Source organism: Diceros bicornis, chromosome 20 (assembly GCF_020826845.1).
Source record: "Diceros bicornis minor isolate mBicDic1 chromosome 20, mDicBic1.mat.cur, whole genome shotgun sequence".
Classification (NCBI taxonomy): domain Eukaryota; kingdom Metazoa; phylum Chordata; class Mammalia; order Perissodactyla; family Rhinocerotidae; genus Diceros; species Diceros bicornis.
In genome coordinates, this window is record NC_080759.1 from 7,556,979 (window position 1) to 7,698,968 (window position 141,990).

The 141,990-nt window shown below is 46.3% G+C and overlaps 4 protein-coding genes and 2 non-coding genes across 13 annotated transcripts; 3 read left to right on the forward strand and 3 right to left on the reverse strand.

The window, feature by feature from the left end:
• Positions 1–16,768: 16,768 nt before the first annotated feature.
• Positions 16,769–36,679, reverse strand: SH3BP5L (SH3 binding domain protein 5 like). 2 transcript variants are annotated; one of them, XM_058563916.1, is made up of 7 exons: positions 36,588–36,679; positions 35,505–36,114; positions 29,361–29,423; positions 29,066–29,194; positions 21,020–21,181; positions 19,274–19,447; positions 16,769–18,703 (listed from the first exon to the last, which is right to left on the reverse strand). In XM_058563916.1, the coding sequence occupies exons 2-7, from the start codon at positions 35,685–35,687 to the stop codon at positions 18,233–18,235; spliced, it is 1,182 nt and encodes a 393-aa protein (XP_058419899.1). In that variant the 5' UTR covers positions 35,688–36,114; positions 36,588–36,679; the 3' UTR covers positions 16,769–18,232. The 2 variants fall into 2 exon arrangements, with proteins under 2 accessions (XP_058419899.1, XP_058419900.1); XM_058563917.1 differs by lacking the exon at positions 29,361–29,423.
• Positions 36,680–47,385: 10,706 nt separating this feature from the next.
• On the forward strand, positions 47,386–56,188 carry ZNF672 (zinc finger protein 672). Of its 3 annotated transcripts, none has more exons than XM_058563914.1 (4): positions 47,386–47,439; positions 51,339–51,483; positions 52,165–52,268; positions 53,736–56,188. In XM_058563914.1, the coding sequence occupies exon 4, from the start codon at positions 53,860–53,862 to the stop codon at positions 55,246–55,248; it is 1,389 nt and encodes a 462-aa protein (XP_058419897.1). In that variant the 5' UTR covers positions 47,386–47,439; positions 51,339–51,483; positions 52,165–52,268; positions 53,736–53,859; the 3' UTR covers positions 55,249–56,188. The 3 variants fall into 3 exon arrangements, with proteins under 3 accessions (XP_058419897.1, XP_058419896.1, XP_058419898.1); XM_058563913.1 differs by lacking the exon at positions 47,386–47,439 and adding an exon at positions 47,450–47,653; XM_058563915.1 differs by lacking the exons at positions 47,386–47,439; positions 51,339–51,483 and adding an exon at positions 51,505–51,638.
• A 45-nt stretch (positions 56,189–56,233) lies between these two features.
• On the reverse strand, positions 56,234–65,262 carry ZNF692 (zinc finger protein 692). 5 transcript variants are annotated; one of them, XM_058563909.1, is made up of 13 exons: positions 65,177–65,262; positions 64,312–64,499; positions 63,996–64,027; positions 63,378–63,641; positions 63,196–63,228; positions 62,782–62,830; positions 62,564–62,689; positions 61,978–62,196; positions 61,814–61,891; positions 61,635–61,713; positions 60,086–60,200; positions 57,339–57,438; positions 56,234–57,195 (listed from the first exon to the last, which is right to left on the reverse strand). In XM_058563909.1, exons 2-13 carry the CDS (start codon positions 64,485–64,487, stop codon positions 56,892–56,894), a joined length of 1,575 nt encoding a protein of 524 aa, XP_058419892.1. In that variant the 5' UTR covers positions 64,488–64,499; positions 65,177–65,262; the 3' UTR covers positions 56,234–56,891. The 5 variants fall into 5 exon arrangements, with proteins under 5 accessions (XP_058419892.1, XP_058419891.1, XP_058419894.1 ...); XM_058563908.1 differs by having other exon boundaries at positions 61,978–62,199; XM_058563911.1 differs by lacking the exon at positions 63,196–63,228.
• Positions 65,263–81,181: 15,919 nt separating this feature from the next.
• On the forward strand, positions 81,182–81,287 carry TRNAL-CAA (transfer RNA leucine (anticodon CAA)). Its single transcript has 2 exons — positions 81,182–81,219; positions 81,242–81,287. It is a non-coding gene; the product is annotated as a tRNA-Leu (tRNA).
• Positions 81,288–81,559: 272 nt separating this feature from the next.
• On the forward strand, positions 81,560–81,631 carry TRNAE-CUC (transfer RNA glutamic acid (anticodon CUC)). Its single transcript has one exon. It is a non-coding gene; the product is annotated as a tRNA-Glu (tRNA).
• Positions 81,632–84,549: 2,918 nt separating this feature from the next.
• LOC131418855 (L-amino-acid oxidase-like) lies at positions 84,550–93,821 on the reverse strand. The gene is made up of 7 exons (XM_058563444.1): positions 93,594–93,821; positions 93,257–93,369; positions 91,828–92,029; positions 91,320–91,388; positions 89,240–89,373; positions 87,244–88,006; positions 84,550–84,573 (listed from the first exon to the last, which is right to left on the reverse strand). The coding sequence occupies exons 1-7, from the start codon at positions 93,819–93,821 to the stop codon at positions 84,550–84,552; spliced, it is 1,533 nt and encodes a 510-aa protein (XP_058419427.1).
• Between the last annotated feature and the right edge of the window lie 48,169 nt (positions 93,822–141,990).

A 141,990-nucleotide genomic window follows, 5' to 3' on the forward strand; every position in this document is an offset into this window, starting at 1 on the left:
ATACTGTTTTCCATAGTGGCTGCACCAGTTTGCACTCCCACCAGCAGTGTATGAGAGTTCCCTTCTCTCCACATCCTCTCCAACACTTGTTGTTTCCTGTCTTGTTAATTGTAGCCACTCTGATGGGTGTGAGGTGATACCTCACTGTAGTTTTGATTTGCATTTCCCTGATAGTTAATGATGTTGAACATTTTTTCATGTGCTTGTTGGCCATCTGTATATATTCTTTGGAGAAATGTCTGTTCAGGTCTTTTGCTCATTTTTAAATTGGGTTGTTAGTTTTTTTGTTGTTGAGATGTGTGTGTTCTTTATATATTTTGGAGATCAACCCCTTAACAGATCTATTATTTGCGAATATCTTCTCCCAATTGTTAAGTTGTCTTTTCATTTTGTTGATGGTTTCCTTTGCTGTGCAGAAGATTTTAGTTTGATGTAGTCAGACCCATTTATTTTTTCCATTGTTTCTCTTGCCAGGTCAGACATGGTGTTGAAAATATATTGCCAAGACCGATGCCGAAGAGTGTACTTCCTAAGTTTTCTTCCAGAAGTTTCATGGTTTCAGGTCTTACATTCAAGTCTTTAATTCATTTTGAGTTAATTTTTGTGTATGGTGTAAGATAATGGTCTACTTTCATTTTTTTGCATGTGGCTGTCCAGTTTTCCCAATACAATTTATTGAAGAGACTTTCCTTTCTCCATTGTATGTTCTTGGTTCCTTTATCAAAAATTAGCTGTGCATAGATGTGTGGCTTTATTTCTGGGCTCTCAATTCTGTTCCATTGATCTGTGTGTCTGTTTTTGTGCCAGTACCATTCTGTTTTTGATTACTATAGCTTTGTAGTATATTTTGAAGTCAGGGAATGTGATACCTCCCACTTTGTTCTTATTTCTCAGGATTCCTTAGGCAATTCGGGGTCTTTTTTTGTTCCATATAAATTTTAGGATTATTTGTTCTACTTCTGTGAAAAATGTTGTTGAAACTTTGATAGGGATTGCATTGAATTGATAGAATGCTTTAGGAAGCATGGACATCTTAACTATGTGAATTCTTCCATTCCAAGAGCACAGAATATCTTTCCATTTCTTTGTGTCTTCAATTTCTTTCAGCAATGTTTTATAATTTTCAGTGTACAGATCTTTCACCTCTTTGGTTAAGTTTATGCCTAGGTATTTTATTCTTTTTGTTGCAATTGTAAATGGGATTGTTTTCTTAATTTCTCTTTCATCTGCTTCCGTGTTGGTGTATAGAAATGCAACTGACTTTTGTGGGTTGATTTTGTATCCTGCAATTTCACCATATCCATTTATTAATTCTAAAAGTTTTTTTGGTGGATTCTTTAGGGTTTTCTATATATAAAATCATGTCATCTGCAAATAGTGACAGTTTCACCTCTTCCTTTCCAATTTTGATGCCTTTTATTTCTTTTTCTTGCCTGGTTGCTCTTGATAGGACTTCCAATACTATGTTAAACAGGAGTGGTGAGAGTGGGTATCCTTTTCTGGATCCTGTTCTTAAAGGGATAGCTTTCATTTTGTCACTATTGAGGATGATATTACCTGTGGGTTTGTGATATATGACCTTTATTATATTGACGTACTTTCCTTCTATACCCATTTTATTCAGAGTTTTTATCATAAATGGATGCTGTATCTTGTCAAATACTTTCTCTGCATTGTTGAGATGATCATGTGATTTTTATTCTTCATTTTATTAATTTGGTGTATCACATTGATTGATGTGTGGATGTTGAACCATCCCTGCATCCCTGGAATAAATCCCACCTGATCATGGTGTATAATCTTTTTAATGTATTGTTGTACGCGATTTGCTAGTATTTTGTTGAGGATTTTTGTATCGATGTTCATCAGTGATATTGGCCTGTAATTTTCTTTTTTTGTGTTGTCCTTGTGTGGTTTTAGTATCAGGGTAATGTTGGCCTTGTAGAATGAGTTAGGGAGCTTCACCTCCTCTTCAATTTTTTAGAAGAGTTTGAGAAGGACAGGTGCTAAGTCTTCTTTGAATGTTCGGTAGAATTCACCAGAAAAGCCATCTGGTCCTGGACTGTTATTTTGGGGGAGATTTTTGATTACTGTTTCGATCTCCTTACTGGTGGTTGGTCTATTCAAATTCTCTATTCCTTCTTGATTCAGTTTTGGAAGGGTGTATGATCTAAGAATTTATCCATTTCGTCTAGATCATCCAATTTGTTGGCATATAGCTTTTCATAGTATCCTCTTATAATCTTTTGTATTTCTGAGGTGTCCATTGTAATTTCTCCTCTTTCATTTCTGATTTTACTTATTTGAGCCTTCTCTCTTTTTCACTTGAGTCTAGCTAAAGGTTTATCAATTTCATTTATTTCATTTTCAAAGAACCAGCTCTTGGTTTTATTAATTTTTTCTATTGTTTTTTTAGTCTCTATTTCATTTATTTCCACTCTGAGTTCTACTATTTCCCTTCTACTGATTTCAGGCTTTGTGTTTTCTTCTTTTCCATTCCTTTAGGTGCAATGCTAGATTACTTATTTGAGACTTTTCTTGTTTGTTTAGATAGGCCTGAATTGCTCTAACTTCCCTCTTATAACCATTTTTGCTGTATCCCATAAATTCTGGCATGTTGTATTTTCATTTTCATTTGTCTCCAGGTATTTTTGGATTTCTCCTTCGATTTCTTCATTGACCCAATTGTTGTTCAGTAGCATTTCATTTAATCTCCACATATTTGTGGCTTTTCTGATTTTATTCCTATAGTTGATTTCTAGTTTCTGACCAAGGTGGTCAGAAAAGATGCTTGGTATTATTTCAATCTTCTTAAATTTACAGAGACTTGTTTTGTGGCCTAATATGTGATCCATCCTGGAGAATGTTCCATGTGCATTTGAAAAGAATGTGTATTCTTCGGTTTTTGGATGGAAGGCTCTGTATATATCTACTAGGTCCATCTGGTCTAGTGTGTCATTTAAGGCCAATGTTTCCTTATTGATCTTTTGTTTGGATGATCTATCCATTGGTGTAAGTGGAGTGTTAAAGTCCTCTGCTATTATTGTGTTGCTGTCTATTTGTCCTTTTATGTCTGTTAATAATTGCTTTATATATTTAGGTGCTCCTACGTTGTGTTCATAGATATTCACAAGTGTTATATCCTCATGTTGGATTGTTCCCTTGATCATTATGCAGTGCCCTTCTTTGTCTCTTGCTACAGTTTTTGTTTTAATGTCTATTTTGTCTTATATAAGTATTGCTCCCCAGCTTTCTTTTCATTGCCATTCATATGGAGTATCTTTTTCCATCCCTTCACTTTCAGTTTGTGAGTGTCTTTAGGTCTGAAGTGCGTCTCTTATATGTAGCATATAGATGGGTCTTGTTTTTTTATCCAATCAGTCACCTTATACCTTTTAATTGGAGCATTTAGTCCATTGACATTTAAAGTAGCTATTGATAAGTGTGTACTTAGTGCCATTTTTTAACTTTTTTTCTTCAGTGTTTTAGTAGTTCCTCTCTGTTCCTTTCTTCTTCTCTTGCTCACTTCCTTTATGGTTTGATGGCTTTCTTGAGTATTACATTTGGGCTCCTTTCTCTTAGTTTTTTGTGTATTTATTATAGATTTCTGGTTTGTGGTTACCAGGGGGCTCATATACAGTAACCTATGTATATAGCAATCTATATTAAGTTGATGGTCTCTTTAGTTTGACCTCTGTCTGAAAGCTCTACTCTTTACCTCCCCTCCTCCCTCCTTTTATGTTTTTCATATCATATCTAACCTCTTTTTTGTGCATTTGTATCCATTACCTTCTCATCATGTAAATAGATAATTTTTCCTATTTGTGGTCTTCTCTTTTCCCCTTAAATAAATCTCTTTAGCATTTCTTGTATAATTGGTATCTTGGTGACAACTCCTTTAATTTTTGCTTTTCTGGGAAACTGTTTATCTCTCCTTCCATTCTGAGTGATAACATTGCTGGGTAGAGTGTTCTTGGCTGTAGATTTTTTCCTTTTAGCACTTTAAATATATCGTGCCACTCTCTTCTAGCCTGTAAGGCTTCTGCTGGGAAGTCAGCTGTTAGCCTTATGGGGTTTCCTTTGTATGTAACTTGTCTTTCTCATGTGGCTTTTAGGATTCTCTCTTTATCTTTAATTCTGGACATTTTAATTATGATGTGTCTTGTTGTGGGCCTCCTTGGGTTTATCTTGTTTGGTGCTCTCTGTGCTTCCTGCACCTGATTGTCTGTTTCCTTCCTTGGGTTAAGGAATTTTTCAGCCATTATTTCTTCAAACAGATTCTCTGCTCCTTTGTCTCACTCTTCTCCTTCTGGGACACCTATAACATGGATGTTAGTGCACTTGATGTTGTCCCAGAGGTCCCTTAGACTGTCCTCACTCTTTTTAATTCTTTTTTCTTTTACCTGTTTAGCTTGGGTCATTTCTTGCAGTCTTTCGTCTAGCTTGCTGATCCGTTCTTCTGTATCTTCTACTGTGCTTTTGAGTCCTGCTAGTGAATTTTTCATTTCCAGTATTTTCTTCTTCATTTCTGCTTGGTTCTTTTTTCTATCTTCGATTTCTTTGTTGATCTTCTCACTGAGTTCATCCATTCTTCTCCCAAGATCAGTGAGCATTCTTAACACTCTTTGTTTGAACTCTCTGTTGGGTAGGTTCTCATTTCTGTGTCATTTAGTTCCTTTTCTGGGATTTTGTCCTTTTCCCTTACTTGGAACATATTCTTTTGCCTCCTCATTTTTTCTCACTCCATGGGCTGTGTCTAAGCATTAGGTAGGTCATCTACGTCTCCTGATCTTGAAGAGTTTACCTTATGTAAGTGTTGCCTTATGATGCCTGGCAGTGTGCTTCCCTCTCGTCAACAGTTCCAAATGTTCCAGGAGTGACCCCTGTGTTGGCTACGTGTGTCCTTCTGTTGTGACTGGGTTGCTCTTCCTGTAGCTTCCCAGGTAGGCTGAGCTGTCCCCCGGCTGGCTGGTTGTAATGCTCAGCTGTGTGTAGTTGTGGGTCCTTCAGTCTCTTTATCAGGTATGGGGAGCCCCAGCACAGTGGATGCAAGGTCTAATAGCACATTCCTGTTACAGTTTTTCTATTAAGTGAGTAGGTCCCCAGTGTGGCTAGTTGTTAGGCTCAGGGGCTTACAAATTGCTATAAGCCTCTGGCCTATAAGACTCTTGTCAGCTGTCTGAGGATTGCAGCTGGGTGGGGCTGGCCTCAGGCACAGGAGCACCTAATTGTTTCAGGCTTTGGCAGGTGGGGCCAATCCCCTATGTGGCTCTTTGAGAAGTACAAGTCTTCTGCAGCTAACACACCCCACCGACCACAGGTCCACACATATAGTCAACACAGTCCTGCCCTGTGCGTGCACCCTAATCCCCTGAAGTGGACCCAGTCTCTCCAAGGCAGGAGCCCCACACACTCCACTAATGCCCCATACTCTCCACCTGCTCCTTGTGCACGCCTTGCCCCACAGAGGTGGACCCCATCGCCAGGATGCAGAGAATCCAGTCAGCAATCTATTCAGGCCCACAAGTTGCCTGAAGGCTTGCTGTTGGGTGGGGCCAGTCCCTAGGGTGGGGCCAGTCCCTAGGATGGGCTGCTTGCCCTGGCTGAGCTGGATTAAATCCGTGCTCTAGTGGGTGGGGCAGACCCTGGGCTAGCAGGCCCCAGGGAGAACTCCAATGGTGTCTGCCAGTGTCTGTGTCAGCATGCCCACACCAGGCCCCAACAATGGCTGCCACCAATGTCCCAGTTCCTGGAGACATCTCACCTTTCACTAAGATGCATTCAGAGCCTATCAGGTGAGTCTCTTTTCACCAAGACACTGTTCACCTTTCTTTCTGGTGATTTTAGGTTGCGTTCCAAAATGGGTGAATTTGTGCCTGGGCCCTTTAAGAGCCAGCTTTAATTTCTTTATGAACCCACTTTTCTGGGGGTATTCCCCAATGTTGTTAGTAGCAAGCAAAATTGGATATTATGCCACTCGTTTCAGTTGTGCTGGGTCCAAAAAATACCAAAGCACGCATGCTCCCTGGCTCAGGTCCCGACTCCTCCAGGGAAGGTTGCACACCTTTGGGTTGCTCCTGGGTGGGCGTGAAGTGCTGCAGCTGGTGAAGGTGGTGTTTTTTCTCTCCAGAGGGAATCTCTGCCTCTTCCACCACAGTCAGGATTGTCGTTTGTTGCAGGGGTTCCTCTTATCCAGTTTTCAGTTCTCTCTCTGGGGCAATTTTTCCAAGAGTAGTTGTAAATTGGCTGTGTCTGTGGGAGGAGGTGAGTTCAGAGTCTGCCTATGCCGCCATCTTGACTTCTCTCTGAGGCTTCTTTTTCTGCCTTCTCTGGTTTAAATTGAGCATTTGAATGGATTCCATTTTATTTCCTCTCTTAGCATAGGATTTGTACTCCCTTAAAAAATTAGTTTTCACTTTAGAGCTTACAATATACATTTTTAACTAATTTAAGTCCACCTTCAAATGACACTATTCCACTTTATTCATAATGCAAGAACATGGATAACAGTTATCCATATGCTTAATTATCCAATACATTGTTACTATTATTACTTTAAACAAATGGTTATCTTTTATATAAATTACAAAAACAAAATATTTTCTTTTAATTTAATATATTTCTCCTGGAGTGCTCTTGCTTTCTGTTTTTTTTTTAATAATTTTATTTATTCATTTTTCCCCCAAAGCCCCAGTAGATAGTTGTATGTCATAGCTGCATATCCTTCTAGTTGCTGCATGTGGGACGCGGCCTCAGCATGGCTGGAGAAGCAGTGCGTTGGTGCGCCCCTGGAATCCGAACCCGGGCCGCCAGCAGCGGAGCGCGCACCCTTAACTGCTAAGCCACAGGGCTGGCCCTCTTGCTTTCTTTATGTAGGTCCAAGTTTCATTATTCTTCATTGTCTTTTACCATTTTCCCTTTACCTCAAGGATATATTTTTAACATTTCTTGCAGGGCAGATCTGCTGGTGATGAAGCCTTTCAGTCTTTGGTTGTCTGATAAAGGTTTCACCTATGCTTCACTTTTGAAGAATAATTTTCTTGATATATAATTCTAGGTATTTTTTTTCTCTTTCACCACTTTAAATATTTTGCTCCACTCTCTTCTTGCTTGTGTGGTTTCTGATGAGAAGTCTGCTGTAATTCTTTACCTTGTTCCTCTATAGGCAAGGTAGGATTTTTCCTGACTTTGTTCAAGATTTTCTCCTCTTTGGTTTTCTGCAATTTGAATATGATGCCTAAGTGTACTTATGTTCAGTATTTATTCTGCTTGGTGTCCTCTAAGATTCTTGGATTTGTGATTTAGCGTCTGTCATTAATTTTGGAAAGTTCTTGGCCATTATTATTTCAAATACTTATTTTCCTCCAGTCTCTCTTCTCTTTCTAGTATTCCAATTATGCTTATATTACTTCTCTTGAATTTTTCTCACGGTTCTTGGATGTTCTGGATGTTTTTCAATTCCTTTTCCTTGCTGCATTTCAATTTGAGAAGTTCCTATTGACCTATCTTCAAGATCACATTTCCTCATCCATGTGAAGACTACTAATGAGCCATTCTTCATTTCTGTTACATTGATTTTCATTTCTAGCATTTCCTTTTTATTCTTTCTTAAGTTTCCCTCTTTCTGCTGCATTATCCATCTGTTCTTGTATGTTGTCTACTTTTTGCACTAGAGCTCTTAACATATTAATCATAATTGTTTTAAGTTCTGTCTGATAACTCCAACATATGAGTCTGGTTCTGATGCCCATTTTGTCCCTTTAGACTATTTTTATTTTCTTGCTTTCTGGCATGATTTGTAATATTTTGTAGAAAGCTGAAAACGTTTTATTCAGTAGTATGAACTGAAGTAAATCCCCTAGTATGAGGATTTGCATTAATTTGCCCTAGCTAGGATTTGGGCATTGGAGTTGGGCTTTGTTTAATGCATTCTAAATTTACAGGTACCAGAGACTTCAAATTTCACTAGTTACCTTGTTTTTGTGACCTCTACTACTTTGGGCTTCCCTAAGTATTCCTCCTCAGAACGAGTCTGTGTCTTGCAGCTCTTTCAACTGTAAACTACTGGAGCCATGTTGTGTGGTGGCACAGTGTGGAGAGGAGGAGAATTCTATAATATTCCAATTAAATTTCAGTCCTTTAGAAGGCCTGTGACCTTCACAAATGTTTCTTCTTTTATAGCTTCAAAACCCTCCCTCCTTAACTGAGATAGGAAGGCTAGAGGGGGCTGGAGTGGGAGAAATGCCGTTCTTCCAGGGGAGATGATCACTGGCAATGTCTTTTCCCTGGAGAGTAGGCTGTTAGGGAAAATTCCCTGGGCATATTTCAGTGTTGACTCTTCCCCTCCTGCTGCCAGAGCCATGAGGAGATCTTTCTTGGCTCTTCACCATAAAGAACCTCTTGGGGTTCCTGGAGGTGAAGCCCACAAGTGTGAAGTGTCCCCTAAGACTATGGCCCCAGGAGTCCCTCAAACTCACAGTGGTCCACACTCAAACACCAGCAATTTTTCAAAATTACCCCTTAAGTGTTCCTACCAGGTTATGGTTCCAGTGCCTTCCAGGTTAGCAGGTCTTGCTCTGTCTCACTGATTTGTCTGTCCCTTCAGAATTAGGGGTGACAGTTTGCTCTTAAACCAGTTCTCTGATAAGTCTTAAAAAAGTCATTGATTTTCAGTTTGTCCAGCTTTTTCTTGGTGTAGGGATAGGAGTTTAAGAACTTATAAGCTCTTTACATATCCGAGTTGAAATTGGAAGTCTCCTAGGATGGAGATCTTAATAACAGTACATTGCTATAAATTTGAGGAATTGATTTTTTGTTTACTTATTTAATGAATCAATATGGTTCTAAGAATTCTATTAATATAGCAATTTATTTTGCAAAATTTTAGGCTTCTAAATCAAAATACAACTTTTGGAGGAACAAATCTCAATGTGTATTTTTTCCAATACCACCTAGCAATTAACTCAATTCTGACATTATCTACCTGGAGACAAGAGCAGATCCCACAGGCTAAGGGCTTAGTCCTGGGGCCGGCCCGGTGGCACAAGTGGTTAAGCACGCGTGCTCCACTGCGGCGGCCCAGGGTGTGCCAGTTCGGATCCTGGGCGCGCACCGACGCACCGCTTTGCGAGCCATGCTGTGGCAGCGTCCCATATAAAGTAGAGGAAGATGGGCACAGATGTTAGCCCAGGGCCAGTCTTCCTCGGCAAAAAAAGAGGAGGATTGGCAGATGTTAGCACAGGGCTGATCTCACAAAAAAAAAAAAAAGGGCTTAGTCCTACAAAACTTCCCCCCTCTTCAGATGCCAATTGCAAGTCCAGGTTGTCACCTGTGCCTTTGACCTACCAGCTATAGATCAGTTTCCATGACCCCTCCTTGGATTCAATTAATTTGCTAGGGTGGCTCACAGAACTCAGAGAAACGTTTTACTTAACTAGATTATCAGTTTATTATAAAATGATATAACTAAGGAACAGCCAGATGGAAGAGATGCAGAGGGGAAGTTATGTGGGAAGGAGCAAGAAGCTTCCATGCTTTCTGGGTGCACCACTCGCCCTGAATTTCCATGTGTTCACCAACCCGGAAGCTTGCTGAACTCATCCTTTTGGGTTTTTCTGGAGGCTTCATTACATGGGCATGATGGATCAAATCATTGGCCATTGGCAATGAAACTCAATCTCCAGTCCCTCTCTCCTTTACAGGAGGTTGGGGGTGGGGGTGGAATGGAACTGAAAGTTCCAACCCTCTAATCACATGGTTGGTTCCCCTGCCAACCAACCTCCAGCCTTAGGTTATCTAAGGGCTTTCCAAAAATTGCCTCATTAACCTAACAAAAGACACCTGTATGGCTCTTCTTAGGCAATTCCAAGGGTTTTAGGAGCTCTGTGCCAGGAATTGGAGGAAGAACAAATACACATATCTTATTATAAATCACAATATCACAAAAGCCAAAACCAATTTATTCCCCAGGCCTGGGTCTTTTTAATAACACAAACCAAACAGTGTGGTGCACAGTTAGATGGAATCTCCTTGCTAGCAGGGGCTTTGTTGTATGGACTGCAGTGGGGCTCTGGAGAAGACTTAACGGCTCACTCCTCCAAGTGTGGCATGCTTAGGGACTCAGGCCCAGGCCCAGACCCACTACATCAGAATCTGTGTGTTAATTATGGCCCCCACATGATTCATGGAAACAACAACCCTAGGAGCACAGACCGGAATGAAGCCACCTAACACCTTGGATGCAATGTATAGGGCTTGTAATGAAGCCACGTAACACACTGGATGCAATCTATAGGGCTTATTTGGGGACCTGAAGACCAGCCACCACTGTAAAGGGACATTTATGAGGCAATTGTGGAAATGTTATTTGGGCCAAATATAACAGCACTATGCTTATGTTTCAAAGGCCCTATTTTTCAGACATGCATTCTGAAAATAAAAGAAGCAAACCCTAGCTTCTGCCACCTCCCCTGATAATGTTCATGGCCACTGTTTTTCCTGTCTGTGGCCTAAAATACAGTACCCTAGACTCCCTCCTCCAGGGCACATGGCAAGGTCGCACTTTCCACTCCTTTAAAGTTGTTAAGCCAGGTGACCTGCTTTGGCCAATAAAAGGTGAGTAAAGTGACAATTCTTAGGAGCCCAAATGCGTTTGTTACATCCCCTATCCCTGCCTGTTCTCAAACTCCAGTAAGCACCAGAATCACCTGGAAGGCTTGTTAAACAGATGCTGGGTGCCATCCCCAAGTTTCTGATCCAGTACTTCTGGGGTGAGGGGGGCCTGAGAACGTGCATTTCTAACAAGTTCCAGGTGATATTTATGTTGCTGGTCTAGAGGACACACTTTAGGAACCAGGGTTCTAGAAGAATCCTCTCTGGGCAGGGTCTCTGAGTGATACCTCCCTATTGAACTGTGTTCAAGATGAAGGATGGGTGGGAACCAAACATCTCTCCTGTCCTCATACCACTGTCAGATTTTCATACTCATAACTGAAAGAGCATGTCCCACAAAGAAGTATAAAATTCTCAGAACCACAAGTCCTCACGAAAACAACAGTATTTCAATTAGAGAGTGGCTTGTTCAGCTTCCGCTGGGTCCCAGGCACACAAATCATCATGGAATTAATGGTGCAGAGCTGCCAAGAGGCTCTCAGGCACATCCCCCTTGGTCCTCTTCTACCTGGTAATAGGATGGCTACTTCCAAGAAGAAATTCAAGGATTTCGTAGGACAGCAACCCCTTTCCCCTGTGCCCTCCATGGGCCCTGCCTATGTCTTGAGTTCACTCACAGGATCTGGTTTCCTATTATTGGATATAAAACACTGTTGGAGCCAACGGAGGGTGGAACATGTCTGAAATAAGACTTACCAGTGATTTCCCTGACATCAGAACCATGTATCTCTGGCGAGCAGACAGCTGCAGAATGCAGGCATCTCCACGAATAGCCCCACATCTAAAAACCTCGAGACAGGTCAAAATAAGGGAAGGCTGTAAATCTGAACTGTGCTCAGATGCCTGCCTGTCTAGGCACCACTGAACACCATTTCTCCTACTAGCTTAGCCACCTGGGAGTGTTTTCCTCTTTTTATCTCTGAGGTCTCTCCCTCCAGCTGAGTGCACATATCTTCATGTCTATCTTCTTCTCTTCTGCTCCACTTCTTTCACTTGTTCCCATTCTTGTGGTTTCTCTAGCTGCAGATTGTTTTCTCTCATCCCCCTCCATTTATGCTTCCAGATCAATTTGCCTTTCAGATTCTGCCAAAATTTTTGTCTGTCACATTCTCTCCGGATATGTCTCTAAAATATATTTTTTAGAAAACTAATTCAATTCAAAAAAAAATAAAGAGGATATCTGAGATGGCAGGTGAACCAAATACCTGGTTGCATTTTTTTTTAAACCTTGAGTTTGTTTTTGTTGGTGCCATGAAGACATAGCTTCCCTCTCTCTAAAGGAAACCATCCTAAGGCCTCATGCCCTTTCTTGTTATTGACAAGTCCCTTCCAACTGGGTAGCCACAGTCCCTTCTGCTAAATGCAACTGTTTTAAGGGAGAAGGAAGAGTTTGTGATTAGAGGCTTTGGAAATCCTGTCCAAAGTGGCAGCAGGGGTTGGGTAAAGATCAGCTGGAGGAAGGCCAGATGGGAGAACAGGGACTACACACTCCCAGCCTGGGGTACAGGGATAGGTGGGTTCCTGGCCTGTCTCTCCAAGGATAGCGGGAGGCTAAAACAGCAGCAGCAACACTGAGGTTAGAAGGAGGGAGAGGTGACGTTAAGCAAGAGCCTCTCCTTCTCCCCTAAACAGAGCAGCCTGAGAACCTGTAAAGCTCCAGGAGCCTCCTGCTAGGAAGCCCCCCATGCCAGCAGCTTCCACTCTTCCCTCCACTCCTCCCCCAGCCTCCCAACCCCTGCAAGAATTCCTGCCTCACCTCTGGAGAAGGGCAGCTTCTGGCACTATTGAAAATCCCTTCTGTTGGGTGTGGAGAGGACCCTGCCCTTCTGCGTGTTATCACAGAAATCATAAGGAGAGAGGAAAAGGGACAGGGTGGCCTAGAAGAGCACGTGAGATGAAGCCACAGCTGAGGAAGGAGTTTGTCTCCTCTTGCCAAACTCCATGGCCTTGATCTCCATTCCATCTTAGATCAAAATGTTCCTCTGTCCTAAATGGGGAAGAAACTCCTTTTGACACCCCTTCCTCCCAACTATGTTGATGAATAAGTCAGCTGGTTTATCCCCACTGTGTGGTGAACAATGTTATCTGCCTGCCCTGTGGAAGGAAAAACCATCACGTAGCATTCCAAGTTCCTTGACCGCAGTGGACAGTCATCACCTCACATCCAAAGTAGAAATGTCCAGCAGTGCTCCACTGCCTCCAGGCTGGGCCCTAACCAACGCTGGCCTCACAGTTGTCATGCCCTGACTCCAAACTCTCTTCACAAACACATCCACCATCTCACAACCTCCACTAGAACGCCTCTTACAGGCGCCAACCTCCGTTAGCCATATCATTTTAGTGCTTTAGATAACCTGAGAGGTAATCTACCCAGTCCCCCAATCCAGCCCCACTTCTTGCAGACTGGAACATCAAAACCCAGAGGAGCTGAGTGGCTCATCCACGTGCATACAGCCCCTCGTGGCAGAGGCTGGCCACCGACAGCCCTCTCTGGACAGTGTGCTTTTCAATCCTGGGCTACATCTGCCTCCCTTCAAACTCAAGTGTCCCAGTTTAAACCATACATGACATACGGTCATTCTACATATAACGTCTATTGTTCCATGTTAAGTGTTGAGCAAGATGGAGTCAGGGATGACACCAGGGTGACCCTGGGCCAGTCCTGCAATAAGTCAAAAGAGTCTTGGGGAACTTGGATGGGGGTAGTTAATTCAGACCTGACTGGAGAGCTGGAGAACCAGAAAGGCCTTTGGTCAAAAGCCCACATGAGCCGGGCCTCAAACCACAGGCAGAAGTCTAACAGGTTAAGCAGGGGGGAAACTTGTGCCAAGAGTAGCACAAGTATAATCAAGTCAGTGGGCAGGTGTTTGTTGGAGAGTGCCGTGTGCCAGGCCCTGAGAACACCAAGATGGGTGAGACACAGACTCTGGTCAGAGGAGCTCAGGACAGATTTCAGAAGAGTGAGGCATGTGGGCAGGAAGATTTGGGGGAGTTCCTGACACCACCCCTCCTGCATGAGGCCAGGGGCTAGTTCATAGCTTCAGAGTAGTCCCCTGCCCGAAGACCCCTGTTCTCACTCCTAACCTCCCAGAGCCCTCCTTGACTGCAGCCCTCTTTAGTCATCTATTTTTTACTGCCCTGCATCACCTGTTACCTGTTTGCATGTGTGTTCCTTAACTGGACGCCCCACCCACAGTATTATATTTTCTGGTGTTCCTAACAAGCCCTACCACAGTGTTTTGCACTATGAAAGACCCTGGTAAATATTTCTTAATAAACTACACACATCCGTATGCCAGCCGGTGAAATGGGCCCCTGGTTCCCTCAGTTCAGAGTACGGTAGAGTGTGGCAGTCTGGGGCTCAGGAATGGTGGGCAAACAGGAAGCCAAAGGCTCAGAAATGGTGGCAGGGAGAAGCCAAAGGGATTTCCCAAGAGTGGAACAGGAAGGAGGCTGAGGAAGGGATAGGGACAGTACACTAGGAAGGACAAGGAAGTAGGTGAGCTCTGAGGAGAACAGGGTGCATCAACAGGTACTGAACATCCGGTCTCAAATGACTAGCCGCCCCTGCAGACCTGGCCCAGCTTTCACATAGCGGTCGATTCCAAGAACATGTAAAGATGAAAGATGCCTGTGTGGAAACAGATGGAGATCGATTCTGGTGTATACATCTCATCTCCCACCGCACCACTTTCCCAGGAACCCCTGCCAAGTGTCGAGAAGGTGAACCTAGCAGCCTGCAGGTCTAACACTACAGGGGGTGGACCCAGATCGCACTCTACACTTTCAGGTGGCTGCTGCCCCCTGCTGACACAGCAAGACCATGACAGCTCAAGAAGCCCATCTCCCCTCCACGAGAGGCAGCACTAAGGGCAACTACCAAAATCACATCCAGGGAAAGAGAGAAACCCAACCTTCAGCAAGATCTTTATAAAGAGCCTCTTTGTCTAGCACAAGGTGGGACAAGGCCTCCTTATGTGAAGTTCACTACTCCTGAAGCTGCAGAGAACTGCTAACATGGAACATTGTGGCTAACATCCATTGACCTGGCATCGTGCTAAAGCATGCCTGGATTTTCTCATTATACAGGTGATAAAATTGAAGCATAGAGAAATTCAAAAACAGCCCCCTGGGAGGCGTAAAGATATGATCCTAGGACTGTGAATACAGATCCCTACCTCCTAACTACAGCACTAACAAAGTAACCTGGTATAGATTCAGATTGTGAGGCAAAGAGGGAGGCAAAAGCACATTTACTGAGCATCTATTAGGTGCCAGGCATGTGCTGGGTGCCAGGGAGACCGAGGCCCAGCAGCTCACTTGGGGAGGGCATAGTTCAGAAGCATTTATTACCAGTGTGACATGTAACATGACATGGTACTGGAATGGGGAGATGAGACTCTACATCCCCAACTTGACCATCTCTTGCTTACCTTAAAACAAAATTCCTTGACCCTCCTATTTCTCAGCTCATCTTCCCAATAAAACTTCCTAAGAGGTGACTACCCCCATTCCCTCTTTTCCACCTCTAGTTCCTGTGAGATCCTTCACTCAAGGGCCCAAGGGTTTGGACTCTAGAGTTCAACTGCCTACATTACTTGCTGCAAGGCTAGGAGCAGACTGGGCACCCCGCCCCTGCCATGCCTGAATTCTCATCTGTGAAAAGGCAATCATGCTGCTACCTATCCCATAACATTGTTGTGGGGATCAAGAGGGTAAATGCACATGAGATGCACTGGGTGAGTGCAAGCCACTATTGTTAGGACAGGGCCGGGGGGGGCACAACTGCCATGGCTGTTTGCTTCCACGTGAAGGATGCACCATTAGCTCTAACCTTCCTGGTCTCTCTCTACCCTTGCCTTATCTGGTAGGTAAGTTTTACAAAGAGAAACTGGGTAGGCACATCCAGTCCTTCTTTCCTAGGGCTCCTTCACACCAGAATGCTTACAGGTCCCACACTGCCAGGCTCTGGATAGGGAAGTATGACCCTAGGGTGTCATCTCAGAAAGTCCACTTGCCCGAGGACATAAGCTATGCACTCTCATAGCAGCTTTTCTAGTGATAAGGGAAATATTTTAGCACCCATCCCCCCTATCATACTCTACTTCTCAATTACAATAAGAGCCCAGGTCAGGAAAGGCAGTCTCACACCTGCTCAGAACCTGTCAAAGGGCATGCAGTGCATGCTCAGTACACAGTGGCTCCTGATGGCCGATCTCCCATCTGCCATCTGAGGTCACCAAGGTCACTGCTCTGCCATCCTGTTCCTCCAATTCCTGGCCTTCATCCTGCCCCTTAAGGGTCCTCAGGACATTCATTTTCTGCCAGATTTCCAGTGGGTCTCCTGCCTTCCTACCTGGCAGTGCCTCCTCCATCCCTTGGCTGACTCCCTTGCCTGGCTCTAAATGCAGGCACACCTCTGGTGGAGCTCAGTTCAAAGCCTTTGCTCTCCACCTCCGTGGCTCCTCAAGTTCTCATCCCTTCCCCACCTGAATCCACCAAATGTTTCACAGGCTGCAGGTCCACATGCACTTAAACCCCTCCTGCCCCACAACAGGTCAAGCCTTGACTTGGGAATCACCTCTTATCTATGCTAAATTTTAGGATAGACAACAAATAACTTAGTATAAGTATGTCCTAAACATTGCAGGGGGCAAAACATTCATTGTCTATCTGAAATTCAAGTCTAACTGGGCATCCTGTATATTTACTTGCTAAATCCCACCCTACTTTTGTCCCTCCCCTTCCTTCATGCTCATGTCCAGACACGTCCAGGATTGGCACCCTCATCTCATCTGGACCACCACAGTGGCTCACAACATGCACTCCACCCTGCAGACCACTGCTCGCCCAGCAGGCAGGGGGTGCAACTCCCAGATCACATCCACACTTGCCTAGTGCTTGTTCACCCTGTCCCTGTGGCCAAAAGCTTTCTCTCCTCCTGTGGCCTGGTTCGATCCATTTCATCCTTCACCTCCTGAAAGGCATTCCTTGACTACCCCATTGGAAAGGGCCCCACTTCACCTTGCTCTTTTCCCCCTCCCCACCCTCGCCCCCTTCTCCTTCTCCCTCCCCTGACACGGACAGTAAACATTACTGTTACATAAAGTATTTTATTTAAATAAAATCAAGGGCAGATCCTTTTCCCACACACAAACACCAGTACATGCACGCACACACACCCATGTCCTCCCTCTCCTTCTTCCCTCCACCCATGGCCACCTCAAACCCAGCGGTTCTCATTGTGACCATCCTACCTCAACCCTAGGACAGGGAGACACTCTCCATGCTAAGGCCCACTCCTCCCCGAGTCAAAGGTAGCGGCACACAGGCCTAGGCATGAGCTCTCCTGCCCAGTGTCCAGCTCTCAGCCTTCCTGGGGTGGGATAAGAGGAAGGACTGTTCTCCCAAAGCACCCAGATTCATGTGGCTTCCCCACCTTTCCCCACCACACAGTCCGGGAGCACCCCCAGACACCCAGAGCCGCTTCCTATGGAGAGCGGGTCCCCTCACCCCAGGCCAACCCCTCTCCACATCAGGGGAGGCTCAGCAGCCAACCTTGAGCATTCCCCAAGGGATCCTGGAGTAGGTATTGTTTGCTTTGGGGAAGAGTGAGGGAAAGCAATTGAGCACCAAATTCCCTAACTCCACCCTGCAGGAGGGTGCTGAAATTCGTCTCAGCATCCTCTACCCAGAATAAGTAAACCTAACTCTGTAGCAGGAATGGCAAGGGCCTCAGCCATCAGGATCTCATTACGTCTCCACTCCCAAACATGGACCCTGTTAGAGACCCACTAGCACCTTGGCAATGTTAAGGGCTGAGCCCAGTTGGGAAAACGCCATGCAAATGAGAGTCTGTCTGAAGTTGGTAGTGTCCCCTATGTTGACACTAAGGTTGGGCTTTACCTTCCCTAATACCGGCACCCTTCAAGTCCTGCTTTGGGGCACACATAACAAAGTGGCTTAGGTCATGAGGAAGCAGCACTGAAGGGATGGGTAGTGTCTTACTGGAGGCACACAGTCCCACAGTGCATCTTACAGGTTATACACAGGCAGGCTGCGACAGAGGACTAGGGCACAGGGCTGCCAGGAGGGATCTACAGCATCCCTAGGGCCCCCCTGGGAGATGGGGAGGTAGGAGAGGTACCTGTCCATTCACTCAAGTTGGGGGACCAAGATGCCAGGACTTAAGTCCAGCACCCACCTTCTCTGATGGGCCCTCCTGTGCCTTCTAAGCCAAGTTCCCTGATGGGAAATGCCAAACAGATGGAAGGAGAGAAACCAGAAAGAGGACAGCAAAGGTTATCAGACAGACTGTGAGGAGCCAGCAAGAAGAGGTAAGATGTGAGAGCCAGAGACAAGCCTTCTGAAGGAGTAAGGCAAAGACAGCTGCCACCTGCACGGGCGGGGGAGGACAATGGTGAAAGAGCCACGACAGGCAGGATGCCTCAGACACAGCTGACGAGGGAATCAAGGACCCGAGGAGAGGGAGGTCAGAGCCTCCCTGGCCTTGTGCAGGCCAGTGGTGGTAACAGATGAACCAGCCATCCCAAACATGGGGCTACAGGCTAATGCTGCGCTGGTGGCGGCCCCCACGGCCCCTGCCGTCAGTGCCCCAGTGCCCCCCACTGCGCGGACCCAGCTCCTGGCCATCCAGACTGGCATGGTCCGAGAGGCCCCGCAGGTGCTCCACAGAGTCACACTTCTGCAGGTCTGAGGCCACGGTGCGCAGGCTCAGCAGGCTCAGTGTGTCCGTGTCAGGGGCCGGGCCAGGTCCCAGGCTGCCGCCCTCCTCCAGCCCTCCACCCTCGGCCCCCTCGATGATCCCACTGTCCCCGTCCTCGCCACCATCAGGCCCAGCCTCAGCCCCCACAGGGGAGGAGCGCCGCTGGCCCGGGGGATGAGGTGGCAGGCCCCGGCGCCGTGCATGAATCTGCTCGCTGATCTGCTCCAGGTTGCGCAAGGCGACTGAGTAGCGCGTCTTTGCCTGGGCCACCTGCTGCTCCAGCTCTGTCACCTTGGCCTTGTGCTCCTGTGGAGGGGCAGAGTGAGGTGAACCACTGGGCAACTCTCCACGGGCCTGGAGCTGCTGAGTGAGTCCCATTGGCCCCATTCAGCACTCTGTGCTGGGGCCTCCTCTCCCAGGCCCTTGGCCCTATTCACCACCCACCACAAACCTGCGGTTCTTCTCATCCTCTTCCTAGGGTCTTCCTTCCCCAGGAATCCTGCCCTCCTCCTGACCTGGGCCCAAATGTCCAGGGCCTTCCTCCCAGGCCTTCATTCCCACCCACTCCTCCTCTCCTCACTGTCCCCTTTCCCTATCTGTCTGGTTTCTCTTCCCATTCTCCCTGGTCTCCCCCAATTCTCACTTTTTCTCTTGTTTACCTCCCTTCAACTCAGTTCTCTGCCAGCACCCACCCCCGAATCCCACCTCCCACCCCTGAAGGATCACTCTGAGCACATGCACCACCACCTGTCCCACCTTGCTGGCCTGGCGGATGGCCCAGAGAGGCAGACTAGTGTCCCCTCTACCTGCCCTCACTTTCCATGACTGCCTGCTTCCTGCCTGTTCACCGATCCTCCCCCTCTCCCACTCAGCTACCTCCAGGATCTGGCTGAATTGGGCCTTGAGCTCAAAGTATGGGCGGCTCTTGCCAATGGCCCGCCGGAGGGTCTTCTGCAGGGCCTGGACCCGAGCCTCAGCCTGCTGGCACAGCCGCGTCACCCGCTGGTGTTCCCGCTCGCCACGAAGCCGCTCCTCCTCTGCCTCGTTCACCTGGCCCAGGTGGGGTGGAGAACACACATCACTGACCTGGGACCTGCCCCTGTCATATGCCCCATGCTGCCACTCCAAATGTTACCTTGGGGGGACCTCCCCACTGTCTGCAGAGCCTGGAAAGGGCATCGAGTCCCCGAGACACAAAGGAGAACAGTGGGTCCTTGAACCTGCCTATTGTTACCTGCACCACTTGCCACTCAGCTTTGCTGCCAGGAGAGGGTGCTGGGGCCCTCTGGACCACTCACGAGCATGTAGGCAACGTCTGTGTGTGAAAACATCTGCCAGGAAGCACAGTGCCTCAGAAAGCCCTCAGTGCCAGGGCTGGAGGTATGGGAAGAGCCCCAGTATGGGGAGCCATAGCTCTGTGCTGGGTTCTCTTGGTTTCCACGCCTGAGCAGAGAGCAAGCAAGGGCTCCATCCACCTTGTCCACCAGGACTAGGGGGCCAACCTTGCCGCACCCTGGGCAGATACACACTAGAGCCCTGCCACACACGGCTTCAACAACCTGCCCCCCAGTGCTGTGCTCTCCTTTGTGTGAGCTCCAGAACGGAAGTGAAGCTCCTGCTCTGTGCAAGGCCATGGGCCTGGACTAAGGAGCACACAAAAACCTCGAGACATGACCACCCCTCAGGAGCTGACACTTGCTGCTACAGACTAAATGTTTGTGTCCCCTCAAAATTCATATGTTGAAATCCTAACCCCTAAGGTGATGGTATTGGATGTGGGCCTCTGAGAGGTGATTAGGTCATAAGCAGGGAGCTCTCATGAATGGGATTAGTGCCCTTATAAAAGAGACCCTGGAGAGTTTCCTTGCTACTTCTGTCTTGTGAAAACACAGGGCAGAAAACAGCCGGCCATCTAGGAACCAAGAAGTGGGCCTTCATCAGACATCAAATCTGCCTGTGCCTTGATCTTGGACTTCGTAGCCTCCAGAACTGCGAGAAATAAACGTTGCTGTTTAAGCCACTCAGTCTATGTTATTTTGATATAGCAGCCCGAGTGGACTAAGACACTTGCCCTTATAAGGTGAAGGTGGCAGACTGGAGCTGATGCCAAGGATCCTCCTGCTCCCCAGGCCCCTTTGAGTAGCTTGGAAATGATGCACAAATTATACTTCAAAAATCAAGGTACACTGGCAGAGCTCAAAAACAAGGAAGGGAAAACATTTGGAACAGAAGTGAGTCATAGCTAAACATAACAAAATGTTGATTGTTGAATCCAGAGCACCCAGCAGGGATGAACTGTTCGGTTAGTCCCACATCTGGACGCAAAGCCCAGAAAGACATTCTAAGTCCGAAGGAAATGTATATGGGAAGCAATGGAGGCAAAACAGGGTAGAGATCAAGGAACAGCTTTTGCCTGAAACATAATCACAGCTGAGGGAAGACTGGAGTGAGAAAGAGAGAAAGAGAGAGAGAAGAGAGAAAGAGAGGGAGAGGGAGGGAGAGGGGGAGGGAGGGGGAGAGACAGGGAGAGAGAGAGAGGAATGAGGAGGGTGATGAGAAGAAGGGATAGGAAAGGAAATACCGGAACCAGTGAAGGGGACCTGCTGACACTGCTGGGCTCACCTTGCACGTGGCGTGGTTGAGCATCTCCTGCCACGTAGGGTCCAGCCGGTTCTTGTCAGCCATGACACCCTGCTCAGCTACAAACACCATCTCCCGGGCGGCATTGTGCATGCTGACGGCCCGCTCGTATCGCAGTGCTGCCTTCTGAGTCTCCTGCTGTGCCTGGGGGGAGACCATCAGGAAAGGGAGCCCCAAGGTACACCTGGCCACCCATAGAGACCCATCCTGAGGGGCAAGGACAAGAGAAGGGAGAAGGCCCATTGCAATGTCAGCTTCACTTCCCAAACTAAGCTATGGATAAAACGCCAAGGAAGAATAGAATATTTTTAGAAATTCTAGAAAGAATAAAATCTTTATAGAATTCTCTATAAAGAATATTTTTTAAGGATATGGCCTAAGAGAAAAAAATAAACGTAGAAATAAAGAGTGAAAAGAATAACACTGCCAGTGGAAGGTGAGTGCGTGAAATGCAGCACTCTCGAAGGCCACTGGCCTTTTGCCCTAGAGAGAACAAAGAAAAATTCTCACCACTTTAGTTGAAAGGTGGACAGTGACATGAACTAAGCCTTACAGAAAGCACACCCCTGAGACCATCAACTCCAGTACAGCGGGTAAGCTGAAGGAAATAATCAGACAACTGCTCAGAGAGATTTATCACAGCCATGCTTATCAAACAAAAAACTGGAAACAAACCTAAGTTTTCAGTTACAGGGAACTGGTTAAATGAATAAAGGAAATATTATGCAGCCCTTAAAAGTGATAGCATGAATATATATTTATTAACAAGGAACCATGTCATAATATAAATAAAATAAAAAAATAAAAATAGCATACATGGGAGAATGATGTCAGCAACATGGGGGGACAGTGTGAGATGCTCCCTTTGTCTCTCTCCTTCAACCTACAACGAGTAAAACACCCATAACTCAATGAAGGTTCCTCTGCCTAACAGACTAGGACGATCTAAAGGTGGATAGATTGGAACACAGAGTCAACGGAACTGGGGGAGCAGCAGAGAAGGTGCCTATAATCCTGGATCCCCCAGCCACGGTGGCTAACCCCACAGCCCCAGGGAAGCCAGTAGCAGCAGCAGAGGTGCTGCACAAGATTCCAGACTCCTAGCCACAGTGGCGCCCACAGCCACAGGGAACCAGGCAGGAGCAGCAGTGGGGCCTATAATCCTGGCCCCTCCAGCCAAGGAAGTGCCTGAGAATCCAGCCCTGCCCCTCTTCCTCACAGCAGCTGAGACTGCTTACCTGACAACCCCGGACACAGCAGAAGGGGCTGTGACCCCAGTTCCCCCGCAACTCTCCGACTGCCCCTGCCATGGCAGCAGTCCCCGCAACCCAGGCAACCCCAGATGTGGTGGAAACGCTTGTCATGCCAGTGCCCCCAGCAGCGAAACTAGCAATCACAGTGATAATGGCAGCAGCAAGGCACCAGCAACTCTAGAAGCACAAGCAGTGACGAGGAAGGCATCAGTGACACCTCTGGCAGAGGAAGTGGAGGGTGGAAAGTGCCAATATAGCCAAAGGCAGCTCAGGTAAGAAAATCCAAAAGCTTAGGCCATAGCGCCATCTACTGAAAAACAAAAGAAAAGCCTCTAATTAAAAACCTGTTGAAGTGTTAAAATCAAAGTAAACAAAGCTTTACCTAAATAAGAAAGGTGTTTATTACTTCAAATACGCTGCCAGAGGAACAACTCAGCAAGCACCATGAGAAACCACAGTAACACAGTATCACAAAAGAAAAATGACAATTCTCTATAAACCAAACTGAAAGTCACAGAAGATGGTGATCTGATAGAGAATTCAAAATAGGTGTCACGAAGAAACTTAGTGAGCTACAAGAAAACTCAGAAGGGCAGTTCAATGAGGTCAGGAATAAAATTAATCAACGGAAGGAATACTTTACCAAAGAGACTGAAACTCTAAAAAAGAACCAAAGAGAAATTCTCGAGCTGAAGAACTCAATAAGTGAGATGAAGAATGCATTAGAAAGCACTGGAAATAGAGCAGACCATATAGAAGACAGGATTAGTGAGCTCAAAGATAGAAACCTAGAAATGCAGGTAGAAGAAGAAAGAGAACAAAGATTTTTTTAAAATGCAGAAACTCTACAAGAACTATCTGATTCCATTAGAAAAGGCAACAGAAGGATAACAGGTATCCCAGAAGAAGAGAGTAAAAAGGTTATTTAAAGAAATAACAGATGAGAACTTCCCAAACCTGAGGAAGGAACTAGATATACAAGTCCACAAAGCTAACAGAACACCTAATTATCTCAACACAAAAAGATTTACTCCAAGACACGTTACATTAAAATTGTTAAAAATCAACAATAGAGAGGATTTTAAAGGCAGTCGGGGGAAAAAAACCAGTAATCCTATTAGGCTATCAGCAGATTTCTCAGCAGAAACTCTACAGGCCAAGACAGAGTAGAAGGACATACTCAAAATACTGAAAGATAAAAACTGGCAGCCAAGAATACTTTATCCAGCAAAATTATCCTTCAGATATGGAAGAGAAATAAAGGCTTTCTGGACAAACAAAAGCTGAGGGAGTTCATCACTAGACCAGCCTTACAAGAAATGTTCAAAGGAGCTCTCTAGCTGAAATGAAAAGGTAAAAGTACACAAAACTTCAAGTAAGGTGATAAATAGACAGACAGAATCAGAAAACTCTGTATCAATCCTATATCAGAATAGGTGGTTGAGCACTTAATTATAGCATAAAGGTTAAAGGGGGGAAAAACTATTCACAATAACTATAGCTACTTCAATCTGGTAATACTCAAGAAATAGGAAGGTATAATTTGTGACAACAAAAACAAAAAGGGCAGAGGAAAAGGACAGAACCTCTACAGACAAATGAAGAAAAGATGCTATCAGCAGTGAAAAATGTTATCTTGAGACATTTTATACAAACCTCACAGTAACCACAAAACAAAAATCCAGAGCAGAGATATTAAACATAAAAAAAGAGGAAACAGAAACACATCATACAAAACCACCAAACTAAAAGGGCAGACAGAAACCCAAGGAAAAGAAACAATAGAGATATAAAGCAAGCAGAAAACAAAAGACAAAATGGCAGTATTAAGCCCTCATGTATCAATAATCACCCTAAACGTAAATGGATTGAATTCACCAATCAAAAGACACAGAGTGGCTAGATGGGTTAAAAAACAACACCCAACTATGTGCTGCCTCCAGGAGACTCAGCCCTAAAGAGAAATATAGGCTCAGAGTGAAGGGATGGAAGATGGTATTCAAAGTAAATGGCAGCCGAAGGACAGTGGGTATAGGCATACTCATATTAGACAAAATAGACTTCAAGCCAGCAAAGGTAACAAGAGACAAAGATGGACATTATATAATGATAAAGAGAATAACCCATCAGGAAGACATAACATTAATATATACACACCTAACAAAGGAGCACCAAAATATATAAAGCAACTATTTACAGGCCTAAAGGGAGAAACTGACAGCAACATAACAATAGTAGAGGACTTTAATACCCCACTAACATCAATGGACACATCACTCAGACAGAAAGTCAACAAGGAAACATCAGCCTTAAATGAAACACTAGACCAGATGGACTTAATAGATATATACAGAACATTCCATCAAAAAGCAGCAGAACACACATTCTTCTCAAGTACACACGGAACATTTTCAATAACAGACCATATGCTAGGACAAAAAACAAGTCTCAATAAATTTAAGAAGGCCAAAATCATATCAAGTAACTTTTCTGACCACACAGTATGAAACTAGAAGTTAACTACAAGAAGAAAGCTGGAAAAATCACAAACATGTGGAGACTAAACAACATGCTCCTGAACAACTACTGGCTCAAGGAGAAATCAAAAACTACCTGAGGGCACATGAAAATGAAAATACAACATACCAACTCTTATAAGATGCATCAAAAGCAGTACTAAGTGAGAAGTTTATAGTAATGCAGGTCTACCTCAAGAAACAAGAAAAATCTCAAATAAACAAGCTAATCTTATACCTAAAGGAACTAGAAAAAGAAGAACAAAGCCTAGAGTCAGTAAAAGGAAGGAAATGATAAAAATCAGAGCAGAAATAAATGAAATAAAGACTAAAAAGACAAGAGAAAAAATTAATGAAACTAAGAGCTGGTTCTTGGAAAAGATTAAAAAAACTAACAAACCTTTAGCTAAACTCACTAAGGAAAAAAGAGAGAAGGCTCAAATAAATAAAATAGAAATCTTTAAAGAGAAGTTACAACAGATACCACAGAAATACAAAGGATTATAAGAGACTACTACAAACAGCAATAGGCCAACAAACTGGACAACCTAGAAGAAAGAAAATTTCTTAGAATTATACAAGCTTCCAAAGCTAAATCATGAAGAAATATAAAATATGAATAGACAGATCACTAGTAAGGAGACTGAAACAACGATTACTGTTTCAAAAACCTCCCAAAAAACAAAAGTCCAGGACCAGACAGCTTCACTGGTGAATTCTACCAAACATTCAAAGAAGATTTAATACCTATCCTTTTGAAATTCTTCCAAAAAAAACTGAAGAGGAGGGAATGCTTCCTAATTCATTTTATGAGGCCAACATTATCCTGATACCAAAACCAGACAAGGACAACACAAAAAAGGAAAATTACAGGCCAATATCACTCATGAACATAGATGCAGTAAGCCTCAACAAAGTACTAGCAAACCAAATACAACAATATAGTAAAAAGATCATACAAAATGATCAAGAGGGATTTACTCCAGGGATGCAAGAATGGTTCAACATCCACAAATCAATCAATGTGATACACTACATCAACAAAATGAAGACTTAAAATCATATAATTATCTCAATAAATGCAGAAAAAACATTTGACAAGATTCAACATCCATTTATGACAAAAACTCAATAAAATGGGTATAGAAGGAAACTACCTCAATGTAATAAAGTTCACATATGACAAACCCACAGCTAATATCTTACCCAATAGTGAAAAAGTGAAAGCTAGCCCTCTAAGATCAGGAACAAGACAAGGATGCCCACTCTCACCACTCAGTCAACATAGTATTGGAAGTCCTAGCCAGAGCAATTATGCAAGAAAATGAAATAAAAGGGATCCAAATTGGAAAGGAAGAAGTAAAACTCACTATTTGCAGATGACGTGATTTTACATATAGAAAACCCTAAAGACTCAACCAAAAAGCTATTAGAAATAATAAACACAGTAAAGTTGCAGGGTATAAAAATCAATGTACAAAAAATCTGTTGCATGTCTATACACTAACAACGAACCCGCAAAAAGAGAAATTAAGGAAATAATCCTATTTACAATTGTAACAAAAAGAAAAAAATACCTAGGAATAAATTTAACCAGAGTTGAAAGACCTATACACTGAAAACTATAAGATAGTATTGAAAGAAATTGAAGATGACACAAAAAAATGTAAAGATAGTCCATGCTCATGGATTGGAAGAAGTCCATACTACCTAAAGCAATGAAAAAGTCAACGCAATCCCCACCAGAATCCCAATGACATTTCTCACAGAATAGAACAAAAAATCCTATAATTTGAATGGAACCACAAAGGATCCCAAATAGCCAAAGCAATCCTGAGAAAAACCAACAAAGCTAGAGGAATCACACTCCCTGATTTCCAATTACAGTACAAAGCTATAGTAAACAAAACAGCATAGCATTGGCAGAAAAACAGACACACAGATCAATGGTATAGAGTTAAGAGCTCAGAAATAAACCCATACATATATTGACAACTAATTTATGACAAAGGAGCCAAGAACATACAATGGAGAAATGAAAGTGTCTTCAATAAATGGTGCTGGGAAAACTGGACAGCCACATGCAAAGAAAATGAAACTCGACCATCACCTTACACCATACACAAAAATTAACTCAAAATGGATTAAAGACTTGAATGTAAGACCTGAAACCATAAAATTCCCAGAAAAAAACATAGGCACTACACTCTTTGATATCAGTCTTAACCATATCTTTTTGGATATGTCTCCTCAGGCAAGGAAAACAAAAGAAAAAATAAACAAACGGGACTACTACATCAAACTAAAAAGCTTCTGCGCAGCAAAGGAAACGATCAGCAGAATGAAAAGACAACTTACCAAACGGGAGAAGATATTTGCAAATCATATATCTGATAAGGGGTTAATATCCAAAATACATAAAGAACTCATACAACTCAACAACAAAAAAACAACTCAATTAAAAAATAGGCAGAGGATCTGAACATTTTCCAAAGAAGACACACACATGGCCAACAGACACATGAAAAGATGTTCAACATCACTAATTATTAGGGAAATGCAAATCAAAACTACAATGAGATATTTCACCTCACGCCCATTAGAATGGCTATTATCAATAAAACAAGAAATAACAAGTTTTACAGAGGATATGAAGAAAAGGGAACCCTCATACACTCTTGGTGGGAATGTAAATTGGTGCAGCCACTATGGAAAACAGTATGAAAATTCCTTTAAAAATTAAGAATATAACTACTATATGATCCAGCTATTCCACTTCTGAGTGCTTATCCAAAAAACATAAAAAGACTGATTTAAATAGATATACGTACCGCTATGTTCATTGCAGCACTATTTACAATAGCCAAGATACAAAAAAAACCTAAGTGCCCGTCAATGGATGAATGGATTAAGAAGATGTAGTATACATAATACAGCATGGAATACTACTCCACCATAAAAAAGATGAAATCTTGCCATTCGCGACAACACAGATGGACCTTGAGGTTATTATGCTAAGTGAAATAAATTAGACGGAGAAAGACAAAACACTATATGATTTCACTCATATGTAGAATATTAAAAAAAGCAAAATAAACGAACAAACAAAACAAAACGAAAACAAACACATAGATACAGAGAACATACTGTTGGTTACCAGAGGGGAAGGAGGGTCTCGGGAGGAGGGCGAAATGGGTAAAGGAAGTCAATTATATGGTGACGGATGGAAACTAGATTTTGGTGGTGAGCACAGTGTGGTGTATACAGAAGTCAAATTATAATGTTGTACACATGAAACATATAATGTTATAAACCAATGTTAGCTCAATAAAAAACAATAGCACACGGTGTAATCTCATTTAGGCAGGATATATACCAATTTTTTTTTTTTTTAGAAAAGGGTTATCTATGCTGTATTAATCACATTTTTTATCTTCTATATCTTATGATGCTTTTGACATCTTGGGGGCCTTGCTGGTCCTCTCAGAGCTAGCTAATTCCTAGATAGCAAACTCTGTGAGCATACCTTTCATATGCAAACCAACATGTCCAAGGCCCATCACCTCCTTTATGTAATTCTCACACAACAAGCCAATACTTCCTCTGGCCCTATATCACACCAGAGCCAGGTACCAGAAAACTAGAGACCACCCCTGTAGCCCAGAGCTCACCACAATTATTCAAACTAGCCAATCTGAAGCTTGCTCAAAGTTGCCTACGCTGCCTTACCCATTCCTTCTCACGAAAACCACAATAAAGGCTCTGGGCCAAGCTTTCCCCTCAGGCCTTCCGCCTCTTGACCAACCCAGATTCTTCCCCATGTGTTCCTGCATGGTGTGGCATGCCCCTTCCTCTTGGGAACTGTAAGTAATACACTCTTCTTTCAAGGTAGTTGTCTCTGTGTCTGTCATCTTACCATACTTGACTAAAACAAATCTCAGGTACAAAAATCATGAAACATGAGCATGGTAGGATTGGGGGCGATTCCGGTTTTCTTCTCTTATCTTGATTTACAGTTACAGTTACAATTAGTCTTCCAATAGCGAACCCACATTATTTGTGTAAAGAAAAAAAAAGGAAGAAGGGTAAAAGAGTGGAGGGGTAAGCAAAGAAAAGAGAGACATTAACCAAAGGTAAGAGAAGAAAGACAGAAAAGCAATGAGAAAAGGTGTTCCACCTCACACTCTGTACAGAGATAGAAGAATCCACAGCCTGGCTCTGCATGCAGCCCTCCCAGAATGTGGGTCAGCTGGCCGTACCTCCTTAGCCAGCCGTCGAGCCTCATAGTAGGGCCGGGCCTTCTCAATGCAGCTCCCCAAGTGGGAGCCCTGCGTATTCAGCTTCCTCGCCGACTCCTGCAGGATCCTCCGATAGGTGGTCCTGGCCTCCTGGCAAAGGAATAGAGACATGGGTAGAGGGAAGGTATGTGTGGGTCCCAGCCTCTCTTGTTTCTCACACACGCCCCTTCCTCTGCCACTGTACTGAATGGGGAGGGAAACAGACAGAGACACCTACAGGACTAGCCCAAGGTTGTGAGGAAAAGGAGCAACTCACATCTAGCTGCAGCTCCACCTGGTTGATCTCCTCGCTGGCCTGGTTCAGATGCTCCAGCTCCTCCTACCATAGAGACGGGCAGAGAGTTAGAGAAGTGGAATGAAGCAGCCTCATATGAACCAGGCGGGGTGCGAGCACGGTGCACAGAGGGAAAGCCCACCAGACCAGGGAAGGGAAGAAATAGAGGAAAAGGGCATTATCGAATGTCTCCTTGTCAGAGATCTAATACATAGTCTCCTGTAATTCTCAAAACCTCATCTCTGTAGCAGATAGTAAAACCCCCATTTTAAGGATGAGGAAATCGAGGCTCAGAGAACGGAACACGTATGCACACAGCAAAGTGGCAGCAAGCCTGAGCTCTCTGCATCAGACCATACCACCTCCTCTTTGCCCTCCAGCCAGGAGGAGTCTCCTTGGAGCTAACAGTCTCTGTCCCAGAGAGAGAATGACCTCCTAGACCAGTCACTCAGCACATACTTACTGCATACTTATCACAGCTCAGCATCATGAGACCTGAGAATTCAGAACACAGAGAGGTGGCACGTCATGGCCTACTAAGTAAGCAACAGACCCTCAGTAGTGTGAGGAGCCGTGTGATGGGTGGTTGTGGTGGAGATGGCAGGGTCACCCACCTTGGCAGTGGAAGGCCAGGGCAGGACGCCAGGGCACTTGCTCCCAAGCAGGGCTTTGATGGACGTACAGAAAAGCATCAGTGATGGGGAGGGAGATGGGAATCAAAAGGAGAACAGGTGCCTGGGGCAGACAGGTTGTCAGGTGAGAAGCCAGCAAGGCTAAGGAACAGGGGAGGGGATACCAAAACTTGTCCCAATGGCAGGGGGAGCCCCTCAGAGCCTGGCACCAACTGGTTTATAGTTTAGGAAGGCTGATCTAAGCAATACAGGGAAAGCTTAGAGGGGCGAGCGAGACAAAAGTGGAGGCTGTCTGCAGTATTCCAGGTGGGAGAGGAGAGGGCAGATCCCAGGGAAATGCAGGATGCAGAATCACGAGGGGTTTGTGGACAATTAAGGTAAAGATTAGGGAAGAGCACGTGGTTCAAGAGGCCTCTAGGTCTGCTGGGGCAGTGGGGTGAAAGTGACCCCAGGAACCCACACAGCAGATCCTGTGGGAGGGAGGAAGGGAGAGCCTCAGGGAGAAGTCACCAAACAAGCTGGCTTGAGCACCTCATTGGTCCCAGGGCTGGAGAAAGAAGCAACGGAATCACCCAGGCCTTTCACTGACATGGCAGAGAGCAGGGAGGGGTGCTGCCCTCGAGTATTCTCTCCTACCCTTTCTCGGTCAAGTTCCCAGAGCCCAGTGAGCCAAGGAGACTCCTGAGGAGGAGCAACGCCCGCAGAAATGCCTGGTACTTGGCTATGGGATCCTCCTCCAGGAGCCCTGTAGCCCCTGAACAGGCCAGCGGGACCCAGCCTGCTGGGCATGGCCCAGAAACAACCTGCACTTGGCAGTGAGCGATATTGCCATCACTGTCCTGAGCACCTCATTTGGCCCTTCTAACAACCCAGTGTATGACTCCCTTTTAGTCCTTTTATTTCTATACCCCTTCTCAAGCCCTAAAAGATCTGAGTCAGCAAGTAAGAATCCAGGAAACCAAGCCCTAATTACAGTAAAAGGAAAAACACAAAAGAAGAAACATAGAACTGGGCACAAGGATATGAAAAAATGCACACCTACAACAATGCAGACCTTGCCTTAAAGAGGGCCACAAATTTGGCTCTAAACTTTCCAGAACAGAGCTGTCCAACAGAAATATAATGTCAGCCTCATATGCAATTTTTAGTTTTCTAGCAGCCACATTTAAAAAAACGCAAAACCAAACAGATGAAATTGTAACAATACATTTCATTTAACCCAATATAGCCCAAATGGCCAGTGGCATGTGGCTCCTGTACTGGACAGTGCAGGTCTAGAAGTTGGTGCACACAGGCAACCTGATTAGTCACACAACCCAGTGTCCATAAGATAATGACAAGCCACTCTGGAAACACAGGCAGCTGACACGCCTCAGAAGACCCCACCTGACAACACAGAGCTCCAAGTTTCACAGTGCCTTCCTAACAAGGAGATCATCTTCAGGTGATGGGATCGCCCCAAAGGACCCTCAGAAAAGGCAATTCCTGTCAGCATTAGAGGCAACCTCACCCACTGTGGGCCCAGCTTCCTGTGGCTCAACTTGGACCACAGGGAGTTTCAGATTAGAAGAGGAGGTGACTAGTCCTTTCAGCAGTTCCTACAGGAATATTTCTTGCTCAGCTAATTTACATTTGATAAACAAGAAACAATGAGGCGGGGAATCAGGGACAGAGCTGGGACTGGATCCAGGACTTGACCTTTGATCTGGCTTTCCTGCTACTGTGACGATCCTCCTAGGACTAAGGATGTCCCTGGATGGATGTCACAGAGAAGACAGGAGTACCATAATCTAGAAAAACCACAGCCTGGTAGGAAAAGAACAGGAATCAGGAGGGCAATAAACATTGATTCTGGAAGAGAAGAGGAGGTGGGTAATGGCCACCCTGCAACATTCCTGTGGGCAAACCAAGGTCCAAGACTGGATTCCACTCGGTTCCACAGCCTACAATGCTCCCAGCCCCTGATAAGATCATTAGAGAAGTGAATGGCTCTACATAAGTCATCCCTACTGGAAAAAAGACATGAAGAACTTGTTATTGGCAAAGGGTGGGAATGGACATGTCTTTCTAGGTGGGAATCCACTCGCACCTGCACAGCACCTCCAGTAGTTAAAAAGCCTTCTGTTGATGAGATCTGCCTCTCAGAGTCACAAAGCTCTTTCCAACAGGACAAGAAGACTGGGGAGCAGAGGAGGCTGGAGGGCAAGGTAGGCAAGAGGGTTGAGGGGACAGACAGGCTGGGGCAGACCCAGGCCAAGGCTGTGGGGAAGCCAACAAGCACCCAGAGCTGTTTTGGGCAGCTGGCAACACACTCCATTTGGCCTGCTCCTGGCACCTGGATGAAATGGAATTCGAAGAGAATGAAGTCTGAGTCAGCGCACATCATCCATCAGTGAGCCTGCGGCTAGCAGAGAGGGTGAACCACACTGGGCTCATTTCCAGGATGCGAGGCCACTGAGTCAAAGGCATGGGTCCTCAGGCTACAGATGCTCCTGCCCACCTTGTGCAAACCATTAAAACACTCAGGCCCATGGTCAGTTGGTGGGGCCAGGGTGATGCACAGCCCAAGAACTCAGAAATACAGGAAATACAACTGTCCTGTGAGAGCTAAACCGACACTTCAGATGAGGATGCAGACATTGCAAAGTCACCCTAGTCTTGAGGAGGAGCAGGTGAGTGAATGTATCCATTTACCTGAGGAAAGAATGTGCCCACCTCAAGGAGGGACTGAGAAAGTCACAGGGAAAGACACCCAGGCCCATCGTAGCCCCACCCTCCTTCACTCGATCCCTCCACTGGGACCCTTCTTCTCTCAGAAAGCTCAGGACCAGCCTGGAGAACTCAGAGAACTATGCTGAGGTCAAGACATGAAGACAGAGCCAGTGGCCTTCGCTGGGGAACAGCACACTCCAGGCAGGCCTGGAGCTAGCCTCCAGCTAGCTTCCCTCCAAGTTCTAAAGGGATCCCACCAGAAAATGGGGACACGAGCTGCATGCCTGCCAAGAAACCCCATTCCCCATGTCAGAAAGAGCCTCGCCCTAAGGGCAATCATTTCTGGGAGTTCCAGAAAATACCTGAACAAGGTCCCTGCCTTTGGGATATCCCTAGCCCAGTGGACTCATCCAGGCTGTATGTTGGAATCACTTCTCGCCCCACCCAGACCAGAATTCAGATGTCTGGGAATGGCTCAGGAACAGGTATTTTTAAAGCTCCCTGGTGGGTACTGATGGATCTGTGGGTGGAGACCCACTGAATGCACTGAGAATCCAGAAAAATAAACACCCATTTAAAGCTCTGAAATGTATTATCAGGATAACATGGTTTTGTGCACTGCCAACACTAAAAGGGACCTCAAAAGACACAAGCCCCAATCTTCTTCTCATCCAGAAGAGCCCAAACCCAGAAGGGCTGAGTGCTGCTGGCCTCCTCCACGAAGGGTTCCCCTCACACCAGGCTGCCTCTCCCACATGGCAACAAGACAATGAATCCCTGCCAAGGCTGGAGCACTGGTCCAGCCATGAGTGCATCATCAATGAGGGAGGCCTCTACAAGACCTTTCTTCCCTACATGACCCACAATGTTCCACAATATGCCTCACAGTTTGGCAAGAGAGATCAGGGCCTACCTGCCCCTCTCGCTCCAGTAACACTGCAAGCCCACTGGAGGCAAGGTGAATCTTATGCCTGCTCAGTATTCTCCAATTCTCACAGAGCTCATCTGATAGAACTGTCTGCGATGATAGAAATGTTCTATTTCTGCACTGCCAAGAGCACCTGGGGAACTGCATCTTTAATTTTTATTTAATTTTAATTGATTTTATTTAAGTAGCCACATGCAGCTAGCGGCTACTTTATTGTACAGCAGAGCATGAGAGTGACTCTTCATACTACTGCCTTCATCTGTGTGGGTACTGGAAAAATACACAGGAGCAGGAGAAACTAAGCAAAGAAACCATAGAGGATTCTCCTCTGGAGCAGGACAAAGAATGTTACAGGGAAGTATATGAAGAGCATCACATAGCTCTCCTCCCCGAGGAACAGACAGGGGTCTCATTCCCAAAGCACTACCTACAAACCTGCACCAAGAGACGAGCAAAAGAGTTTGTGAAAGAAAAGAATAGTAGCACTACGTCAGAGCCGAGCAGGAAGGAGTTGTGCAAATCAGCTAGACCAACCCCTCATTTTACAGATGAAGAAACTGAGGCTCGGAGAGATTACATAACTTGCATGAAAATCACAAATCATCAGGCTAAAGGTTGCTTGAATCTCAGCCCAAAGCTCTTCTCACTACAACTTGTTTCTTTGGAGGACAAATTTCTAGAATTAACAGGAGAAATTGAGCTGTTTTCAATGCAAAACCCATGACACACAGCAGAAATAAATTACTGACTCATGCCAGTAAATGAATGGCTCACCACTGCTCCACTATAAGCATGGACACAGTTCCCCCACACACATCCTGGGAACCCCCACCAAGAGGGCAGGAACGATGCTAGCACCAGCTTTGATTTTTTTCTTGCCTCACTGAAGTATCTAATAAAGGTTTGTTGACAGAGAAGCCCAGGGATGCAAGCCCCATGATGCTCTTGCTCACCTACAGAAGTGTGAGTCACCTCTACATCAGAACCTTGAAGATGCTACCAGACCAAATTGCAGACTCAGGCCCCAAACACACGGGAGCATCCTGGCCCTCACCTGCCCAAGCAGCTTCCCTAGGGAGCCCTTCTCTGCCACTGCCTGGAATCACCGAAATCCAGCCTCAGCTGGCCACGCATCTCCTCCGCATGGTGCCTGTCCTCCTCACCCACTGCTCTGAGGTCTCCCTCACAAAGATCTGCCCTCCTACCAACCAGCCTGTAAATGCTCCCAGATGATAAATCATCTCTTCCATTCGACAGACCCAGCATCCTCAAAGCTGGGAATGTGTATTATTAAGGATTGACCATGACTGATAAAACCCCCTGAACACATCCGATTTCCTTATAAGCCTAAACCTGATGCCACCTTTATAAGACACGAAAGGTCTCACCCTTTACAGATGTGAATGTCCCTGGGAGGCACTGATGAGAAGGTGAGAGAGGGGTAAAGATTCAAAACTGCCCCTCAATCTCAAAGTCACCTCCTCTCACATCCCACTCACTCCGTATCTCTGAGCCAACAACCTCTTTGCTTATTTGGAAAGAAGAACAACAGTTCTACGCTCCACTGACCTAAAGTGAGCCTCTTGCATCTGCTGCCTATTTGTCACTTCACTTCTTCAGTGAAGCCTTCAGCCACACTCCTCAGGCAGTCAGGCCCAGCCCTTCTCTGCACTCCCATCACACACAACTCTTTTAGCACTTGTCACACTATATTGCAACGAGTTGGTGATTTGTTTTCCTTTCCTGCCCCACTGCACCGGGGAGAGAATAAATCTAATCCTTCATTTATCTGGCAACTTTTCAGGAAAGCTGGAATCTGGGCTCCCTGTCTCTCCTCCTATTCAATCTTCTCACCTGTATTCTAGGATCCAGTTCTTCCTCTTCTCTTGGGGACAATTTGGCCTCACTGCTGTTGCTTCCCTCTCCTCCGGGCTCCTCTGTGACTGAGCTCCGAGGGACTTCATCCTCTACAACCTCAGGTCGAAGCTCCCCCTGCGGGGTTTCTCGCCCCCCTGGAACCTGCCTGAGTTCAGCCATGCTGACAGGAAAAGGGCACAGCCCTATGCACAAGACAGGACTGACATGCTGGAACCAGAGCCCCACCTTACTGCTTCCTGGGCTCTGGGAGTCAAGAAGGGATTCTCTTCTCAAATAATGCAAAAAGGGGCACAGGAAGAACCTCACACTTGGTTAGAGACCGATATTCAAGTCGTCTGTGGGGTTCCTAGAGCTATAGCCTTGACTGTGCAAAAGTTCTTCCCTCCCCGTCCCGGGGAGTCCACCAGGAAACACCTGGAGCAACAGCTCCGAGGCAGGGGGCAGAGGGGGTCTGGATCCTGGGCCGAGGCCTGCGAGGAGGAGCACCATTCGGGAGGGCGGAGGCAGGTGCCTCCAGGCTGTGGTGGCAGCTGGAGAGAAAAGGCTGGGCCCAAGCAGGGGCTGCGGGATAGGAGTCTCTGGGGAGCTGCGGGGGGAAACAAAGGCCAAGTACATGGTCAGCATCAGAACGTCGGCCACCTGCCCCTTCCAACCCCTCAGCATCCCAGGGACTCCACTCTCGTCCTCCCACACCGCCATATTCCGACGAGCCCCCATCCAACTTCTTTCCTCAGCCCTCAAGGACTCGAGCTCTTACTCTTCCCGCGTCCCAGCTCCTCTCGCCCCAGCCCCTCCCCCACTAGCACCTTCTAGACTTGCCTCCGTGCTCTCACTCTCCCCTCCACACCCCCTTCTCTTCCGCCCTCCCCACTCCACCCTCGCCCAGCTTTGCAATTCACCTTGTAACCCCCAGCCCCGCCCCACCTTCTCTTGTCTCTCCAACTCTGCGGACAATCCGAGCCTCCCGTGTCCAACCCCACACTATTCCTCAACCCCAAGGACCCTGCCCCCAGACCTCCCACACAGTGCGGCGCAAAGGTTCTCCCTTCACAGCCTTACCTCAGTTTACCTTCCCGTGCGCGTAGCTCCTCCACCGCAAACAATCTTCCCCCTCCCTTCCCGCAACAAGCCGGTCCAACCAAACACGAACGGGCCGAGAGGAAGCGGAACTACATCATCCAGTAACAACGCCCTCCTGCCTTCTCGCCCCTCCCTCCCACGCTCTCTTGCCGGCCCTGCCACATATGGATTCCTCAACGCTCCCCGCGGCCGGCCCTTCGGTTTCCGTACAAAATGGTGCCCCACGGCATTCAGGCTCCGCTCTACGTTGCCTCCAGCCCATCCTCCACCACAGCTGAATGAAATTGAAACATGAGCGTGTTATGCTGAGAAAAACTAGGGTTTTTCTCGACTTCTCGATGGAAGTCGAGAGTCCTCGGTGGTACGAAATAAAACGGAGATTGGACACTCGCCTCAAAGAGAGCGCTGCCATCTTGTCTTACGACTCTGAGACTCTGGCTGCCGGAAAGCCACTTCTGGCCTCGCCCAGGAAGACGGAAGTGGCGCCGGAAGTGAGCTTGCGGGCTTCCGGCCGCGGCGGTCTGGCTACACGGGTCCGGGGACAAGCGGAACCTGGTGTTGAGACGCAAGGTCGTTTTCTCAGAAGTGACTGTCCTCACTCCAGGGAAATCAGCGGTACCCGTAGTAACGGTGTCTAAACGGTCAGCTCTGTTGGGTAAATCTCTCTCCTTGAGGCCTCTGGCCGGCGGCATCACCACAACCCCTGCGCTGCCCCAAGCCGGCCCCTCCCCGAGCCAGGCCGTCTAGCCCTGAACGTCGTGTCGGTGGAGTCACTGATTACCCCGTGAGCGCTAATTAGAAATTTAGTCAACGTGAGCTCACTGCTTTTGTGCACTCCGTGCTCAAAAGCCGCGAGGAGTTTGCTACATGGCCTTGTGTATCAATGAAAGCACCTCACTGGAGCGACCACTTCTAGGTGTCCCCAGACGAGGCTTAAGGGTGGACTTCAGGATGGACGTTTTATTTTTGCAAAAGGCCTGACTTCCTCAGAGCCAGCTCAAGGTTTGCCCTGATGTGGAGAAGGCAAAGGAACTGAATTTTCCTTCTTCCCTTTGAAGCCCCCTCACCCCGTGAATAACTGCATCAAAAAAAAAAATTTTTTTTTTAAGAAAGAGACATATATTCCTTTAAAAGTGATTCAAAAGAGAGAGATTTTTCCACAAAATTGGAAATTTTATTTTTAAAATTCCTGAAGTGACTTTTCTCACTCCAGTGAGTCAGCGGGACCCCGAATAAGTGTCTTAAGTGGACAAATTTGATGGATAGTAATGCCTCAGCCTTCAATCACGGTCCTTTTTGTTATTAAGGAACAATAACATGGTTTTGCCATACAAAAACCATGAAATTACATATAGAAATCAGAAACAATTTATTGATTTGTTCTCTACCAGTCCCTTTAATTTTGTAAAACTGGAGTTTCACTGGACTCCGTTTTACCCACCATCTTCTCTCTATCCTAGCCTGAATTCTCCCAACGTTTCCTATTCAGCACTACTCCGATATCTATCATCCTTATACCTTGTCCCACAGCTCCTTTTCTCTGTGCATTCAGTCCTTAGCAATAATGAGCTGCTTTTAGTTGTCACATATCTTTGTTGCATTTGGTGGGAAAACATGAATACATGTAATTCCCAGACTGCCCCTAGATCACATCCTGAGGTTCAGTAGCCTCCCTGATGTCTCCACTGGTCTCTCCCATAGTTACCTCTCACTCACTGAGACCAAATGTGATCTCATTATGTATAGATTGTAATATAGTCCCCAGTAGTTTTTCTACTGGGTTTAGATAACGTATCAGGTAGGAGGAGGTTGGGGAGTGCTGTGTGCTGGCTTGTTTTTTCCTGCAGTGATGGGAATGTTCTCTACAGCTCCGTGCAGTACAGTAGCCACTAGCCACATGTAGCCATTGAGCACTTAAAATGGAGCTAGTATTATTAAGGAACTGCATTTTTAATTTAATTAATTCTAATTTAAATAGCCACACGTGGTTAATGATTCCATTATTGGACAGCAAAATTCTAGATCATGCCTTTTCTACATAATCTCTTCTCGGCACATATTGAACTTTCACGTCTTCAATACAAAACAAATATTTCTCAGTCTCCACTTCCTCACCTCCCATTTAGTTCTGTAGTCTGGCATCTGCTCCTGCCAAACCACAGAAATTGCAGAGAGAAGGTCATCAGTGCTCTGAATATTGCCAGATCACTGACATCTGACATGGGGTTGTTTCTTCTCTCTCATCCTTCTTTAGCTTCTGAGTCACCCTTGTCTTGGGTTTCCTCTTACTTCTCTGGCTTGTTGATTCATTTTCTCATGCAGTATGTCTTTACTGAGTGTGTACTGTGTGCCAGGATTTGGGGTGATGAGAAAAAGGACCCTGTTCCAGTTCACATGTAGCTTATAGTCTGTGGTGCCCATTTTATAAAGAGGTGACATTCAAACTAATTGGACCACAACCCAGAAATACATTTTACCTTGCAACCCAGTATATATATCTGTGTGTGTGTGTGTAAATATAGTCCTAACAAAAGTTCCAGGAAAAGATCTTTACTCAAATTATATGCAAAGCATATTAATATTTTCTATACTATATTTTTAATGCTGGTGGAGACCTATTTTGTTAATTTAATGACCCACTCACAGTTTAAAAACCCTACCCTACTGGCCCGGTGGTGCAAGTGGTTAAGTGCACGCCCTCTGCTGCGGTGCCCCGGGGTTCGCAGGTTCGGATCCTGGGTGCGCACCGATGCACCGCTTGTCAAGCCATGTTGTGGCGGCGTCCCATATAAAGTAGAGGAAGATGGGCATGGATGTTAGCTCAGGGCCAATCTTTCTCAGCAAAAAAAAGAGGAGGATTGGCGTTGGATGTTAGCTCAGGGCTGATCTTCCTCACATAAAAAAAACACAAAATAAAAAAAATACAAACCCTGCCCTAAATGCCAGACCCTGATGCTAGCCTCTGACCATCTCATGCAGCCTACTCTCTCTGAGAGCCCTTGCCCAAGTGCATGGCTCCAGCCCCTACCCATGGCTGCTGCTCCTTCCTTGGAACTCCATCTCCACCCAGACTCCCACAGATCACCTTCTGAAATCTAGCAGCTTCTCAGACCACTGGCCTGTCCAAGGGTTACCTCTCACTCACTGAGTACAAATCTGACTTCATCCACATTTTCTAAATCCTGCTGCTTCGCCTATATTTACTTCCTTGGTAAATGGTTCTACCGTCCACCCATTTATCCTAGGGAGAAGCCTAGAAGACATTCTAAATGAATCTTTCTGTCTTCACTCTGCATCACATTAAGTGTCTCAGAGAGATCCCTCCACTCCATTTCATTGCCATTGCTTCAGCTCAGACCCTCCTCAACTCCACTGTAGATAATATACCTCAAGAGTCTTCTAAATCAGCTCTGTCCAATAGAACTTTCAGTGATGGTGGAAATTTCTGTATCTGCACTATCCAATATACTAGACACTAGTCATGTGTGGGACTCTTGAGAACTTAAAATGTGGCTATTGCAACTGAGAAACTAAATTTTTAATTTAAGTTTAAATAGCCATAGGTGGCTAGTGACTAATATATTAGCGCAGGTCTACATGATCTCCCCACCACAAGCGTACCCGCTTCCAGTCCCTGACACAAATAAACAATGAATCAACCCCTGTTGACTAACCTAATGAGTGAAATATTGTTACCACCCAACATGGGACCTTCTGCTCGCCGCAAGACATGCCAGTAGTCAAGAGGCAAGGTGGTAGGAGAAAAAGGACTTTTTATTAGAGCTTGCTAGCAAGAGGGAAGATGGCAGATTCATGTCCAAAAGAACCATCTTAAGGGGGCACAAAATCTTACAGTAGTTATATACGCCATTGGATTATAGGAGAGGGGGTTAGGAATGATGACCCTCAGGTGTTACAGACTGGGAGTCGCCACACCAGATCTTTCTGTTTTCATTGATGATGGCTATCAGCACAGACTCTCTGTTCGGGGGTTATCACATTCCTAAGGAACTCAAAAGAACAAAGTCATCATCTTTTCGCAGCTGGGAGGTACATGCACAAGCAGAGGTCGTAAAATCTACAGAGCAGTTAGATCTCCTAGAGGGTGCATACCCAGCTGGGTTAGTTTGTCAGAGGTCATTCAAAGTTACAATAGGGCTTCTTTTCTACAATATGGCTTCTCTCACGTCAACCTTGTCTTGAGCCGGTATCAATATCAAAATATGAAAGCCATATAAAGATGTTAGTAACACCATCAATTAGTAGGTAGTATCACAAGTCAACTCTTTCTCAGTGAAATAAAATTTTCTCATAAATGTTTACTGGTAACTTCTATGTTTAATTTCTTCACACAAATATTCTAAATTATCTTCATCTTTAAAAACTACCTTTTTTTAAGTTTGTTTTTTTGCTACCAATAAAAACTACCTTTTTATGTTCTTTGATTTTTTCCTACTATCAGTCAAATATTTAATAAATACCACCAGCAATTGATATTGCTAATTAAACATGTTAGTTGACTAATGTATAGTGACAGCAGATCAGTGGTTGCCTAGGGGAGATGTGGGAGAGATTATAAAGTGGCATACAGAAACTTGTGGGTAGTGGATGTATTCTCTATCTTGATTGTAGTGAGGATTTGATTTGTGTATACATATGTCAGAACTTTTCAAATTGTACATTTCGATATGTGAGATTTTATACGTCAGTTATACCTGAATAATGCTGTTTTTTAAAAATCTGGTTGAAAACTTGCTCCCAGAAATATATAATGTAAAATCTACTAATGCTAATAAAAGGGACAGCCTATATGACTAAAATCTCTAAATTATTTCTACACTTGTTAAATCTGCTGGGTTTTCCAGAAGGAAATTATTTTTCCCTGAGTTGCTCAACCCGTTTAAAGACAAAAACAGCACTTATGCAGTGTTTACCTTGTGCCAGGCACTGTTCTGAGTAGTTTATACCTATTCATTTGAGCCTCATAACAACCAACTGAGGTATATTGTACCTCCCTTTTACAATTGAGGAAATTGAGGGACTAGAGGTTAAATAACTTGCCTGATGTCATACTGCTGGTAAGTGGTGACACCAGTCTTTGAACTCAGACAATCCAGGCCCTTAGGTACAATAATATACTGCCTCAATTAAGCTTTATGAGGAAAAGTATTTAATATTATTTAAAATCTTTTTAACAACACATCATATGTTAAGTTTAAATCTACTTAAATTTTAAATGCCCCAATCTGAAAATAACCAAAATCAAAATATTTTCTAAAGATGCTAGAAGTTTGCATGTGATACTAGTATTATTTGTACTACTGCTCTTACTTAGCCTTTAAAGTGGTTTCAATCATAAAAACTGATTTTATCCTTACCTTGTAGTTTACTTTGAAACTGATTTTCCCCTGAAAGTTCTGCTTCATAATTTTATTTTATTTTATTTTAATTCTGTATTTTTTGTGGTGAGGAAGATTGGCCCTGAGCTAACATCTGTTGCCAATCTTCCTCTACTTTGTATATAGGATGCTGCCACAGCATAGCTTGATGAGTGGTTTGTAGGTCCACGCCTGGGATCCAAACCCGCAAACCCCAGGCCATTAAAGTGGAGCCCCTGAACTTAACCACTATGCCACTGGGCTGGCCCCATGCTTCATAATTTTAAACTCATTTTTATACTGATTCCTAGATGTGAATTTTGAATATATTTTTTATCTAACATAACTTTTTTTAAAAAATGTTATCATTAGGAATTAAGAAATTTTATCATTAAGGACTAGGACATTAAAGATTAGGGAAAACTTGTATTTTAAAGAAAGTTAATCTTTAAATATCCTCTCAACAAATATTCTATTTTTGTGCTATATCAATTTTATCTAGTTTACTTATATCTACTTTACTATAGCTCTTGACGATTAGTGTACCTGCATAAATGTAAAAATAAGAAGTAGTCTCTCTGATGGAATCAGTGCCCAAGACCTTGAAGTTGGCCACACACTGTAAGCAGCACAACCTCCAATCATTTTCTAATGAATGCTGTTTAAATTAATTTAAAAGACATTTAATCCTCTGTATTACATCATTAACATGTGTGTTATTGATGCAATTGGTAACTTTTCCCTTGTTTTCCGCTTTCATTTCCTGAAATCCATTTTGATGTGGCTTTACAATATGTTTGCAACTTGAAATTAATAAAAATCCTCATTGCTTAAAAAAAAAAAAATCTGCAATTCAGAATTTCATTAGGTTGATCCATTCTTTCCTGTTCTCATTATTCTAGACTGTTAGATTTCACTTTTCTATACTTGGTTTTTTCCACTATTGGAAAACTATCAGTTGAGGTCTATGGAATTATTTGGGGAAGCACTAGAAGCTACCATGTTCTAGAGGCCTATGTTTTTCTTGTATATAGGACTGAAATTGGAATACTTGAAGAATGAAAACGTTGTATTTAGTAATATAGGAACAAAACGAAATTGAAACAGTATTCTCGGTCTTTATATCACAAGTAACACAGCAAGTCTTCCAAATCTGATTTTAGACATTTTGAATATCCATCGGGCTCACATTTCAAACAAGGGATTTGAAATAGTGGTCTGTCTCCTTAGCTCTACTTACTTGCCTTTCAGTTGCCTCTCAAATGCAATGTAAAGCATGTACTATGTGCTTGCTCCACATGCCCATGACCAATAAATATTTTACTTTTATCCCCTCCCTTCTGTCCCTCTCTCTCTTCTTAAACCACTGACAGTGCGATTTGGTCAAACCCAACAGACTGATGCTGCCATGATGTTATTCAACTTACTCCAGCATTGGGCTCTGACAACCACTTCCTCACATGTGATCCAAAACCTTGTCCTGACCCTCCTCCACCTCAAAGCCTTTGCTGGTTAACCATTCTGTAACTGCCTCATTTTGGAAACTGGTGCTCTAAGGTTCTACCCTCAGCCCCCTTCTTATCCACCTACAGCTTCTCTGGGAAATGTCATCCACTCTCATAGCTTGACTTTTTCACCTCTAACTTCCTAGTCTACAAATCCCGATGCACTGTGGCTCTTGCCGTGCCCACTGAGAGAAGCCCAAACTCTTGAGTGTGGCTTAGGTTTTAACTATACTGTAAGGGCACATGACGGGCACATGATGTTTTATTCATCTCTATAGTCCCATTACCCAGGCAAGTGCAGACTCAGAGGGCCCTTGATAAAGGCTTGCAGAAAGAAGGGATTCCTCTAACTAGCCAAATTTCTTTGCGTTTCCTCTTCCAACACCTCCACCCCCTCCACTTTCTAGAATTCCTGCCCTGCCCCACTCAGCATCCTCCACAGGATTCTGACCCTCATCTACTCACACTTTGTCCTCAATCTAGAGGAAGAGCATGCCCATTCCTTTCCTGTTTATCCAATCCCTCTGCCCCAACACAATCCCAGCACCTACACTGGCAGAAAGCTCCCAGGGATGGAAATCATTGTCACATCATCCCCAGACCCTGATACAAAATCTTGGCTACACATTGAATCTATGAAATTTGCTGATGACCTATAGCAGAATTATCCTATTCCCATTCTACCTTTCTACCATTTATACTTGGCACATCATGGGATGGCAGAGTCTGTAGAGGTCTGTCCTCCCATAGCATGTCCTCAAAGGACTCAGTCTCTGTTTTGTCTTCAATACTCAGCTCACTTCCTTGCACGTAAACAGGCATTCAGAAATGTGTACTCAGTAAGACTCTGCCCTCAAGCTTACAATTTAGTAGGGGAGATAAGATATGCACATGATTGTTAAGTATATGGTAAAGGATGGTAAATACAGAGACAGTGTCTTATGCCTCTTGTGGCCTGCAAGGACAACAAATTTTCAATAAATACAGAATTGCTGGATGAACAATTCCAGTAGTCAGAAAGGAAATATGGTTTTCACTTTGAGGTGGGTTGACATTTGAACACAATCGTGAAGTATAAGCAGAACTTTGACAGATAAGGAGAGGTGGAGGAGTAGGAGTGTATTCCAGGCTGAGAGAAATTTAGAAGGTGCGTGAGTAGTGACCCAGTTTAGTGGAGAGTTGTAGAGAACAGACTGGAAAGAAGGTTGGCACAAGTGGAAGAGGGCCTTGATGTCACGTCAGGAGAGTAAACTTCATTTGGTGGTTAATACATACCTTTGACAGTTTTTGAACAGGAGTATGACACATCCAGAGCTTACATTAGGGAGATTCATCTGGGAGTTCACAGCTGTATCCCCCAATGCCTAGAACACTACCTGGCATATAGTAGACCATCCATAAGTATCTTGAATGTTTACAGGACCACATTGGGAGTTGTCATTTACCGATGTAGATTTGTAAGGAAAGACACCCATTTGGATCTGATATTTTCAAGTTGACAAATATGCATATAACTTCATCTTTGACCTTCTAACTTTCTCTTACTACACTTGGTATTCCTGTTCCAATTATCATCCCCTCCTATAATGACTACCATAACATAAGAAACAAAAATTCACCTTCTTGTATTTTTTCTCTGTTGTTCAAGTTCTTCCCTCCATAGCTACAAAAAAGAAAATTGTCTAATCCAGCCCTCTTGCACATGACAGTTTGTCAAATTTTGTGTACAGTCATCACGCACAGGTTTCTCTTTTCCAGGTTAGATATCCCAATGGCCCTTCAATTATGTGATGTATTTATCACCATCCTAGTCACTCCTTTGGAATTGGCCAAGTATATGTGTCCCTCAAACATATAACATTAATACTGAACAATGAGTCCAGAAATGTCCTAATTAGTCCACTTCTCTGGCTTGAAAGTCTTTGGAATTATCCTCAACTTGTCATCCTCTACATACAACTACCTTATCTATGTATGGTACTTTACTAAAGGGACATTTTCCTTTTCTACGTCTCCCACTTCCAGCCCTTCCTGGTTCAGGCCCTCATCACTCCAGGCCTGCATCCTGTGTCTCCATTTTCTGCTTTCTTCCCTGCTGCTGCCAGACCTGTAATCCTAACACCATGCTGTCATATGAGGGACAGCAAACACTCATTGTGCATCTGTGATGTGCAAGCACTGTGCTCATGCTTCAGGGCATTGTTTATGAGTAGGACAAGGCCTGTCTCTTAAACTATGGGGGCCACAGCCCTCATCAGACTATAACATGTAGAAGGTTGCATTTCAGTATGAATGTGTGGGAGATCAAAATTGGCCACCCTAAAATATGTCTCTTTACCTTGATTATTTTCTCTAACACCCATTTGACCTCCCCCAAACTGCCTAAAGAATTTAACATAGAAGACCTCTTTCAGGAGGGAGTCACTACCATATGATGGCTGTAATATAATGTAAAATAGATGTTACATAGGAAAGGCACCACCAAGCCCATCTTATCAAAGATTCTGTCTCTCCCAGGCCACATTCTCCAGGTGGCCCTGCAAAGCATTGCCAGACAAACATTTACATTTATAAGAGAAATCTCCATTTGTAAAGGTATCTCTCTCTCTGTACTGGGAAGAGGGGAGATGACCTTATCTCTAGAAACTTATCAGTGTAGAAGGTGAGGCCTTAAATCTGCATAATAACCTTACTCTTGTTTACTCTGCTTTTCTGGTAATGTCCCATAACTGACTCCCCCCACTCCCAACATCCTCCTTTGTCTTTAGCTGAAGACAGTATTTAAGAAGAGAATCTCTGCCATTTTGTTGAGAAACTTAATTTCCCTGGTTTCTCCCATGTATACATGTTATTAAACTTGGTATTATTTTCTCCTGCTAACCTGTCTTTTAATTATTTGGCCAGCCATAAGAACCTTAAGGGAAAGGGCAGAGGGGGGATTCTCCCTCTTCCCTGACAAATGCATATCCAGAACTGAGGATGGAGAGGGGCATTCTGGCATAAGTTTACAGAGATGTCATTTGACTAAACTTTTAAGAATGGATGGAATTAAAAGCAGAGCAGAAAAGCATTCCAGGCTGAATCACGGGGAAGGGCATGAGGGATCTAAGTGTACATTATTTTAAGGGACCCCTAAGCAGAGCAGAAGGGTAGAAGCTCTAGATGTGTTTCAGGATAGGTGATCTCAAAAGGAAGATTAGAGCAGGTAAAGCAGGGTACTGAGGGCCATTCTTTGGAGTCTGTTCTGATGATAGGCAGCCCTGAAAAGGGGACAGTCACGTTCCCAATGCATTTCCAGAAAACACAAGCAGCACTTCTTAGTGGAAGAAGACATTAGAGTCTCAACACTTGGAGAGGCAGCTCAGGCAGCAAGCTCTTGGAGAGGCAGCTGGCAAGCAGGAGTACCCCCAACCCCGGCAGTGCCACCTTGGGCGAGTCATTAACTTGCGGGAGCCTCCTTGGCTGGGCTGTGGCGAAGATTAAGCGAGATAATAGGTATCAAGTCCGGCCTCACTGTAAGAAAGCACTAGTTTACTACTGGGACGGTTTGGGCGAGTGGCTCCTGCGGCCGTTCCCCGCCGGGCACCCGCCACCCCAGCGGCAGCACCGCAGGGACATCTGTCCTCAGCCCTGCGGACGCGCGCTATCCGCGGGAAGACTAGAGAGCGCACCCGGGACTCCGCCACCGGTGAGCCGGTGCGCGCCGCTCGGTCCCCTTTCCTCTCTTCCTTCGCAAGCCGGAGCCTGGAGGAGGACAAAAGAGGAGGCAAGGATTGGTTCAGCCAGGGAAGAAGGCGGGGCCTTGGCACGGGAGGGAGGCGGGACCGGAGTCTGTTTAGGCCCCTATTAGCTCCGCCCCCTTACTGAGATTGTGCCGTGGGCCCGCGAGGCTGAGCGGTCCGTGGAGCGTTCTTCCGCCTTCTAGTCTTCCCAGCAACCCGTGACGCGGTCAGTGTGCGGCCCACCACTGGCCAACCCGGGAGAGCGGGGACTGCATCGTGACCCCCCTATCCCGAGGCACCTCCCTGCTCCCCCAACTCGGCGGCCGCGCGCTCCGCCGGCCCCTTTCCTCCCCCGCCCCAGCCCCGCAGTCCGGGAGGCGGGGGTCGGCGAGTCCGCTAAGTGGGAGCCGTGCGGTGTCCGAGAAGCCAGTCGGCGACCGGTGAGGGGACCGAGGGACGGGAGGGCAAGGGTTGGCGCGGGGCAGCGGTCCCCAACTGTCGCCCGTCTTCTCCCCTCCGCCCCGGGCGGCTCGCGGCTGCCACCGTCGGGAGCGCCGCCCCGGCAACGAGTGACGCGGAGTCGCGGCGGAGTGAGCGATAGGCCGGCGCACGCCTGCGGCCGCCGCGCAACCTGCTCCTCTCAGGCCTTGTCCTCCGCCTGTCCTCGCTCGGCCTACCCCGGTGACCTTCGGGGCCGGTGTCCCCACAACGCAGACGTCGCCACGCTGAGCCAGATTAAAAGGGCAGCAGCAGCACTGGGCTCCTTCGGCGTTAAACGTCCCCTGCTCCCTACCACCTTTTTGGTGCTCTGTCTTGCCCTCCGGGTGGGCTGGCGCCAAGGGCGTGGAGCTGGGGTGAGTCCGGGGTGGGAAGAGTTTTGCCCAAGGAGAATCTACCCAGCAACTCCTGACGAAAGCTGACTGAGGGGCCCGGGATTGGCTCCGCTGCGGGAGAGCCTGAAAGGCGACTTGCTCAGGTGTGGCGTTCCTCATTCCTCGAATAGTCGTGCTCACCTCCCGTTAAGTACTAGGCACCAAGTCTTAAAATGAGTAACCAGCTTGCCTGCTTACTCAAAGCTCTCGGCCTTACGGAAGGCTCTAAGGCTCAACAGATGGCTACGCTGCTCTAAACGTGTGAAGAAGGGTTCTGTAGGGGTCCAGGGAAGGACTTAAAAGTTCTTGCAGAACGTGTAGGATGCTTAGGAGGTAGAAGTAGGAGTCAGACCCCTTCAGTGTCCTTCTTCAATGGAACTTTCCTGAGGAGAATAAATCCTAAAAACTCAGCAACTGCAGTTCTCAGATTTAGACATATTTTGACCTTGCCTCTTTTCATATGAAATATTATAGTAGCTTCTTTTACTGAGTTTTCCAAGGCAGGAGTGTCAAACACCCGAAGTCCCCTGTACAAGGTCACACAGCTAGTAATGGAAGAACCGGGATTTGGACACTGCCTCTCTGGTTCCCCTACATAGGTTGCAGTTCTGACTCAGTAAACCAAAGCAGAGTATTTGCAGTATATGCAGTGGGTAGGGCTATGGAGGATAAGATGACTGGAGAGAGAGGCTCTCTTTTCCAGGAACCTACTAACGTTGGAGATTAATCCAGATTAATGCATCATTTTAAAAAAGCGTTGAATGCCTTCTGTGCCCAACCTCTTGCTAGGCCCAGGGAGGGTGCAAAACACCTTATAGTCCCTTCCCTCATCCCAGTTCTGGGATGCTCTGGCCCCTCTGGGCTGCAGTCTTGCCCAACTGTCAGAGACACAGAATAAACTATCCTGCTGTGTATGTTCTCTCCCATACATACCTTCTCCACACTTCCCAGATTTTATAGGAATATCTTTGTGAAGGCAAAACTTCCAAAAGAATGTATTTGGATCATGATCAGGCTTTGGCACTTGGGGTGGGAGGGAGCTGTCATTCCTATTTCCACCAGCTCCTTAAACATATCAGACTGGATCTGAAGCTGGAAGGGGCTGCTTCTTTTGAAGTACTGGGCCTTGTTTCTGTTATGGGGGAGAAGGAAGTGAGGAGTGGCCATTCTGGTGCTCTGGATTTCACACCCCATCCTTAGCTAGAAAAGGGGCTGAAACCTTTCCAGAGTGTGTGGGAATCACTGTTTCCTGTTGCCTTCACTGATTATTCAGAATAAAGCCAAGTAAGGGGATGGGGGAGGGGTGTGAGGGTGCTTAGCGGGCCTCCTCTGAGGTGGGGTTATTTGAGCGGAGCTCTGAGTGAAGCGGGAAAGGGCTTTCCAGGTGAAAGGAACTACAAATGGAAAGGTCCCAAAGCAGGCTCCAGAGGGCCCGGTGAACTTTTCTATCCAGCCAATTCTTCCCCCACCCCCACAGATTGAGAAGTGGACAATTTGCTTCTATCTGGATGTAGATTTCAGCATCTTCCAGGGGTGTCTCTGAGCCCTGTAGACAACAGTGTCTTTAGGGCTGGGGCAGGGGTGGCAGTTAAGGATACAGAGAGAGGCCAGCAGAAGAATCACCTCTCCTGAATGCAGCTACCACTCCCCGACCCACTTCTAAGGTGGGCATTTTCCTTTCCTCTGCCAAGGCCTCAAGGGATCAACGCGGCACCCATAGACCTAGCCCTGGTCCTTGCATGGTGGGGCTTCCTGCTGAGCTGCTGCTGGTGGGCTAGGTCCGGGAAGGGTTGGGGGCTGCTTGAGAGAACTAGAGACAGGCCATCTGGCCTGCTGCACCCCTCATGTCCCCAGACCTGTCTGCAGCACTTGTGCTGGGTGGTGCTGGACAAGCTCATGCGAGAACCTCGGGTCACATGGGGGTAACTAGTAGTACCCACCTCAGAGGATTACTGGGAGGATGGAAGGGGGACAAACACATGAGAGTGGTTATATGTTGATGCTAGTAATAACTGGAAGAGTAGCAGGGAGAGGCATTGCATGAGTCACAACCTCAACTCCCAACCAGGTCTCCTACATGCAGTACAGATGTCCACTTTCCAGAAGAGCAGGTGGACCCCTCTGGAGGGGATGGTGAGGGCCTGGGGTTTTGGGAGATGAGGGGAATGGTCCTCTTCTCTGGTTCCTGAGGCTCTAAGGGCCAGGGCAGTCAGTGACCTCTTCCCAGGCAAACCCCTCCAGGAACTATGAGGGGCTCCAGCCTCTCTTTGTATATTGTGCAGGATTTAGAAAGGCATTTGGGTGAGCACTATCCAATAGAAATAAAATGTGAGCCCACATTTGTAATCTTCGCTTTTCTTAAAAACAGGTGAAATTAATTTTAATGATATATTCCATTTAACCCAATATATCCAAAGTATTATAGTTTCAACATATAATCAACATTAAACATTATTAATGAGATTTTGCATTCTTTTTTCATACTAAGTCTTTGAAATTAGAGTGTGTTTGACCCTTACAGGCCATCTCAATTTGGAACAGCCACATTTCAAATGTCCAGTTGCCACATGTGGCTACTATAGAGGACAGCACAGCTGGGACAGCCTTTAGCCCCATTCCTGCAGCCCAAACCAGTTTTATCCAACTCTGGCTTCAAGATGGAGGAATTGTGAGATGATACTTGCCTCTTCATGGCACCCCAGAAATACTGGTCCAGCAGAATAGATAATGAGGGAAGAAAATTTTTATACTGACTGAAGGAAAAAATTCAGGAAAAAAAAAGAACTAAACTGCTCTCACAGTAGATTGTTAGTAAATGTACTAAATCCTGATTGATTTGTAATAGGTGATCAGTTAGATATGGTGTGAAATGCCTGTGATATCTATTAAGAAAAATAAAGTAATATACAAAACTCATAAGTTTATCTTTAATCTATTGTGAATGTTGATTTTTTCCATTAGCTTACCTTCTCAGTACCTGTTTTTTATTAGTTATATGTACAGTATTTGTAAATATTTGTATTAAACACTTGAAAGGTACTAAAATACTTTAAAGTATCAATTAGGACTTTTCGCCAGTTCACACATAATTACCCCTTCCCTCTTTCCAAGCCTTCCTTGTACTTTTTTTTTTCCAAAGTAAAAGAAACTTGGTAGTATACTACTTCAAAACTCTCAATCAGGAAAGTGGTAGTTAGGACAGTCTGGAAATCATTCTTTATTTGGCACAGTAATATTTTATTTTTTCTTTCAGATTTCCTTGCAGGCATAGACCCCTTTGCTTCCAGAGCAAGCTCCAGCAGAAGAGAGACTTGAAGGGTGCACCCTGGCACTCAAGCACCAAACCTGCATCCTAGACCAGGGTCTCTCTTACTCCACATCTGTAATGGGGGGAAATGGTATCTTTGTGTATATGCCATTTATGTGTGCATGTTTGTGCTTGTGTGTTTGTCTTACCTTCCTTGGGCATGTGCCCTGGGAGGCAGTGGCCTGGCAGAGGGTGGGTTCCCAGAAACTGGGCCTGAGAGGTGCCACGGTCCCCAGAGACCCCCAGGTAAGATGGAACAGTCACCAAAGCATGAGCATTTGATGTATGAGCATCTCTTTGGCATTTGGGATCAACCACTGAGTCTTGAGGGAAGGTTTTATTCACGTGAGGGCAAACATGCCTTTGAATTGATAACCAGCTAGAATCAGCAGCCCAAGTGTCTGGGCTGAAAGTTCCCTCTGGAAGAACTGAGAGACTACCTCTAAAGTCTGCTCTCAGATCTGCAGAGGGGCTCCTACCCCTGCTTACAGATTTTGCTTAAAACTCATCTTCTTTGAATAAGATGTCTGGGATTTAAGATACTCCTGACCAAAAAAAAAAAAAAAAAAATTGTGTGTGGGGTGGGAGAAGTGTCATAGATGAAACAGATAGCAAAGTGATTCATGATACTCTTCTTGTTAGTTTTTTATATTTGAAAATGTCCATTAAAAATGCCCTCATTGAGGAAATATTTCCTTCTTCTTTCTCTCCCTGCTTCTGTCCCTTCTGCTCAGTTTAAATTCACGTCATCCCTCTTACTTCTCCCTTGCAGGGCACAGCACATCCTGCTCCAGAGACACCAGAAGAGAAGACCCTACACGGTCTACTCCTGCCCAATGCAGAGGGGAGCAGAAATTCCAGAGCCCACCCCTGCAGGTTGGTGGCTTTCAAGGCTTTTTTCAGTTGACCCCATTTGCATCCAAAAGATGAGGACTCCATCTATGGAATGTTTCAACCAGAGCTCTCAATATTTATGATGAGTTTTCATCTGCTAATAAGAAAATGACTGCTGACCATTTTGTTTGCTTCCTCTCCCTGATCTTTTGGGTAACACGGCCTATAACTGATAGCAACTATAGCTAATCTCCAGTGTCCCACTGAATTGAGCTGGGGACAGATCCATGGGCTTTGAGGGAAACAGTCAGTGATGAGGCCAGCCAGGTGAGGAGGACAGCCCCATTTGTGCTCTAACTAGAGGGCACAGGAGGTTCTGTGCACAAAGGCTGACCCTGCTCCCAGACGCTGCCTAGACCAACTTGTCAGAAGGACTCAGGGATACCATTTGAGATAAAGGGGATAGCAGAGCAGACTCTGTCCCCATAATAGGGCTTCTCTGCTACTCCAGGTTCTCAGACCCCTGGAGCTAGGGCAGTGAAGAAAGTCTGCAGAATGTTTCCAAACAACTTGGATGCCCTGAGAATTAGAAAGGATTCCTCTTCCTTCTCACCAGCCTTCCCAAATGTGAAAAGGACTTCTTGGATAATACCATTAACTTTTGATAATATTCTTTGTGAATTATCCATGCTCCCTTTTCAGCCCTTTCCTGGATCCTGAGTTGCTTTCTCAAGGCTAGGGGAGGGAACTTCAGGGCTGTGTACTGGTATGGAGTGGTTGTTTATCAGGTACTATCTGAATACTTTGGATATTTCTGGAGCAATACTTTGGGGTTTCTCAGATACCTTCCTTTGCCCCAGGCCTCAGCTCTTTCTGTGCCTTTTGACCAGGCTGCCGCTGCTGGATGAGTTTATGCTTCATCTCATTGTCGTCCTTGTCCTTCCAGCCCAGGCCTAGCTGGGTTCACTTTGGTGATTTAGAAAACCCGGGTGTCAGAAAAAGTGTTGGTATAGTCTAGGTCCAGGGGACTTCTCATTGCCCATCCCTTCTTGGTCGTTTCCTAGTGCATCTCCAGGCCAAGATCCCGATCTAAGGCCAGAAAACAGGCTGGGCCTCCTTCTCCACTCCTGAGCAGTGTGCTGGAGGCAAGCTTCCCTCTGAGTCCCTCCTGCCCTTCTTGGTGGCACAAGAACCCCCTTCCCCATATTTCTAAGACTCCCGTGGGCTTTGCATCCTCTTGGACAACCAAATCCAGGAGATGGCCTAGCTGAGGAAGTTACAGGAAATGGAAAGTCAGTACTCGCCCGTCTATTCCGCAAGGTGTAGCTGTTGCAGCTGCTGCTGGGGCTCACAGTGACCTTCTCCCTACGGAGCTCACGGTGCAGGGCGAACTTGGCTACAGCCCACCCCTGAACAGCCGTAGTACCTGCCTGTGAGAGAAGGACCCGTGGAATCCACAGAACAGTTTTCCACGCCTTTTCCTCTTCCCTATGCTATTGTTTTTTCCAGGATTTAAGAAAACTGAAAATAACCCGCAGCTCAAGGAGGTAGACGACGGAGCGTGAGCGGCACGCTTCCCTGCTGGCCTCGCCCCGAGTCTGCACCCCCAGGGCGCCCCGGCTGGGCCCTCACCATGTTCGCTGCATCAGAGGCGGCGGCGGCCGCGGGCAGGCCTTACGCGTGCAGTGAGTGCGGCAAGAGCTTCCGCTATAGTACGGTGCTGCTGCGGCACCAGCGCGCCCACGGCGGAGACAGCTGCTTCCGTTGCCTAGACTGCGGCGAGCGCTGCGCACGGGCTGCCGACCTCCGAGCACACCGACGCACCCATGCCGGCCAGACGCTGTACATCTGTAGCGAGTGCGGCCGGAGCTTCCGCCACAGCAGCCGCCTCGACCAGCACCAGAGTGCGCACAGACAGCACAGCCGCTCCTGCCCCTGCCGCGCCTGCGGCCGCCGCTTCCCACACCTCCCAGCTCTGCTGCTGCACCGGCGCCGCTGGCACCCACCTGAGCGGCCCAGCCGCTGCCCGCTGTGCTCCCGCACCTTCCGCCAGAGTGCACTGTCCTTCCACCAGGCGAGGGCGCACCCGTGGGGGACACCTGTCCCGCCCGCCGACCGGCTCCACCGCTGCGCACAGTGCCCGCGGGCGTTCCGCAGCAGCACCGCCCTGCGGTGCCATGAGCGCGTCCATGCAGCCCAGAGCCCTGGCAGCTCCACATCCCAGCAGCCACGTGCTCCAGACACACACCAGTGCGGTGTGTGCGGCAAGATCTTCTGCAAGAGCGCCACACTAACACGACACCTGCAGACGCACTCAGGCGAGAAGCCTTTCAAATGCCCGGAGTGCGGCAAGGGCTTCTTGGAGAGCGCCACGCTGGTGCGCCATCAGCGCACACACACGGGCGAGAAGCCCTACGCTTGCGGCGACTGCGGGCGCTGCTTCAGCGAGAGCTCCACACTGCTGCGCCACAGGCGCAGCCACCAGGGCCAGCGGCCGCACGCATGCACCACCTGTGGCAAGGGCTTTGGGCAGCGCTCCGACCTGGTGGTGCACCAGCGCATCCACACTGGCGAGAGGCCTTTCCCGTGTCCCGAGTGCGGTCGCCGCTTCAGCGACCGCTCAGACCTCACCAAGCACCGGCGCACGCACACGGGCGAGAAGCCCTACCGCTGTGAATTGTGTGGGAAGCTCTTCACGTGTGTGTCCAACCTCAATGTGCACCGGCGCAACCACGCCGGCCACAAGCCCCACAAGTGCCCCGAGTGTGGCAAGGCCTTCAGCGTGGCCTCCAAGCTGGCGCTGCACCGCAAGACACACCTGGGCGAGCGGCCAGCAGAATGTGCTGAGTGTGGCAAATGCTTCAGCCACAGCCGCTCGCTGTCGCAGCACCAGCGGGCCCACACACGTGCTCGCACCACCGCTGCCACCCAGGTCCCCGCAGGAGCTGCCCTCATCTTTGCCGGGCAGGCAGGACAGGAAAAGCCGGAACTTTTTGTGTCCCAGTTGAGGGAGACTTGCTGAGAGGCTTCTCTGGAGTGGGCTAGGCAAGCACCAATATACTGCCACAGGGAAGGTGGGGCAGCTCCCAGATGGAGGTCTGTGGAAAGGTAGCACAGCCTGTCACCTTTCCCTATCTCTGTTGGTAGCCCTTCACCTGGCCTCCTGCCATGCCCCTATATCTACTTCCCTTGTCAGCTCTTTTCCTGGCCTCAGTCCTTCTCCCCCTCTGGGGTGTAGGTGCAGGGGCCGGAAAACCTCCAAGACCCCACAGCATAGAAGAGAGCCCAGGTATTGGTGTGTTCCACCACTGCTGTTGTGCTCTCAGGTGTATCCTCGTTTCCCATCTGTGTGTTGTCTTCTCCTGTTCCCTCTCCTTTTTCCAGTCTTGAGTCTCCTCTACCTCTCCTTCCTGGGGACTTTTGCTGCTGTGCCTTTTCAGGTAATGATCACAGATGTGGCCACATTCACATCCCACCTGCCCTGTGGTCTTCTTGCCTCTTGCTTCTACTTAACTGTTAGTCTCTCTGCTGCTTTCCTCCTGGGCTTCTGAGATGGTGGGAGAGCTCACTTCAGTGAAGGACGTTTACACACCAGAAGGACCTAGCCTACTGCTTGGCAGAGATGGCCCGCCTACGTGAACGTGGGCGGGAGCACTCAGCATGGCCGCCCACTTTCCCATGGGCCAGACCTGATGGTGTCCAGATCAAGGTGCCTCTCAGGACAGTGTGCTCCAGCCAGATGGGGGACATTAGCTCTGGGACTTGGGCCAAGACTACATGGGTCCACAAAACCAGGCACTGCCAATTTCAGCATCAGAATGTTATTTCTGAATCAAGCTTGGAGCCATGGGGAAACTGAGCTCCACAGAGGCGACAGTGCAGGGTGGAAAATTCCCTGGAATTGGCTAGAGATTTTTTGCTTATGGCTGGTGAAATAAAGAGTTGTTTGTTTGGGTTCTGGATGCCAAGAGCCCCCTTTGTCAAACCTGAGGCTGCTGTCTTTGCAGACTTCAGGAGTGATCCAAGACCCAGGCCCTTTCAAAGTTCCAAGGTCTCATCGCTTCCCAAGGTAGCTCAGCCATCTTGCATGTATAGCTCCCTCGATTTTGCACTGGAAGGCACGACTATTCAGGGGCCTATACATTTGGTTCTCTTGGTTAATGGAGAGTACAGATGTGGCCCAGAATCACATACCTCTTTTCCTGCTCCAGCCCATATCTCTAGAATGACCCAGCGTTTTGCATACTGTCACAGCCTGCCCTGCTTGACTGCAAGGGTGGGTGATATTCCACAGGAAAGGGTTGCAAAGTGCCAACACAAATTGGTAAAGAAAGCTGGGTCCTCAGGGTGGGGGTAGATGGGGGCCTACAGAGAGAGGAACAGGGCCCACACCTATGGTGCACTCAGACACATTCTAGCAGAGCCTGCTTCCAAAGAAATCAGGCGCCAAAACACTCACTCTGCCCACACGTGTCTGTGTAAAATACTGGGTTTATTCTGTCCTTTAGGAATCCTAGACTAAAGTAGCCTGGCTGCCCTAGAGCCCAGTCTTGCTCCCACCCTGCACTCTCCATAACACTAGTTTCTAGGGACCAGGCATCTGGCTCTTTCCCTCCTTGCTCCTTTTCAGTCCCTGGGGTCTGGCTCCCAAAGCCTAGAGAATGCTCAATGCTGAGGGAGCAGGGTTGGAGCCTGAGGAACTGGAGAGAGCCTGGACCCATCACCAGACCCCAGGGGTGCAGGGGCAGAGATGCTAGGACAGGGCTCCAGTAGGCCAGGTGACTCTTGTGGGGCGGGGTGCAGGGCCGGGTGGCTTTTGCTGCAGTGAGCTGCGACACTGTCTGGCTTCTCAAAGCACTTGCCACAGAACTCACAGGGGAAGCGCAGAGTAGCTGCTGTCTCTGCATGCTTGCGCCGGTGCCAGTTCAGGGAGGCCTTCTGGCGGCAGGTGAACCCGCAGATCTCACACCTGAGCCAGGGACAGCAAAAGGAAGGAAGGGGCCTCAGCCCATCTTGACTTCCCCAGGGGTTCCTCCTGATCCCAGCTGCCCCTGTCCTGCCAGCCCCCCTGCCAACCCTCCCTCCCCCACAGATTCCCTCCTCCACACTCACTGCAGGGGTTTCTCTCCAGTGTGGATGCGCCGGTGGATGATGAGGTTGCTGCTGGTGCGGAAAGATCGGGCGCAGAACTCACAGATGTAGTCCCGAGTATCTGCGGGTGCACGGGGACACCCCAGCATCCATCCCCAGGCTGTGGCCTGTCCTCGGCCCACACTACCCACCATCCCCCACAGGAGTACTGTCCCCGTTCAGCCTGCATATCCCACCCTTTCCGGCCCCCAAGTGCCCTGTGGCTGTCAGCAGCCAATCTCCTCTCCTCTCTTTTTCCCTGACCCTGCCCTCCCTGCCAGCACCTGCCCATTGCCCATCTGCAGCAGCTCTCACAGGCCTGCTGTGGTTTTTCTCCTACACCTTCTAGCCTCAGGGCCTGCAGTGAAGGAGATATCCTTGCTTCTCATGGTGTCCTTTAGACCTCTGTCCCACCAATGCACTGTATGTCCTGCCATCAGACCACAAACACCCACCTGCAGCCTTCATCCCCTTCACTCCCCTGTGCTCCACACAATCTGGCTCCAAGCCCTCTCCTTGGCCACCACTCCTGCTCTCGTTTTGTTTTATACGTGTCCAGCACTCGACTTCTCTGTTCCCTGACCTTCACTGACCTGGTGCCCCACCATTCTCAGCCACCACTCCCAGGTCACACCCTATCACTGCACCACCTTGAAATCACAATTTCAAGCAACCCAACTCCAGGCATGGCCTCCTACCTTTTCCTGCTACAATAATCCCATGACTCCAGGCTGCCAGTCCAGCGGCCTGCCACCTTCCCATAGGGGGACTTTGTAGCCCTTCTTCATTCACACTACCAATTAACCTGTCCCCCTCTCCCTCTGCTGTACCTGCTTGGTTAAAACCCAACTCAGGATAAACACAATCCTTGGCCTGCTTCAGGCCTGAGCATGTGTGCTGAGGCGGGGCAACACAACACACAATCCCCCCAGCCTCTCCTTTCATCTACAACCACAAGTCTCAAGGGTCCCCCTATGCCTCTGCATTTCCCTGGTCAGTTTACTCTCCCACCCTCTAGAGTCCAGAAGGCCATTTTCCACACCACCTTCTCTCTCCACGAGCCTCATTCAGCAGTGATCTCATTTAAGTCACCAAGAAAAGAGAAGCCAGAAGAGAATGCCCAGATCCTCCCCGACGTGATCCACCAGGCAACTTGCTTCTGTGACCTTATACATGAATACTCCCTGCTCCCCTGTGGCCACCCTCCAACTGCCCGAGACACACCCCTCCTCACTGAATTGAGGTTGCCCACCATGCCCCCTGCAACAGCAAGCCTTTCCTCCCTGTGGGATCCTTCCCATCTCTGTGCCCTGATCTCATAGCCCTTCAGTTAAGACCGCATTTCTCTGCTTGTCTTCACAGCAAAACTCCAAAGAGTTGCCCATACTCACTGTCTCCACTTCGTCAGCTCCTCTCTGCCTCAAACCCACTCCATTCTGTCACCTCCCTTGTCACATGCCATCTTGTCACTTGGTCAAGGACGGCTTCCCACTGCCAGTCCAGTGGCCTGTCCTCGTCCTCATCTTACCTGGCCCTGCAACACTGGCACAACTCACCCCTGCCTCTTCCCTGGAGCACTGTCTCCACTTGGCTCCTCAGATACCTCTCTTCGCCTGCCTCACCAGCCCCTCTGCAGCTGCCTTCTCACCTGCTCTGCTCAGACTTCTTCTCTACCTATGCTCACTCCCTCTGTGTAGGTACACTCTCTTAATGGCTCCAAATACCACCCATGAACACATTTTTTCCCCCACCATCTTCCCGAACTCCAGATTCACATCTTCTGGGATGGGTAATAAGCATGTCCCAAATAAAATGTCCCTTTCCCAAAGCCTGCTCTCCCTTGTTTTCAGGAAATTGCATCACCTTCTGCCCAGTTGCTCCGGCTGGAATCTCCTAAGTCACCCCTGACTCCCCGCTGCCCATCCCACCAGAGGCCAATCTGTCCTTCCCACAACAGCCTTTCTGGCTCCACCGTCACACTCAGGTCAGCCTCCAGCCACTTCTCACTAACTTGACTGCACCAGTGCATCCAGGCTACCATCACTGTGCACTGCACATTCCTGCAGCCTCCCTATTCTCTACACAGTAGCCACAGTGCTCCTTTTAAAGTCAGTTGTGTCCCTCCACTGCTCAAGACCCTGAGATGGAGCCCATCTCATTCAGGCAGGAGCCAGGCCATCCTGATGGTGGTCATGGAGGTCTCTACCACCTATCTGATCTCTCTTCCTTCCTTTCTAACCTCCTTGTCGCCTCTCCATTCCTGGAACGTGCCATGCAGATGCCAGTTCAGGGCCTTCCCACGCGCCGCCCATAAAGGTGGACAGGTCTCCATTCCTCCCTTCACTTAAGTCTTTGCTCAAAGCACCTTCCCTTTCTACAAGAGCAACTCCTCTCTCACACTCTCCTCTCTTCCTTTCACATCTCTTCATAGCCTTGTATCACTAGAACGGACATCTTAAGAGGTTAGGACTGCCAGCTTTGTTCACTGCGGTATCCCAGCACCTAGCACAGTCTCAAGCAGGCAGGTGCTCAAGAAAAAGAGAATGCAGAATGAGTGACTGAGTGAGAGTCAGTCATCCCACAGATGGGTGTGACAGGACCTACAGACAGGAAGTGATGGGGCCGACAGGGGAAAGTGAAGGGACCCACAGGGAGGGAGGTGAAGGGACTCACAGGGGAAAGTGAAGGGACCCACAGGGAAGAGGTGAGGAGGCATTTCCACCACTCACCACTGTGCAGCTTCACGTGCTCCTTCAGGTGTTTCTTAAAGTTGAAGGACTTCCCACAAGCTGGCTCTGGGCAGGAGAAGGACTTTTGGTGGATGTGCTGGTACTTCTTGTGGTGCTACGGAAGGAAGCAGGTGGTCTCCTCAAGGAGACCGTCAGAGCTGACCCAGCAGGCAAGCTCCTCTGCCTCCTCCCCATCCCCCAGCAGTTCTCCCTGTCACTGCCAGCTCATGTCATCCTGACTAGTCCTCACCCTGATCCCATCCCATCCTGACCCCAAACTCTGCCCTCGACTTCTATTATTTCACCTCCTTGCCATACCTTCACCTTCCAATGCCCAGTTCCCTGTACAAAGTTCCACTCTGGTGACAGTCCTGGTTCCCTAACCATGGATTCACTATCTGCCAGGGACGGGAATACATTTTGGTGGGTATGATTATCCTCTTTGATGTCAATATTAATGTACAACAATATATCACCCAGATTGCCTACTTTTTATTAACAGCTCACCATAGGTATATATTATATGATTTTCTCCTAAATTTGCTTTGGAAACACAAACACTCTCAACCTGGAACACTTTTAAAGGCAGTGTTTAAAGGAAACACAAACATTCTCAACCTTAACTCTCCAGCTATTTCTGGGAAATATTTCTCTTTTAATCTGACCTAATTTCACATCCTGGCTCACTAAATTGCATCGGCTTTCCCGTGCTCCATAATCCCATTTTCTGGTAGTTAAACTGCTGCTGGGGGCTACTTCAGTCTCCTCCATCAACAGGCTCAGGTACGTTTGACCAGCACTGCTGAATGTTCTCCTCAGTCCAGAGCTTCAAGGCCACCTGGGGACTTTCCCCCTGCCTTTTTTCTCCCAACTCCCGTCCACCCATGCCTCTCCATCCCTCTGGTCTGGGCCTTCTCTCAGCCTCTGCACCTGCCCTGTGAGGGCTCCAGCTGAGTGTGGAGCTGAGGCCCTTCCCTCTCTGTGCCTCAAACCTCTCCTGCAGTGAGGCTGGGACATGACCATCTCCCAGTTCTCCTGGTGCCAGGACCACCCACTCAAGCCAGCAGGGCAAGGTGGGCAGAGTGTGGACTCCGGAACCCCAGCACTATCACATGCTAGCTGAGAAGACTTGGGCAATGCTTAACCTTTCTGTGTGCCTTGGTTTCCTCATCTGCAAAGCAGGAACAGTATCAGCACCTACTCCATAAGGATGCAGCAAAGATCAAAAGACTTGACACACATCAACTGCTTAGAACAGTCACTAGCACCCCAAGAGCCTAAAGAATGCCACCATCATCTATGTGTGGTCCACAGAGGGCCCGTGCAACAAGCAGTAGTGGGCAGCGGCTGTGCACCTGAGGCCTGGTTTTTTGCCTTATCTACCAGTCATCTGGCTGATTATTAACTGTAGGCAAGCTCTGCTTGTACCCCAATCCCTCTCTTCCTGGCTTCGAATCTCCCCACACCCCAGGCTCCTTTGCCTCAGCTTCTCCTTCAGCCCTTCTCCCCAACCCCAGCGGCCACACAGAACCCAACCTGTGCCCCTCACATTCAAATACTGCCGGTTGGAGAAGATCCTTCCACAGCCAGGGAAGTCACATGGCAGCAGCTCTCTTTTGGCAGCTTTCCTGGGGGAAGAGAATAGGGAAGAGCATGAGGACAACAGCAGGCTCTCCTCCACCTCCCTCCTCTCACCCCCCTCCCCTGATGCCCCTACCCCAGTCCTACCTAATTCTCTTGGGGCCGATCTGTACAGTGTCCTCATCCCAGGTGGAGGCCAGAGCAGACTGGGCCTGACTCCCAGGGCTATGGGCAGCAAAGAGGGAGCAGAGGGCCTCGAGGGAGAGCCATGTCCCAGACGCCCCTGCCCTCTGTCTCAGCCATCAGGTTACCTGGCCAGGGGCTGAGTCTGCTGGGCCGCTTGAGGGGTCCTGCTGAGCTCCAGCTGTACCCCGACTTCTGCAGGCAGAGGAGCTCCATAACCCAATGAGGATGCTGACGAGGATGGTGCAGCAAAAGGAACTGGGGGAGCTGCAGGGGCCGGGGATGTCTCCCCCTCCTTGAGTTCATGGGTGACAAGGGAAGGGGGTGGTCTGGGGGCATCTGGCTCACTGCTGAAAGGAGAATGAAGAGAATGAGGGCATTATCTTCCTGGGCCTTCAGCCAGCCCCAGCCCAACCCCAGCCCAACCCCAGCCCCTAAATCACAAAGATCCCAAATTCGGAACAACTCAACTCCTACTCTTACCCCAGGATCTCTGTTCACACCTGCTTTCAGCCTTCATTCTGCCCCAGAGCCTAACTTCACCCTTTTCCACCCAAATTCAAAGCCTCCAGGTCTTTCTACCTTCTTCAAAGTCCATCCTGTCCTCCCCACCAACAAGCTCTTCCCTAGAGTCTGCAAAGCTCTGGGTTCCCTGGCCATCTGCCCCCTCCCTCCTCCTGCTCCGCTCAGCATCCTCCTTCAGCCCCAACTTGCTCATCTGGGGAGGAGCTGTAGGTCCATGGGCTGGCATCGCTGAGCATCTCCTCTTCATCTTCATCTTCCTCCTTTCCCTCTTCTTCTCCCGGGGGCAGGAAGGTCTCTGGTGGGGGTCCCACCCCTCTGCAGGTCCAAGGAAGGCAAGCTTGAGGTCCTACATGCTCACCCACACTATCCACCCAGGTCTATCCTGTCCCTCCCACCCCCAGCCTCACCGGGGCAACCTGGCCTCCTGAGTCCTCTCATCATGTTCAGATTCCAGACCTGTTGGCACAGGTAGGGTCAAAGGGGAAGGAATTCTGGGCTGGAGAGATGAGGACAGGTGGAGTTCTAAGGTCTGAAGTGGTAGGAGCAGTCTTAGGAAGAAGGAAGAGGAGAGGCTAGAGGCTACTAGAGTGGGAGGGGTATTTTATTTTAGAGCTGATACAGTCACATGGTTCAAAAAAATAAAAGTATAAAAAGGTACACTGTGAAAAAATCTCCTTTCCAATACTGTTCCCCAGTCACCTAGCTCTTCCCACAGGCAACCTGGTTTCCTACAATGCCCTTCCAGAGATATTTTATACATTCATAAGTACATACAAATATATATTCTTTCTCCCCTTATTTTTCCAACAAGGATAACTTACCATACATCTTATTCTGTATTTTGCTTTTCATACCTAAAAATATATTTGAGGATATATTTCCTTATCAGTATAGAGTTTTTCCACTGAGAAAGTAGCATTTTTAGAGAATGGGGTTCTGAACTACAGACATGCGAATGCTTTTCCCTCCCTTTTCTCCACAACTCTTCTTTCTCCCAGCCTACCTGCAGGCTCCTGCCTGCCCCTGGCCTCGGGGCACCAGCTTCTTGGGGCAGTACTTGGAAGGAGGACCGGCTTGGGCTCCTCTGGATGTGTGGGGCCTGAAGAGGGGCCCCAGGAGAAGGTGTGGCCTGCTGAGCACTCCCACACAAGCCCCCCATCTCTGCCCCCAGGCCCCCGCAGTCCAGGCACCAGGCTGCACTCTCGGCTGTGGGCATGAGACAGGAGCACCAGATACTGCAAACCCTTTGGGGGCAAAGGCTCGGGACCTGGAGGGGTGAAGATGACAGTCAGGGCAAGCTGCGAGGCCCCCTACTCTCACCCTGGAAAGCCATACCCAGACAGCCCTGTCCGCAAACCCACTGGGCAACCAGGTTCCTAGTCCAGTTTACCACTCTTCATAGCCCAGAACCCCCAAGGTCCTGAGACATTGCTCCCTTCCCCACAGGCTGCCCCCATTAAACTACCTTGGGCTCCCCAACTCTCCCACCTCTTCTCAAACTCACTCAGTTCCCTCTAATCGAATCCCCTTAGGGAAGTGTTCCCCGGTCACATCACTCCTTGTTGTTGCCCCTCTTCCCTCTCTGGCTCCTAAGCCCCACCTCCAGCCATTCCCTACCTACCTGCACAGAGCACACAGACTGAAGAAGTGTACCTGCCAAGGGGACAAGAGGCAGGTCAGGTGGGGGCCCAGTCGGCCAACTGCCCTCAGCTCTGGCCATTCACACACTTAAGGGCCAGCCCTAAGGGTCCCCTATTTCCCGGGGAGCAAGAGGAGGGGCGCAGGACGCTGGGAAGCCATAAATCATACAGGCCATCCTGCTGCAGTGAGAAATCTGCCCGTGGGAAGGAGCAGCGAGCCAGCACTTGGCCCTGGGAATGGGGCTAGGTGTTTCTGCGTGGATGCCCTCCCCTAGAGCCTTGGCCCTGGCTTCTAACCGGTCCAGCAGGAACTTGGCGAGCTGGGAGTGCAGGGAGAAGCCCAGCTGCTCTTTGAGGAGGCACCACTGCTCCATGTGGCCGCCCAGACGGATGCGGCACTTGCTGCGCCGCGCGTCCAGCTGCCGCCGCTTCTCCCGCCGCGTGCGAGATGCGTCCGCCGGGGAGGCAGCCATGGGCACCAGGGCCTGCTGGGTGCAGGAGACACGCGTGTGGGCCAGCCTGATCCAGGGCCCGCGGCCTGGGCTTCACCCGCCGCTCGGGCCTCAGTTTCCTCATCAGTGAATTGAGGCAGGACTAAACCATTTCAATAGCATTTGCTGCCACTGGGTCCAAACCATCCCTGCTTATATTACAGGGCGCGTGAACTAACCAACGCTTTGGGGTGGGTGTCGTGGGGTGGGAGTTAGGGGGACAGGGTCAAAGTCAGAAAAACGGCCTGACCCCGCGCTCACTGGAGTGTTGACACAGGAGCTATGGGGAAGGGGTGTGAGACTTTCACGGGGAAATTTCAGCTGGGGCTGGGCTGGGGCTAGGTAACAGTTTAATCTTGAAGACGGCATGAGCCTTTACTGGTTGATGGGGGAAGGAGAGGTCGCGTGCATTGGGGCGCTCGATGTGGGTGGGGCCAGGTGTCGGGGGTCGGGAGCGCCCCCCGCCGTCTCGGGCCGCCCCACTTAACGCTCACAATACGTGATACGTGCCAATCCCAAAGGCAGCTTCCAGGTCGCCAACAGAGCCCGCCGCGGCCCACCCCCACCGCAGCCTTACCTGCGTGCCCCCACCCGCCCTCAACCCGACTGCGCCTGCGCCTTCCCCCGCCTCGTGCGCGGGCCCGGAGAACGGCAGGAGGACAGGGGCCCACCTCGCGCGCGCCGCCGCCGTTTCTCTTTTAAGAGGAACCCGTCCCCTCCGCGTCGGCGGCTCCAGCCCGGAACTAGGGCCGGGGCCGGGTTGCGGGGAGAGTAGGTTCTGGTGCGACGCACGCCTGCGCACTGGTCGCTCTGCGCAACGCCTGCCGGGAGCCGTGGTTCCCGCACAAATTGTCCCCGCGCGTCGCTGAGCTGCGTGGCCGTTGCGGACCCGTAGTTTTTGTGGTGAGTGTCTGCGCTTGATGACCAAATTCTTGTGGAAATGGAATAGATAGGGCCAAACCTAACTCATCAGCGCGGACCCTAGCCCTTCCAGCCTGCCCAAGAATGTCGCCTCTGGAATTGTTCCTACTTTCTCCTTTACCTTCAATTTTCCTCTCTCAGATGCCACCAACAGGCAAACACGTGCTGCAGAGTAAGCCACCTTAAAAGCCACCTAGAGCCTTCTCAAGACCCTCAGAAGGTCCCCGCCAACTATAGCCCATTCCTTTTGTTTGCATCAACAGTCCTCTGAAGGGGCCGGCCCGGGGCACAGCAGTTAGGTTTGCACGCTTGGCTTTGGCGGCACCAGGGTCCGCCGTTTGGGATCCTGGGCACGGACCTACACACTGCTCATCAAGCCATGCTGAGGCAGTGTCCCACACAGAGTAACTAGAAGGATATACAACTATGACATACAGCTGTCTACTGGGGCTTTGGGTAGAAAAAAGGAGGAAGATTGGCAACAGATGTTAGCTCAGGGCCATCTTTTTTAAAAAAAAATTAACACACAAAAAAAAATCCTCCAAAAAGTTGCTTAGGTTCACTATGGACTCTTCCTCACTTTCCATTCTCTCTTCTGTTGACTTCAGTGGAGCTTTCCTCTCTGCTAAGCTACTGGAATGATGCTTCTCAAGGCCACTTGCAGTGGCCACGGTGCTAAAAGCTATGGTTAGTTCTCCGCCTTTCCACCCTTAGAGCAACATCTGACAATCTAGATCTTTTGCTCCACACTTCCCTGCTCCCAGGTTGGCTTTCCTGTCTTCACATTCTCCTGGATTTCCTCCTTCCTTGTTGGCTCCTTCTGTCTTTTGTTGGGCCCCCCTCCACTGTCCCACCAAAACACAGAGTGTCCCCTGGCTTGGGCTCTATACCAAGCCTTCTCTCTTCTGGACCAAGTCTTCTCTCTTCTTTCTTCTTGAGTGATCTAATTGGCCCCATGGCTTTACGTACACTGATGACTCCCAGGTTTATATTTCCAGCCTAGCCTCATTTCAGCTCCAGACTCATATATCTAACTGCCCACTTGACTCTCCAGGGATAACTGACTTAAGAACTTAGAATAGTGCCTGGCACATAGAAAGCAGTGACACATGCTAGTTGATGTTTTTCTCGAATATGACCATGGCCAACACATAACACTTAATAATCCCTGCCCCCTCTCCTATATTAGTAAATGTTGCCATCATCTACCCAGGACAAAAACCTGGAGTCAACCTTGACTCTTCTCCTTGTGAAATACCAACACTATATACATCAACTAGACCTGTTGATGGTATCTCCAAAAATACATCTTGAATCCAATCACTTCTGGTCCTCTCCACTGTTAAAACCCTACTCCAAGCCACCTGTATTATTTTTCTGTGGTTGCTGTAACACATCACCACAAACTTGGTGGCTGAAAACAGCAGAAATTTATTCTCTCACAGTTCTGGAGGCCAGAAGTCTTAGTATCAAGGTGTTGGCAGGGCCATACTGCCTATAAGGGATCTAGGGGAGAACCCTTTCCTTGCTTCTTGTAGCTTCTAGTGGTGGCCAGCATTCCCTGACTTGTGGCCTCATGGCTCTAATCTCTGTCTCCCTGGTCATATTGCTTGCTCCTCTTTTGTCTGTATCAAATCTCCCTCAGCTTCTCTCTTATAAGGACACATGATGGCATTTAGGACCCACTTGGATAATCCAAATAATGTCCCCATCTCAATATCTTAAAACAATCACATCTGCAAAGTGTTTGCCAGATAAGGTAATATTCACAGTCTCCAGAGATAATGACATAGATATCCTTTTTCAGCCTACCAGACTACCATCAGCTTTCTTCTGGTCAATGGCCAGCTCCTCCTAATTGGTCTGCCTACTGCTTGCACTCTTACCCTCACAAAGCAGGGAAAGTAACCTCAAAGAGCAAATCTCCTTAAAACCTTTCACTGGTCTCTAGTGCAACCCAAAACCCTTACCATGGCCTCAAGGCCCTTTGTGATCTGGCCCTTGGCTGCTTCTCTGGCCTCCTTCCCCACCTTTCCTTACTTTGTCCACTCTGTCTTAGCTATGCCCACCTTCTTGCTATTTCTCAAGTGTGCCAGGTTTGCTGGAGAGAATTCCTTCTCTCTGGAGTGCTCACCCCCCAGCTTTTTGTGTGGTTGTTTCTTCTTATGTAAATCTCAGCTCCAAGATCACCCACTCAGAAAGATCCTTTTTGTCATGCTCTGCCCCACTGTGCCCTATTCTGTCTCCTTCATAGCACTCACCATTCTCTGAAATCATTTTAGGGACTTACTTACTTGTATGTTTGTTGTTGGTATATGATTGTTGACTATCGCAGGCTTCTCGTCTGTACCTTAAACAGCCTAAATGACATGGTGTCCAATCATGAGCCACCCTTAGGATAAGCCCAGTATGCCCTGTTCATGCTGTCTTCTTGACTTGAGGTACCAATGACTCAACATACTTGTCTGCCTAGTATGAGGTAGGAAGGAAGATTTCCCACTTTGTTCCAGATAATTTACTCATTAATGAAGGTGTAACACTTACATCAAAAGAGCAGGACTCCATAGGGGACAAATAGGAAAACAATTTATTCTTTCCCCTCATGTTCCTTTAATAGACATCTGCAAAATCCTAGCTCCTCTGTCCTATGGATGAAATCACAAGCAGTTCCATAATCTTGATTACTCTTAGATAATAAATGTCCTTTATTCACTTTGAGAACCAAGAAGTTCTCTGGGTTTGATACTTAACCCTCCAATAATATTCTCCAAAGAAATCCTCTTTTTTTCTCTCAGCCTCTCTTCAATTTTTTTTTGTGTGTATGAGAAGACTGGCTCTGAGCTAACATCCATTGCCAATCCTCGTCTTTTTGCTGAGGAAGATTAGCTCTGAGCTAACATCTGTGCCCATTTTTCTCCATTTTGTATATGGGACACTGCCACAGCACTGCTTGATGAGTGGTGTGTATGTGCGCACCCAAGATCCGAACCCGGGAACCCCAGGCCACTGAAGCTGAGTGTGTGAACTTAACCACTATGCCACCAGGCCAGCCCCACTCTTCAATTTTTTACATCATTGAAGTAAAGGATGAGTCAAGTCTCTTAAAATAGTCACCTTCTTTGTAAATCCTGAAGAGCAGCATTAAGTTCTTTGGCATGGAGGGGAAGGGGAATTCTCAATATTTGTTCTCTGCCTTTAGAGCTACCTCAGCCCAATATGAGATTAAAGAGTTCCATTTTATCATCCTCTTACAAAGGCTAAATTTGACTTTTTCTTAGCTTTATCTCTTTGAGTTACACAGAATTTTCAGCCTGCTGAAACTGCCAATTCTTTTTCACATGTGAAGTTCCTAAATCTCCCCATGATGAACTCGTGTAACTAGATTTAGGGGTCCATGTGGAGGACATTATATTTGTCCTCATGACATTTATTTTTCCTGGACTCTAGATGGCACCGTAGCCCCCTTCTTATGTCTTGCCTTGGGAAAAGCCAAATCTAATATTACTGTTGCTGTACCGTCTGAGTTCTCAATATCTTCTCTCCAAACAGAAAAAACACTTTCCACTCCGCTGGTCCAGGAAGGGAAAGAGACAAATTGCTACAGCGTTGGGAGCAACCCGCTTCTCTGAAATCCTGAGAAGACTCATTTGGAGTGGAGAAGTAGCACTCCGCAGGCAATTTAAGCCCTAATTTTCAGGAAACCGACAGACACCCTCAGCGTTGCTCAGGCCCCGTACGAGGCCCTGTGTCTCCGCCCTCATCCAGTCATCGTCCGGCGTCTCTTCTCTCCAGCCAGTCAGCATCGCCGGGAGCAATCTAATTCCGTTAGTCCTCGCCCCCTGACAATCTGTGGGCGGTGCCGCACGCTGCAGCCAATCACACCCAAGCGTGGCCTACCAGTGCCCTCTGTGACGGCCAGTGTGGCGGGGCGGGACAGTATATAAGAGACCCTGGGCTGTGCTCTGCCGGTGGTTAGGGAACTATGCGCGCTGCATTTGGGCTCCTCCGCTCGTCTCTGAGGGGCAGCGGACGTGAAGGAGAAGGAAACCGGCAGCCTGGACACTCCCCAACGGGAATGTTGCAGCAGTAGGGGTGCTTGCCGCCGCTGCGGCGGGGGTCGCGGCGGAGCGCGCGACGCTGGTTGCGGGGCGACATTGTGTTCCAGGTGCTGAAGCAACAGCTGCCCAGCGACGCCGTGGTCGTGCTACACGTGGTGGAGCGGGACCTCTTTGACCAGATCGTACGCGAGGCGACCTGGCTTAGGTGGGAGGGCGCTGATGAGCGCGGTGAGCGCCGGGCCGTGGGTCCTGCCGAGACCCGCGCCGCGCTCCGGTCGCTCCTGCCCCCGAGTTGCGCTTTGTGTCCGCGCGTCCCCCTCCCCGGCACGTGGCCGGCGGGTGTCTGGCGCGCTAGACGCTGTAGTTCGGAGGGGTGGGCCTTGCGTGTGCGCCCCACCCCACCCCCCAAACCCCCCACCCCGAGACAGGCAGCCCTGCCGAATAATTGCGGAAAATCGGAGATTTACAGATATAGCTCGGCTATCATCCAGGATGTAGCAGAGATGCGTGCACCTGGGCCTTGGGTGTGTTGCAGAAGAAATGAAGCTGTTTCCAGAGTAATGCCCAGGGAAGGAGAAAACATTTGCAAGTCAGGGAAGTCATGGGTGCAGGAAAAGGTCCAAGCGGACGTGGGAGGTTGGAATCCAGGCACCCGGGAACTCCTGCTGCCTCACCCCCTGGCGAAGTCAGAAATAAAGGAAAATCTGATTCGCTCTGAGTAGAACCTGGCTTGTGTACTGCTTTGTTGGGTGGAAGTCTTCACTGGGTGGGTGTGCTGGGTAAGGAGAGCCCCCAAGATGGGGTTCCTCCGATAGATGAAGTGCTCTGTCTCCTGCCCTTCCTCCCCGCCCCCGACTGCTTCCCCAGTTCAGTATTTCTCCTTTTAGTCGTCTTCATCCCCTGTACCAGGCTTTTGCACTGCTGGGCCCGTGTGCATTCAAATGAGATAAGAAGTGAGGCCAGAAGGGCAAGTAAAGGGTGCTGACAAAATGCTAGTCACCTAAGCCAGGCTTACTAGGGGAAGAGGAGCCTGAGATGAGGGCTAAAAGGTAAAGAGCCCTCCCACCACCATACATGCGCCCTGTATTTTTCTCCTGCCACGTCCTGGTGAGCTAGAACTCAATTCTGGAATTCCTCGCTGCTTTCCTCTCATTCGGCTCTGCTTCCTGTGTTTATCCTTTTCCTCTCATCTCTGTTTTCTCTCATTCCTGTTTTATTCTCTCCATTTACTGACGTTTCTTCTCTCGTTTTACTTCTAACTACCCTTTTTCCTCCTTTCTGGCCTTTATTACATATTCCCCTCTTTTTCTTTCCTTTGTCTTCTCCTCTTTTCCTTTCCTCATTTCATCTTTCTCTGTACCTAGAAAGTTTTACATCTGGGCCCAAAATGGATCCAACCAATCCTCTTCTGCCATCTGCCAGCATCAGACTTCTAATACAGAAGAATGTGTAAGATACCATCACTTTGAAATCCTTTCTCCTAATTCTGTTCTTGTTGCATTCCCCTCCTGGTCTGCTCACCATCATATTTGGGTGGTTCTCAAAATGAACCATCTCTCCTTGCTTCCACCTACCAGGACCTGGTGAATTTTGCCATCCTCAGACTACCCATTCAACTGGTGAGAACTGAAGCCCCTTCCACCAGTGAGAACTGGGAAACATGGTTGTAATTCCCGCATTGTCAGTCTTCAGTTTACTCTCTGCAGGAGCACCACAACAGCTTGTGGCTAAACTTTCCATCTGGAGCGCTGAGCAGAGAGTGTAGTCTACTGGATTAGAGTGTTGGGCTTCATGCTGCATCATCCTTGACACCCTTTAGGCTTTCTCCTAAACTCATGAAGAGGCTAACCACAGCATCCCTTTTCTCCTAAGCCAAAACCCTAATGAAACATGCTCTACCTTAAAAGCTAAATGGACAGGACTTGATCACAAAGCATCTCTAAGAATCTCCAAAGCTTGCTATAGCTGTGTGTAAAAATGGTCCCCATCAGTGTCCCTCCCGTTGCCCTATTTAGAAGGGCTGGGAAAGGTGAAAAGGAGGTAGACTGCTAACAGCTCCAGCAGTAAAATAAAGTGAGAAAAGTTGTGGGTTGAGGACATGCATTGGGAAGAACTTTTGTTGTAAGGTTTGCCTCTGGTTATGCCAACCCTCTCCCTGAGCTATGAAGACACCCAGCATGATGCCCAACACATAAATCCCTGGCCCTCAGCCTTCTCCACCAGGCACCTAAATCTGGCTACTACATCTGTTGAGATGACTACACCACCACCCAGTATTTCAAATTTATTAACTCAAGTCTTGATATTCTGAAGGCAGTAATTTCAGACTAGAAAACAGAACTGAGATCTGGGTGGACACTGGGAAAAGGAGATGCGACCTGAAAGTTGCTTGGTAGCAAGCAAGAAGTGGATGGTGTTCAAGGGGCATACAAGAAAATTGTTGGAGAGAAGTGAGGTGGTTCACATCTCCACTGACATCTAAATAATGCTGTTTTTCCTTGGAAGGCTTTAAGATAACAGAATGAACAATGAAATGGAGGTGGCTGTGGGGAATGGCTTGGAGGAAACACCATCTCCCCTGCCATGTGCACCACTGCAATCCAACATGGAGAGAGGAAGAGGGGTGACAGAGCACTGTGGGAGGCTTTTTAGAAGCTACTATAAGACCCTCTTTCTATAACTAGAGCATCTAGACCTCCTGAGATCCCTCCCCCCAACCACCACCACCATATAGTGGAGCCTAGGAGATGGCAATGGTGATTCTGTGTGAGTTCTTCAGACTCCCCAAGACCACCACGAGTTGGGAACCTGGGCCTTGCTGACCTATCAAAGTTCAAAGTTTATCTTGGAGGATTCTCTTCTTGGAAGAGGGCAGGATGGGGGAGGGGAAGGAGAAAGGTCAAAGGAAAACAGAGAAACAACTTAAAGCTTGAGGGAAAGACTGGAGGCACTAAGAGGACGTGGGGCAAAAGGTCCAAGAGCAAGAAGAAAGGATTCCCTCTAAATCTAAATCAGATGATCCTGTCCAAGCTCCTCCTCTTCATTATTGTTCCATCCTCCACCCTACAACTCCTACCCTGTGCTAGCCTGGCACCACCTCCTCCTCAGCTTGCCCAGACTTCTTGCCCTGCTCATCCTCTCGCCTTAACCCAACTCCCTACAACAAAGTAAGAAGACCCCTTAACACAAGTCCACAGGCATTGTTATCTCGTACATGAGCGACATGTGCAACTACTTCCAGGAGGTGAAACAGAGCAAGAAGGCAGCCCAGCAGACCTAGACCCAGAGCCAGGGGCAGAGCCAGGGGCATTGCCTGTAAGGAATTTAAATTAAGAAAGTAAAACCAAATAAGTCAGTGTGATTTTTATTACCACCATAGTCTGTCAATCATAAACAATGTCAGTGATAAAATACTTCTAGGTAAAATCTTCTGGTGGTGTAAGTTCTAAACCATTGTAGACTTACAATTGTAGGTTGAGTTAATTTGTCTATCTCAAGATCCTTATGCTTCACTTAGCACATCCTTATTATTTATCCTTTAGTAAACATTGTATTCTACATAGATGTTAATTTGGAGAATTTCCATTACTGAGTCAGCTCTGGACACAGGCCCACTCAGCTACACAGGCTCACTTCCAAAGTAAGTTCCTAACAGTTGGTTTGGAACCACTTAAGCTCACTTTGGGCACAGACAACCTCTCCATGGCCTAAGGTACCACATATACCTGTGTTTAAACAGTGGATTAGAAATAAACCATAGCACAGTGGTTGTAAATATGGAGAATCAACTTGAGTTCAACAATTCTGTCATTCTACATAGCTGCTTGCTTGGAAGCTAAAACAGTGAAACAAAGTGTGAACTGTGAAGTGTAATATATTTGGTAAGTACAAATTTTAGTTTATGCATGAAAAATTTTACTGAATTTGAACACTTTTTAAAATTGAAAAATTTACAATGAATGAATCTAGAACATAAAACATTATATCAGTCAAATGTCATCTTCTTTAAAGCTTTCCCTGGTCCTGCCCAGGCAGTCCTAAAAGCTGTATCTTTTTGCTACCTGGCAACATTTCAGCACCTCTTTCAGATTCTTCTAGATATTTCAAGCATCTTGCTTTCTAACACCATCTATCTTTCTAGTTTACTCCTTCTGGTCTACTCCTGACCCCACTGGGACTCCAGCCTGTCACCCTGTCACTGACCCACTCCACCTCTGTCCTCCCTTCTCTCCTTGCCCAGCTTCCAGACCAGGTTCTACCATTGTAGTCACTCCCCTGGCACACACTCTTATGTTCTGGCCCCCTGTCCCTGAGTCTTAATCACTTGGCAAGAAGCCTTTGCTACTGTCCCTATCACACTCAGGTGGCAATCTGAGGCCAACTCTTTCCTAGACACAATGGCTTCCCCGTGCCCCACACCTCCACCCCAGCCATCTCCATCTTTTCTATCACTAATTTTCTCTTCACTTCAGGGGTTCTTCGCCTGGGATTCCAGTGGATAGAATTCAGGGGCCCATGAATTTGGATGGGAAACAATTTATGTCATTATCTTCACTAACCTCTAGCTGAAATTGAGTATCTCCTTCCATTAACAATGGAGACAGTAAACCACAGTAGTATTAGCAGGACATATTGTCATGAATAAAAATCATAGATATTTTTATATCACATTACAGTTGTTGCAGATATTTCAGAATGTCATTTATACTTATCACTAATTAAAAATGCTACTATATCTTGTTATTTAATGTATTGATAAATAAGCATACATATTACTATATCACAAATTAATTTTAGCATTTTGATAACAGAATTTTGACATAATTAGTTTCCTTTGTAATCCTATTTATTTTGTCTTATGCATTTAAAAACATTATGAGGGAACTTCCTCAACATGATAAAGGGCATGTATGAAAAACCCACAGCTAATATTATAGTTAAAGGGGAAAGACTGAAAGCTTTCCCTCTAAGATCACAAACAAGACAAAGATGTCTACTTTCACCACTGTTATTCAATATTGTGGTAAGAATCTATCCAAAGCAATTAGGCAATTAGGAAAATAGAAGCCACCCAAATTGGAAAGGAAGAAGTAAAACTTTCTTTAGTTGCAGATGACATGATCATACTATATATAAAAGAATTACCAAAGAATCCACAAAAAAAAACTACTAGAGCTAATAAACAAGTTTAGCAAAGTTGCAGGGTACAAGATCAAAATACAAAATTCTGTTGTATTTCTATACACCAGCAATTCCATTTACAACATAAAACAATTCCATTTACAATAGCCCCACGGAATAAAATACCTACACATAAATTTAACCAAGAACATGAAAGACTTATACATTGAAAACTATAAAACACTCCTGAAATAAACACCTAAATAAATGGAAAAATATCCCATGTTCATGGAGTAGAACACTTAATATTGTTGAGTCAATACTAACCAAAGTGATGTACAGATTCATGCAATCTTTAACAAAATCCCAATGGTCTTTTTTTTTCTTTTGTGGAAATGGAAAAGCCAATCTTCAAATGCATCTGGAATTGCAAAGGCCCTCAAATAGCCAAAATAATCTTGAACAAAAAGAACAAAGTTGGAGGACTCACACTTCCTGATTTCAAAACTTACTACCAAGCTACAACAAAAGTCATCAAAACAGTGTGGTACTGGCATGAAGATAGACATATAGACCACTGGAATAGAACTGAGAGTCCAGAAATAAGCCCAATATCTATGGTCAATTGATTTTGAACAATGGGGAAAGAATAGTCTCTTCAACAAATGGTGTTAGAACAATTGGATATCCATATGCAAAGAATGGAATTTGACATCTACCTCATACCACATACAGAAATTAACCCCAAATGGATCAATGACCTAAATATAAGAGCTAAAATCATAAAACTATTAGTGAAAAAGAGGGGTAAATCTTCATGACCTTGGATTTGGCAATGGATTCTTAGATATGACACCAAAAGCATGAGCAACAAAATAAAAATAGATAAATTATAATTAATCAAAATTAAAAACTTTTATGCATCAAGGATCTTATGAAGAAAGTGAAAAGACAACCTACAGAATGGGAGAAAATATTTGCAAGGCTTCTAGCTATTAAAGGTCTAGTATCCACACTATATAAAGAACTCTTACAACTCAATAACAAGAAGAAAATCAACCCAATTTAAAAAATGAACAAAGGAATAGACATTTCTCCAAAGAAGATATACAAATGGCCAAGAAGCACAAGAAAAGATGTTAGTCTTTAGGGAAATACAAATCAAAACCACAGTGACGCACGACTGCATACCCACTGGGTGGCTATAATTTAAAAAAAAAGGAAAATAGGAGAAATTGGAAGGCTCATACATTGCTGGTAGAAATGTAAAGTAGTTCAGCTGCTGTGGAAAACAGATTGCAGGTTTCTCAAAAAGTTAAACATAGAATTACCAGTGACCTAGCAATTTTATTCTTAGGTATATACCCCAAAGAATTGAAAACAGCGAGAAATGAGTAAGAGAAACCTCAGCTAAATTGGAGTTGGGAAGGCCTGTAGGGGGAGCTCTCAAGCCATATCATACATCTTCAATTATTCCAAACAGGAAAAGACCTAGGCTTGCTTCCCAGACAGAAAGTACCACTACTTTACTACTGAAGGAAGATTTCTCTCCCCACCCAGCAACAGCCCATCCAATGAGAAACACCACAGCTCAACCAGTGAAAAGCCGTTTCTGCCCTGAACTGTTATTTCCCCCCAATGGGCTTTCACTTAGAACATCCCCTTCCTACTCGTCCTTTTGCTCTATGAAAGCAAGCTCCCCTCCTTTGTTCTCTGGATTTGCCTGTGCTTCGCGGTAGAATGCACATCCTGAGTTGCAATTCTTTTGGCTATTCCCAAATAAACTTGTCTTGAGAGTAAAATAACTGGTGAATTTATTTTTTTAAGTTGACAACAGGTACTTAAGCATATGTACACACATGTTCATAGAAGCATTATTCACAATAGCTAAAGTTGCCCAAATGTCCATCAATGGACAAATTGTGGTATATCCATACAATGGAATATTATTCAGCCATAAAAAGGAATGAAATACTAAAACATGCTACAATATGGATGCACACTTACTGTGTGTGCTAAGTAAAAGGAGCCACACACAAAAGGTCACATATTGTATGACTCCATTTATGTGAAATATCCAGAATAGATACATTCATAAACATAGATAGCAGATTGGTGGTTGCCAGGGGTTAGAGGAAGGGAAAAATGGGGAATGCAATAGACTGAATTGTGATCCTCCAAATTTACATGTTGAAGCCCTAACCCCCAATGTGATGGTATTTTAAGTTGGGGCCTTCAGGAGCTAATTAGGTTTATATGTGGTCATGAAGGTAGGGCCCTCAGAATTGTGAGAAAATAAACTTTTGTTAATTAAGCCACCCAGTCTGTGGTATTTTGTTATGGCAGCCCAAGCTGACTAAGACAGAGATTAACTGCTCAACAGGTATGAGGTGTCCTTTTGGGATAATGAAACTATTTTGGAAATTAAATAGAGATAGTGGTTATACAACATTGTGAATGTGCTAAATGCTGCTTTGAATGGTTAATTTTATCTTATGTCAATTTCACCTTAACGTTTTTAAAACAAACAAACAAAAAACACAAGAAATTTTCTGTGGGCTTCATCACATGGCCAGAGGGGTTCAAAGAACATTGAGAAGCCCAGCAACACTGGATCATTCCCATCAGTATGGCACACCACATAACACCTGTTTTCAAACAAACCCAAATCCTTTTTTGATCATGTGGTCTCCTGTAGCTAGCATTCCATTTTGCTGATCCCCTTTATAGCAGAATGCTTCTCAAAGGAGGTCAATATGTGCTGTTACCACCTCCAATCTGCCCTCCATCCTCACCAGAACCCTGCTCCACTGGGTCCTCATCTTACTCCCTCCTGCAGCATTGGATGTTTGATCCCTCCCTTCTCCTCTACACTCTTTCTCCACATGCCTTTCACAATACCAGACTCTCTACTTTTCCTCTCTTCCCTACCGGCCATTCTTTCTCAGCCTTCTATGCTGCTTCCTCTTCTTTCTTAACTTATTGGAATGTCCCAGGGCTCAGTCCTTGGCCTCTATCCCCACTTCCCAGTGAGCTCATCCTGTTTCATGGCTTTAAATACAATCTATTGGCCAAGGACCTTCTACTTTACATCTCCCACTGGACCTCTCCCCTGTACTCCAGATGCTTGTATCTGTTTACTTGACTCTTCTAACAGGCATCTTAAACTTGAAGATCAAAAACCATACTTGCCCTCCTCCACAATCTGCCTCCTGCCAGCCTTCCCTATTGGCCAAATGCTCAGGCCCCAAATCCAAGAGTTACATGCTATTTCTTTATTTCTTCACATCAACAAATCCTGTTGGCTCCACCTTCAGAATATGTCCAGAATTCGAATCTCTCTCACCACCTGGCTTGCTGCCTCCCAGTCCAGTCCAAAGGGGCTTGCAGTAGCCTCTCAATTGCTCTCCCTGCTTTACTCTTGTGCTCTACAGTCTACTCTCCATATGGCAGGTAGAAGATCCTTGGAAAGCAGGCCATATCTTACCACACCTCAGCTCAAAACTCTCCTCTTCACTCAGTGTCAATCTACAGGCTGACACTAGGCCCTCTCACTCAGTTCCAGTCATATTGTCTGTTTTGCATTCCTTGCTGGCCTTTGCATCTGCTCTTCCCTCTCCCCTCAGATATTTTATGTGGTTGCCCCTTGACTCTCTCCAAATTTTTGCTCAAAAGGCACATCCAGAGAGGCCTTCTGAACCACCTGCATCTCCCTCTACCCTCCTTTCTCTGCTTTATTTTTCTTCACAGTCCTTATCACTCCCAACATACAATTATTTTGTTTATTCCAGATCTTTCTATGCTGGAATGTGAGCTTCTTGAGCACAGATATTTTGTTTTCTTCTCTGCCGTATCCCCAGTCCTTGTCCTCCAGGGTCTCAGGTAAAGCCAGGGCATTTTCTGGGCAAGCTAGAGGGAATAAAGGCAAACCAAGCATGTTGAGCAAAAGGCAGCTAGCTCATTGAGGCACATGGGAGACTGGAGGTGAAGGAAGGCTTATCAGAAGGTCCTGAAGGCCAAGTAGGGCCCCCAGAGGAATTAGGATATTATTGTGAAGGTTATAGAAAACACACCTCCCCTTCTGCCAATGCTCATGTCCTCCCTTCAGTCAGGGCTCCAGTGCTAAGAAATGATTATCCAAAACCTGGAAACAGAAAAGAGATTACTAGTGACAAAGACTCTCTGTTTGATCAAATCTTAGTCAGGCTCATCTGAGCCCTCTTTTCAACTAGGGCCCTCTTTTCAACCTTGGACTTCCATGTCCATCCTTGCAGAGTCTAATTTTAATAAGAATCCTACCAGGTCAGTTTAGCAAGAATCTCCCGACCCTTGATATCTGATCACCCCCCATATCTAATCAAATTCCTCATCCTCCACCGTCCTCCAGGTGATATCTGATGACCCTGGCTTGCCTTCAGTAGAAATCCTGTTAGGTCAGTGTAGCAAGAAATCTCTCTACCCTTGAAGTCTCCTCTTGGTCATTTTCCATCCATTGACCCCCACTCTGCTCCTTGGCTATAAATCCTCACTTGTCTTTGCCGTATTTGGAATTGAGCCCACTTCTATATGAGGTCTCTTATCCCCTATTGTAATAGTTCCTGGATAAAATCTGTTTTTACTGCTTTTAACTACTGTCTCGTTCTGGTTCTCTTGGACAGTATGTGTCCTTAGAGTGGAGTGCTTAGCATTGTCTAGCAGACCTTTTGGGGATTATCTGATTCCGTGTGTGCACCTTTGACTGACTTCTATTGACTTGACTATTTTACAGTTCTATAGTGGTAAAGGTTAACTTGTAGAAAACTGATAGTAATGCAAATGGTTTCTGTCTGAGAGCAAGGCCAAAAATTCCTGTTTATAGCAATACAAATAAAATTTGTCAAGAGATGCACTTGATTTCTCTCGGGTAGAAAAAAATAACCTCAAAGTAGGAACCATAATCTTAAACATCACAGTTTATTACCCTTGGGATATTAACCCACTATCCATCTGTTAGCAATCTCTTTTCAACATTCCTTTGGCTGACTGATTATTTAAAAAATCTCTTCAAAATCCCCTTTGAATTGGTTATAACATTGTACAGGGCCCTTCATTAATGAATTTAATAAAATCTTGATATATGTGCATCATATGTTTGTGTGAGTCATGTGTTTTATTTTTTGAAAATAATTTTAGCAAAATTCACCTCAATGAGGCCTTACTTGACCACCCTAGCCTAAAAATAGAACTCCACCATTTCATTGCCCTGCTTTTGTTTCATCCTCACAGCCAGTATATTTGTGCTGATTGTCTCCCTCACTAGCAGTCAGCTTGCCAGGGTAAGGGTTTCTGTGCTTGTTCACTGCTATATCTTCGGTGGGTCCTCAATAAAGAATGAATGAATGAGTGGTATGTGGTCTGGAGCAGAGGAGTTGGGCCTTCCCATTTTTTAAAGCACACTTGCTGTCTTTCCATTCTTGGTAACTGCTCCCCTGAATTCTTTTTCCATTAGGCCTGACTTTTGGAATTCCGTGTTTGTCTCAGCCTTGTCCAATTTTAGCAAAGATCCTGCTAAATAAGTTTAGACAGAATCTCCCATCCTTGATATCTGATCACCCTGGATATCTAACGGGGTTCCTCACGCTCCATCACCACCCCCCCCACCCAGGCGATGGTTCATCACCGTAGTCTGCCTTCAGCAAGAATCCTGTCAGGTCGGTTTAGATGGAATTCCCCCCTTAGCCTTGATGATGTTTTCTCTTACTAATTTTCCATCCACTGACCGCCGCGCCGGTCCTTAGCTATAAATTTCCACTTTTCCTTGTATCCGGAGTTGAGTCCAATCTCTCTCCCCCTCACTGCAAGATCCCATTGCAGTGGTCCCTACAGCTATCCTGATAGCCCCCCTTGAATAAAGTCTTCCTTACAGTGCTTTAACAACTGTCATGAAGGAATAATTTTTTTATTTTACACTGGTCCCCATCATCTCTAACCACGGCTGTGTGACTTGGCAGAGGAAGAGGCGTGGACCTTGAAGGATGGGCATGCCAGGGACAAATAGGCAGGAAGCCCTAATAATAATGAAAACAACACCAGCAACAACAGCAATCACTTGCCACTTTGTGGCAAGTGTATTTCCATGTGCTTTCCGTGTATTGTTAATTCCGTGTATTAACTAAATTAACTTAGTAGCTGGAGTTTCCCCAGAGAGGGGCGGGTATATGCGGCGGGAGCCACGGGTCTGGCAGTGGCGGATCGCCGGAGTCGGTAGCTGCCTGGCGCTTTCCTTTGCTTTTACTACCACAGTTTCCCGTCTTTACAGGGTCGGGCGCCTGCGCAGTGGTCACTTACTCCTCTGGTTTTCTAGAGGGATTGCGCTTGCCTCTGGAAGTCCGGTTCGATTCCCGGCTGGGAGAGCGAGGATGAACAGCCTCGGGTGCATTGTAGATCCGGCGTCCTCTAGAGCTCCGTAGCGAGAGCCAGGCGCGCAACGGCCCTGGCCAGGCGGCTGGGACGCCAGCCTGCCTTGGTGGTGCGGCAGGGCAGCGCGGCCAGCCGGCACAGGAAGCAGGCTTTACAAGGGCAGTGTAGCTTTCGGGTGTCAGGATGGCCGAGTGGTCTAAGGCGCCAGACTCAAGGTGCTTACCTTGCCTATGGGCATTCTGGTCTCCTAATGGAGGCGTGGGTTCGAATCCCACTCCTGACACGTGTGCTTTTGTTTTCCTCTAAGGGAACTCAGAACTTTCTCGGTGACCGCTGGCATTTTCTTCTCTTTTCCGAGAAGGCGGCCATACTTAGACTCTACCTGTTGTGGCTGTCTTCCACTGCCCACTTTTCTGGATTTGCAAAGGTCAAGCAGCTGCCTGAATAGAGAGGGAAGTACTTTACCCGGAGTTCACCCAATCACATTTGCGGACTCAATGTGCGTCACGGCTAACACGTTTAATATAGCTTGTTACAAGGCGGTCACCTACCAGTTCCCTGGTGGTCTAGTGGTTAGGATTCGGCGCTCTCACCGCCGCGGCCCGGGTTCGATTCCCGGTCAGGGAAACAGTTTCGCTTTCTATCTTTTTCTTTTCCCTGTCTCATTTCAAATAGTCATGTATTTGATAACATTCTCTTTCGGCAAAGTAATTATAGGAGGTGAGCGTTATTGCAGTTAATGAGTGCCAGTTGTGTGTCAGGCGTAGTACCTACAATATCTTAATTAGGAAGGGAAGAACGATACGGGCAGCACTAAAGGATCCAAAAGATAACCCTGGGGATGCCACAAGTGCCTGGTCTTCTAATGCCTGGGTTTAAAAAGTCTCCCCAAGCGTCCGAAAGGCCATTAGAACGGCACATGCCACCTAGAGGGATGGCTCAGGAGGGTCTTAGCTCCTCACAATGGCTCAGGCAATTGTCGCTATGTAAAGAAGTCAAGTAATTCTCCCCCACCCCAATATCTACCTTTTTATTTTGAAAATAAATTAAAACAATTAAAATAATGACACAACGAACACCGGTGTTCTCTCTGCCTAGATACCACATTGGTTACTATTTCGCCACATTTTTTTCTCTCTTTCCGTAGAGCTTCCCCAGCCTCCCACCCATTTGACAGTTGCAGACATCATTACACTACTGCATGTCACACCGAAGAAAATCAACATTAATATGTCATCATATGCCAGTCTACACTCAAATTTCCCCCAGCGGCTCCCCAAATATCTTTTATAGGTGCTTTTAAAAAATTTTGTTCTAGGAATTTTCATTGCCCTGTGAAAAATAAACATATTTTAATAATAAAATACTTAAATTACACATTTAAGTTCTATCTTCCTAACATTTGTAAAATATTCTGAGCCTTTATGTCTAACTTGTTATTTTTCAAAGTATTCATTTCTCCCTGGACACATTTTCTAGACCTCCAGGCCAGGACTGCCTTAGGATAAACTCTACCTCCGTATTATAAGCTGGCTTTCCAGATGGCCCCAAGCCTTGGACAAAGAATTTTGCCACTGCTTTACTGTGCCCTAGCAGTTGGCTTTTTTGTAATCCAGCCTAGTGTGGAGAATAGCACAGTGAGCGATGGCTAGGTCAGCGGTCACGTTGAGCTGAGTTCAAGTCCTGACTGTGCCCTTCTAGTTAAAGGCAAGTTGTTTACCTTCTCTAAGCCTTACTTTTCTCATCCCTATAACCCGTCAACCAAAGGATAAAGAAGAAAGCAAATAAAATTCTATCTAATCTTTAAGTTTTAGTTTGAAATCTTCCCTCGTCTTCAAAAGGAATTGGAAGGAATCTAAACATACGTAAGAACAAAGGGGGAAAAAAAAACACTGGAAGGACAGACATCTAAATGTAACTGCAATTTTCTATAAGTGGTATGATTATGAAAATTTTTAATTTTCTTTGTTGTAATTTCATGCATATGCTGATTTTTCTACCATGGGTATATAGAATTTATTAGCTGAAGAATAATACACTTTATTTGAAAAACTGCTCACATCTTAGACAAAACTCAACTCAAAATGAATCATAGATTTAAATGTAACACGTAAACTATAAAACTTTTAGAAGAAAACAGGAGAAAACCTTCAGGACCTAGAGCTTAGTGAAGAGTTCTTAGAAATAACAACAAAAGCACAATCCAAAAAAGGAAAGCATCATTAAATCAGACCTCATCAATGTTAAAAACTTATTCTGCAAAAGACCCTGTTAAGAGGATGAAAAGACAAGCTTCAGACCAAAAAAAATATTCGCAAACCACATATCTGACAAAGGACTCATATCTAGGTTATATAGAGAACTTTCAAAACTCAATGGTAAAAAAAGCAAACAATCCAATTAGAAAATGAGCCAAAGACATAAAAAGACATTGATGGTCAACATTGTGAAGTACAAATTAAAACCACAATGAGATATCATCACACACTTATTAGAATGGCTAAAATAAAAAATGATACCACAATGCTGGTGAGGATGCAGAGAAACTGGATCATTTATACATTGTTGGTGGGGAAGTAAAATGGTACAGCCACTCTGGAAAGAATCTGGCAATTCTTTACAAAACTATATATGCACTTACCATACGACCCAACAATTACATTCTTAGTCATTTATCCCACAGAAATGGAAAGTTATGTTCACACAAAAACTATACACAAGCTTTCATAGCATCTTTATTTGTAACAGCCCAAAACAGGAAACAACTGAAATGCCCTTCACAGGAGAATGGTTAAACAAAATGTGGTACCACCATACCACAGAATGCTACTCAGCAATAAAAATAAATGAACTATTGATACAGGTAACAATTTGGATAGACCTCAGGTAATTATTCAGAGTGAAAAAGTCAATCTTGAAAGGTCGCATACTATATGATTCCATTTATATAACATTCTAGAAATGACAAAATTATAGTGATGGAAACAGATTAGTGGTTGTCAGGGGCTGGAGATGTTGGGTGGTAGGGAGCAGGGTGGGGGTGACTATATAGACTATAGAGGGGTAGCAAGAGGTCTGTCTTTGTGTTGATGGAATAGTTCTGTATCTTGACTGTGGTAGGGGTTGTGAGAATCTACACATGTGATAAAATGACATAGAACTACATACACACATTGTACCAATGTCAAATTTCTGCTTTTGTTATTATATTATGATTACGCGAGATGTAACCATTGGTGGAAATTGGGTGAAAGATATACTGGGACCTGTCTATACTCTCTTTGCAACTTCCTGTGAATCTATAATTATTTTTTTAAAAATTACTTGCTCCCTACATAGTAAGTGACATTAACCTCCAGGAAGAAGCCCACCTCTGGCATCCTAAGGTTTTTCCTGTTTTCCTCCTGACACATACCATCATCTATCAATTGTTACACTTATTTGGACATATGTCATAGTGTAAGTGAAGGCTATCTTGTTATACTAAATGGCCCCAGCCCCTCCTCCGTGTGACTACTCGCTGCTCTGCATGTACTCCAAAAAATTCACATGCTCTCTTGATTTATGGCCTTTGTTTACACATGTACTCCCCAATAGTCTGATAAATTAAAAACTTTGTTCTATGAGTTTCTCTCCAGAAACAGGCTGACCACAGGCAGGAACACACCTACAAGGTATCCATCACAGCTGACAGAAGAATGGAACAATGTAATGCCTGAAGCCCATCATGCCTGGAGATCAACATCCCTGGACCCTGTCCTTACCACCCATTTTCCCTATATAATTGCCTCAAGATTCTGTGTAATCTTTGAAGATGGGTCTTTGAGACATTAGTCACCTGTCTTCCAATTTGCCAGCTAATCTAATTAAACTTCGTTTCTCCATCTCTAACTAGCTGTGATTAATTGGCTCAGATTGCTGCAAGCAGAGTGAGCCCATTGCTCGGTATCAATAGCCCTTGCTATAGATTGAATGTTTGTGTCCCCCGCCAAATTCATATCTTGACACCTAATCTCCAGTATGATGGTATTTGGGGTGGGGCCTTTGGGAGGTGATTAGGTCATGAAGGTGGAGCCCTTGTGAATGAGATTAGTGCTTTATAAAAGAGACCCTAGAAAGCTCCCTTGTCCCTGCTGCCATGTGAGGACACAGCAAGAGGTCGGCAGTTTATGAACCAGGAAGTGGGCCCAAATCTGCCAAATCTCCTGGCACCTTGACCTTGGACTTCCCAGCCTCCAGGACTGTGAGAAATAAATTTCTGTAGTTTATAAGCCACCCGGTTTATGGTATTTTTTTTATGGCAGCCTGGACAGACTAAGACAGTCCCTAAGCTTGTCTCCAGGTTCACTGAGGGCAGGACTTGGGTCTGATTCACCAGATTTCAGACCTGCTATCAGAGTGGTTTTTCAGTCCATGTGAACTTCACGTGTGCAGTCAGACAGAATGGAGACTCACTGAGACTGAGGGTGCCAACGGCCTCTGTGGGGCCCGACTGCAAGTGAGGAAGGATACAGATAACCACACTCTGCAGAGAGATAGTTGGAGTCTTTGTGGGTCAGTGTTAGAAGAGGCAACTGCCCTGAGGCCTGAGCGTCCCTGCACATTACTGCTGGGTATGCCCAGTATGCAAGGACCTGACTGCTCTTCATTTGGGAAATTCCTCAGAGTTGTGTTTTAGCGAACAACCTTGAGGGATGAGGTAGTGTGTTCCCCTCCAAACAAAGAGCAGGCTTGCTTACTACTTGCTATACAATTGGTAAATTCTGAGCTCAGTGTTTGTCAGCTGCAGTGCAAACCCACTGCACGCACACTGTCCACCTGGGCCCCTCTGCCTTGCCCTCTTGGGACTTGGGGTGCTCATGCTGCTTGCTGTGCCATGAGTAATAAAGTCCTTTGTCTCTGACCCATAAGTCTCATGTCTTCTGCCAGCATCCATGAAACTGTGGCAGGTTAACTTGTTAGCTTGCAAGTATGGTACAATCCCCAGACCCTGCCCAAGTGAAGTTCCTGGACAGCCTATTGTTCTGTCCTAGCCTCAGACTCTAAAGGGAATGGCACTATCTCAGCTGGTTCTGAAGGTCTTCCTGAAGGCATCTTGTTGCCTTTGGTGATAAATTGTCCTTTCACCTCATAGCCACCTGGCCCCATCCTGTGGCTCTCTGGGTGATTACTCATATGCCCAAGAGGTCCCTTAGGGACAAAATTCAGGCCAAGTCACTGCCAAATGATGGGCCTCTTTAGATCTCATGCATCTGTCTGTCTGAAAGTTCTCTTCAGTATTGACTCCATCTATCTATCTCCTCACCCCTCAGGGCTGCCAGGCAAAGATGATCCAGGGGCACAGGAAAGGGATGGGGGGCAGATCATGTAGCCTTGACCTTGTACATTCTGAGAACTTCTATTTATTCAAACGTTCAACATATTCATTGCTGAATGTCTCCAAAGTGAATCACTAATTATTTCAGGAACACAAAAAAGAATAAGACAGAGCCACTGAGCATAGAAGAAGCAAGAGGATTTGGGGTTAGATGACAGGTGTTGACTCCTCTGGACCTCATTTGTGACCTCAGGCAAGTTATTTAACCTCTTGGAGAATCAGTTTTTCTTATCTGTAAAATGAAGTAATATTAGAATATGTACACTGGGGGTTGCTTTAATAACATGGAAAAGCATTGAGCATGTTGCTGGCCACACAGCTGCCTCCATCTAAGAACCTAAGTTCCCAACTTCTCTTAAAATTCACAGTCATGGGAGATGGAGGAGTGGAGATGGGGAGGGGAGCTAGGGCTAGACTCAAATCACAGGAATAATAGAGGGGCCAAGGACCCCAGATAAGAACCTTGGAAGTCAAAGCCCTCCCTAGCCCTCAGCACTCAATTCTATAATTATTCAGATGCTACCCAGAATGTAGATACAACACTTAGTGATAGCCTGATACTCAATGAATGCTTTATTGTTTTAATCACTACATCACGTGTTGTCATTGAGACAATGTTAATAAATCCAAGGTCATGGGTGGCCAAATATTAGAGGGACTACATTCTTTGGCCTTATGTGGCACCTCTTGGTCTGGCTTCTTTGGGAAAAGGTGGAGATAAAGTGAGATAGTGGATTTTGAGTCTTTTCTTGGTGACTCGAATCACTCCAATTCCCGGGTGCCATGAAGTTGGCTATAGCTCAATTTTGGAGTGGGGCTCCTTTGAGTATCTGGGGCCCTTTGTCAAAGCCAAGTCTGCAGCCTCTTGGATGCTCCGTGCCACCCTGAGCCCTGATTTGATGGCAGTGTCAATCCAGCCATGGGGCAGGCTGGTGTGCTCCCCAGCGAAGTGGACCCGCCCTTCCGGTTTACAGAGTTCCCGGGCATAGTCCACATATTGGTAGGGAGTGAAGAAGGCGAAGCCACCCATGGCATAGGGGTCCTGGCTCCAGCGCTTTACCACAGAGTAGGGGCACAGCGTCCGCAGCTCCTCCTTGGGGCGGTCATGGACTGCGGCCAGGTCGTCCAGGACGACATCAACTGCCTGGGCGTGGTCCAGGGCATTGAAGAAAGAGGAGTCGTCGTCAAGGGTATAGGAGGCCAGGATGACCCCTGTGCCATTGGGGAAGATGTGGCTGGGATAGTAGATGAAGCGGGAAGGCCGGTCGGTGCTGGACTTGCCCCCAAAGATGCCTTCATGTTCCCAGAAACGCTGCGTGCAGGCCAGAATTACTTTGGTGGCGCTGTTGTAGTGGACTGATCGCAGTGCATCCTCCTTGCCCTGGGACAGAGGTGGCTGAAAATGGAGGAGCCGAGCAGCCTTAGCCGTGGTGGCCACGATCACATAATCACCGGTCAGACGTGCCCTGGGCCGCAGTGGGTTTGGCGTCCGGTAGGCGATGTGGACTCGGTCTCCGTTTGTCTCTACCTCTTCCACTGGTGAGTGGAGCCAGACTGTCCCTGGCAAGAGGGCAGCATGCAGGGCCTGGGGGAGCTGGTCAAAGCCCCCAGTGATTTCATGGATCCTGAGAGGGAGCAGGCAAAGGAGGGAGAGGGAAGTAGGTTGATGGACAAGGCCATACAGAAGTTGGGCCATTTAGACTGGATAGAGGCTGAGCCGTCTAACAGACCTGCTCTGGCCCTGTGCGCTAGGGAGATAAGTTATTGGCAGAAGGAAGCCGTGCCAGGCAGGGTGGCCCGTAGCACCAGGGAACTAGAGAATGGCGCCACTTTGGGCTGACAAATCAGAAAGCGTATCCTTCCTGGGCGAGTATAGCCCCTTGCCAGAGCTCTAGTCTTGAAGCTGAATCATGCTGGCTCTCAGACACTCCCCTCCTGCCCCCTTGGGCGGTCATCTCCATGCAGGACTCTTGGCTACGGGGCCAACAAGAACCCAGGGTTCTTACAGACCCTCTCAACCCCTTCCAGAATGCCCTTGGAGAGAGCCCAACACAGAGTGACCCTCAACGCATTAAGATCCTCCATTTGGCCTTCCTTAAGGTCCCCCTATTCCTTCCATTTTCCCTTTAAGACAGTCTTTCCCTTGAATTTAAATGGATTTACCCTGAATAAAAATTCTGGAAGGAAGGGAGAAGATCCTACCGGGAAAAGAAGAAGCCTGGATGCTCAAATAATTAAGCCAGTCCCCTCAGCCACTGAGGGCTCGCAGTGTCTGTTGCCCTCTTGTAAATGTCTGCAGCCTGCTTTTTTTGGAGTCGGGTAATAGAACCCCAAGGGAGAGTAAATCCTAGTTGACTTTATCTTTGTAGCCCCCAGACCTCTTGAACAGCAGCCAGGGGTTTGGTGGCTGAGGTCTGGAGTTAACACCCCTGATATATCTTCCTGGGCTGAAAGACAGCAAGTGCCCACTGTAAGGACACCTGTCTATGTAACAGGAGAGGTGAGGCCCACAGCAAAGCAGGCCTGTAGCCTCCTGATGTGACTGCTTCTTAGCAGAGGGTCTCAAAGTGGGGCTCCCAGACAGAAAACAGCAGTGGCCTTGGGAACATGTCAGAAACAAGCATTCTGAGGCTCCAGCCCATATCTACTAAATCAGGGACTCAGAGTGGGGCCCAGTCACCTGTATTTATAAGCCCCCTGGTGATTCTGAGGCTCACTGGAGTCTGGAAAACCCTCTTCCCCATTTCTTTTGGAATTTTCCACCTGATTTATCTAATCTGTCTTTCTGTCTATCGCTGACCTGGTTAGTAACTGGCTAACCTATGCCCATTTTCCCACCTCCCTGGCCCACTTCCCACCAGGGCTCCTGGAAGAGGATGATGCCACGCAGGGTCTCCATGAAGGCCTGGTAGTAGCCAGCATCTGTGTTCAGCAGGTCCCCGATCATCTGTACAGCCCCACGGCTCAGGTTCCCCACCTTGATCAGGTATTCCTGCACCGACCAGTGCAGAGAGAGAAGGTAGGGGGGTCAGAATGTCTGGGAACAGACGTGAGAGCCCTTGATTCCTGCCCAGGGACAGCGAGGAACAGAATTGGACATGGTGGAATGGTAGGTGCACAATCAGCCAGGCCCCTGGGGGCTGCCAAGGGTCTGACTGGCACACTGGGCTATGACAGTGCTCAAATTGCTCTCGCTGGTCGTAATAACGGGAAAACAGCTAACACTTAGTGCCATTTCCCATGTACACACCTTCTTATGAGCCTTTCACTTGTATAGTCCTCATATATAATGCTAAGAAGTAGCTTATCACTCCCGTTTTACAGATGGGGAAACGAGGCCCAGTCTTCACGTCTACCTGCAAGTGTGTTGATCCCAGTCTGGCTTTGCTGACCTGCCCTGTAAGGTCTAGGCCCTTATGATGAGTGGGAAGAAATCTGGGTACTGAGTATTTTTTTCTCACTCTGCCCTAACCACCATGTGGCAGTCCAGGCCAGCCCACCAGCAAATGACCCTGAGGTTCTGCTTCTGGTGTGCCCATTGGCCAAGAATGTGCCCCATGCTTCACTGCTGCTTCCTTCTCTTAGGCAAGGCCAGAGTGGACACAACAGAGCTGGCTAGGGGGGATTTATCAGTTAGGGTGCCAACTGTCCATCTGCATAGGTCTAAGGGGTGTCCAGGGCTGAGTTGGTCTGCTTGTCACCAGTGCAGGCAGCCCTAGAGGCTGGGCACTTGGGGAGCAAGCCTGTTACAAGCTGCCAGGATGGCAGAGCACAGCCAGCCTAGTGTTAACCTGGGCAAAACGCCTCTATCAAACGTGCTAGTTTTAACCAGAGACAAGACTACAGGGCCCCACCATCCCAGGAAAAACATCACCAAAAAGTTCTTGGAGACACATTGGACTATAAGACCTACAGCGTGGGGGGCCAGCCCGTGGCTTAGCAGTTAAGTGCGCAAGCTCTGTTACTGGTGGCCCGGGTTCGGATCCCGGGCGCGCACTGACACACCGCTTGTCCAGCCATGCTGAGGTGGCGTCCCACATACAGCAACTAGAAGGATGTGCAACTATGACATACAACTATCTACTGGGGCCTTGGGGAGAAAAAGGGGGGAAAAAAAGGAGGATTGGCAATAGATGTTAGCTCAGGGCCGGTCTTCCTCAGCAAAAAGAGGAGGATTGGCATGGATGTTAGCTCAGGGCTGATCTTCCTCACAAAGAAAAAACAAATAAGACCTACAGTGTGGACAACCAGGACCAAGAGAGGTTGGTGGGCTCTCTGCCTCTGTGAGTGGGTTGTGTAGGGCATTGGGGAAGGCACTGGCAACCTTCTCTAGCTTGCCTTATTATCAAGCCCTGTATCTGTCCTCCCTCCCTCCTTCCTTCCTCCCTTCCTTCCCTTTTTCTGCTCCATCCACCCCCACCCTCTCTTGCCCCCCAGGAGCTTACATTCTAGCAGGTGAAACAGACCATAAACAAATTAAACAAGTAAAATGACAGTGTGATAAGTGTTGTGGTGGAAAATACTGCAAGGGAAAGGAAGTTAGGAGGGTGCCAGGCTGGAAAGGGGGGACCTCAATTCAAAAAGGACGTTTGAGCTATGACCTGAAGAAGGTGAGAGGCAAGCTATGTGGACATATGCAGGAAGAGCGTTCCAGGCAGAGGGAACAGCCAGTCAAGGCCCTGAGTGTGCGCTTGACGGAGTAAGAAATTGTAAGAGGCCGCGGTAGAGGGGCGAGGAAGGACTCCTTTTTCCTCTCCGGCAGCCCTGAGCCACAAGATCTTGCTCAAGCGCCCTCTGGCTGCCGGCTGGGGACGGTGGGTCAAGGGTTAACTTGGCTTCTGCTACAAGCTGGGAAGTGGGCAAGTAGTCCTGCCGTGGCTTCCGCGGAGCCGTGACAGGGTGGGGTGTGGGCCTCAAGAAGGGGGACTCGGGACTGACCTTGGTAGAGAAGGAGTCGTACTTCTCCAGCACCTGGCTGCAGCTACTGGTTTTCAGCTCCTCCACCACCTGGGCACGGAGGAAGGAGGGGCGCTCGGTGAGAACCAAACTCCGCCCCACGCGGGCCTTCGCCTGAGCACAGTCCAGCCCCCATGCTGCGGCTCGCTTGCTTCCACTTGTGTGTGGTTCCCAGCCTTGCTTTATACGCCTCCTGGATTCCAGGACTGCGTCCTGCAGCTAGTCTGAGTGTCCCGATGGCGGAAACTTCACCTCCCCTATTAGACAGACTACTGGATGTGTAAACGTAGGGGCCAGGGCTCCGCGGTCAGCCTGGAAGTACGGGAGGTGGGAAGTCCACCCCCTTGTCCGGTGTTGGGCACGTTTCTGTAGGCCTCCGAGGCCACTGTCAACGGCGTGGGCGTGGCCGGAGAACCTGGACCCAATGAGCTGCTGAGTGAGGCTGGGCGCGGTCCGAGGGCGGGGCATGTATATGCTCCGCCCCGCTCACCTTCCGCAGTGACTCGTGGAAGAGCTGTTCTGCCGTCTTCCTCTCCTCGTCAGCCCTGACTCGATAGCCCAGCAGGCGGGGGTCGGCCTCCACCTCCCCCGTGCGCCGCCGCACCCCGTTGACCATCACCCAGGTCTGGTTGTTGGAGACGTAGAACTGATTGAGCTTCAGCCCAAGCTTCCTGATGAGCTCACGAGAGAGCCTGTGGAGTAAGGCAAGGCTCAGCAGGGACAAGGAAGCTGCTAGCCCTCCCTGCTCCCGGGGTTCATTCCCTGCTCCCCACGGATTCAGAGGGGCCACCCCGGCCTCTATCCAAAGACAGGACACCAGGCCTCTCCCTCACTGTGCTAATGGTGGCAGGGCCATGGAGTGTCTTCTGGGTTCATCCTCCCTGGAGGCCATGTTCATCCGTCCCCAGCCTCCAGGCAGCGTTCTCTGCACCCCTGCTCGCTCCATGGGCAGAGTCCCCCTTCAGGATGGCACTCCATGAGGATGCCTGGTGCTAGTTCCTGATCCCCGATCCCCCATCCCCTGGCTCTCACCAGACACCACACCTTCCTCGAAGGACCCTGATTATTCCCATCCTTAGCAAAGCTAGCAGGTAACTTTTGATTTCTCAAGGTGCTCTTCCATCTCAATTGTCTTTTGGGCTCCTCCACGTGGCCTTTTAGGCAGGCAGGGCAGGAGCCGTTATGCCCAGAGCTAGGGTAGATTAAAACATTGAAGCTCAGAGAGGTTCTGGGATAGGTCTGGAGCCACTGGAATGAGTTGGGGCAGATCCAGCACCCCTGGCTTCCGGGAAAGGACTCCCACTGGTGGCTGTCCCTCTTGGCCCTGGTGCTGACTGCTGTTCCAACAGTGTGTTCTAACTGTATGTTCTTAGATTCTGCCTATTGGGCGTCCATTAATTACAGGGCCGAACCATCACCAAAGTGTTTACCTCTCTCCTGCAGGTCAGCTTGCCTAGAACTCTCCTTTCCTACGCAGACTGGTTGATCCAAGGCCATGCCCCCATCCATACCAAACCAATGCTTCTCCTGCCCTAAATCATCGAGGGCCGGGCACCAGGCAACTAGAGACCACTCATATAGGCCGAAGCCCACCATAGTTAGTCAAACTAGCCAGACCTAAGCTGTTCACTCTGCCCTGCCTTGCCTTTTCCTTGGAAACCCCAATAAAGGCCGTGTTCTATGACTTCCCCTCGCTCCTGTCTTCTGCCTCCTGACCATCCCAGTGCATCCCAGGGGCCCTGTTCGACATGGAGTGTTCCCTTCTCTCTGGAAATGTAAGTAATAAATTCTTTTTTCACTGGCATTAGCTTCTCTGTGGCTACTCATCACCTCGATAAATTAAAATCCCGAGGGTACAAATGAGACAGCTGTCCACACCCTGGCCTTCCTCACCCACCCCCTACTTCTCCTAAGCTTACCTGTGGTTGGCAGGGATCCTCATGGCGCCCAGCTCTGCATACCACTGTGCTCCGGGTACTCTGTAGGTCTCTATTCTGCCACCCACACGCCCTGAGGCCTCTAAGACAGTCACCTAGAAAGACAGCCCTTTCCTGGCCTCAATGAAGCCAGCCACATCCTTTCCTGGCACAGCTCTCACAGCCCTCCTGCCTCTTCCCCAGGTATCCCTCTGTTATTGGATCAGATCACCCATCTCTCCCTGTATTTCTACTCCTGCCTAGAGCCCTAGACCCAGCCACCCGCCCCAGCTCTCTGAGGCTGCCCACTTCTCTCTCTCCCAAGTCCCCTATCATGTACCTGGTGGCCAGCATCCTGCAGGGTCTTGGCAGCGGTGAGCCCGGCCACACCTGCCCCAATCACCACTACCTGTTTCCTTTCTGCCGTCTGCTCCAGCCCGTCTTGGGCCAGCCGCACCAACTCTTCATACTGGGGGTCCTCAAAACACTTGACAAGCTGGCTGTTGAAGGCCTGGGTACTCGGGCTGAGCATGGACAGGAAGGCGAGGGCCAGCCAGCCTGGGCACATGGCTGTGGAGATGGCAGTCAGGCAAATGGCTAGGGATCAAGAAGTCCTGCTGGTCTTAACACTTGCTTTGAGGAGTGTTTATATTGCTAGACCTGTGATGCAACATCCCAGCACTCCCGAGCTCCCGACTTCCTTCCCAGTCAGAGGATGCGTTAGTCACAGGGCCTGTCAAGCTTCCCTCTTTCTCCCCACTTGTCAGTGCTGCTCCCTCGCAGCTCCCACTCAAGGAATGATGCAGGCTGGGCCAGCTGGACTGCCCTCAGCCAAATGGGGGATGAGTGGAGTGGACCTGCCCACCACATTGAGTGCCCCATTCCCACCTTGGGGTTGATAGAATGTTTGTTGCAGTGAGAGGACCTGATTCACTGTGGCCCTGGAAGGATAGGGTGAGGATAAAGAGTATAAAGGCATTGTTTAATACTCCCAACAGTCTCTGAGATGTGCACGGCAGGCCAGCAGCTTCCTAAGCTCCAGAGAGACATTCTGAGGTCATTTCCCAGAGATAACCAAGGTTCATCAAGGTTAAAGAGTTTGCCAGACTGTGAGCCTGCATTTCTACACCTGCCTAGCACAGGGCAGCTTGGCACCCATTCTGGCTCAGCCCCTGGGAGGGAAATGTCATAGGTTCCTTCTAGGAGCCGATGAAAAGTATGCATTATGTGATTGTCATTTTCTTATTGTTGTTATTGTTGAAGCTGTTAATTGCGTTATGGGCTGAATTGTATCTCCCCAAAATTCATGTGTTGAAATCCTAACCCCACTACCTCAGAATGTGACTATGTTTGGAGATAGGGCCTTTAAAGAGGTGATTAAGTTAAAATGAGGCTGTTAGGGTGGGCCCTATGCAATCTGACTGGTGTCCTTATAAGAAGAGAAAATTTGGACTCACAGAGAGACACCAGGGATGTGGGCACAGAGGAAAGGCCACGTGAGGACACAGCGAGAAGGCAGCCATGTACAAGCAAGGAGAGAGGCCTCAGGAGGAACCAGCTCTGCTGACAGCTAGATCTTGGACTTCCAGCCTCCAGAACTGTGAGAAATGAATTTGTGTTTGTTAAGCCACCCAGTCTGTGGTATTTTGCTTTGGCAGCCTGAGCAGACTAATACAGTCTGTCACCGTGTTTCCCTCTGCATCTTTCCCCATAGCAGAGGAGAAGAGAGGGGCTGGTTCTGGTCCAGCGCTCTCAGGTCAGACTCACTTCCCCCACACCTTTAAAAAATGTGTATTCACTTTTTATGTGTATCCCCACAGGCAATGTGTGGATGTACTCTTGATTCCAATCTCAGGATTTATGTTTAATTCAGGCCACCTTTTCCCCTTCGTTTATGACTGAGATAGTATGGTGGCATTCAGAAAAAGAAAACACAGAGGGACAAATCATTTGTACCTCTCCTGCCTCACTCTCCCACCCCATTCCACTCATCACCGTCAACAGTTTGCTGCAATCCCTTCAATTCCCACACAGAGTAAGATGTAAGAGTGTTGCTCAATCTCTTGTCTTTTCCATTTTGGACCAGAAATCAATCCCTTCTACACAGAGCTTGGCTCATAGTGGTCACTCAACACATTTGTGGAAGGTAGGGGTGGAGGGATGGACAGATGGACAGGTAGATGGATGAAAAGATGGGTGGACAAATAAATAAGTAGATGGATGGACAGAGGAAAGGAAGGACGAATGGACAGACACTTCGGGCCCTCCTGTGATACCTCCCTCTGGTATCTGCATTTCATCACAGATTCCAGTCTTGGGGGCAGTGCCCAGCCCAGACTGTTTCTCTCTGTCCTGTAGTCTACATTTTCCCTGTCCCTGGCAGCTCTCCTGGGGGCTTCCCGTGCTTCTCCAGCCTCGCTCTGAGAACTCGTGTATCTGGCTCTCTAATTCCTTTTACCATATGCACACACACTTCAGAATACAGCCTTTCTCCACCCTCTGAATTCATCTACCTCTTCTTTCTTCAGGGAACAGGAGTGGGGCTTATCCCTTCTCTCCTTCCTCAAAGCAAGAAAGTGGTATCTGACCCATCCTAAAGTCATAAGTCTTGTCCCTTTTTCTCCTCACCCCTTTGTGATGTTTGTATTTTAACCACAGAGGTGTATTGCTAGCAAATGGTGTTTGAAATTGTGAGCATTTCCAGCATATTGCTCAACCCTTAAAGAAACCAGAAGATGCATGGCTGAGCCTTCCAGGAAACACAAGTACTTTGGGTAGAAGAGATTTGCATCCAGTTACTCACACCCTCCCATCTGCTGCCCAGCCCTGGAAAGTTAGCTCATTAGTGTGGAGGGCTCTTCCTTAGCTAAGGGGAAAGAAGAACAAAGCACCTTTGAGTCCAAGGTCTGTCAAAACAACCCAATATGGCCTTTGACTTCACAGAGAAGAAATCAGACCCAGGGAGCCTAAGTTGGCCCTGGTAATGCACAGGTATTCATTACTTGCAGAGCAGAGTCCACAGCAGACCCACAGCCCTCTGCCCCTCCAGCCACCCTTTACATTCCTGAGCTAATGAACCACTGCCTTAAAGAATCACTGCATCCTGTCTTGGGTGTGCGTGTGTGTGGAAGGTGGCACTGCTGAGCAGCCCAGATGCCTGCCCCTCAAGTCAAGGACCGGGTCTGCCTCGTCCACCCTGGTTTTGCCCACGCCTGGCACAGCTGCGGCTCCATTAGTGACACTTAGTGACTATTTGCTGGATGAATGAATAAATGAATAAATAAGTGAGGAGTGGATATGGAAACCACACATCCTAAATCTTCATCTTCAAGAAATTCTGTCCCTCTCTCCCCTCCAAAATACACGTGTCAGATGATATGTCTCCATTATTGGTTTGGAAAGCAGGGTCACCCTAGGCCCAGGGGTAGGGTATGGGAGAGTCCCAGCCTGGAGTCATGGCCACTGGCCACCCACAGACATGGTTCTTGGGTCCTCAAGGAGAGAGCTTGTTCTAACAGGCTGGTCCTGCTGGCGTCTGAGGTCTGTCTGAGAGATGTGGGCAGAGTCAGGAGATGTATTCTCTCCTACCTCTGAACTTCCCAGCTCCCCCTTTGATTATATCCAACTCTGAAGGTCTGGTGGGGAGGAGGCCCTGGAGAGGGGAGGCTGGTGGTGGTGGGTTAGCAGGTGGAATCCAGTGCTCTCCTGTTCTCCACTTGCTTCCAGACCTACTCCTTCTTGCCTCCCCCTACCTGGGTCCAGTGGATCCTTGCCTCGCTAGTTTCCTTGGCTAGAAACCCAGAAGTAGATTTGAGTCCTCCTTCCCTGAATCTCCACATCCAGGGTTTCTAGCCCCCTCAGCTCTGCCTCCCCAGGGTCTCTTGTAACAGCTAGATCTTAGGTTAGCATGAGGGAAGCCATCTCAGGGAAAGGAAACAATATTGTAACTGTGGTCCTGACTCACTAGCCTCTGAGAATGCACTCTAGCCTGCACGTAGCCTAGAGAGTTAAAGCACCTCTCAGTTTTGCAAAATATGTGATCTGCTAGTTCTATGACTCTTGCTCACATATATCTCCCAGCTGTGATAAGGATAACTTTGTTCTCTGAGTTCCCCAGGAACATGCTGACCTCCAGAAAGAAAAACTCTGTGTTGGTACCCGCCCCAAATGACAGAAGAAAGAGATAATGAGATGCCTTGAAGTTCGTCACACCAGATGATCGATATTCCTAACCCCCTCCTTCCATGCCCATTTCCCTTATATAACTGCCTCAAGAGTCTATATGACTTTAAGATGGTTCTTCAGGACACTAGTCCACCATCTTCTGATTCTGCTAGCTAATTGTATAAATTTTCCTTTCTCAACCACTGACTCATTTGCAATTTATTGGCACTGGATTGAGGTGGGCAGAACGGGCCCCTTTTTGCTCAGTTACACTCTCACACCAGCCCTCACCCCTTCTGCACTAAGACTCCCTCCCTCACCTGGCCTAGGTGCTCTCTCCACTCTCCCCACAAAGGTCACTGCCTCTGGCCTTTCCCTGTCAGCCCCTTCTCTCCCTTGGCTACCACCAGAGTGATGGTTCTAAATGAAAGTCAGGATATGGCAGCCCCTTGATTTAAACTCCCCTGGATCCTGGGGTACGTTGCCCTCCTCTCTACTAAAGCTCTATTTTTGCATGATTATGCTTTCATATACTCTGTGGGGCTGTGAACTGAATGATATCAGGGCACTTACTTCTTAAATAGGATGCCTAATGGAGTGCCAGGCATGCAGTGGTGCTCAAAGAATACTCTGTCAATGAATGCAGGAATGAGATGTGGGGCTGTGCATCCATCTCAGCCAGCAGTGAGGCCAGGGGACGATAACATACCTGCTTTTCTAAATTCAGGCAATGTTCTTGCTCTTCCTTTCACCTCTTCTGAGACTTGGCTCCTCCCATGGGAATCCCCATCTCACTCCCTTCTCCTGTGCTTTAGGATGGTGGATTTCTCCACCCCGGGTTTAATTCTGGATGTGAGCCCCACACTTCCTCATCCACCTTCCAAGAGCATTTTTCTTCTCCATGCACACCTCCTGCTTCCAGGACTTAAGCCTGCTTTACTCCCTACAGCCCTCTGATTCTGGGAAATGTCACCCTCCTCTGTCCCGCCCTTTGCTAGGTGGTAAGGGTTTAGAGTTTCTAGGGGCATGGTGGGGGAGCATGGAGGCCAGGTGCAGGCTGGCCTGGAGAGAAACTAGAGGTTGATGAGCGAGAGTAAGTGTGTAAATGTGTCCACACCCGCTGCTGGCACAACAGCCTCACTTTCTGCAACCCAGAGCCATCAGGGGGTTCCTCAAGCTTGGCAGCATTCAGCAATGTGCTAGCCAAGCTGTTCAGGAGGGATGCCGGCACCTGTTTCAGATCTTTCTAATCACCTGCCAAAGTGCCCCAACTCCACCACCAGCCTCATACACAGTAACCAGAGGAGACAGAACTTCAAAGTGCTGGAGGTCTTTGGAAATAGGCATAGTGCCAGCTAGGGATGTGATGAGAAAAACAACTTTTGTTTTTCTGAGTTGCTGCTTAGGCATTTTACAGTATGACAACCCTGCTCATACCCTGAGTCTGGACATTTATATAAGGATCTGAGTTTTGGATTCCTGCGCAAGTTCCTGCTTTGCTTTTCCCAGGGCACCTTTTAAAATAACCACTTACAGTTGAGCCAGTGAAAAGTTAGTGACCTCTGCCCCAACCACATTATAATTAATAGGTGCTTTCTACCCTGTTCTCTATCTGCTGCTGGCTCATACCTGGGACAGAAGACTTCCCTTTCCCTGGCTCATTGCACCCACCCAGCTTCTGGGATTTGAGTAGTAAATCTTGTGACTCTATTTCCTTTGTGGGAGTGTATTGAAACTGTGCCTTCAATCAAAATGACCCTGGGGTTTTCCCTTCCCCAAAGTGGGAGCTCAGATGTTGAGGGAGCTACCTGCCAAGCCTGTGTTGGTGGCTTGTGCATCTTCATTCAGCAGGTCACAATCTGGATATTCTTAAATTTAACACACCAGCTATGGACCCCCAATCAAGGGGTGAGAGTAAGCCCAGCCATGTCTTATTCTGATGGAACTTATTCATTTGTTTATTCCTTTATCATTCATTCATTCAGCACATCATTACTGAACGCCCTATATGGACCAGGTACTTGGAGTCCAGGTGCTTGGAGTCCCTTAGGGAACAAAACACACAGAATTTCCATGAGAAGTTCTGCAAATGGTGGGCATCACCATTAGTCATCAGGGAAATGCAGATTAAAACCCCCATGAGAGTCCTTTTCACAACGCTTAGCCATTAGAGAATGGCTAACATCAAAAGACTGACAGTAGGAAGTGCTGGCCAGCACGTGGAGCAATTGGAACTCTCATTCAGTGTTGGCGGATGTGTAGCTTAGTACAATCACTTTGGAAAATTGTCACAATCTACTTATGCTACACGTATATATACGCTATGATCTGGAAAGTCCACTCCTTGGTATAGTGATTTAGACCCACAGTTGAGTACATATGTCCACCAAAGACATAGACAAGGAGGTTCATAACGGCCCTAAACTTGAACCCACATGAACAAACTATATATGAAGTGTATGTTCATATAATACTACCCAGCAGAAGATAAAAAGCAGTTAAACAAACAATACAAAACTAACCACTGATAGGATACCACAACATGGATGAATCTCACTGACATAAGTTGAGCAAAAGAAACCAAAGGATACGTACTGTATTATTCCATTTACATGATGTTTAAGAACAGGCAGAACTAACCAATGGGGTTAAAGTGACAGTAGGGATTACCTCTTGAGGGTATTGCCTGGAAAGGAGCACAGGACAACTTTCTGGGATGATGGAAATGTTTTATATCTTCATCTAGGTGGTGGTCACTCGAGTGTATAAATACTGAATTAAAACTATATCAATTAAGATATCTGCACTGTACTATATATAAATTATATCTTAGTAAAAATTTAAAAATAAATTCTAAATCATAAAAAACTACCCATGTGCTAAAATTAAAATTGCTCTTTTCCTGGTTAAAAAAAAAAGGAGAGAGGGAGATAATAGTGGGGGAGAGAGCAAATCAACAAGATAACTATACAGTATGTCAAGTGATGAAAAGCACTCTGGAGAAAGAGAAGTGGGCACAGGGCATGGGGAGAGCTGGACAGGGGCTGAAGCTCAGAGGAAAAGTCAGGTGTGAGGCTGAAAGGGATTGGGGCTGACATCTGCTGAGAACCTCCCTGTCCTACACCCTGCCTGCGTGGCTTCTGCCTGCATGGCTTCAAATACAGCCTTCGAAGCCTAAGCACTGATAAGCAAAATTCTCAGTAAAGCATTGCCAAACTCCAATAGAAGAAAGTTCAACAAAGTTTTGATTTTTGTTTGTGCTTAAAAAATATCCCATACAGAATTGTTGGGGAGCCCTTGTCCTTTTTGGGGGCATGCCCCTGTGTTGCCAGGGCTCAGGGTGTGGGTTTGACATCACTTCTGCTAGTCCAGCTCTGATGTTACTTCACTCACTCCTCAGCCACGTGCCTACTGGCAGGTCTTCTTATTACGCTGTTTCTTGATGAAACCAAGGCTCAAGGAAGTCGACACTTGCTAAGAAGGCCTGACTACCTCGCATGCATATGTCTGAGATGAGGGTGAGTCCCGCTCTGCCTGGCTTCTGAGGACTCATTGTGCAGTGCCTCCTGGGGGGAACTACCACAGGGCCACAGACTGGAAGAAACTTGACCAACATCTGGCTCAAGTCCTGGTGCTATACTGGCTACACAAATGTACACACAGACACCACACACACGCATGCACCTGAGGCCCAGCGAGCAGATCAGCTCTCAATGGTGGGTGGTGGGCTGCCAGAGCAGGACTGCCCCAGGAACCTCTAGCCTGTGAACTGGACACCCTTTCAGGAACGTGGGGACTGGGCCTGCCAGGTGTGTCTTGGGACCCGTGTTCCGAGTGCCAGGACCTGACTATGTGGGCTGGGGCTGCCACTCTTCCAGGCACTTGTGCCTTGATGGGTGGCAAGCTCTGCTGGGGGCCCTGCCAGATCAAGCAGCCTAGACCTGTAGCCCAATCTACTGAGAGCCAGGAGAGAGGGGAATACTCAGGCTGTCTGGATGTGGAGACATTGGCCAAGGGAAGGTCTGGCAAGACCTCCAAAAAAAAAAAAAAAATTGGGCCGGCCCCATGGCTTAGTGGTTAAGTGCATGCACTCCGCTGCTAGCGGCCCGGGTTCGGATCCCGGGCGCGCACCGACGCACCGCTTCTCCGGCCATGCTGAGGCCGCGTCCCACATACAGCAACTAGAAGGATGTGCAACTACGACATACAACTATCTACTGGGGCTTTGGGGAAAAATAAATAAATAAAAAAAAAATTATTAAAAAAAAAAAGACCTCCAGCTTGTGCTAGGGGAGCTTGTCCTGGGGAGTCTGTCCTGGGGGGGCCTGTCCTGGGAAGCCTGTCCTGGGGGGCCCTGTCCTGAGGTGGCCTGTCCTGGGGAGCCTTTACTGAGGAGTCTGTCTTGGGGGGGCCTGTCCTGAGGGGGGCCTATCCTGGGGGAGCCTGTCCTTGGCTGGTCTGTGCTGGAGGAATCTGTGCTGGGTGGGGGGGGGGTCTCTCCTCAGGGTAGGTCTCTGCTGGGAGGTGGCAGAGCTGGGGAAAGAGAGTCTGCAAGCTTGGGTTGGTGATGAGTCGTCTCCTAGTCCCCCTGGAATTGAGTCTGCTCACTGAGGGTAGAACTGATGGAGGCTGGGAGGGGATGAGAGCAGGAAAGGGAGGATCTAGGACATAGAAAGTGCAAGACACTGAGCCAGTGAGGGCGACACCCTGATTAGGTGCCCTGCCTACAGCCCTATGAGGCCATCACTGGCCCTCACCTGTACCCTAGCCCTCCTCTTTTTGCACTTCCTCCACACCCAGTAAAAGCTGCCCAGAGCCCAGCCCACTCATGCTCTCTGCACCCCACACAGAAGCAGATGATCACTGAGCCATGCCCTGGCACTGTCTGTCCTCTTGGCACAAGTTTCAAATAGAGTCAAACTAACACAGCAGGTGTGCTATGTTTGTCTTGCTGCCTCTTCCCACCTCCCACTGGGTGGAGGACAGGGCAGGGGCACCAGGAACACCACCACTGCCTCTGCCTCTGCCTCTGCCCACTCTCCCCAGCAAGCATAATGCAGAACCTCAAAAACTGCATGGGGTCCCATGAGGGGGAGGGCATGCAAGGTAGGGAGAGGGGGAGAGAATAGGGACCCAGGAGGAGTAGGAGACATGCAGCACACACCCTGACTTTGTACAGCTCCAGACCCACCCATCTCAGATCCCCACAGGGACTGACTGGCCCACAGGTCACGCAGAGCCCCCCTCCCCAGACATGTCCTTCTCTGTCTGTATCAGCTCCTAGGAAAAGGGGAGACAGGCTGCCCTTGGGGCCACCCCAGGACCATCTCACCCTTATGAGAGGATGAAATGACAGGAGGCAGGGAGGGGGGTCCCTCCTTTGGACACACAGATGGGGGAGTCTGCCCCACATCCCCCCAGCCCTCATACCATTCTCTCTCGCTGGCACCCTGGCTGGTTGCTCACCATGAGGCTAGCCTCAGGGAAGATGTGGCCAGGGAAGTGTCCTTGGGCCAGGGGGAGGCAAATAAACCCCCTTCGGGGATGGCAGGCTGGTTAGAGGAGGGGTTACTTACAGGGTATGCCAAGTTCATCCTAAAAGGCTATGCTGTGATGAGGGACCATATACCTGAGAGCCTGCCTAGGGGTAGGGCATATACACAAGGCCAGGGCTTCAGCATCTGGGAGGGTGGGTGGAGTTCAAAGTCCCGGACAAGTACGTGTCCATTGTGCTCTTGTCCCCATGCCTTTGGGCTTCCTAGCCTCACCTCCCTTTGCTTTCCAGGTCTTGGCTGACAGGCCCTGCTGGAGTGCGGGAAGAAGAGGATGGAATTTCAGGGCTGTTAGCCAAAACCAAATGCTAAGGATTGTTCTCCTTCCCTCATCAGATGTCCAGGGAGTAGTCCTCTTCCTGATGCAAGAGGTGCTTGTGCAAGAGCATGCCAGTCAGTGGCCTAGCAGGACCAGGCCCCCTGGGGCTGGGTGGATGGGGCTGGCCCTCGGTTTCTACCTCACACCACCTCCCTCCACCTAGCTCCTGTGTTTGTCTCTCAGCAAATCCTGCCAAGGGTGGGCCAGGGTGACCTGAGCCAGCTTCATGCATGACTCATCTCTCTACCTTGAAACCTGGGCTTCTTTCTCCCAAGAGCTGCACATAGATGGAAAGTTCTGGCTTGACCCGTAGCTTTTAGGTACCTCCCAGGGGGACGAGGGGGCATAGTGGACGGTCTGTCAGTTGGGTGGTATCTGTGGCCCAGACCCTGCTCCACCCTTGCCCAAGTGTCTCTAGGCTGCTTTCTTCCTCCTGGAGGTCTGTCCCTTCCACTCTTTCACCCCACCTGCACATCTGGGGCCAGTGTCATCCTCCCCATGGCATGTGGGGTGTTGGCAGACGTGTCCAGGGCACCTGCTCCTTGTCCTTCTTGGCCCTGAGCCTGGCTCTCTCTGGGCTTGCTGTGTGTTGCAGTCACGTCACACGTCCAGCCTGTCATTTCTGGACCCCTCTTTGCCCTGATATGAGAAGATTCGTGTCCCCACATACTTTGAGCTTCTATTAAAAACCACAACAAACTGTTATTGCCTACAGACCAGCTTATATATTTGGCACAAGTTTTCTACTTGCTCGGTGAGGTTTATCTTGGCTCCATTGATCCTAAAATACCATCTCTCCCATGTAGAGTGGCACTCCTGACCCTGAGGCACTCAGAAGCCAGGCCATGCCTCTGTCTTACCAGGTGCTCTGTGCGCAGAAAGGCAGCAGGGTGGAGTAGGCTGGGAAAGGCCGATTAGTCTCTCATTTCCCTGAGAGCCAGAGGTGCCCTGACTGGCAAGAAGCACCTTCCATTCTCCGGGTGACACTAATGGGAAGTCAGGAGACTCAGGAGCAGGAGTTGGAACCTGACCCTGGGTCGTCTGTTGCCAGGAGTCCTATTCACCTTCTCCAGATTTCCAGACATCCCTACCCTGAGTCCTTCTCAGTTTGTATCAGTTCAAACTGGCAACTCCTGAGCTCAAAGCCTGCCTTTCTCCTCCTTCTGCAGCCGCTGGAAGGATGAACCTGTGAGGTGTTGCATGACTGAGGTGAAGGGCACAGGCCTGAAGGGGGGTTGAAATTCCTGAATCCACAGGTCATTTTTGGCTTGACTTGTGACCAGTGTTGTGACCTTGGTCAAGCCTCTTGAGCTGCTTGAGCATCAGTTTTCACAGCAACACTGCCCACTTCACCCAGTGGTGGGAGAGATGAGCAAGTGTTGGTGAAAACCCCTTGTGTGGCCTCCGACTCACAACTTAAAATTTACCATCTTAATCATTTGTAAGTGTATAGTTCAGTAGCATTAAGTACTTTCACCTTGTCGTGCAACCATTGCCACCCTTCATCTCCAGAACTTTGTTATCTTCCCAATCTGACACTCTGTACTCATTAAACGCTAACTCCCCACTCCTCCTTCCCCCAGCCCCTGGCAACCACCATTCGACTTTCTGTCTCTATGAATTTGACTATTCTGGGTTTCTCATGTAAGGGAAATCATACAGTATTTGTCTTTTTGTGACTTGCTTATTTTACTTGGCATAATGTCTTTAAGTTTCATCCACGTTGTAGCAAGTGTCAGAATTTCCTTCCTTGTTAAGGGTGAATCATGTTCTATTGTATGGATATACCATTTTTGTTTATCCGTTCATTCAATGATAAATATTCAAATTCTACTTTGGATTAGTAAGTCAGCAAAACTATTGATTGCAGACCCCAGGAGTGAGGGTGAACAGGTGTCACTATTCTTTGTTTTTGCTTTTTGTTTTTTGCAGGGAAAGATTCACCCTGAGCTGACATCTGTTGCCAATTTTTCTCTTTTTTTTTTTTATCACCGAAGTCCCAGCGCGTGGTCATGTATCCCAGTTGTAAGTCCTTCTAGTTCTTCTATGTGAGCCGTCACCATAGCATGGCAACTGACAGATGGGTGGTGTAGTTCTGTGACTGGGAAGTGAACTCAGGTTGCTGAAGAGGTGGGAGCGCTGAACTTTAACCACTAGACCATCATGGCTGGCTTATGTCACTGTTCTTGAGGTGGAGACTAGAGTTGCCTCTGAAGATGGTGATGGGATGGTGGGTGGAGAAGTGCTTCCCTGGCAGACCTCAGCTTTCTAAACAGTCCCTCTCTTACTTCTTGAACCTCTTCAGAAATGAGGCCAGGCCCCCATCACCACTAGCAAGGGTGGGGTAGGGGGTGCAGGGCACCCTTCCCCTTCCAAGGCCCTCCTCTGAAAAGAGAGAGGGTTATCCCCAGGTATCTGCAGGCCGGGAATGCTAGAGTTCCTTTGGGAGACAGGCTATGGAGAGACAGTGCAGCCGTACAGGTGGGCGGTAGGACCAGCTGGCCCTTGGCCTCTCAGAAAGGGCAACCCAAGTAGCTGGGGCCTCAGGGGCCTCTGTGAGGGCTCCCTCCCTGGAGATTACATCAGTGTGAGTGGAGAACTAGGGCCTCTCACCCAGACAGGTGCTGGGAGGAAAGGACTGGGAAGAATGAGGTGGGACACTGACTCAAGCTCTAATTAGGAAGATAACTGTTGTTATTAGGAAGATAACTCCCCTTCTCTCCATCTCCGCTGACTCCCGTTGGCCTCAGATGCCCTTCTCTGGAGCACTTTGAGGACCAATTAACTTGAGGAAGAGAGGAGAAGTACTTGTCCTCTCTTCTGGTGGGCTGGAAACAGGCCTGAAGGAGGCTTGTCATCTTTCCTGGACCTTCCCTCTTCCCTCTCTCATTCCTTGATTCACAGTTAGGGTTTGATTGAGCAAATCGTCAACAAAGCCTAGGCTCTGCTACCTTAAATGCCTCTTGGAACAAGGTACAATTGAAGTGAAGAAAGGAGGGAAGTTAGGAAAGAAAGGAAACTGGGAGGGAAGAAAGAAGGGAGGGGGAAAGGGAAGGCGGGGGAGGGGGGAGAGGGAAAGAGAGAAGGAGAGAGGGAGGGAAGAAATGGCAAAATGGATGCCAAGTACTTTCCTGACTTGGAGACATAGGGTCAGTTAAAGAGTAGATGGATAATAGTGTTTATTAAATCACTGAAAAGAACAAGAAAAAAATCTTTGAGTAGTTCCTATTTGCATACATTAAATAGCTGTACTGAACAACATCTTGACCATTCAATCAATCCCTCATTCACACTCCTTCATTCAGTCACTCTGAAATATGCCTGTCTACCTGTGGAGTACAGGCCCTGACTATACAGTGGTGAATGAGGCAGACAAAGAGCCTGGCTCCTGTGGAATTTACAATCTAAGGGCAGGCAAAATAAACGAGGATCAAGTGTGCCTACCATTTGTTCAGTGGTGATAGTGCTAAGGGTTAAAAAAAAGCAAAAGAGGACTAGGAGTGTTAGAGTAATTGCAATTTTATATGAAGTGGCAATATTGGGTGGCTATCTGGTGTGTGTGGTGATGGAGATGTGTGTGGACATGTGTCTGTGTGTGGTGGAGTTGTGCAGTGGTAGAAGTGTGTGTGGTGGAGGTGTGTGGTCGTGGAAGTGTGTGTGGTGGAGGTGTGTGTATACTGTGGTGGTGGAGTATTTGTGTTCCCATCCTGTATCAGTGACCTTGGGTTCAGTCTCCTGCAAGAGGCCTGAGAAGAACCTGAAGCTATCCTTCCCACCTTCCTGTCTGCTGCTCCACATAGGCCTTAAACAGCCTTTTCCCCAGGCTCACCCCAGGCTTGTCCACATTCCTGTGCTTCAGGAGAACTGCTCTGGGGTTGGCCCCAGTATCTAGTTTAAGCCTCAGGGCTGCCAAAGGGATCTTTTCAAACGTGTCAGATCAGGGTCCCCTCTGTTTGCCTCCCCGACGCCATGCCTCTTCATTTTGATCATAGGAAAAGCCGAGGGCCTACAGAGCCCTCCAAGCCCCCACCAGGCTCTGCTACTGTTACTCTTCAACCCGGTCTGTATAGTCCTCCTCTTCTCACTTTCAGCTTCAAGCACACTGGCCTCCTGCAGGTCACTGAATAGCTTAGGCTGGCTCCAGCCTCAGGGCCTTTTCACAAGCTGTTCTCTCTGCCTGGAATGGTCTTCCTCAGTTTTCCCAGTGACCCTCACCTCCTCTAGTCTTTGCTCAAATGCTCCTTTCCTAGTCATGCCTTCTATGACCACACACTTGCCCCACTCCTCACCTCTCTCCTGCTTTATTTTCTCCATAGTACTTGTCATCTTCTAATAGCCTATATATTTATAGTCATCCCCTACCAAAAACAGAAACTCCACGAGGTCAAGGAATGCCGTTTTGGTTACTGCTTTACCCCTGTTCTTGAGACATGGTAAGCACTCAGTAAATATCTGCCTCTCAGGAGCAGAAGCTGCAGCAGCAGGCTTGGCTGCCCAGGGCTGGGTGATGCTGGGCAGTGGAGGAGGAGAGAGGGGAGGGCAGGGCTTGACCCTGCTCAGGGACGGGCAGAGCCTGCTAACAGCTCTGCAGGACGCAAGTGAATCACCCCCTTCTTCCCCACGCCTCCTACCTCTACTAGAGAATGTTTGGGGCTTATGGGTCCCCAGGGGCACTGGGATTGGAGCTCCTGGGAGAGATGATTGCTAAGGTCTCTTTCCAGCTGTGCACTCTGTGGCTCAGTCCTGTCACCCCCACTGGCCTCAATCCAAGGAAAATGATGGCCAGGCTACCCCTGGCCTCCTCCCTGGGCCCTGGATTCCAGGCTCCTTTCTACACTAGCTGAGGGCTACTCAACTGGCATCAAGTGTCTCCTACACTTAACATTTTATTGTGGCGTCCTGCTTTCTACTGACTCTTCTGTCTTTTTTTTCCCTTGCTGTTTACTTTTTTCATGGAGGCATACATTAAATACAGCTAGTTTGGTCTGTTCTTGAACTTCATTTAAACAGCCTCACACGGCTTCATTTGCTCAGCACTGTGTCTGTGGGATCCATCCATGTCGTTGGTGTAATAAGAGTGCATATTTGTTGCGCATGATGCTCCACAATTGATTTACCCATTCCACTGTTGATGGACATTTGGGTGATTTCCAGCTTTTGAGAATAAAGCTGCTAAGAACATCCTAGCACATGCTTTTTGGTAGATATAAGTACTTATTTCCATTGGGCATATGCTCATTCCACCTGAATTTTAAAGCCTACATCATGAAGGTCTGTCCTTCATGTCCAACTTCATCAACAATTGTTTTAAAAGCAAATAATTGTCTTGTGAATACGTTATATGAGTTGTCACTTGGATCTTTGCCCCTAATTAAATTCTACAAGTTCACTAGCCATTTGGGGAAAAAATAATAAAGTTAGGTCACTACCACATGCTAAACTCCAAAGTAAATTCCAAATAGAATAAATTTTTGAAGTTACCTTTATTGTAAAATAAAACACAAATACAGAAAACCAACATATGACTTAATGCATTTTATGAGGTGCCAGTCATGTAACAACCACCCAGGTGAGAAACAGAACCTTGCCAGTCACCCAGCAACCCCTCACATGCCCACCTCATTTACATCTGCTTCCTCCACCAAAGTGACCTCCAACTGACTTGATAACAATCACTTCTGCCTTTTTTTTATAGCTTTATCACCCAAGGAACTTCCCTGGACATTGTGATTTAGTCTCATCCTTCATGCTTTTTACAATTCAACTTAAGTCTCTTTTAATTTGCAGGTTCTCCCTCCATTCTTTCTTTTCCTTATAATTTATCTGTTAAAGGTCCCAGGCGTTTGACCTGTAGTTTCTCCTAGTCTTGATGTTGCTGTTTGAGTATTCATGGTGCTGGTTAGCCTGCTTCTCTGTCCTCAGAGTCTCCTGCAAACTGGTTTAGAGGTTCTGTCAGATCCAGGTTTGTTCTCTTTGACAGGAATATGGATGGTGGTGGTGTGTTCCTTCATCAGGAGGCACCTCATGTCTAATTTGTCTTTTGTGATATTAGCAGCTATTGATGCTCAATGCCTAAATCCATTAAGTCCATTAATTTATTGGGGGTTAAAAATGTGATATTCTCAAACTATCATGTTTTAAATTAGTTGAAATACTTATAAAAAACGAAATTTCCCTTTCTTTACACATCAGTATAAATCACCCAGGAAAGTCAGGGTAAGTGCCTGATTTTCCTCTTTAATTTACTAGTTTTAAAGACAATAAATCTGTCCTATATTATTCTCCAAATGTAGCCAGTTACTTTTTTTGTATCATTATGAAATTATGATTTTTAAGCATATATATGTAATTATGATTTTTAACCATTATTTAAGCATAATGGTTTTAATCCATTGCAATTATTATCCTTGTTGAAGTTCAAATCGTCCTCTCTTTGGCCAGTAGGAACCCTTTCAAGTTGACCCTTGAGTCCTTTAGCCATGACACCAGTAGTCCTGCTCAATAGCCTAAGCAGGTTCTATCCCTTTCTCTTCTCCTTCTAAGTTATTATTGTCTCAAATTATTCTGTTTTGTGTTGTGAGTTTGTGACTAAATTTAAGTTATTGTGGTTATTTTTGATGCTTTCCTTCCCTTTATCTTTTATGTTATAATTAAGTGTTTGCTAACCTGTTCTGATAGAGAGCTACAGTTTTCTGCTTTTGTCTGTCTATTTATCTCCTTGCTCAAAGCTTTGTAGAACTTTGCCTTTTTGTTTCAGGTATGACGGCTTCCGTCATCATTTCTTGTAGGGGTGGTCTAGTGGTGATGAACTCCCTCAGCTTTTGTTTATCTGGGAAAGCTTTTATTTCTCCATGGTATCTGAAGGATTGTTTCACTGGATAGAGTATTCTTGGCTGAAAGTTTTTCTTTCAGTATTTTGAATATATCATTCCATTCTCTCCTAGCCTGTAAGTTTTCTGCTGAGAAATCTGCTGAAAGGCTGATAGGGGTTCCTTTGTAGATTATTTTCTTCTGCCCTGCTGCCTTTGAAATTTTTTCTTTGTTGTTGACTTTTGCCAGTTTTACTATTATATGCCTTGGAGAAGGTCTTTTGCATTGATGTAATTACGAGTTCTATTGGCTTCATGTACTTGTAAGTCCTGCTCTTTCCTCAAGTTTGGGAAGTTCTCAGCTATTATTTCTTTGAACAGCCTCTCTGCTCCTTTCTCCTCCCCTTCTCTCTCTGGAATACCTATAATCCTTATGTTGCTTTTTCTAATTGAGTTGGATATTTCTTGAAGAATTCTTTTATTTTTATTTTTATTTTTTTTGTGAGGAAGACCAGCCCTGAGCTAACATACAATGCTAATCCTCCTCTTTTTTGCTGAGGAAGACTGGCCCTGGGCTAACATCCATGCCCATCTTCCTCCACTTTATATCGGATGCTGCCACAGCATGACCTAACCAGTGGTGCATCGGTGCGTGCCCGGGATCCGAACCAGCGAACCCCAGGCTGCTGCAGTGGAGCGTGTGCACTTAACTGCTTGCTCCACTGGGCCGGCCCCTCTTTCAGTTTTTTAAAAATTTTAGTTCTCTCTCCTCCTCCTCCTGAATCATTTCTACATTTCTATCTTCTAAATCATTAATTCTGTCCTCCATAACATCAGGTCTATTTTTTAAGGAATATAGATTACTTTTTTTCTCATTAATTGTGTTTTTTATATCCAGAATTTCTGCTTGGTGTTTTTTTTTATTTTCAATCTCTTTGGTGAAGTATTCCTTTGCTCATTAATTTTGTTCTTGAGCTCATTGAACTGTCTTTCTGAGTTTTCCCGTAATTCATTGAGTTTCTTTATGGCAGCTCTTTTGAATTCTCTGTCATTTAGGTTGTAATTTGTGTGACTTCAGTGATGGTTTCTGGAGACTTGTCTTTTTCCTTCTGCTCTGAAGTGTTACTGTAGTTTTTCATGGTATTTGATGAACTTATCCTTTGCTGGCACATTTGTTGTAGTGTCAGGTCACAGATTTCACTTGCTACTGCTGGGGGAAGCAGGACCTGTGTTTCTGATTCCACCCTTTCTACTGCAAGTTGTCTGGGTATGATGGGCCCTCCTGCAGGCAAGGATAGTGTTTGCATGTGCACTGGACTGCCGCTGCCTGTGCTTAGAGTTGCGCTGGCTGCTGCGCTTGGTGGGCGGGGCTTTTCCCTGGGGTCTAAGCCAGGGCCACTTATTGGGTCTGTGGTGGCACAATGGGCACTCCTGCAGGCTGAGATAGTATGCCTGTAGGGCTGCCACCGCCTCCTCTTACAGTTGCACCTGGTGCACTCTTACAGGGTGCATTCCCACTGGCAGGGCTGTGGCAGCTCCGCGAGTGCTCCTGTAGGCCAGGTAAGTGTTGGTGTGCACACGCAGACCTGCCACCGCTTCCTCTTACAGTCCTGCTGGGGCTTGTTCCCACTGGTGGGGCCATCACAGCACGGTGTGCGCTCATGGAGGCCAGGAAACATTCACACGCAGTCTGGGCTGATCCTGCCCCCTCTTAGAGTAGCACTGGCCACTGTGTGAGGACCTGTGACCTGGCTTGCTGCTGTTCGGGAGGCATAGAGGAGGGCTCACCTATCTCCACTGCTTCCTAGGGATCTAGTCCATCAACCTCCAGGTGAAAAACTGCATGGGTCTCTCTGTTGTGCTGTTTGGGTATCCTCTGTTGGTCAATGAATGTCCATTTAGTTGTAATTCAGAAAGGGAGAGACAAAGGGAACATCTCACTCCACCATGTTGCTGATGTTACTTCTCTTTCTTCATTTCTTGATTTAAAAATTTTTCTTCCTTTTTTTCTTCTATTTCTATTAAGGCATTTTATGGTAGGGTAATTTGTTCTTGTATATCTTCTAATTTAGTCTTCATTTGTGATATGAATTTTGCTGTTATTCTAATTATTTATTAAATAAAAACCTCACTTTGATTTTTTCTATTTTTGATTTCTATTGTTCTTTCATGTCTTATATTATTCTCCTAATGTCTTTTAGTTCTTTTTAAACTCATGGGTGATCTGTTTTGTGGCCACATCTTTCTAGCATGTTTCCATTGTTTGTAGAGATTTTATTCCACTCCTATTCTCTCTTTTTTCTTATAATAATATTGTGTGGAATTTGACCTTGATTTTTTTCTGTTGCTCATTTTCCTCTGAAATTGGTTTTCCTGTATATTAGAAGGAGGCATGGTTCAGGATAGCTTTCCTAACTGCATGGATCTCCCTCTTCTGTGGTTTCTGTGAAGCATTCAGAAAAGTGGTAGCTTGCTCTCTGACATTTCCTGCACTATCCCTGCCCTTTCAGAGCACAATCACTGTTGGACTGGGCAAAATTCCTCCCAGTTTTATCTGTTGTTCTCAAATTGGTGTGCCAAACTTTCCAGTGAGTATATATTGGAAATTTTGGGGTTCTTTTGTTTTCAGGTTGTCAGATATCATATCCTCTTGCTTCCTTTTGCTCCCTCACACATACCCTGATACCATGCTGGTGTTGTGACCTGGTATTTTGCCCTCATCCACTAGTATGTTCATAGGGTTCACAGAGATACCTTGTCACTTAATTTTGTTATAAATACGTTGATGAGGTTTTGCTATCTTGTTTCTCTGGCTATTTCTATGAGGAATTTGAGTGGAATAAAAACCCTACCACCAATACCAGCTTCCCAGAATAGTCTAGAGTAAAATTTTAAATGCAAAAAAAAAAAGAAACTGTAAAAGTGCTAGTTAAAAATATAGGTGAGTTGTTTCATAATCTTGAGGTGCAGAAGGCTTTTCTAAACATAATATTAACCAAACATTAAGGAAACCCAAAATAAAAATTAATATATTTGACTACATAAAAATTAGAAATCCAGAGGCTGGCCTGGTGGCATAGTGGTTAAGTTCATGTGCTCTGCTTCAGTGGCTGGGGTTCACATGTTCAGATCCCAGGTGCAGACCTATGCACCACTCATCAAGCCATGCTGTGGCAGGTGTCCCACTTATAAAATAGAGGAAGATGGGCACAGATGCTAGCTTAGAACCAATTCTTCCTCAGCCAAAAGAGGGGCATCAGCAGCAGATGTCAGCTCAGGGCTAATCTTTCTCACCAAAAAAAAAAAAAAAAAAAAAAAAAAAATTAGAAATCTGTATACAAAAACCAGCATAAAAAAAATAAAAGACAAAGCATAAACAGAGGAAATATGCGATTCACAATAAAGAAATAACATTCTTAACATATCTGCTCTTGAAAATTATGTTAAAAAGTGAACTTCCAATTTATAAAAAAAAAGAAATGATGGGCAAAAAACATACAAAAAATATAAATTAAAATGACAACCATTTAAACAGTATACAATTTGCACAGTTAAAAATAATAAATTGGCATAACTTTTCTGGAGGGCAATTTGGTAATAATATATATGTAAAACCCTTAAAAAAATACGTTCCCTCCTGCCTAGCAATAACACGTCTAGGAATTTATCCTGGTGAAATAATCATTCAAATGTTGCAAAGATGTGTAAAGAGGGTGCATGAAAGCAATATATTTATGAGAAACCTGGAAAAAACTCTAAATGTGATTCATCCATTGGGAGATTTATTAAATAAATCATTGTAAATGAAAATAATGGGATACTTCCCAGTCATTACAAATGATGATGTAGAGCTAAATTTACTGACATTGTGAGAAGTCAATGATACATTGAGTGAAAACCCCCAAATTTTAAAAACAACCAATATAATGTGGTAATATGAATACATTTTTTGTTTAAAATATAAGTGTGTGGTATGGGTTAACATTCAGGAAAAAAAATACAAAATGAATGTGTATTATATTTATAGTCTGATGAAATATTCTATTAAAAATTTATGAGGCCATATTCTCTAATTACGAGGCCTGATTTTTCCACCCCCTGTCTTGAATTCACATTTGTAGCCTACAGTCACTACTGCAAAATTTAAGACTTAATCGTATGCCTTAGCCATGTATTATTCGCTAATGATTTTGTGAGTGTTACTCAAGCCTCACGTACTTTCAGTGCAAGCTCTCCAAAACTTAAGATTGTCTTTCTGCTTCTTTTGCTTTGGAAGCAGTATGATAATCTATCACCAGTTGTGAAAAAGTTAAACACAAATTTACATGTCTCCTACAGTCCCTTAAAAATGTGTTCAGAGGGATAGTCAGCTCCTATCCATGAGTGAAAATTTGGAAAGGTCTAGACCCCCCTTAGATACCTATGATGGGCACAATAATGGCCCCCAAAGATGTCCCCACCCTAATTCCCAGAACCGGTGAATATAGTAAAGGAGAATTAAGGTTGCACATGGAATAAGGTTGCTAATCAGTGGACCTTACAATAGGGAGATTATCCTGGATTATCTGGGTGGGCCCAATGTAATTGCAAGGGTTCTTGAATGGGAAGAAAGAGGCAGATGAGCAGCTCAGAATGATGCAAGGTGAAAGGACTCAATTCAACGTTTACCCTTTGAAGATGGAGGAAGGGACCACAAGCTAAGGAATGCAGATGACTTTTAGAAGCTGGAAAAGGCAGAGAAGCATATTGTCCCTTAGAGCCTCCAAAAGGAACACAGTCCTGCCAACACCTTGACTTTAGCCTAGCAAGAGCTATGTCAGACTTCTGACTTACAGAATGGTAAGGTAAAAAAATTTATGTTATTTTAACTCACTAGATTTGTGTCAATTTGTTACAGCAGCAATGGAAAGTGAATACAGTAGCTGACAGGCCTACCATCACTTGAATTCCCAAATCTAGTCTCAGTTCAGAAACAAACTCCTTTCACATTATTCAACTTGAGACTAATGAAGGCACCCCACCCCATTCCTCCCCATTTTTGGGTGTGTGTGGAGGACTCCCAGGGAGCAACGGTGCTTGACAAAGACAATCTCACCAGTCCTGGTGCCCCTTCTCCACCCTAATCTTTGTATATTTGAAGGTGATGAAAAGAGAGAAGAGTCAGGTACCAGTTTTCTGACTGCTCCTTTCCTAAATTCTGCATCCAGAGATCTGTCTTACACTCAGTGTGGTATCTGATGTCTCTCAGATTGGTAACTCAGTTTGAACCGAAGCAGAAAGAGTCCCATTTTAATATCTTGCTATGTATACAAATAATGGTTGCTAAATAAACACATGCAGCCCTTGAGACTGTCCTATATATCAGATTTCCCATTAGAACACACTTTCTTCCTTATGCAGAGTCCTTGCTCAGTGAGTACTTTCAAGTTCAGCTTGTCATGTCCCCATCAAGCTTCTGTTCTTAGCTTTTCTTGGAAATCAGTCTCTTCCCAGGGAGCATTCCTATCCTGTATGTGTACATTAAGTACAATGTGTCCCCTTTGATAATCTGTCTTAAGATATTTTCTGCAAGCAATGGTTGTCAAAGGCCTTGCTGAGATTACCTCCAATTTGTACCAACTTGCCCCACATCCAAACTGGCAAAGTGATGAAGACAGAGCTCATGGCAGCTACCTGGCACAAGAAACATGTGCCAGGTTTCTTCAGGAATGCTTACAGTTTATTAGCATAAAGATAGGAGATATAGAGTTGTCAATAATATGCATGTATGAATTATTATTATCATCAATATCACCAGCCTGATACTTGAGTGTACTTCCATTAATAGAAATAGTGTTGTCTATGTCAATCCTAATGTGATCACCTAAATGAGCTCTCACCTCTGGGACTAATCTCGTGTGCTGAGAAATGAGGGTGATTGTTGATTTAGTACCAAGGGATTAGTTACTGTCAGGGCTTCTTCAGGGATTGTTTCTGCTCCATCTGAAAGTTTGATCTCTTTGAATTCAAGTTATATAGACTCAGGTATTGAACAAACAGCACAACTAAAGAGAGGAAAACTATCTTCTCAGGTGTTGAGATGGGAGATGGAGGTTGGAGGATCTGGTTTCCATGTTTGGGAAGTGTATTTACAGAGTTAAAAAGTGCCCAGCTTCCTGCAAGCTGATGCTAGACTCTTACCACCTGCTTCCTCCACTTGGGGAGGCAGCACTTCATGAAAGGAGGTGTGCTGTGCGGCCTGAGTCTGGCCTTCTGGGGACAGGGAGTGTTGGCAGAGGTGGAGGGAAAACCACAATAAGTCCTCATTAACCAGTGCTGCTTGGAGTCCTCCCTGGAGGGTTCAATACGTAACTTTTTAAAAAAACGATGCTTATGTTGGATTCCCAAGGGGAAGGGGAGGGAAATCCCAACTCACCAGGTCTCGGGATGACGCGGGCCCACAGACACAGAAGACCGAACTTGATGCAAACGCAAGAGGTTTATTGAACGGAGCTCCGGGTCGACTCGTGTCTCTCGCAGGAGACAGAGGGGTCGACCCCGAGCCTTAGGGGGCAAGTTCTTTTATAGGATTTGGGAGCATAAAGCGGGAAAAGGTTGGCGCGGTTTTACATGATTGGTTAATTCAAAACATTCAGACAGTTACATTTTATGGCGCGAATTGCTACGGCGCGAAACAGCTATCAAGGTGCACACACATGTCCCCATCTGGGCCCCCTCCACCCCGACCCTCCCAAACTTATCCCTCTGTAGCACTCCCTTGTTCTCAATTTTCTCTGAACAGTTTAGGGTGAGTCTTCCGCGAACAGAGTCAGTTGGGATCGATAGACTCTATTCATAGAAGACTCGCCCCAACTGCCCCTTAAGGTGTTAACATATTAAATTTTTAACATAATTTACATCCTTCATTCCCCACTTCTTCTTTTGTCCCTAGTTCTAATCTTAGAACTTAGTTTTCGGTGTCTACTATTAGTGGCTCATGGCGTGGGAGAGCTTGGTAATGGCGTTGGAGCATCATAGCATGCACTGCATTGACCCTTTTTCTTATGAAAGTAGTGATTCTATTGAAAACACACGGTCCAAAAACCAAAAGTAGAAAAAGAATTAACAAAGGCCCTGCTAGGGAGGATAGTAAGGACGTCACCCAGGGGGACTTAGCGAACCAGGATTCAAACCAGCTTTGTTGCGCCTCCCTGCTTTGCTGCCTCATGTCTAATCTTTTCTTTAATTTTTGCATTGAGTCTCGGACTACCCCTGTGTGATCTGCATAGAAACAGCAGTCTTCTTTAAGAGCTGCACAAAGCCCTCCCTCTCTTAAAAACAACAGATCTAATCCCCTTCTATTCTGGAGCACTACTTCAGACAGGGAGGTGAGGGACTCTTCTAGCTTAGAGATAGACTGCTCTAAAGTCCTGAGGTCTTCATCTATAGCATTGCTCAGGGCAGTTAATCCTCTCTCCCCTGCAACTAAGGCTGCAGTGCCGGTTCCTACGCCCGCGGCAACTCCCAGTCCCAGGAGCACAGCTAGGGTGAGGGATACTGGTTCTCTTTTCCTTAGTATAGATTTCTGATCAAACTCATCTTCGAAACTATTGGCAGTATGATAGTAAATTCTAGGCACTAACTGCACAAGCACGCAAAAATAGGGGTATGCCTTTAGTTTACCCTTGCGATGGGGGGAGTGGCATCCTCTGGCTTGTTTTGTCCCCCCCTCGTCGACCCATGAAATCCCAGTCGGGGGTTCCTATAGCCAGTTTACAAAGGTCAGGGTGTAAGTCTGGCCACCATGTCCAAGGGGAAGCAGTTTTTTGGATTGACCAGGTTATATCTCCTACCTGGGAGACGACTTGCCACGTGAGCAGTTGAGGAGCGTGGGGGTTAGGATTGGACGGTCTGTCTGCCGTCCCCACGACGCAAACGCAGCTTAAGAGGGTTATCAGTCTTTTCCACCTTCCAGAGATCTGCTGCATTCTGGGGTGCCTTCTTTACGTGTGTAGCGTGAACCCAGGAAGTTATACCGTCCACCTTGACTGCTGTGGGTGTAGTGAGGAGCACCACGTAGGGCCCCTTCCAACGTGGTTCTAGCGACCCCGTCCGATGTCGTCTCACAAGGACAGAGTCCCCAACCTGGAACTGGTGCGGTATGAGCAGATCACCAGGCTGGTAAGCCTCTTTTAGCTGGTTCCAGATGTCGCGCCTGACAGCCTCGAGTGCTTTCAAGCGGGCTGACAAAGGTATAGAAGGTACAATGTCAGGGTCATGTATCCCTATTTGTGCCAAAGGGGGAGGGGTTCCATAGAGGATCTCAAAGGGTGTAAGTTTTAAGGGTCCCTGTGGGGTGTTCCGGACGCGGAACGGGGCAAAGGGCAGGAGGGCTGTCCAGTCACTACCGCCAGTCTCCATAGACAATTTAGTTAGGGTCTCTTTAATTGTTCTATTCATCCTCTCTACCTGGCCTGAACTCTGGGGTCTATAAGCACAATGTAATTTCCAATTGACCCCCAGTTGACTGGCCAGTCCCTGACTTACCTGGGCAATGAATGCAGGACCGTTGTCAGATCCAATTACCTTTGGGATCCCGAATCTCGGGAGGATTTCTTCCAATATCTTCTTGGCTACTACAGAGGCAGTCTCTTTTCGGGTGGGGAAAGCCTCTACCCATCCCGAGAAGGTATCTACAAATACTAGAAGATATTTATTTCCATACCGGGCCGGTCTGATTTCAGTAAAGTCTATCTCCCAAAAGGCTCCTGGCCTATTTCCCCGGAGTCTGTGTCCCGTGCTGCATTTGGAAACTGCAGCGTTTGTGAGAGCGCAGGCTCTACAATTTTTATAAACTTCTTCAGCCGTTTTTTTCAAATCTGGTACCTGGTACGGGGAGGCCTGGATAATTTCAATTAGTTTCTGAGGGCTCAAGTGGGTTAGCCGGTGTAGATGTGATAGATATTCTCGCCCTTCTACAACTGAAAGGACCTTTTCTTCTTTAGTCAATTCCTCCCTAGAGGCGGTTTTGTTGGTTTTAGTTCCCTGGAGGGTCAGAACCATGGGTCCTAGTGCCGCCCGCTTGGCTTCTAGATCCGCCAAGCGGTTCCCTCGAGCTATGGGGTCGGTGCCTTTCTGATGACCTGGGCCACAGTCTTATTTTCAGCTAACCTTAACGCCTGTGTCAGGGCGATAAGCTCAGCCTTTTGTGCAGAAGTCCCTTCCGGCAAGCTGCTCGCCCACAGAGTCTTTTTCCCGTCTACCACAGCCGCCCCAGCCATCCTCTTACCTTCTGCCATGAAGCTGCTGCCGTCGGTGTACCAATTAGGGGCTCCAGCCCATGGCTCATCTGGCAGATCGGGTCGGGTCCCCGTTTCTGATGCTAAGATGTCGCCGCATTGGTGAACAGGTACTTCATCATCTGCTTCGGGCAGTAGTGTGGCCGAGTTTAAGATGGCCGGTGGGGCGAAGGTAATTTTCTCAGTTAGGAGCAGACTTTGGTAGTGAGTCATCCGGGCGTTAGTCATCCATCGATCTGGAGGCTGTCTGATAATGCTCTCCAAGGCATGGGGGGCTACTATGGTTATCTGTTGGCCCAGAGTTAGCTTATCTGCATCTTTTACCAGCTGGGCAGTGGCGGCAATCGCCCTTAAGCAGGAAGGCCATCCACTGGCTACCGGATCCAGTTTTTTTGATAGATATGCGACTGGGCGCTTCCAGGGCCCAAGGGCTTGAGTTAGGACTCCCCGGGCGATTCCCTTTCTTTCATCTACATACAAGGTGAAGGGCTTGGTCAAATCTGGTAGGGCCAACGCGGGTGCCTCTAATAATGCCCGTTTTAGAGTCTCAAAAGCCTTCTGGTGCTCTAGAGTCCAGACAAAGTTCCCACTTTCCTTAGTCAATGGGTACAGTGGAGCAGTCAGGGTAGCAAACCCTGGGATCCACAACCGGCAGAAACCGGCCGTCCCCAGGAATTCCCTTACCTGGCGAGCGGAGGTTGGGGCCGGGATCTGAGTCACAGTCTTTTTCCGGGCGTCGGTTAACCACTTTTGGCCGTCTTTTAGTGTGTAGCCTAAGTAGACTACTTTCTCCTGGCACAATTGTGCCTTCTTCTTTGACGTCCGGTACCCCAACTCACCCAACTCGGCCAGGAGGCGCTTGGTTCCTTCCTCACAGTCTCCCGGGGTTTCCGCCGCCAACAGTAGATCATCTACATACTGTAAAAGAGTCACTTGAGGGTTTTTAACCCTATTGTCAGTCAAATCCCTGTGGAGGGCCTCATCGAACAGGGTGGGGGAGTTTTTAAACCCTTGAGGCAGTCTTGTCCAAGTCAGTTGTCCAGCGATCCCCATATCAGGGTCGCGCCACTCGAAAGCAAAAAGTAATTGGCTCTTTGGGTGCAGCCGCAGACAGAAGAATGCATCTTTCAGGTCCAGGACAGTATACCATTTCCGTGATGGGGGGAGGGAGCTGAGTAGGCTATATGGGTTTGGCACAGTAGGGTGTAAGTCCTGCACTCTCTTGTTCACTTCCCTCAAATCCTGGACCGGCCTATAATCAGCAGTTCCAGGCTTTTTTACAGGCAGGAGAGGGGTGTTCCAAGGAGACCGGCAAGGAACCAGGCATTCCCTTGCCCAGTGTCCTCTCTCCTTACAATAGGCACATTGGTCCTTGTCTTAGGGCTGTCGTCTGCGCGAGCCTGGTCGTGGGGCGTTGCCCAGGTTCCCTGACTGCCTATGATCTGGCCCTGTCGCCTTTATCACTGCGGCCAGTATTTTGGTCAGTTTCTTCTCTTGTCTCCTATCTCTCTTATCTTCCCTCTCTTCAGCCTCCCTTCTCTCTCTCTCTCACTTTTCCTCCTCACTCTCTCTTTTATGATACACCTTTTCAGCCTCCTTTACCACGTCCCGCAAGTCGTAGTCCTGCAGCCCTTCTAGCCTTTGTAATCTCCTTTTTATATCTGGGGCAGACTGTCCAATACAGGCCATAATGACAGAGGCCTTTTGCCCTTCCGAGGATGGGTCGAAGGGCGTATACCTGCGGTAAGCCTCCATCAATCGTTCTAGGAAAACGGAGGGAGGTTCAGTGGGCCCCTGCTGGATCTCTCTTACCTTAGCCAAATTGGTGGGCCGCCTTGCGGCCCCTCGGAGACCCGCCACTAGAGCCCGGCGATAAACGGACAGCGCCTCCCTACCTTCAGCCGTGTTATAGTCCCAATTGGGCCGGTTGTGCGGAAACCCTTCTTCCGCTTCCGCTATCGTTGCCGGCTGCCCGTTGGTGCCTCGGATATTCTTTCTTGCTTCCTGTGTGATTCTTTCTCTCTCCTCCGTGGTAAAGAGTGCCTGTAAGAGCTGTTGACAATCATCCCAAGTGGGCTGATGGGAAAACATTAGGGACTCTATCAGGGCGGTTAATCCGGCGGGGTTTTCTGAAAAGGGGGAATGGTTATTTTTCCAGTTATACAGGTCTGAGGAAGAGAAAGGCCAGTACTGGAGGGGTGACAGCTGGTTGGGCCCCGCAGGAGCTCCATACTCTCTTAGCGGGAGCGCCACCGTGGTATCAGGCCCGTCCGGAGTGGCTCCGCGGCGGCTTCGGGTTTCAGCGGAGGGACCCGAGCCAGTCGCCCTCCGTCCTGATTGCGATCCTGGAGCGGGGGAGGGGTAAGGGGGAGGCGAGAAAGGGGGCCATTCGGGAGGAGGCTCAATCTCAGGGTAGACCCGGGGGGGGGGGGGGGCCGAAGGGGTCTCCGACTCCGCTGTTCGAGTTGATTTCGATTTTTGCCGTGTCTCCGCATCCTGCAGCGCCAGGACTCGGGGGCTTAGTTTTTCTGCTTTTACCCATGGCTTAACCCACGGGAGTGGGTTCTGCACCAGATCCTGCCACACTGTAATATATGGTCGTTGGTCAGGATGGGACCCCGGTCTCTCCTGGAAAACAATAGCCCTCACCTCGAGGATAATAGTTAGATTAAACGTCCCCTCAGGGGGCCAACCCACATTGAGGGACGGCCACTCAGAGGTGCAAAAAGTCTGCCAGCGCCCTTTCTTTATTTCTACCAATAAGTCGTGCGCTCTCGCTCGCACTTCAGTCTAGTCGTCTAGGGTCAAGGAAAGGGGGGTCGTCACAGTCTGTCCCATCCCGTCAAAGGAAGTCCATGTAACGAACAAAAACAGAACAATAAACACTAAAGACACACTAAAACACAGACAACCCTGCCCGGAAGGCGTCTCTACAAGCCAGCCGAAGGCGGCTTCAGACGGGAGGGGTTTCCGAGTCCTCCCCGGGAAAAGGTATCGCTCCTTTTCCCACCTGGAAGGGGGGTTGGTCAGGCTTTCCTGACTCCCCTTGTCCCTTGGGGCGTCCCCCAGGGTTGCAGCCTGCAGTCCCTAGCACGTCTGCCACTGCAGCCGTTCGGTCCTCACGGCCCGAAGCGGCGGCTGCCCGATACTGAAACCAAAACAATAAAACAATACTTTGCGGCGCCGCACACATTCACACACTCAGTCACTCAGGCCTACCTCCAAGGGGTCTTCGGAGTCTGGGGTTACCGCGTGGATCCCGGACGAGCCCCCAAATGTTGGATTCCCAAGGGGAAGGGGAGGGAAATCCCAACTCACCAGGTCTCGGGATGACGCGGGCCCACAGACACAGAAGACCGAACTTGATGCAAACGCAAGAGGTTTATTGAACGGAGCTCCGGGTCGACTCGTGTCTCTCGCAGGAGACAGAGGGGTCGACCCCGAGCCTTAGGGGGCAAGTTCTTTTATAGGATTTGGGAGCATAAAGCGGGAAAAGGTTGGCGCGGTTTTACATGATTGGTTAATTCAAAACATTCAGACAGTTACATTTTATGGCGCGAATTGCTACGGCGCGAAACAGCTATCAAGGTGCACACACATGTCCCCATCTGGGCCCCCTCCACCCCGACCCTCCCAAACTTATCCCTCTGTAGCACTCCCTTGTTCTCAATTTTCTCTGAACAGTTTAGGGTGAGTCTTCCGCGAACAGAGTCAGTTGGGATCGATAGACTCTATTCATAGAAGACTCGCCCCAACTGCCCCTTAAGGTGTTAACATATTAAATTTTTAACATAATTTACATCCTTCACTTACTTTTCTGTGAAAATGAAAGCAGTCAACAGGGACCTTATATTGAAAGAATCATACTTTTTCAAAGAGCAGGCTAATGAGAACATCTCAGGAGGATAAAACCCTGTGGCTTGCTAGTAGCCAATTCACTCAAAATGGATCATATTTATGTTTATATGCATACATACATATAGCATATATATGGTCTCATCTAGCACCAATGAACTCATCTTTAATACAACTTACCTCATCTTCCTCCCTTTTTCCCATAACAACCTCAAGCCCTTCTCCTGTAATTGAGACACTGCTTGGGTTTCTACTTGAATCTGTCCTCCAGGAATTGCAATTCTTTGATCCCAAATAAATGATTTGCCTCTTAAACTGTTTTTGTTTTTGAAGGTTGACAAGTGCTAGATGAGGTAAGGCTAGATTTGTGCTGCGTAGATTGGCTTGAGATTCTGTCGTCAGGCAAAAGTCTAGACTGGTCCTTCATTGATTGGTTAGTGATTCAGTCATCAGCAAAGTCCAATTTCATCAGTCATTACAAACAGGATATTCTCATTCTTAGTGACTTCTTCTAATGTTGTTGGTTTTGTCCAGTTTGGAAAATAAGACATACAAAGCAATTCTTCTGAAATTGTTACTGCACCAGGTCTGTTTTTACCTGCTACCCAGAAAGCCAAACACTGAGATGACGAGATTGCAGTAGATGGAGAGGGTTTATTAATCACAAGGCAGCCAAATGAGGAAATGGGAGAATGAATCTGAAATCTGCTTCCCTGAAAATAGAGGCTCAGGGATACATATGGGGTTTGGGAAGAGGTGGTCTGAAATTATTGGAGGTGAGGGGATATGAGGTAATTGATGATCTGTGCAAGTGTAGTCAGCTTCATGCCTCTTCGCAGGATGCATGTTCACAGAATGGTGGCATTAGCATGCCCTGAGGGTGGAATTTTAACCTCTTGGTGTCAAAAGGTTGCTTATCAGACATATGTCTGCATGGGCCCAGTTGATGGGTTGGTGGTCTCAACCAGCCTGAAGTGGACAGGGGGTTCCAATTCCTGAAAAAAGTAGCTCAAACACCCATTACCATGGTAACCTCAGCTGAAGGGAGATGTTATGTACAGGAACCTAGTGGGAGTCAGATAGCATATTGCCTAAACAGCACAGTTAACAATGGGTAAGTTTATCATGCAGATTTAGGTCCTCTCCTTCCATTCTGATAAGTTTCTGGGTAATGTCGTCCTCCCCTTCTTCCTGGTGCAGGGAAGAAGAAACCTTTACAAATGGAGATTTCCTTTATGAATGTAAATGTCCCTTACAAAGGGTAACCAGAACTGAGAATGGGCTTAGCAAGGACCCTCCCAGATACTTGGAGGTGTCTATTGTGATGGCCTGCTCTGGGGGCAGGCCTTCCATCCCAAACTCTTTTGGTCAGTTAGTGGGGGTTGGAGTCAAGGTGTCTTTCAGGCAGAGAGATATTTTGAGGTGACCAATTCTGATCCCTCATAGTTACTAGCTGCTTAATCATCAATGGCTAACTATTTGCAAGTTTCAAAATGGCTGCTCGTCTCTGTTTTAATATGGGTCCACTCATGTCATCTTTCACACCAGGAATGCTCAATATCCTATAATCAGAGTTGCCAGATTTAGCGAATAAAAATACCTGTGGGTAGGATCTCCAGATGAAATACAAGACTCTCAGTTAAAATTTAATCTTACAATAACACCGTTGTTTATCTGAATTTCAAATTTAAGTAGGTGCCCTGTATTTTATCTGGTGATGCTACCCATAATGAGACAAGAGGTTTTCACATATTGGGGTATATGGGGTAACTATTCAGGTTCAAAACTGATAAAAGCCTGACTTATGGCCAATCAAACATACATTGTACATCTGCTTAACCATTAAAGTAAAGAATACACTCTTTTAAGATAAGAATGCATAGTTCCCCTCCTATGCCCTTGTGGGAGATCAAGATTTGGCCACCCTGAAATCTATCTCTTTACCTTGGTTGTTTTCTCTGAGGACATTTGACCTCCCCCACTAACTGCCTAAAGAATTTGACATGGTGGCTCCTTCCTGGAACAGATCTATCATGATGGCTGTAAAGATAATGTAGGATAAATGTTACAATAGGAAAAGCACCAACAAGCCCATCTTATTGGAAGTTCTGTCTCTCTGGCCGCATTCTCTGGATGGCCCTGCGAGGAGTTGCCAGACAATCATTTACATTTATAAGGGAAATCTCCATTTGTAAAGTTATCTCCCTCTCTGTTTTGGGAAGGGGGGGGATGGCCTCATTTCTAGAGACTTATCAATGTGGAAGTTGAGGCTTTAAATCTGCATAATAACCTTACACTTGTTTACTGTGCTTTAGTGGTAATCTCCTGTAACTGACTCCCCCCACCCCCAAAATCCTCCTTTGTCATTGGCTGAACATGGTATTTAAGACGAGAATTTCTGCTATTGTGTTGAGAAACGCAGTGTCCCTGCTTTCTCCCATGTATACATGTTATTAAACTTGGTATTATTTTCTCCTGCTAACCTGTCTTGTTAATTATTTGGCCAGCCATAAGAACCTTAAGGGAAAGGGCAGAGGGAGATTCTCCCTCTTCCCCCAACATCCTATTGGTAATGCCCGGATTAGTCCCTTTCCTGACATCATGGTCATATTGACCTGCTAATTTGCAACTGAATACCTCTTTGAAATTTTGATAAAAATGTATCCTGGATGTGTTTAATGTATGTTCCTTGTTCTAAAAAGATATAAGACTGTACATGCTTCTCCAGAATGCTTTCTAAGGCCATCCTGGGTTATAATCCTCACTCTGGCTCAAGTAAACTCACCGATTTCTCTTATCTATAGCATGGTTATTGGTTATTTTGTGTCAACATTTCTTGGCGTAGTCATGGCAGGATTTCAGAGAAACCCACTGGAGACCACCTGGAATCTACACTGAACTGGCATTTGGGCCCATTGAGATCCCCCCGGATCATTGCATTCTTCAGGTGACCCTGGTGAGTTCTCCTGATGGAGCTCCTTATTTTTAGTCGACAGTCCAGAGTTTATTTGAGCTGTTTCAAACCTTAACACTAGGTGTCTTAAGGGGGTGCCTGAACATACCCTAGGTCAGAGGAACCTAGGGGGGGACTTCCTAGAAAAGAAAAAACAGGGGGAATTTCCTAGGCCAGGGGAGCCTAGGGGGGAACTTTTGGAGTGAATGGGGCAGGCTGACCTTTTTAATTTGGGTTTAAATTGGAAAGAATTGTGTTTTTAAAGTCTGAACCCACCACTTGATAGAGAAATGAGAGTCTGAACTTGTTCAGCTCTGCAGAGAAGGGACACCAGCTCCTCCCAGGTGAAAAGCATTCTCAGGTGACTGAGAACCTAGTGGGAGTGTCTGAGGTTGAGCCTTGAGATGTGCAGTGGTCCCATAGGGAACTCCACTATCATTCATGTTAATTACTTAAAGGCTCATCTGGGGAAGCGCCTATGAGGGTTGGTCACCCATGCGCTCTGAGCCCCCACAGCTGTCTTAGATTGCCAGTGGGAGAAACCGAGGCACATAAGAGAGTGTTTACAACCTTTCTTTAGGGCATAACACTCACAAGCAGCACACTTCTGTCCCACTACACTGTCCTTAGATGTCATTCAGACTTTATAGCAAAAGAAAACTCAAAGAAAAGCAGGAAATCAAGCTTCTAAAAGCACAAACAGTTCCCAAATGGCCAGCCTTCCCTCCAAACTCTGTAGACTTGCACAAGTGCTTAACAAAAGGGGCCTAAGACTGAAAGAAAGAAAAAGAAATGGGAAAAGAATCTTTTGCAGATGCAAACTGCTAAAATTTTTAAAACAGAGGCTATAAAATCTTTATTGCATCTGTCTGTTGTTTATGTGTGTGTCTATATGTATGTTATATGTGTGTGATATTTTACCTCCGAATGGTATGGCTAAAATTAAGAGCTTTGTTTAATTGTCTTAAAGTAAGTGCTTACAAAAATTATTCCTAAATGCAATTGACCCAAATGTCTTTTGAGTTAACATGATATGAAATAATCTTTGGTAAATAACAACTTGTTTAAGTTTGTTGGTTTGATTAAAATAGGCATGTCCTCAGTTATCAGCATTGGATATGATGCAGACCTGCAGGCTTTATTCTACCTTTATGGGTTAAATAAGCTGATGTTATCTCTATTACAAAACTGGTTAACAAAAATAATAGCTTTAAATGATAGCTAATTTTGCCTAATGTCTCATGAAGTTTTCATGGGAACAAATGATTTAGATAGATGAAAATGAGTAAGAGTTTTGGGGTATGATGGTGCTCAGGGCAAGCTACCCCAGGAGGCACCACTCTGATATGTGGATTATTTCGAGCTGAAGACAATAAGGACTCAGAGAACTCAGAAAGAATATTTGAGTTTCCCCTCCCAAACTACCTAAAGAATTTAAAACAAAAGATCTGTTTCAGGAAAGAGTTGTTATCATGATGGCTATAAAGATAATGTAGGATAGAGGTTACAATAGGAAGGGCACCAAGCCTCTTTTATCAAAAACTCTGTCTCTCCCTGACCACATTATCTATAGATGACCCTGAAAAAAATTGTCTTCCTGCCCTCTGAAGTCCCAGGCCACTACCCACCCCCAACACATGCCTCGCCTTTAGCTGCAATACTTAAGCAAGCAGCTTAGACAGAGGGGCGAGTTGCTCATTTCTGAGTTTCTCCCATGTATACATGTTGTTAAACTTGGTATTATTTTCTCCTGCTAACCTGTCTTGTTAATTATTTGGCCAGCCATAAGAACCTTAAGGAAAAGGGCAGAGGGAGATTCTCTCTCTTCCCCTGACAGGTAGAATAATTATGTCTTATGGTATATTTGAGAAACAATATAGCTTTGAAAATCTCTTTGGTAACAGAAACTTTGAAGTTTTGCTACATTAAATTAAATGATAAAAATTCATTATGTATTTAGACCATTTTCAAATAAGATAAGATATTAGATAATAATTACTAAAGATAAGATCACCTACTTTTGGCTTCTTATTACAGAGAAACTAAAAAGTGTTTGGGTCTATTAGTAAGCACGTCTTGTTTTATTACTATAAAGTAACATGTCTCTACAAATTATGAAAAATGTGTATAAATTTGTCAAGCCACAGAATGCTAATGTAAAAGACAGCTTATATTTGCTTACTTAGTTTTTGCTTAAAAATTAAGTTTTCTGAGGGTTACAATTCTACTATGTAATGAATGCTACAAGAAATTAATAAGGAAAAGGTGTCTGTGTTCAAGGAAAGTAAGATATGTTTTTAGTAAAGAAGGTATGAAGAATGAAAATATTTTTGTTTGTTTTGTTAAGAAAGATAAATTTGTCCCAAAGTCTTAGGAGGAAAAACAAGAAAGAAAGGCATGGGACAAATTCCGAATGTGAAAAAAGGTTATAGAAGGTTTGTGAAAGAGGAATTTTGAAAAAAGAGTTTGGTACATGGTCAAGTTGGCTAAGATTAAAATGGATCTAATTAAGTAAATCAGTTTTAGTGTCAAAAGTAGGCTGGTGCAAAATTAGAATTTGGTTTTTGTCTTTCTCTTAAAAGGATAATTTTCTTGAACTTGATAAAAAGGTTGTAAAAGGTTTGTCTTTACCTTTGAGTAAGTCTACCTAAAAGACAGAAAAACTATGTTAAAATAATTTCCTATGTTCAAAAAGACTGAGGTCTCTCTATTAAGGTTTTCTTTTTTTTTAAAACTGTTTTAATGCTCTGTTTGCCCTTGACTGTTTCTGTTGTCACTTTGTTTGAATGGATAACTAAGCATTGTTTCACTGTGACAAGATCAGCAGCCCCTTGATCTTGTCTGACCAAAAGTTTTAAAACCTTTTGATATTTTTGACAAGCTCCCTAAAATTCATATCCTAAATAGAGTCTTTCTTTTGACTTTATTTTTTGAGAATTTTCAAAGGGCCCCAGGACTTCTAAAAGAAATTCATTCTCTCTTCCTATGAAGAGGGTCATACTAAACTAATTAGGCTTGTTTCATATGCTAAATTGCACGAGAAGCGTTGTCAAGTAAATGATAAACCTCCTTAGGCTATATTGCATAGGTAAATATTATTCACTCTTTTAACCCTGCTACCTTGCTTCCAACATCACAAGAGGAAAAGACCACGACTGAATTCTATTTAATTTGGTTTACAGATGGGTCTGACTTAAATGATAAGCAAGACATTATCAAGCTGGATATACTATCCAGCCTCGAGAATGCCTACTACTTTCTATTAACTCTGCTAACCCAGTAAAAGATTTCTTTCTACAGGCTCAAGAAATCACCACGAAGAAGAGAAACAGACACGACATTCAAAAGGGGGAATTTTTGAGACCCCCTCACAGATGTGGTTTGGGCCCAATAGGAAACCCATAGTACCTATTGGAGCACAATTGCCACTGCTCCAGGATATACATCAATTAACCCATTGGGCACCTGAAAAGGTAATTTTGTGGGGAAAGCAATACTTTTGAAAACTCTCCCACAGTGGCCCATACAGCCTATACTCGTTGTGTTATATGCCCAAAATATAATCTAGGGAGACTATTTCATGAGTCACAAGGCCACTTTCCCCTTTCTGGGGTACCCTTTGAGGTATGGCAATTGGACTTTGTCCCAATGTCACCATCTTAAGGATATAAATGTATTTTAGGATGATCTGTGCGTTCTCACGTTGCGTTAAGGTCTTTCCTTGCAGAAGAGTGATGGCTTTAGACAAATTATTAATGGAGAGAATAATTTCCCTTTGGGGAATCCCTACTGAGTTACATAGTGACCAGGGTACTCATTTCACAGGACAAATAATTAAATCTATTTGTAATATTTGGCCAATAATGCAGCATTTCCACTGCGTTTACCATCCCCAATCCTCAGGATTGACGGAAAGAACTAACAGCACAATCACAACTCAGTTGACAAAGCTTTCAGAAGCATTTAATCTCTCGTGGCCAAAAGCTCTTCCGCTAGTGCTCCTCCGTCTTAGATCTACACCCTTTGGTAGACATCAGCTGTCTCCTTTCAAGATAATAACTGGACTTAGAGGAAGAAATGTATGAACCAACTTTGCTTAAAGGAAATATCTTAATTGCTGTCAAGGTCTCATTGAGACACTTAAAAAAAAATGATGAGAGGTTAGTAGCCGATTCTTTTCACAGAGAGCTCCTGGACCTTAAGGATCATGGACCTGGAGAATTTGTTTATCAGAAGAGGCATCAAATAAAAGACTCTTCACAGCCCTGTTGGAAAGAGCCATACCAGTACTTTTAACCAATTTATGCGCTGCAGAATCAAAAGGCATAGACTCATGGATTCACATTTCTCGTTTTAAAAAGAGGCTTTTCCACCTGAGTGAGTTTCAGTTCCTATTTCTGATGCCTGCCTTCAACTGACCAATGCAAATATCTCCAAACTAGGATGAGAAGAAGATGGCATCTGTTGTATACAGCTGTCCCAAGACTCCAGACCAGGCCTGTATTCCCCACATTAAACCTCCTCATTTAAACCTTTGTTACGCGTAAACTGTATACGTAGTCTATACTTGTTCCATTTAAGGTTTTCAGAATACTATCATACTTAAAGGAAGTGATTGATTTGGAAGAGGCTGGTCTCAAAGGCCAGGCATTTATGGGGTGGCTCCTAATGGAATTCAACGGCTATGTGGAACAAATCTCTGGCCTTGGCTACTGCGTCGATGGCTCAAACACTGCACCCTGAGCTGAACTTCCCTTGGATGCACGGAAGGATTCACTGAGCTAACATCTGTTCCGAATCTTTCTCTCTTTAAGGCCAGGTGGGCTCATTCAGTGTTTCACTGGTATGACCACAGGGCAGCTAGCTATATTTATTGCTTCTTTGGGGCCAGAGGATGTCATATCCCATACAGAAGCCCTTAACAGTTGACAAGCAGGAATAGCCTTTTTAAATACTAAAATGTCTTTAATGAGGAAGGCTGTCCTTCAAAATGGAATGGCCTTAGATATTCTTACAGCATCCTAAGGTGGTACACATATATCATTCAAAGTGAATGAGGTGTTTTTATACCTGATGAGTCTTCCAATAAGTCATCTCTGAATGCCTTGAGCGATCCTATACCTGGTCTTGATTTGTTTAGTTGGATCCCTCCCGGTGTTGGCTTCCATTTGCGACCCAATTGCAATTCCTATTTCTATTGTTCTTTGGAATTCTTGTATTAGTCATAATATTCAAGTTAATTACTCTTTTCTTTACTCAGTGTTGTAAGACTGGCATCCAGCAAGAGTAACGATTGCTCAGTGATGTGAGACGGTTGATGGATCTTACAACCCTGGATGAATCTCATTTTCTTATTAAGGCTATGCCTAAGAATTCATTTTTAAGCTAATCATTTCAAGTATTGGATTACCTGTTCTATAATTGTTATAAACAATATAACTATAGGAAGTCATGTAAAAGCACATGTGCAATGTTTGTGGGATAATCTAAAAATAATTGACAAATTACGTAACCTATGAAACATTTCCCCTGTTAATATACCCCTCTATTCTTGTCCACTATATCTGACTACTTTCCCCCAACATGGATAACTGGGCAAATTGATGAAACAAGAGCCTAGCACTGAGGGACATGCTAGCCCCAGGACAGGCAGCAACCACCCTGGCAGCAAGGGACAATATTTTGATCAGCAATGTTTTCTAGTGAAAGATTATTGATCGAAAAGGGTAAATTACAAGACATTTTCACATATTGAGGTATCTGGGATAACTATTTGGTTGAAAATGATATCCGCTCAAGACAAGTTTGACATAAGGGAAGCCATACTGTAGAAAAGAAACCCTATTATAACTTTGAACGACCGCTGACAAACTAACCCAGCTGGATATGCACCCTCCAGGAGATCAAACTGCTTTGTAGATTTAAATGACCCCTGCCTGTGCACGTACCTCTCAGCTGCAATAAGATGATAACTTTGTTCTTTTGAGTTCCTTAGAAATGTGATGACCCCCAAACAGAATCTATGCTGATAGCCATCATCAATGAAAACTGAGAGATCTGGTGTGGCACTCCCAATTGTAACACCTGAATATCAACATTTTTAACCCCCTCCCCTATAACCCAGCGGCCTATATAACTGCTGTAAGAATTTGTGCCCCCTTAGATGGTTCTTGGAGGCATTAGTTGGCCATCTTCCCCCTTGCTAGCAAGCTGTAATAAACTGCCCTTTCTTTTCCACCATCTTGCCTGTTGCTGATTGGCTTTTGTCTTATGGTGAGCAGATTGTGCCCTTTGTGCGGGAGCAGAAATCTGGTGACTCTGCTGGGATGTTAAGACCTGCTTGTGGCCAGCCAACCTTGCATGAGTGACCTGTCAGGTAAGTCCATAGCGGCTGCCAAGGCTTTCTTTGTCTCAGGGATCTGCCCCACCTACTCTCCCATGCTGATGCTGGCTCCCTCCTAATGCTCTCTATGGTGGAAAGAGAAATGGCTACTTCTGGTAGGTTGATGGGCTCACATGTGGAGTAGGGTAAGTTGCCTAGGTGGTGCACCACCGAGAACTTTCCTCCCCCTCCATCTGGGGCCTCCTCTTTGAGAAGGGGGACCATCTGGTAAATAGGGTGCCCTGCCAGAATGCAAAGAGGAATAGGACTTCATCTGGAATCGAGGAGCTGGTGTCTAGTTCGTCTGTGTTGTATTTGTGTCTGTAAAGATCTCCAGGATCAGACATCTTTTGGATTTGGGTGAGTGACCTCAGTAAAATGTGCCTGTACCTAAAATTGTCTAATATCTCACCAAGATAGTGGGTTAGAGGCACCACTGATGAGATTTGATTCCTGGGTTAAAGTCTTAAGGCTAGAATTTTGGGAGACAATATAAAGGTTACAGCTGCTGGGGCACTCAAAAGAATTGGGTTAGAGGCCTGATCTCTGGGTTAGAGTCCCAGAGTACTCTGGATTAGAGTCCCATAATGTTGGATTTTGGTGTCTGTTCATGTTTTTCTATGTCTGACTGTTTTATTTGTTAAAATTGGCTGTTTGGAGACTGAGTTTCTTGGTGATCACAACAAACTCTCTTTAGAAATGACCTTGTTTGTTGTGAACGCCTTGGGAAAAGCTCCCTAAAATGGGGATAACTGTCAACAGCTAGCCAGATAACCAGGGATAATTTAAAATTACAGTGGGATTTTGGGCTCTTTTTGAGGCTCCAAACCAAGGAACAAGGAAAAATCTTTTATCTTTAAAGAGTCAAGGGCTCCACCTTTCAACTGAAAGTTTCCAGAAGCTGTAAATGTTTGCAGAGAACAGCAGAATCTTACCAAGATTGTTTTGTGTCCTGAGGGCTCAGCTTGATAATTGTCAGGTTGGGGGGTGTCCCAAAATACAGTTGGATGAAAATATGGTTGCACCTCATTTCATGGTCAGAGATAGTCAGACAGAAATATGGGTTGCCCTCCTGTTTGTGGCTAAGAGTCCTATCAAACTGCTGTCAGCCTCAGGGGGATTACATTGGCCATTAGAAGAAAGCCTTTGCTGGGCCTTCATTGTAAGGGCCTTGATTTCGGGGATGCTTGAAATTTTCACAATCTGATTCTAGCTGCAGCATAAATATACTTTTGACCAGCGATGTCTAAATTCTGAAACAGTGGGAAACACTAATTCAATCCCCACCTGAAACCCCTTAGGCTGCATTCTCCTGAATTGGGAGACTTTCAGCTACAAGTAAACAGTACAACATACTGAGTACTCATTGGTTTCTGATCCTTCTCTCAGAGATGTTTGCTATTTTCCCTTGTTTCTGTTTTTTGTGTCATTTGTCATAAAGGAAAACCCATAGAAGTTGCAGGTATCTCCATAAGCCTTTTGTCTGGGCAAGCCTGCAGTCGACTTTCCCCTAGGGTCCACCTGTGGAGTATGCACATAAGGTGGAAGCTATTGCTAACAGGGCATCTTGGAAGCCAAAAGAGCCACAATATTGGTGGGCATGGGTCAAGCAGTTAAGAGGCATTAGGGTGCTCACCACCTCAAGAAGTCTCCTGTGAAAGGATCAGTTGGTCACGGAACAGGGTAGATGACACAGGTACCCAGTCAACTTCAAGAAAATGTCCATGCAATGATGAGGTACTCTGTGAAGCATACACAATGCCCAACCCTGCGGCACCTCCCCACTAGGTATTAGTCTGGCTCTGAGAGACCCAAAGCATAGCTAAAGCGGTTAATGTGCATATAAGATGAAGTTTTTCTTTTTTTTTTTTCCTTTTTGTCTTGTTCTATGTCTTGAGAGCTCGGCTTTGTGACCTCTTTGGTCATGAGGTGTCCCAGTCCATCAGGGGCCTTTGTTGTCTCAAACTTCGTCGTTTGTTAGTGCACTACCACCTGTGCAGTGGAAGCCTTTGCTTTCTTAGGCTATGTTTTTGGGGAATGAACTTTCTGGATCTCATGAGGGGTATTCATTTTTCACTCTCTTTTAGGGTGCCTCTTGCATCCATAGTTAAGCCACAAATGCTTGCAGATATTGGGATGTTAAAAATTATAAGGCAAGTATCCCCAAGAAACTCCATCTTGGAGAAAACTTGAGTGGTTTCCCTGTGCTTTGTGATGTAGTTGGGCAGGTAGATCAACCTATAATGTCATTTCAGTTACAACCCAATTTCTGAGAAATTAAGAGCAATTGTCCTTTAAAAAGACCCTTGCAAGGCTGGAAATGCAGCTCTAGAGGAAGTTCAAATTCCACTCAGTTCCTTTCTCTCAAAAAAGATTATCCTCTCCCCTTTCTGGGAACTGTTATCTGGCCCATCACTAATTCCTAGGACTGAAGGAGAAAAAAAAAAGTGAAAAGGCCAGAAAAAAGGGCCATAAAGTGCCCTTGCTAAAAATCTAGCATCTCGAGTGTCTTCTCCACAAATATTAGTAAAAAGGCTTAAAACAAAATTTGGATTCATAGCTAGGGAGTTTTGTATTAATTCATGGCAGTAATTTTAAAACCACAGCTGTGGAGATTCTGTGTATGTGTGTCTATATGTATGTTACATGTGTGTGATATTTTACCTCCTGATGGTATGGTCAAAATTAAGAGCTTTATTCAATTAGCTGAAAGGATGCGCTTACAAAAATTGTTTTTAAATGCAGTTAACCTAAATGTCTTTTAAGTTAACATGATATAAATTAACCTTTGGTAAATGAAAACTGGTTTAAGTTTGTTGGTTTGATTGACAATTGTTGGAAACAAATGATTTAGATAGATGAAAATAAGTAAGAGTTTTTGGGTACAAGAATTATGTTTTTTCGTCTATATACTTGAAAAAACAGCTTCCAAAATCCTTTTGGTAACTTAAAACATTAGAGTTTTGTTAAATTAAGTTAATGATAAAAGTTCAGCGAGTATCTGGGTCATTTTCAAATAAGATAAAATATTGAAACATTATTGCTAAACACATCTAAGTTTATCTACTTTTGGCTTATTAGAGAAAAACTGAAAGGTGTTTTGGGTCTATTAGTAAAAATGTCTTGTGATTTATCAAAAGATGGTACTATAAAGTAACGTGTTTCCAGAAATTATGAAAAGTGTTTATAAATTTGTCAAGCCACAGAATGCTAAGGTAAAAGAAAGTTTATAACTGCTTACTTAGTTTTTACTTAGAAGACAAAGTCTGTAAGGGCTAAAAATTCTAATTAATATATGTGATTAAAGTTACTAAAAATTAATAAGGAAAACAGCTCTGTATACAAGGAAAGTGAGATGTATATTTTCAGTAAAGAAGGTACAAAGAATGGAAATACTTTGTTTGGTTGGTTAAGAAAGATAAATTTGTTCTAAAGTCCTAGAAGGGAAGAAAGAAAGGCATGGGACAAATTCTGAATGTAAAAGAAAATTTATAAAAGTTTTGTGGAAGAGGAATTCTAGAAAAAGAGTTTTATGCGTGGTCAAGTTGGCTGAGATTAAAATGAATTTAATTAAGTAAATGAGTTTTAATATCAAAAGTAAGCTAGTGCAAAATTAAAATTTGGTCTTCTTTCTCTTAAAAGATAATTTTCTTGAACTTGAAAAAGAGGTTATAAAAGATTTTTCTTTACCTTTGAGTAAGTCTACCTAAAAGAAAAACTGTGTTAAAATAATTTCCTATGTTCAAAAGAATGAGGTCTCTCTATTAAGATTTTTTTGACTGTTTTAACTCTCTGTTTGCCCTTGACTGTTTCTGTTGTCACTTTAATTGAATAGATAGCTAAGCATTGTTTCATGGGGACCTATGATGTTGTGTGGGTGAATGTTATTGATATAGATGTTTTGAAATTATATAACATTACTGAAATTCTGATCTGTCCTGGTTATCAGTCTGGTTCTGGTTATCATTTTAGAGTGTTGTATGTCACATAATTAACCAAATTTCTTTGTCAATTGCAATTTTGGGGTTGTCTGTTGTTTACAGACAATTATTGTTTTACTCTGATGCTTTTGCAAAATATGTTTCATCTTCAGAGAAATTCAGAGAAAGGACTCTGGCACTTACTCTAGAATACAGGCATCTGATAAACCTTCAGATCATAAAACTGAGCTGGGTAAGAAATAAGAGAACTCTAACAGCAGCTGCTGACTTCATGAAACTGCTAACAGAAGATTAAGATCAAGAATCAATTACACTGGACTGAATGAACTGATGAGTATGATTGTAATTTTTATGACTTTTGTTTGAAATATTGCTGTATTTTTTAATGTTTTGCTTTCAGATTTAAGGAAAACTTTTTCTCTTTTTTCTCAAGCTAACTGTGGCTTATAGCAGTTTGGTAAATTATAACTTTGTAAGCAGAATTGAAAGATTTATCCTTTTCTCCCTACCTGATCACTCCAGGATTTGGAAACTCTTAGTGAGTATTGTTTTCATGGCAATATAGTTATTTGCATAAGTTCACTAAGAATCTGTTCTCATCATAACAGGACACAATTGGAAACATTGGTTATATTACCAAAGCTTTGACTGGAATATTATATTTAAGAAAAACATACAGACTCAGATATGACAAGACAGCTTTTGAGAGACAAAGATTGGACTTTATGGAACAAAGCCATGTGGAAATATTGGCCTGGTACCTTACATTCAGAGTTCCAAGCAATCTTACCTGGGTTAGTAAGGAATTTCATTTACCTAGCAGGTGCAAGGAAACTCAAAATATTTTGGGGGACCACAAGAAGAGAGGAATTCACCCAAATCTGTAGGTATTGCAGGCAAAGTCTGATGAAAAAGTCCTTGGCTTGACTTTCCTGGCCTCGAGAGGCCTTTAGAGTTCAAATTGAGATGCCTTATAAAGAGTTCCAGCCAAGCAGATTTAAAAGAGCCTATATGATCAATGGCTTTATTGCTGTACTTATGTAAATAATTGGGCCAGGTTTATTGAAACTAAACTTATTTTACAAACCAGTTAGTTTTAATTTGGCTATCTTTTATAAAATGAGGGTGATTTTAGAGGGAAACATATATATTTCAATAAAAACTATAGTACACATTCATGGGTATTAGGTTTTAGTTCTGATAATTGTCTTCGAGGTTTCTGTTTTATATCTGTTAACTGGACTGGATCCTGAGTTCTTCTAGTCTCCTGAAATATCTGGCTACAAATCCCCAAACTAATGTTTTCAATTTTTTTCCATCATTTTCATTTGGAATCATTAAGAACCGAACTTGCCCTTTTTTCCTGAACCCTTGCAAACTGAAGCTGGTGGACTTGATATAAACTTAAGAGAGATTCATATCTGTTGCTGTGTAAGCCACTCAGAAAGGTACCTGAAGACCCGATGACATCATCAGAGACATTTCAAACTGCAAAAGACGCTTTGATTCTGACATCTAGAAATCTTTTTGACTGGCTGTCCCCTGGACTCAGAAACTGGTTTATAATTTGCTCCCACCACTAACTTAGTTTTCCTTTTTGTCTTATTAATTACCTGGTTACTTGCTTCCACAATATAGGCCTAACTTTGGGAGCCCACCTGCATTACCGTCTTACTAAGAGACTGATTCAATAATATGGACCAACAGGATATCCCTCAAGACTGAGGGATTAAACAGCAAAGGGGGGAAATTGATACTGGCTCAAAACAAGGTTGATGTAATTGTCACCACACCAGGTCTGTTTTTGCCTGCTGCCCAGAAAGCCAATCACTGAGACGACAAGATTGAAGAGAAAGAGTGTTTATTAATCACAAGGCAGCCAAGTGTGGAAATGGGAGAAGGAATCTCAAATCCACTTCCCTGAAAATAGGGACTCAGGGATATTTATGGGGTTGGGGCAAGGTGGTCCGAAATGATCAGAGGTGAGGAGAGATGAGGTAGAGATGATGATGATCTGTGCAAGTGTAGTCAGGCTTCACGCCTCTTCATAGAATGCACGTTCACAGAATTCCGGCCTTAGCATGTTCCGAGGTAGAGTTCCAACTTCTTGCTGTCAAAAGGTTGCTTATCAGACATATGTCTGTGTGGGCCCGGTTGATGGGTGGGTGGTCTCAATCTGGCCTGAAGTGGACAAGGGGTTCAATTCATGAAAAAATTAGCTCAAACACCCATTACCATGGTAAGCCCGGCTCCAGGGGGATGTTACCTATAGGAATCTAGTGGGAGTCAGATAGCATATTGCCTAAACAGCATAGTTAACAATGGGTGAGTTTATCATACAGATTTAAGTCCTCACCTTCTGTTCCGATAAGTTTCTAGGTAAGGCCATCCCCCTCTTCTTCCTGGTACAGGGAAGAAGACACCTTTACAAATGGAGATTTTCTTTACAAATGTAAATATCTCTTATAAAGGGTAACCAGAACTAAGAATGGGCTTAGCACAGACCCACCCAGATACCCGGAGATGTCTATGGTGATGGCCTGTTCCGGGGGCAGGCCTCCCATCCCAAACTCCCCTTGTCAGTCAGTGGGGGTGGAGGCCAAAGTGTCAGTCAGGCAGAGACATATTTTGAGGTAGCCAATTCTGGTCCCTCATAGTTACTAGCTGCTTAATCATCAATGGCTAACTGTTTACCAGTTTCAATTCCCCCTATTCTTTGGTCATTCTTGATTCTTGAGGGATTTGGGGTGATGACCGATCAAGCTACTTCCTGTTGAATTGGGGTGTAGATCTGGGTTAGAGGAATGAAACTGTTTAGCACTCATTTGGAAATATTCTCTTGTTCCTGGCTTTTGCTGAAGATTGGGAGATTCTCACAAGTGAATTATCCTTCTAACATTAAACAAGGATGAAATAATTGATCAGGGAAAAGATGAAGCCATATTTTAATGAGACCATGATTGTTAGAGGAGTAGTTTTAAAAGATTAGCAATAGGCTGTGGAGTTATTTATTTGGCATTTTCGAAGAAAATGGTCCAACCCTTGCAGCATGCCAGTGAATGCACAGCTGGTCTGTAAGAAATAGAAAAGTATCACAAAAAGAGCAATTATTGAAACAAGTGTGGTTAGGACGTAAGAACCCCGGTCAGCTGTGGAGATCTCTCTTATGACTTCTTCCTTTTCCTGAAAAGTAACTTTAGGTCAGTTAGAGGTTCACAAGAATAAGAGGCAGGTAGTGAGGAGAAGCCAGTGTCTGAAGTATGGATCCAGCCAAGGTCAGGATGATTTAGGCTATGATGTTCCTACAGGGTGTGATTCCCACTTCCCGTGGTGTTCTGGTAGGTGGGACATGGTGGGTCTGATGATTCTCATGGGACCATCTTGCCTCAAGTGTGGTGGATCCATGGCTTAATTCCTTTCAGCTTTATTGAGGAGTAGGATACCAGCAGCACTTCATAGGTCACAGTCCAGTGAGGATGGAGTTGGTCCTCTGGATGCTGGTTTCTCCAGGACTTTAATAGGACCCAGTCTCCAGGAGACAGGTGATGTAGGGGAACATCTGTGGGGTACATTAACCTGCTAGAGGCAAACTTGTGTATAGCAGTTAGAGTATCTCCCAAAGACTGTACATACCTGACAGTGTCTAGTTCCTTAATCTGAGTTCCTCCTGGATCCCCCAAGCCATATTTAAAATATAGCAAGGGTCTCCCATATAACATTTTCTAAGGGCTCAATTGGAGCTTGCTTCTAGGGGCTACCCTCACCCGGAGCAGGGCAACTGGCAAGGCCTTGTCCCAAGTTAAATTAGTCTCTTGGCAAATTTTAGCTAAAGTCTTTCTAAGGGTGTGATTCATCTTTTCTGTTTTTCCAGTAGACTGTGGCTGCCAAAAAGCATGTAGTTTCCAGATACCTCCTGCGTAATCTTTGCTATGAAACCCCCTCCATTATCATTCTGAATAGACATAGGTAATCCAAATCTAGGAATTATTTCTTTTAATAAGGCTTTAACCACTTCAGAAGCCTTTTTAGACTGGCAGGGAAAGGCCTCTACCCAGCCATTAAATGTGTCCATGATCACCAGTGTGGGAGATCAAGATTTGGCCACCCTGAAATATATCTCTTTACCTTGATTGTTTTCTCTGAGGGACATTTGACCTCCCCCACTAACTGCCTAAAAAATTTGACATGGTGGCTCCTTCCTGGAACAGATCTTCTATCATGATGGCTGTAAAGACAATGTAGGATAGAGGTTACAATAGGAAAGGCACCAAGCCCCTTTTATCAAAAACTCTGTCTCTCCCTGACCACATTATCTATAGATGACCCTGAAAAGAATTGTCTTCCTGCCCTCTGAAGTCCCAGACCACTACCCACCCCCAACACATTCCTTGCCTTTAGCTGCAATACTTAAGCAAGCAGCTTAGACAGAGGGATGAGTTGCTCATTTCTGAGTTTCTCCCATGTATACGTGTTATTAAACTTGGTATTATTTTCTCCTGCTAACCTGTCTTGTTGATTATTTGGCCAGCCAGAAGAACCTTAAGGAAAAAGGCAGAGGGAGATTCTCCCTCTTCCCCCGACAGTTTTGGCGTAGTCGCCAGGAGCCACACTGGCTGGCAAGTTGCCTTCTCTGGCTGGAAGACCTGCCTTCTCCCTGGACTACTGCAGATGATGAGATACGGGAACGCCTGACAGAAGCTGGCAAAAAGGTAAGACTTCTTACCATGTCAGCCTCCCGGAATCTCTATCTGCAGAGTCTGGCGGAAGGAAATGGTGAGAATTTTTTTCTCTTTCTAAATTTAGATTGGCAGGAGAAAATATTTGGGAAACCAGTTTCTTGTGCTTTTAGTGACTCTTGGTTTAAATTTGGTAGAGTACTCTTGGTTTTGATCTTGATCCTTTTTCCTCCCAGGTAGTCTCTGTCTTGTTCTGTGTCCTGAGAACTTGGCTTTGTGACCAGTGAGAATATTCTCCTTGGTCTCCACCATACGGAAGGTGCATTTACCGGAGTGCACCTTGGTGGCCAGTCGAGTAGACTGGGGTTCCAAACTGTCTTTGTCCGGCTGTGCCAAGCTCTCAGGGGAGTTTGTCATAAAGGGTCCAGTCCATAAGGGCTTTTGTCGTCTTAACCTTCGTTGCTTGTTAGTGCTGGAAAAATCCCATTCCAGTACCGCCTGCCTGGTGTCACAGATTAGCGGGTCTGTGACTGGAGGCGTCCCACACTATTGTGGGAGACCGGAGACACCATCCTTACCGCCTGTGCAACGAAGGTCTTTACTTTCTCTGAATATCTTTGGGAGTGAATTCTGTGGATCATGGGGGCTACATCATCTGCGCCCTCACCAGGGATGCCGCTTGCGTCCATGGTAAAGATTTATTTTAAGCGTGGAAAGTTACCTCTGGGTCTTTCCTTAAAAAGGCTTATTGGATCGAGTCACTATTGGAATAAATATACAAATGAAGATCCTACTCGTCAATGGCCAG

Bases quoted from the DNA above. Each gene is read 5' to 3' on its own strand.
- SH3BP5L (XM_058563916.1), bottom strand. From the start codon at position 35,687: ATGGCTGAACTCAGGCAGGTTCCAGGGGGGCGAGAAACCCCGCAGGGG. The intron at 29,195-29,360 runs GTGAGTTGCTCC...TTCCTTTGCCAG, and splicing joins AGGTGGAGCTGCAGCTAGAT to GAGGCCAGGACCACCTATCG. The intron at 19,448-21,019 runs GTGAGCCCAGCA...CACCTGGGCCAG, and splicing joins TCAACCACGCCACGTGCAAG to GTGAACGAGGCAGAGGAGGA.
- ZNF672 (XM_058563914.1), top strand. From the start codon at position 53,860: ATGTTCGCTGCATCAGAGGCGGCGGCGGCCGCGGGCAGGCCTTACGCG.
- ZNF692 (XM_058563908.1), bottom strand. From the start codon at position 64,487: ATGGCTGCCTCCCCGGCGGACGCATCTCGCACGCGGCGGGAGAAGCGG. The intron at 62,200-62,563 runs GCAAGTTGGGGC...TTCTCCTTTCAG, and splicing joins TACAGCTCCTCCCCAGATGA to CAGTGAGCCAGATGCCCCCA. The intron at 61,892-61,977 runs GTAACCTGATGG...TGCTGCCCATAG, and splicing joins CAGACTCAGCCCCTGGCCAG to CCCTGGGAGTCAGGCCCAGT.
- LOC131418855 (XM_058563444.1), bottom strand. From the start codon at position 93,821: ATGTGCCCAGGCTGGCTGGCCCTCGCCTTCCTGTCCATGCTCAGCCCG. The intron at 93,370-93,593 runs GTACATGATAGG...CTGTCTTTCTAG, and splicing joins TGCAGGATGCTGGCCACCAG to GTGACTGTCTTAGAGGCCTC. The intron at 92,030-93,256 runs GTAAGCTTAGGA...CTTACTCCACAG, and splicing joins AGGATCCCTGCCAACCACAG to GCTCTCTCGTGAGCTCATCA.